General features: G+C 36.9%; 5 protein-coding genes across 5 annotated transcripts in view; 4 read left to right on the top strand and 1 right to left on the bottom strand.

Annotated features, from left to right (window-relative positions):
- Window positions 1-3,077: 3,077 nt before the first annotated feature.
- LOC142349130 (uncharacterized) lies at window positions 3,078-7,804 on the bottom strand. Its single transcript, XM_075400543.1, has 4 exons — window positions 7,113-7,804; window positions 6,056-6,453; window positions 3,802-4,077; window positions 3,078-3,613 (listed from the first exon to the last, which is right to left on the bottom strand). The coding sequence occupies exons 1-4, from the start codon at window positions 7,754-7,756 to the stop codon at window positions 3,078-3,080; spliced, it is 1,854 nt and encodes a 617-aa protein (XP_075256658.1). The 5' UTR covers window positions 7,757-7,804.
- A 23,606-nt stretch (window positions 7,805-31,410) lies between these two features.
- Window positions 31,411-92,608, top strand: LOC142349250 (UDP-N-acetylglucosamine transferase subunit ALG13-like). The gene is made up of 3 exons (XM_075400686.1): window positions 31,411-31,442; window positions 71,674-71,868; window positions 92,131-92,608. Exons 2-3 carry the CDS (start codon window positions 71,679-71,681, stop codon window positions 92,463-92,465), a joined length of 525 nt encoding a protein of 174 aa, XP_075256801.1. The 5' UTR covers window positions 31,411-31,442; window positions 71,674-71,678; the 3' UTR covers window positions 92,466-92,608.
- On the top strand, window positions 36,331-62,594 carry LOC142349782 (transmembrane protein 62-like). Its single transcript, XM_075401550.1, has 10 exons — window positions 36,331-36,593; window positions 47,593-47,704; window positions 48,555-48,713; window positions 54,381-54,584; window positions 54,935-55,052; window positions 55,297-55,593; window positions 56,636-56,813; window positions 61,070-61,262; window positions 61,585-61,701; window positions 62,126-62,594. Exons 1-10 carry the CDS (start codon window positions 36,384-36,386, stop codon window positions 62,527-62,529), a joined length of 1,992 nt encoding a protein of 663 aa, XP_075257665.1. The 5' UTR covers window positions 36,331-36,383; the 3' UTR covers window positions 62,530-62,594.
- Window positions 92,609-118,454: 25,846 nt separating the features above from the next.
- On the top strand, window positions 118,455-124,533 carry LOC142349898 (thioredoxin-like protein 1). Its single transcript, XM_075401744.1, has 5 exons — window positions 118,455-118,946; window positions 119,252-119,455; window positions 119,957-120,128; window positions 123,608-123,786; window positions 124,217-124,533. The coding sequence occupies exons 1-5, from the start codon at window positions 118,752-118,754 to the stop codon at window positions 124,349-124,351; spliced, it is 885 nt and encodes a 294-aa protein (XP_075257859.1). The 5' UTR covers window positions 118,455-118,751; the 3' UTR covers window positions 124,352-124,533.
- A 4,370-nt stretch (window positions 124,534-128,903) lies between these two features.
- The window catches only part of LOC142349449 (tight junction protein 1-like), a 158,630-nt gene continuing 153,806 nt past the window's right edge, over window positions 128,904-133,727 (top strand). Inside the window, exon 1 of the mRNA XM_075401022.1 lies at window positions 128,904-129,074. Coding sequence (XP_075257137.1) covers window positions 129,045-129,074 — 30 coding nt within the window. The 5' untranslated portion in view covers window positions 128,904-129,044. The remainder of the gene's footprint in view (window positions 129,075-133,727) is intronic.

Raw genomic sequence — 133,727 nt, 5'->3', positions numbered from 1 at the left:
AGAAAAATACGTACAGCTTACCATAGAGCCTACCAAATAACAAAAGACTGCTGATTGATTCCTGTCAACGGAAACTCAAAAAAAACTAACGGGTAAAAGCTGCAGACGATAAATCCGTTTAATTACACTGTATCATAATCCGACGAGAAATTGTATTTTTGAGAATAAACTCCAAAACCACATCAAAAGCAACAACGCGTAAAACAAGAAATCATCATTATGTCATGAAAACATACTTAAGTCCTAAGAACCATAAGTTATCTCAACTGTTAGATCCTATAGAAATTAAGCGTTGATGCGATCTTTTTTACTTTAACCAGATTGTCATGCACAAAAAATTATCCAATATTTAACCTAACTCATACTATATCAACACAAGCTATCGAATGACTTCAATCACAAAATCAGATACTAATCACTGAAAGGCGCTGAGCAATCAGAGCTTTTAAAGCAAAGTTTAATGGTCGTAGCAAATTGACATCATCGTCATCTGTGACCGCCCTGTCTCAGATTTCTAGGGTAGGCGGAGCGCCCCTGAATCATCGAGCGCCAGAGTTTTCTATCATGGGCATGCTCCTTACTCAGTCGTCGTCTTCGCAAAAACTCGTGAATGGTCTCCGGCCAGGTCTTCTTTGGTCTTCCTGGTGGTTTACGTCCCTGGACCTCAAGCTCATACGCCCGTTTGATGGGATCTTGCGCTTCGCGGCGAACAACGTGTCCACATCACCGTAATTGCCCGCATTCTATTTCTTGGGCGATTTTGGTGTCGAGACCCAGTTTAACAGCTAACGTTGTCGATGGTTGTCTGTCAGTTAGGGTTACCCCACAGATCATCCTGATGATTCTCTTGTCTCTTGTAGGGCATTGCGAGCATTACTGCCCATTGCCCGCCATATGAACGTCTCACGATGGCTCTCCACTGACACCGATTCTGTGCGGTCTCCTCGGCGATATCGAACCAGCAATACTCCCATTTCTTGTGAGTCATTTTGAGGGGTTTCAGGGAGGGTTGGAGCTCTTTCTTCACTAAGCGCCTCCATGTATCCTTCGTTCCTCCGGGGGGTCGCGTCCAATTGTCAGCTTTCTCAAATTCGTGACTAGCGTTCGGTATCATGTCTGGATCCATGCGTAAAGTGTGTCCCAACAATGTCAGCCTTCGCTTTTGTATGGTGGTGCTGATGTCTTCCGCTGCTACACCGAGTTTGGTGAGGCTTCTTCGGTTGAAGGAATCAAGGCGGTGAGTGTCAGAGATCTTTACGGGCCAGGATTCACATCCGTACAGCAGTAAGCATTGGACACAGGCTTTGTAGACTTTAGCTTTGATTCTCGGTGGAATTGATCTTTGTTTCCAAAGCTTGTCGAGCTGTTTAAGGCGGCCTGTCGCATTGCCAAGACGGGTTCGGACTTCGTGTGATACATCACCATCAAGTTGAAGGTTGCTGCCCAGATAAGTGAAAGAATCGACTTTTTCAATCGGTTTTCCGTTACAGGTCATTTGGTCCTCGGGGCAAGCTGAGCAGAACTTGGTTTTGGAGGTGTTTATTTCAAGCCCACCTTTTGCAGCAGCCTTTGTAACTAGATCAAGAAGTGTCTGCGCATCGGCTATGTTGTCGTCTAGTAGGCATATATCATCGGCGAAGTCAAGGTCAGTTATTATCATATCGTCGAGAGCGATGCCGAGGAGCTGCTTTTCGGTGGCTTCATGCATTGCCCAGTCGATAACAAGGTTAAATAAGAAAGGCGCAAGTATCGAGCCTTGTCTAACTCCAGAGACGATCGCGAAAGGTTTCGATAGTGAATTGTACACTCTTACTGTGCTGAAGGTTTCTGTGTACATTGCTCGAAGTACCTGAATGAGCTTGGGCGGGAGTCCGTGACTTTCGAGGATGCGCCAGATGGTCTCACGATTGACGCTGTCGAAGGCAGCTTTGAAGTCAATGAAGACTAGTACAGTCTGCCGGTTGAACTCGTATCTTTGCTCAACTATTTGCCTGATTGCAAAGATTTGGTCGCGGCAACCGCGCTCCGCCTTGAAGCCCGCTTGATTCTTGCGGGCGACTGATTCGTAGGCAGGTTCGATTCTGTTTTTCAGGATTGCCTCTAAAATTTTAAAAGCGATGTTAAGAAGGGAAATACCACGATAATTAGCACAATTCGCCTTATCTCCCTTTTTGTGAATTGGGACAATAACGGCTGTCTTCCAATCATCTGGTATCTTCTCGTTGTTCCAGATAGACAACAGGAGGTCTTGGAAGTGGGGGAGCAGTTCATGCATGCCATATATGAAGAGCTCGGGTGGAAGATTGTCGTCACCCGCGGCTTTGTTGGTCCTTAGCTTGGCTATTGCTAGCATGATTTCTTCGGGACTAGGTGGATTGGTATCAGCTTGTGCAAGGGATTGACTGCGGATGTTGAGGGAGGCTGGGTTCGCTGTTGGTCGATTTAACAAGTTTTCGAAGTGTTTCGCCCATTGCTTGATCTTCTCATTTGTGTCAGCAATAAATTTTCCATTGTCATCTTTAACTGTGTCGATCTGGGATCTTTGGTGCCGGTTAGTTTCCTTACCGCGTTGTACACCTTCCTGGTGTTGCCATGTTCGTCTGCGGTAATTATATCATCAGCGGTGGATTCGTATAAGCAGTTTTTATCTATCCTGACTTGCCGCTTGATCTCTCTGGAAATCTTTTTCTTGGATTTGGTGGTCCGAGCTCTGTTCCGTTTCACAATCAATTCCAGGGTTGTGGGCGAGATCCAGGGGTTCCAGATGGGCTTCTTCTTCGGTATACACTTTTCCGCGGACTTCGCCAGTGCTTCTTTGATTCCATTCCAGCAGCAATTTACATCGCTTCCGCATGGCAGCTTCTCCAGTTTGAAGGCTAGCTCCTTTCGAAAGCTGTCGGCTACTTTCGGAGTTCTGAGCGCATTGACGTCCTGTCGGAAGCATTTTGGAGTCTTTGTGTATACTTTCAGTTTGACTTTCATCTTGGCTTTGAGCATTTTGTGGTCCGATTGAATTAGGCAGTTCTTCTGGCCGACGGTTCGCACATCGTCAATGCTCGATCGCCATCTTCTTGATATCAGGATGAAATCTGGTTTCTGGTGATCCCATCGTTGGATATCCAAGTTGGTAGGGTCTGAGCAGGTTTTCGGAACGTCGTGTTTGATACCACAAGATTATTGCTCATTGCGAAGCTGATGAGTCGGTCGCCATTATTGTTTCGATCGCCAATGGCAAACCTTCCAATGTTTGCCGATTCGGAAGACAGTCTTTCTCCAATCTTTGCGTTGAAGTCTCCCGCGACAATAATTACGTCCTTTTTGTGAATGCAACTCATCAGCTTTGATAGTTCCTTAAAGAACTCATCCTTGATGTCATTTGCCTTGTCTTCAGTTGGGGCATAACAGCAGATAATTGACAGCGGGGTCGGCTTTGCCTGGATGCGGATGTAGCAGAGGCGAGGTCCCATGGGAATCCATTCCATGACGTGGGAGGCTAATTTCGTTTCGACAGCTATGCCGACACCGTGCAGGCCTTGCTTATCATCGTATCCTGAGCAGTACAGCTTGTAGGATGGGCAGTCGTTCACATCGTTGATTGGGATGGAGGGTGATCCTTGAAATCGGGTTTCTTGTATGCAGGCCACGTGGATGTTGAGATTTTAATGTTGAAGCCAGTAATGCCAGGCTTTCGGGAGGTAACAGGGTGCGAGTGTTCCATGTGGCTAGATTGATATGAGATTTGGAATAGTTGACCGACTTGGCATTGCTACCCGATGCGGCTGGTTCGGGCGCCCCAGTTACCGCTGGGAACGTAGCTTTCTGTGAATAATCTTTCGCTCGAGTTTTCATATGGGTACTTGGCTAGATACATCCGAAGGCGCGCCAGACCCTGGGATGCCAGAGCTCCGTTGGCCCCACACTGCTGGCGACAGTGCAGGTTCACCCCTGCACCACGATGAGGAGGAGATGGATTTGCAGGAGAAGATGGATTTGCAGGAGAAGATGGATTTGCAGGAGTAGATGGATTTGCAGTAGATGATTCTGCGCTCTGTTGACTGGAGCCACTGAATACTCCGACTGGTCAGGGTCCAGGATTCCGCGGAGTAAAGAATAACCATCCTGACGCACGTTTTATCGGATCAAATTGACGTCGAACAAAAAATAAAAACGCAAGATGAGGCTAATGATAGCCCTCGCTAATGCAAGATCCCTTCTAGAAAGACATTTCCAAATAGATCCATTTCAAAATCAAGATTCATGTTACAACAATACATAGCTGACTATATAGGCAAGAATTGCAAAAAAACTATGAACGTGGGTGAGATAGTAGCTTGTCTAAGCAAGGCAGTGATGCTTTAAACACATAAGAGGCTTGTTACTCGCCAATTAAATTGTTTAAGTTCGAGGCATTTGAGGTTTCAACCTGTGCTATTGAGATGTTGTATGTCAACCTGTGGTATTGGTGTTTTCTTTCATATCTTTCAACAGTGGGGCAAGAGTACGTGGGGCAAGAGTCCGTGCGTTGATTAAAACAGAAGACGTCTTAGTATTGAGCATAGAGGGACACCACTATTGACCCCCCGAGATCAGAATGTTCGTTATTTATTTTCAAAAACGCCTGCACAATTTTGATATCCAAAGTTTTAAGGAAATCTATTAGTTTTCCCACATTTGAAGCTGTTTTTTGTATAAAACGATGGTGAAAAACTTTGCCAAAATCTTTTACAAACCTTAGAAATGAAAAACAAGAAAAGGGGGTACCATCCAAGCAATGGAGTGAAAAATGAGCCCTAACTATAAAACATCACAGCAGCGCATATAAATTTACCGCAAAAAGCCTTGAATTTTACTTTCTGCAATATGCTAGGTTTCAGGAGCCCCGTCAAAGCGTTGAATTAAAGCTACACCAATTAGGCGTCAAGCCTTCCATTCTGCACAGCGGCAACAGGTATCATCAACCTCGTTTACACTTTAAGAATCATGGCAGCCTCTGAGACAGATAAGTGCAATGCGTAGGAGCGCAAAAGTTATATTCACGCAAATGTATGTTATTGCGTCCGAGTATGTTTCGCCTTTTCTTTTTGAACATTTTGTTACTAGTTGCCTTATAGTGCGTGATGCAGACGACCCTGAAGCCCCATGCGAGAAACGAGCAGAAAAAAACTACTTTTTCCGATCCAATATGCTTTGATATTTTAGTTTTTTAATTGCTCTTTGATATTTTTAGGCTTCGTTTGCCTTTTAGCAACTGAAGTGATGTCTCAACTTCAATGTCATAGCATACGTCTTCCACTATGTTCGCCAACGTTTCATTTATCGAAAAGCAAAACAATATCCATGCAGTTTCTGTTGAAAGCATTTGTTGATCGTCACGTCCTATTTTTTTCAAGGACATTTGAAACACAATGGAAAATGCAAACTGCACTTACATCCATTGCACCAATTTTGTTTAACTTTTAGTAGTAATTTTTTGCCAATTAGCGCGCAATTGATAGATTTTTCCGCGAAACAGAAAACATCTTGGGTAAAAGTAGCTAAAAAACAGTTAAATCAGCAACCTGCATAAAAACCCATCAAAATACCTACAAACATCACCGAAAGCAATCAAAAACTACAACGCAGCATCACTCAGGAATTAACCCAAGTCTTCAACACAATGTGCAAGCAAGATTACCTATTCAGGTAAACTTACCTAAACTGCGCACGTATTTTGTCGTTCCTACACTCTACTTGGACGCACCTGCAATTTCAGGTCCTGCACAAACTACCTGCAACTTACCTATTCCGTATTTTACCTATACATTATTTAGTGCGCAGTCTTCATAATGCTAGTTAACATTAAAACACTCAAGTGTACATTTTAAAATGCTGAAAGTCTGCAGTGCCAGAAGTTAATATGCCAGAAGTTGCTACTTAGCCAGAAGTTCAATTCCGTTGACTTTCGTCATTTTAAAACGTGCACATTTCGTATTTTAAGCATGGTTACGTGACTCTGCAGAGGTCACTTCGAAATTCTGACTTAATATCTCGAACCGCTTCGCGGTTCTCGATAAACGCCAGAAGTTCTCAGTGACTTCAAGCAGAGTCACGTAACCACTACTTAGACAACAGCTCACCTGGAAGTCCTGAGCATCTATTGCACATAAATTAGAGTAATTCATCTTCACTGTGCCAGAAACGGTGACAGCAGAAGACACGAACTCAAATGAAGTAGATAGGCCTTTTGTCTGTGAAAACACACTGCAACCATTCAACTCCAGTGCTTCGTTGTCGGCCATCGTCTCGCACAAAAATGAGCATCCGAGGATTTCTGGAGATCGACAGATGAGAACATCTTCTGTAGTACAGCTCGGTTCCCATACAGCATTTCCGATTTGCCGCGAAAACTGACCAACCTTGAGAATCTCGCTCGGGTAGTCTTCCACTTTTGATTCCCGACATATTTTGACAGCACTGGATTAAAATACACAAAATGTAAACAAAATACGGATACTTTCCGTTTGTGCCCCCCCCCCCCAGCTTAGTGGGCGCATATTATTTGCACCTCCCAGACGCACGTGCCATATTTTTACATAATGGATTACTACGTAATGGCACGTGCTCTGTAATTGGGGGGCGCAGAACGTACTGGGGGTCAAAAACGGAAAAGATCCCAAAATACTTCAAAATATGCAGAAGCATTATTTTGTCAAATAAAATAACTCTGGCAATCTTTTAAACAAAACATGGTCTATTAAAAGAAGGCCCCTTTCCTAAAAGTGCTCAGGGCGGCAAGGCAACTCATATGTAAATTTAAAAATTCTGACCGTAGTCAAAAATGAGTTTTTAACACTCTTAGTCCTGTTTTGGTGTTTTGCGCCGTTATGAATTATATTTGACACCTCCTCCAATCAGTAATTATCATATTAGGATGTAAAGGCTATTTAGGCTAAAGAAAATGCAGCAGTAATTAAAATAATTAGAAAACTCATGGAGCCAATTCTCTGGTAAAAAAAGGCATTTTATTCAACACTTTCCTGGTACCGGTTCATCGTGTTCGAAATAGCAAAACAGCTTAAGGCACAGAAACATGCAGGTGATCTCTTCACAGCTTCAAAAACTTGTATGCTTACGACAAATTGCACGTCGATTCTTGGAGATGTTGTTGAGTCCATGAACACCACCCAGGCAATACTCTTCGCGTGATTTTCACTGCACCCAAGAACTGATTGTTTGGAATTTGTTGGCTTAGCACATCGAAATAGTTGATGAAGCACTTAAGTTTCTCTCGAGCAGTTTCCGAATGCAAATTGTGGAACAGTTTTTCAAAGTTGGAGCAATGAGTGGCATCTTGTGGCAACAAACAAAGGAACGAAGTTGCAAGTAAAGAAGCAAGTGTTGTACGTCTAACAATTATTTCTGACCCCCTGTTTCTAACCAAGCATGACAGTGTGCTCCATTCTTCTGGATGATCTTCTAAATTTAGAACGAGATATAATATTGTAGGAAAGATCTTCTCAAGAAAGTGAATTTTATCAGCTAGTGGAATGTTGTCTTCCAGATACGTACAGAGATTGACAAAAGGGTCACTTTTTAAATGCGGAATATCACATTGACTAAGGATATGTAACCGTCTTCTCAAGCGGTCCACAGTATTTGCTTCGAACAGACGCTTGACGACCAGCTTTGCTTTTTGCCACCAAGGTTTGAGGAACGGCAAGCTGAGCAAATGCTCATCGTGGGACATCAAGAAACTAAAACCAAAAAGTGTCACCATTTCGCGACTCCGAAATACTTCTTATCATCGGCCGTGAGACGAATAGGTCACATGAAAGTAATGAAGTCACTGAGTTCACAAAAAATGAGATGCTCTACCGTTTCAAACTTATTGCAGCTTAAGATAACAACAGGTCTAGATGAATTGGATTTGAAGACGGCTCTCGAAGATGAAAACTAGCTTGAAATTGATTACATGTATAAATATAGTATCTTTTCATGTTTTCTTTTCATTTTTGGTTCGGATTTTTAACCAAATCATTTTCATTTTTGGCTGGGATTTGACTTAGGCAGATTGTTTAATTTAGAGGTCGTACCATGAAAAAAAGATGTAATAGACAATTAGACAAGCGAGGGTCATGGAAGATAAATTTTATTTGTTTGATAGTAAGATGATTTGCAATCGCTTGTTGCAAGCTTCCCTTAAATGTCAGTTTTTTTTTGTTGGTGATGCCATCTTAAAAATGAGCTTGAGCGCGAAAGTCAAGCACGCCTAAAACTTTTTTACTGAGCGAGTTCTCTAGAATGTTTACATCAGTATCTGAAGAATGAAGTTTTTAAATCACAGTTTAATTGTGGTTCAAACGATAAGATCAAATCTTTGCAATCATTAATAAACAAAAAAAGCCAAGTAGTCTATGAGATAGCACAACTGAATTAAATACATAAGTAGTATACATATGTGTACTACCAACAATACGGGGGGACATTACATGTTTTAAGATAGGTAATACCATATAAGGAAGAATAGAGGGGGACAAGTTGGACATTTCCTACAATAACTTTTAACCAGTCCAGTTAGGCCTTTCGAAATAGGCCGAGCATGAATGCATGAGTCATCAAGAAAAATTTAGACCAATCACCTTTTAGAATAAGGATTGTTGGTATTACAAATATGTATAACTTATGCATTTAATTCAATTGCGCTATCTCATAGACTAATTTACTTTTTTGATTATTAATGATAGCGAAGATTTGATATTATCGTTTGAAGCACAATTAAACTGTGATTTAAAAATTTCATTCTTCAGTTATAAATAGAACCCTTATAAATGGAACGCTGGCGTAGCCGTAAATCAAGAGAAAAATACTGAGAAACAAAAATTTGTATTGAAGTAAAGAGGCAACATTTCGAATGAATTTGTAAAGAAGCTGAACAAAATTCATCCTGTAGACAATTTTACCTCACGGAAACTTTCTATAATTTCTACCACTCGGAGCTGTTTACCTAGCCTTGAGTGTAGCACTGATAAAGACCTCAAATCCCACGTGGTTTATGAACTAACTTGTAATGCAAATCCATCCATCCATGTAGGGCAGACATGCCCACATACTACCACAAGGGTTGCAGAGCATGCCAACGCGGAATCACCGATAGGAATACAAGCCATTCAGTGCAACGGTGATAAAACTGCTTTCCATTGGAAGAAATTAGACCAGTGCGGCAACCAATCTAAGCTAAAGACAACAGAGGCGCTTTATATAAGAACACTGAAACCCGCCATCAACAGGCCCAACGAATATTAAACACGAGAATTGACACTGGAAGCTCAGTTTGGAAATGAAATTCCAACTCGAAAGAAAAACACGTTAGAGAACCAAAATATCAACTTTACAATTGAAGAAAACGAAGTAAGTTTAATAAATTTTATATATGGTTTTTTGATTAAAATATGTCGATATGCTTCAGCTAAGTCGAATCGAATGTATATATATATATATATATATATATATATATATATATATATATATATATATATAAATATATATATATATATATATATATATATATATATTCTCCGATGTAAAATTTTGTAGAAACGACTGCAGATATGTAAAAATTCGTTTTCAGTTGCCTTGAAAGAGTCGAGTTAATGACTTGCTTCTTATTTCTTGTTTATATTTTAGCAATTTGTTTTCTTTACAACCTGACGATGAACTCAGAGTTCGAAAACTTCCGTGAGAAAGTTTTTAATCGACAACCTTTTTTCAAATCGTTTCCTTTAATAGCAAAAAATTACTTGAGCCAATCAATTTTTATTATAATTTTTTGATAGCATTAACCCTTGCAATGACTAGCCTGGTTGTGAAGGATAAAAAAAGATAGTGGCGTGGTAATTTTAGTTTCGGACGAAGGCAATAAAGAGGGACCACCTTGGCGTTGCTGTTCGGACAATGTGCATTATTGTGCTATAGTAGCCGCCGCCCGTGCGTAATACTCTACGTCATTGGCTAATTGAGCGTGGTGTTTGATGAAAATGCAAAGTTCGAAGTTAAATTTTTAATTAGGCCAATGTGAAGAAATGTTGATATAAATAAATTAAGATTTAATAGAGTGTTTATCTTTGATGGTAATTTTGGTGTTCAATAAATGAATTTAATACTCGCTTTGGTCGGTACCCAATATCAGTTCTATCATTGTGGTAAATTAACTAAGTCAAAAAACGTATGTAAGTTTCGTTCATTTGGCTCAAAGCCCGAGCTCTGTCTAATCAAAAGTCTAGTTTCTTTTCCGACACCTATCAACATTGTGTCAGCCATAAATCAGGTAATAAATCAAGTTTTAAACTAAATCCTTAACCTTGAAACCCAAGGTTTTTAGTACATCTTTTTTATATGCGTGTGACATTCACACTGCCCCCTCTTAACAAGAATAGAGTGTAACACTCACTCAAAAAACAAACAATAGTTTCATTCTTGGATCTTGTTATATTAACGTCTTACTCATAGACAAAATTGATAGTTTAAAATGGAAAGTTAAGTTTTCTGCTTTGTCAAGTTCAAATATGTTGTACGCTTCTTGCGCCGTGTCATTTGTCAGAATTTGGTATACTCGGTTGATGGTCTTGAAGAACTCTTCGCCTCTACCATCATGAGGGTGCGTCAACAGGCTCATTTTGTGGTAGAGTTTTTGATCTGATCTTTTGAAGCACATGTTTTTGACAACAAAATCTTATATGACACGGTAGGCCGGCTCATAATGTTTTTGTTACAAATCTCGAATAAACATTTCTCCGCGGCCTTTGTTTTGGCCATTTAGTTTCTTAGAGAAATATTTTGTCGATCAATGACAGAATCTTTTTTCGTCATTCGTTGGCCCAATGCTGGTTGTAGTGTTCCTGCTGCTCAAGCTCTGACCGCAATTGGCCATTCATTCTCTCCATTATTTCGACGGCTTTGCCTTTTTTAGCAGCAATAACTTTCAAATCGGCCAACTCTTGCTACAAATCACCGATGGATTGATGAATTTCAGCTTTTCTGTCTGCTACTGTCTTTAAATTATCTCATAACGCCTCACACTCGGCGATCCATTTGCCCAATACTTTTTTGTTGCCTCTTTGGCCGTGTCAAAACGATTATCCAGTTTTTGTCGAAGCTCGACGAGATCTTTTTGAAATGAAGAGTTTGTGCTCTTCAAATTCTCTAACTTCTCTCACGGGACAGAATACTTGCGGGCGCCACAAGTGCTCGCGTAGAATCATTCCGAGTCCGCGAAAAACAATATTCCACTCGGTTCACTCCCGGGGAACCGACGGAAATAACTTTCCACAATTCTGGCATGTAGTACACAAATTCACCAATTGAATAAGAAACTCTTTTTGCTTCCAAAGCTCTCGATAATTTGCAGTCTTCAACTCAAGACTTTTCATTTTTTTTGCGGTCTTGAACTCAAGACAACTTTTTTGGTCTTAAACTCACGACAACTTTTTTCCTTTGTTTTGTCTTGAACTCAATATAACTTTTTGTTTTCTTTCTTTTGATCTCTTTTTTTCCCTTCTCTTTGTGTTTTGGTCTCGAGCTCCAGACATTCCCATTTATTCTGCTCTTAAACTCATGACAATTTTTGTTGGTTTCGAACTCGAGATGTTCCCATTTTTTTGGCCTTTTTTTAAACAACTGAGTATTTTAAGGACACTTTTTCGTCAATCATTTTCATTTGCTCTCAAAAATTTTCACTTTTTTGCGGTCTTGAACTCAAGACAACTTTTTTTTTTCTTTTTTTTGGTCTTAAACTCAAGGCAACTTTTTTCTTTTTTTGGTCCTGAATTCAAGACAACATTTTTTCTTTCTTCTTCTTGGTCTTGAAATCATGACAACTTTTTATTTCTTTCTTTTGATCTCTTCTTTTCTCTTCTTTTTCTTTTATAGTCTTGAAATCTAGACGTTCCCATTTGTTCTGCTCTTGAACTCAAGACAATTTTCTTTGGTCTCGAACTAGAGATGTTCCCATTTTTTTGGTCTTTTTTTAAACAACTGAGTATTTTAAGGACACTTTTTCGTCAATCATTTTCATTTGCTCTCAAAATTTTTCACTTTCTTTGCGGTCTTGAACTCAAGACAATTTTTTTTTCTTTTTTTGGTCTTAAACTCAAGGCAACTTTTTTTTTGGTCCTCAATTCAAGACAACATTTTTTCTTTCTTCTTCTTGGTCTTGAAATCATGAGAGCTTTTTATTTCTTTCTTCTGACCTCTTCTTTTCTCTTTTTTTCTTTTAAAGTCTTCAAATCTAGACATTCCCATTTGTTCTGCTCTTGAACTCCAGACAATTCTCTTTGGTCTCGAACTCCAGACGTTCCCATGTTTTTGGTCTTTTCTCTCTTGGTAACAACTGAATCTTTTAAAGACTCTGTTTCTTCATTCTTTTTCTTTTGCTCTTTGCGTTCATTTACTAATTTGAGAAATTGAATATACAAAAATGTTCGCGTGACGGGTTCAAATTCCGCAATACTTGTTGCCATGACGCTCCCTTAATAACTAATCCTAATTAAGTGAAAAATTTTGTAATGCTATTTACAAGTTGAATGTTGAGGTAGACTATTAAATCCGACACAGCAATGTCCTTCGCTTTTAACCAAATGTATAAGCGTTCAATTTCCAAATTTTGAAAAACTGTTATTTCATTTGCTCGAAAGATTTCCTGCTGAAATTGGTTGCTCCAGTGAATAAAAATTTCATGACTGTACTTTTCAACCGAATATTGGAATGCTTCACGACTGAGAATTCCTTTACTATTATGGCCTATTAATTTTTGCTCTGCTTTAAGTCTGATTTCGAGAATAGGCTACAATGTAGGTTTTGATCTTTTACGCATAAGTTAGTATTCTTCGGCCACTGATATATTTCACGATTGAATTTATTCAGCGTTTCTCCATATTGCTGAAAACTGCTGTCTTCTAATATGACAAAATTTAGGTACAGAAGGATGCAGGCAGCGATTGCAAAATTATGATACAAAATTTGTTTGAGAGGGTCCATATATGTAATAGAAGAAAACTTCTGAACCTCTGTTAACAAAAGAACTTCTTGTGTGCAAATAGGAAGCTTAGTCATTGTTGCTACTGCCAGGGCACATTTATGAACAAACAAAACAGATCCTGTTTTTTCAACGTGAGTTCCTTTCTGAAGAAGCATTACTGATGGACTCACTAGGTTTTTTGATAATTCAATTATTTTTTGAATTTTCAGTTGTTGAATTTTACATTGGAGCGTTCTAATTTTCATGAAAAAAGTTCCCTCTTTTTGAGAAGTTCGAAGTTAAAGGTGTCAATAACGCTCGAAAGAAACATTTCCATGGTTATTTTAAGATTACCAGTTTTCAGTTGTGAATTTTTCGCGGAGTAAAAATACATGGGACTTCGGTTATTTTCAACTGCTGTCCACACAAACTAATTGCTTTTTTCTCCAAGACTTCTAATGCAAAATCTTCCTTTTTGTTTTTGTGTAAAATTTTTCGGCAGGTAAAGGTGGTCTTGTTGTTAACAAAAATTTTTGTAGGGTCCTCCTCATTAAAGTATTTGAACGTTTGACGTGTTTGCTCACCTTTATTTTCAAAACAATAATTTTCTAAGTTGTCTTCAAAATATGTCGTTTTTATGAAAAGAGTTTTCGAGAAACATATCCATGAAATTTAATAGGTTTCTTAGTAACCACTTTACCCCGATAATACATTTTTGCATTAATTACCACATTTCCAATAAGTTTTTATACCGTAAGAGAAACCCCGTCCACAGGCTCCGCATATATAGCTCCCTCTTGCCCGTTCTTTGCCATGAAGTTTTGACTATGCTCCTCAAAATAAGTGGTTTCGCTCTCATGTTGTATATTTTTTTGGGTTACAGACCTGTTGAATTTAAAGGTCCTTTCTCAAAAACCTGGTATGGCAAAATGTTCTGTCAAATGTTCCTAAAAGATCCCTCATTTAAAAGGTAAATTCATTTAGTAGACCTGAATTTTGTGTGCGAAAAACAACATCGCCTTATACGTTTTTTTAAGTGCTGTATATGCCAATTCATACAAGCGTTCATAAAATTTAGTTTTATCTCAAGCTGAACCTCAGCATATATCAACCTTTTCTAAGGAGTGTCTGCTGAAAATTTTTACGAACTCATGAACTTAATTTCTAACATATACGTATTATATATATATATATATATATATATATATATATAAATGTGTATTTGAACAAACACACACACACACACACACACACACATATATATATATATATATATATATATATATATATATATGTGTGTGTGTGTGTGTGTGTGTGTGTGTGTGTGTGTGTGTGTGTGTGTGTATTTCAGACGTGACATTACACTACCTGCTTTTGATTTTGTCGATGCAATGCATTGATTTTTTATGGGATTTGGCCGAGGTGAAAATCCGAGTGTGTAATTCGAAAAAGCGTTGAAAGCAGAAATCGTATACGTTCAATTTACATGTGAACCTTTTTTTGGCATGTGTTCATCAACTGTTCTACAAGTGTTACTCACTCACCATCAATATTTCTTCCATGATGAGACAAAATTTCCTCAGCCAATTACTACCTTTGCTTTCATTGCTGCTTGGGACAGTTGTTGACGAATTTCTGTTGCGTATTTGCGGCAAATTCATTCGGTGCAACATTTGCTATGGTTACTGGGTTGATGGTATCCTCATTCTTGGTTTTAGTTGCCGTGTCTTTCATTAAATCCTGTGCATTGGCCTTCTCCTTTAACCAATCGTTAAAATCAAGTAGAGTTAAAAGCACGCCAATTCCACGCAGTTTTAGGAATGAATTGATGGAAAACCTATTTGAAAGAAAAGAATAGTCACATGGTGGTATCGAAAATGTCGAAGAGGAAGTAAACAAGCCAGGAGAAGATTGAGAATAGGCTCGTTTTAACTACCGCTATATTGAACTACCGGAAAAACACAATTATTTTCATCTAACAGAATTGCAGATTTTCCAAATAATAAAAAAAAATCACTTGAAATCTTCTTCGTCCGCAATCTTTGAAATTTTGCAAACTTTTTTTCAAAAAATTATTGTTTTAAGTTACTGATATACCACAAAATTGATTTCTAAAAGAACATACATTTTTACATTCGAGACATGAAAAAATTTATCGTGTCACAATCAATATTGATCTAAGAAACTTGCAAATTTTCCGAAAATTAGAAAAGTAAAAATCAATTGAGATGGTACATTCATGATTTTTGTGGTCTTTTAAACTTTTGTTTAAGAAATTTTGCTTTAGTTTTTTTATATACTCACAAATGTAATTTATAACACTTGTATATACTTTTTTCATTCGAGACATTATACGGATTGTTTTTTATTTTATTTTGAATTAAACGTAATTGATCCAAAAAATGACTGATTTTGCATTGGATCGAGGTCAAAAGCCGAGGAAATTTATTAAAAAGCGATAAATGTTGTTTGTTTAATTTACAAATGAGATTGTTGTTCGCTTACGTTCTTTAGTTGTTTTACAAGTTTTACTGTTGATTGATACTGCAGATTATATAAACTATCTCTTCATGCTGACTAGAGCAAACAAGCGAAAATCAGATTTACTGACCAAGTTGTTTGGTATGCTCGGAATGTGAATCTGATTGTTATTGTAGAAGAAACACAAGGGCTCAATGTTAGTTTAATTTGGTTAGTTGCCAAAACGTCATAACATAATGGGCAGACAGTTTGTCCTTGGGGTGGGGGCTCTAATGGGAAGGACCCAACATTTTTTGACACCAGAAACGCAATGTTTTTGCTTTATTCCAATGGTCTTTTACATTTGTGCCCCCTTTTAGTGGGTGCAATTATTTGACTGCCAAGACTTACGTGCCATATTTCAACATAATAATTTACTATGATTTACATAATGGTTTACTGATGTAATGGCCAGTGCTCTTTAACGGTGGGGGGGGGGGGGGGGGTGGGTCAGTTTTCTTTTTTCAATTACTCATGTTGAATTGTTTTTTTGTACACTCATTTAAATTATCTTTTGTTTTCACCGTGAAAAATAGTTCAACTGCCTCTCTCTGTATGTCTATCTCTATATGTCTTTTGTCTCTCGCTCTCTCTCTCTCTCTCTCTCTCTCTCTCTCTCTCCTCTCTCTCTCTCTCTCTCTCTCTCCCTCTCTCCCTCTTTCTCTCTGTCTCTCACTCTCTCTCACACACACACACTCTCTCGCCCAACACTCTCGAGACTACTTCCAAAATATAAAAAAAATATGAGAACCAGGACAGAAAACAAAGGTATTGCATTTAATCCAATGACGAAAGAACAAAAATTGCATTAAAGTTTCAGAACCTGGATACTGACGCCGCCAGAGGAGAAGTTCAACTTTCTAAGTAATATTTCGCACCCAAAAATTTAATGTTCAAGTCCCTAGTCCACAAGATCAGCCGTTGTGATTGTGTAATTTATTTTATCTTTTAAAATAGCGCATAGAATTTGTTGAAAAAATCAAGAAAGGAAAAAAAATGCGTAAATTTAAGCGGATGAATTTAGTAAATGTCACAAAATTCAAATGAGTAGAACTTAAAGTTATTCTCTTTAAAATTAAAATGATTTGAATTCAAATCATAAGCAAAAACAGTAAAACAAGGCGTTCTTGGAATATTGTTTGTCGATAGAACAAAAATTTCTCAAATATCGTTTTTGATTTGTTTTCAATTTTTTCTTCAAGATCGTTCAGATTGGATTTTTGAAGTTCTTAGTGACTTTTTTCGAATATTTCGAAGTTTTGATTCGCTAAAATTAATTTTTGAATCGAACAACATGACATCTGTTGACTAGTATTTATTTGTAAATTCCTGGATACGTTTCTCATCGCGCGTGTTCAACAATGTGCTACATGTATTCCTTTGAGTGTTATAAAAATCACTTTCATTGTAAATAGAAAAACTTTAAGTTGCTTTTTAGCTAATGATGCTAGATATAGAGAAAATATTTGTACATAAAATTTTTAAAATGATTTAGCTTTCTAACAATCACTTGAATGACTTACTCTGATGGTACCAATAGTTTTCTTTGCTGAATGAAGGGTCCTTGGGTTGGGTTTTGTTCTAACATTTGTAATTTACCTAATGCAACACTCATAGGTGAGATTTGACGATATAGCTAAAAGCTTGAGCTTTGTTTTTTTAAAAAAAATCTCTTCAGATCTTACAACTGTCAACCACGTTTCAGCCGTTAAACAGTTTAAAAAATAATAGTTGGACTTTGTCTATGTCCTTGATGTTAATTTTTTGTTTTTTCTTTCATGTGTGTGAAAATGACACGCTTCTTAGTTTCCCATATGTTGCACTCAGTCAACATTGTCAAAAGGAAAATACTTCAGACTGAGGTCTCTCATTGATCAATTCACTCAGCTTCTTACAACCATTTGATTCAATTATTGCAGTACTCGTTAGATTTGCATATTAACAATTGAGTTTTTCTAAAAACTCTTTTGCCATCACCAGCGTCAGTGTTCGTCAATCAAACCTTTTGATGGTTATCAGCTTTACCGAAATGGAAATCAATCAACAATCATTACAGAGATTAAAGTTTTTGAATTCCCGGAATTGATTCCGGAATTGAGTTCCCGGATGTGATTTTAAACACTCATAAAGTAAAATTGACAACTTGACGTTGTTAGTCATAGCGAAAATGGTTTGTTCTTAAGTTTAGATTTAGACTAATTGGCTCTTAGTTTCTTTTAATTACTATTAAATTGTTTCAATTGCAAATAGCCGACGGAAAGGCAGATCTAAAGATGTTCATGAAATTGAAAAAAAATTTTAGAGCATCATGAAGATTCTGGCGGCAAAATCCATGTTTCATGCAATAAATTCTACTAATTTCAAAAGCAAACGGGTTATCTTACTTCACAACACAGCGATCCCAGGCCTGAATCGGTATCCCTACGCCTACAGCCATGTGAAGAACGTGCAGTACCTAACACACTGTAGCACGTGGTTGAGACGACGACTTAGTTATTTGACACAACATTATTAATGGTACCCTGAGTAAGCACCAATCAAACTGAAAATCACTTTCAGCTGAAAAGCTGTGCAACTACTTGAGGAGGAACAGCTTCCGATTCAAGGCTATTATCTACTGTTAACGGGAACGGGCAACAGATATACTTATCCACTTGCCTACAACTGGAACACTGATAATTCTTTTGATAACAAAGCATATAATCTCACGCAGGAAACAGTGATTCAAGTGGTTTCTAAATCTGTTTAAAGCCCTGCATTAGAAGGTATCACATAAATAGCACGCACTGGAAGTTTTGTGGAAACACTCAGTCGTTCTTACAAAACTATTGAACGAAGGTAGAGATAATCAGAAAATAAAAAGAAAGAGAAAAACGCCAAAGAAAAGCGTCAGGCTAGAGAAATCAACCGGTTACTTCCGGACGGTGTTGTCCGTAGTTCTGACGAACTTTCCGTGAGAGATGCAGAAGTCTGCTCCATTGATCCCTGTTGTTTGGATGAGAATTTTTCTACAAAAATGTGTAACATGGAAGGCGTACATAGAACAGGCAAAATGTCTGGAAAAATTCGTAAATGCATCTTCGAGAAATTTAACTTGAACGCTGTTTGATTAACGATTTGATTCCCCATTTTCTAAAGTTTAGTGTTCAGAACACAATTTTTTTTGAGCAAGCAGTGCATATTTTTCAGCTAAGGTTGTTCATGGAATAGCTAAAGCATGCCTAAAACGTGAAAGAGGCACCTATAGAGAGCTGCATTGTCAAGGTAAACAAACACTTCAATAAGAACAAACTTTTGGCAGTGCCGTTTGACAAAGGGAATGGTTATTGCGCAATGAGGATGGAATGCTGTGAACAAAAGCTCCTGGATGTTTTTGATTGTCCGCAGTTTAAAGCAATGGAAAGGGAGAACAATAGTACAAATGTGAACGTTGAAAAAAAAATTAAACAAAATCTCGCTAGAAATGAGGAAACAAGATTGATCTAAGAGACTTGCAAATTTTCAGAATATTGGAAAAACAAAAATCAATTGAGATAGTACATTCATGATTTTTGTGGTCTTTTACACTTTTGTTTAAGGAACATTTGCTTTAATTTTTTATATACTCGCAAATATAATTATAACTTATGTATATAGTTTTTTGTATATGTATATGTATATGTATATGTATATGTATATACTTATGTATATACTGACCAAGTTGTTTGGTAAATTCGGAATGTGAATATGATTGTTGTTCTATTGTAGAAGAGAAACAGCGGCTCAATGTTTTTTAAACTTGGTTAGTTGCCAAAATGTCATAACGTATTGGGTAGACAATTTGTTCTTGGGGTTGGGGCTCTAATGGGAAGGACCCAACATTTTTTCGACACCAGAAACGCAATGTTTTTGCTGTATTCCAAGGTCTTTTACATTTGTGCCCCCCGTTTATTGGGTGCAATTATTTGGCTGCCAAGACTTAAGTGCCGTATTTCAACATAATAATTTACTATGATTTACATATTGGTTTACTGATGTAATGGCCAGTGCTCTGTAAGGGGGGACCACAAGGAACCGGAGTAGCACAAACAAAAAAGTTCCGTATTCCAAATTTGTCGATTTTCCCCTAGGTCTCAGAAAATATTGCTATTCGCAGTTTGAAAATGAGATGCAACAAGATAGTTTGACCTTCGGCTATGGGAACATCTTAAATATTAAAAAAATAAAAGCTCTCTCCTAATTCCCTGCAAATGATCCCAAAGTGAAACATCATTTCATGGCGCTAATTCTTCATGTACTTTCACTTGGAGTGTCCTCAATTTCAATAAAAACAATATACTAGCATTCAGTTATCTATTTTAATTATTCATGATAAAAGATTTTTTGTACACTTATTTAAAATATTTTTTCTTTTCACAATGAAAATTAGTTCAATTGCCTCTCTCTGAATGTCCATCTCTATATGTCTTTGTCTCTTTCGCTCTCTCTCTCCCTCTCTCCCTCTTTCTCTCTCTCTCTCTCACCCACCGCTCTCGATACTACTTCCAAAATATCAAATATAATAGCAAAACCAGGACAGAAAACAAAGATATTGGAAATAATCCAATGAATAAAGGAACAAAAATTGCACTAACACTTCAGAACCTGGTTACTGACGCCGCAAAAGAAGAAATTCATCTTACTAAAGAAAATTTCACTCCCAAAAATGTAATCTTCAAGTCCCTAGTCCACAAGATCAACCTGAGTTTTGTTTGTGTAATTTATTTTATCTTTTAAAAATAGCGCATAGAAATTGTTGAAAAAATCAAGAAGGGAAAAAATTGCGTAAATTTAAGCGGATGAAATTAGTAAATTTCACAAAAATCAAATGAGTAGAACTTAAATTTATTCTGTTTACAATTAAAATGATTCGAATTCAAATCATAAGCCAAAACAATAAAACAAGGGGTTCTTGGAATATTGTTTATCGGTAGAACAAAAATTCCAGAAATATCGTCTATTGATTTAGTTTCAATATTTTTTTCAAGAACGTTCAGTTTGGATTTTTGAAGTTCATAGTGACTTTCTCCCGTTTCTGTTTTTTTTGGCATACCTCGATGTTTTGACTCGCTAAAACTAACTTTCGAATCCAGCAATATGACATCTGTTGACTAGTATTTAAATGTCAATTCCTGGATACGTTTCTCATCGCGGATGTTCAGCAATGTGCTAAGTGTATTACTTCGAGAGTCATGAGAATCATTTTAATTGAAAGCAGAATAATTTTAAGTTGCTTTTTAGCTGATTATGCTAGATATAGCGAACATATTTGTACATAATTTTTTTTAATGACTTAGCTTTCTAACAAAAAATTGAAAGGTTTACTCTGATGGTACCAATAGTTTTTTTTGCTGAATACAGTGTCGTTGTGTTGGGGTTCGTTCTAACATTTGTAATTTACTTAATGCAACACTGATAGGTGAGATTTGATGATATAACTAAAAGTTTGTTTTTAAGTTTAGAATTAGACTAATTGGCTCTTGGTTTCTTTTAATTACTATTAATACTATTAAACTGTTTCACTTGTAAATAGCCGACGGAAATGCAGATCTAAAAATATTCTTAGAAATGAAAAAATTTGAGAGCATCATGAAGATACTGGCGGCAAGTTCCATCTTTCATGCAATAATTACTATTAGTTTCAAAAGCAAACGGGTCACTCTAACCCACAACACAGTGGTCCCAGGCCTGAAGCTGTATCCCTACGCCTACAATCAACTTAAGAACGTGCTTCTTTTTTTCGTGCAGTACCCAATACACTGTAGCACGTGGTTGAGACGATGACTTAGTTATTTGGCACAACACTATTAATGGTACCCTGAGTAAGCACCAATCAAACTGAAAACCACTTTCAGCTGAAAAGCTGTGCAAGTACTTGAGGAGGAACAGCTTCCGATACAAGGCTATTATCTACTGTCAACGGGAAGTGGCAACAAATATACTTAACCACTTGCCTACAACTGGAACACCGATAATTCCTTTGATAACAAAGCATATCATCTCACGCAGGAAACAGAGATTCACGTGGTTTCAAAGTCCGTGTAGAGCCCTGCATCAGAAGGTATCCAAGAATTAGAAGTATCACTAGAAGTTTTGTGGAAGCACTCAGTTCTAACAAAGTTATTGAACGAAGGTAGAGATAATCAGAAATTGGGTAAGAAAGAGCAAAACGCCAGAAAAAAGCGTCAGGCTAGAGAAACCAACCGGTTACTTCCGGAGAGTGTTGTCCGTAGTTCTGATGAACTTTCCCTGCGAGATGCATATGTCTGCTGCATTGATCCCGGTCGTTCGGATGAGAACTTTTCTACAAAAATGTGAAACATGGAATGCGTACTTAGAACACGCAAAATTTCTGGAAAAATTTGTAAATGCATCTTCGAAAATTTTTTCTTGAAAACTGTTTGATTAACGATTTGATTCCCGATTTTCTAAAATTCAGTGCTCTGAAAACATTTTTTTTGAGCAAGCGGTGCATAGTTTCCACTGAAGGAATCGCTAAAGCATGCATGAAAAAAGGCTGAGAAATCAAAGTGGAATGTCAAAAATAGCTGGTTGAACTAATCGAAAATATCAATGGTATATATTTGTTACCAATTGTTTTAAATTTAAGCAAAAATATTGATCCTTTTTGCAGAAGGAAAAAAATGAAAATTCTTTCGAAGCTGGAAAATTTTTTTGCAGTGACAAGGTAAGCCGTTTTGTGAGACCAACAATTTTTCAATCAGACCACTTGGTGGTATCGAATCGAAGAACTGCTTTCGTATGGCCCAACGCATCCAGCGAAGGACAAATTCAATGAGATTCCTTTTCCAGCAGAGGTGGATAAGCTAGTGCGATTACTACGCGGAAACGGAACTTCCGGTGAAAAACCGTGCGAAATCGAGTCTGCAATCAAGTGGTATGCCAAAAACGTGAAAGAGGCACCTACAGAGAGCTGCATTGTCAAAGAAAATAAACACTTGAATAAGAACAAAATTTTGGCAATTCGGTTTTACAAATTGAAATGTTATTGCTCAATGAAGAGGGAATCCTCTGAACGAAAGCTCCTGAATTTTCTTAATTGTCCGCAGTTTAAAGAAATGGAAAGTGAGAACGATAGTATAAATGTGAACGTTGAAAAAAAAAATTAAACAGAATCTCGCTAGAAATGAGGAAACAGGAGTCGATATGTGAGCGGATGTACTACAGACTCCAAACAACAGGAGATCGTATGTATGGTTCAGCAAAATTTCAGAAAATGGACATGCCACTGAGAGCAGTTTTGTCCATTCCTCGGAGTAGTTACCACAAATTAAACAAATACCTTGGAGAAGGTTCCCGGAGCAAACCTTGAAACATCCACACGTAAAAAATTTGAGCTAATTGTGCTTGATGACAACAAGCAGATAGTCTCGTTAGACTTTAAAATTTTATACACAAAAGTGTCTGTTTCGGAATCGATAGAAATAGCTCTAAAGTCTCTATATTCAGGTGACAACGCTCCAGATATATATAGATCAACATTAAAACTTCTGTTAAAATTTGCTGTGACAAAATGCCAATTTCAAAATCAACAAAAAATAATACTGCCAAATTTACGGCCTATCAGTGGGTGCATCTTTGGCGGTCAAATTGGCAAACATTTGGATGAAATCGTTCGAAGAAAAGAAGAAAGTTGTATTCCTGAGCCAGTCTTGAGGAAACACTGTCCGATTTGTTCACGAAAGTTAGCTTTGAATAGTACTACCAAAATTTGTTTTCATGTGAAGTGCCAGAAAATAATCAATGACAAATATAAGTTAATGCGGGATATTGTATGGTTCTGTAATCACTGCAACAAATACCCAAAATCAGAACTCAAGATGGAGACAAGGTTTTCTGCGCTAGGGTTGACGATATTGCATGCACCAAAAATCAACAAGTGAAGCGTAGCTCGAAAAATTAAACGCATTGCATAAAAACCTTCAGTTTACATTAGAAAATGTAGATGCAACTGCCGGACTGGTTTTTCTTGACATGAAATGATGGGTAAGCAATGAAAATAAGTTTTGAAGCAAATGGTATCCTAAGCCTACTGATACCTCTACAATTATAAACTTTCGTAGTTTTGCCCTATTGCAACGTAAGAAAAATATAGCGCAAGGCACTGTGCGAAGGTTTTACCGTTGCACGGGTAATTGGAAGATTTTTGACCAGGCACTTAAAACAAATCAGGGTATATGGTTTGAAAAATTAGTACCCTGAAAGTTAAACTTGGAAAATTGTGAATGATACTCTCGAAACAATAGCAGGGAAGCAGAGAGCCTCAAACACCGAGAAAAAAGATATACCATTAGCAAAAAATTCGAGAGGAAATCTCCATTTTTATAACGCAAAACAAAGGCAACTTAAAAGTCCAATTGGAAAAACACTACAGAAGATATTACAGTCAAATATTATTTGTACGACTAGGAAAATGAAAACCTGCTTGCTTTCGCTTGAGTCGAGTTTCGATAAAAATCTGAAATCTCACGTGGTTTTTGAAATATGATGTAGTGGATGTGAATACACCTATGTCGGCCAGACTTGCCGTCATGTTACCACAATGATGACAGAGCACCAGAAAATTGATTCAATGGTCAGGCATCACGTTAGTGAGTGCCGTGGTTTGACAAAGGCGTCTAATTGGCAACTCAGTGACCAACGAAGTTGATCAACAGGGAGGCATTGCACATAAGTCAACGAAAACGGAAATTAAACGCACGCGAGGAATACCGTGGGGGCTAGTTGGCACTCAAATATTGGGTTGTTGATATGGATTGGATTGTTCGAAAATTAAATGCAATAAAGACGCAAAATTATGCTACTGTAGGAAAACAGTCCCTCAAAATTTCAGAAAAGAAAAAGTATAATAGCATTTTGGAAATTATTAAGATTAAAGACTTTCGAAAGTTGAAAAGTTCGGTTTAAGCAAATGAATCAATTTCGGGAACTCAAAAACTTTATTCCTTGTAATGATTGTAAAATATATAGATATAAAACGGGGATGTGATCCACCAATTTGACGGAACAGAGAGCCACTAATATGAAGCATTCCAGCAGCGTTTGTAAATTAACCCCAGAAATGGATGCTCATAGCATTGTCTCACAGAAGATAAACACAAAGCACTTGTACCGAAGGTCAATGACGTCAGCTGAATCAGGTAGCTGCTTTTAGATTTGTCTAATAAAATTACTTAAACAATGAGGAGGAAATCAAATATAAAAAAAGAAAGACTTAGAGGTGAGTGAATTTTGAACCGTGAAGTCTTCCTTCTTCAACACCTGCAAACACAGAAAAATTTCTGGTTGTGTATGACTTCTGGAGGGTTCTAAATTTCCTGAGACCTGAGAGACAGCTTCGCAGGAGTGCGAAGCTTACCTGGGTTTGGATTAAGTTAATGGTGTCTGACTATCATTCATTTTTTATCAGCTTTTTTTTCAGCTAATTTTTCGTGACTTTGATGGCGGAGGGCCAGCATCACCAGTTCGGACGAAAACTAGAGGATTGAAGTAACTGTTTTCAACTTCAATAATACGGGTCTCATTATATTTTTTAAAGTTGTTATTGATATGAGTAAGCATCTTTGATGGCTTTTGGGCATGAAGATTCGAAGATGTTGAAATCTTGACATCGAAAAAGGCCCTAGAGATCCAAGTTTCCCAGAATCCATTCGCTTTGATGTCAATCGAGCGTTGTCATCAGTAATTGTATAATTGTTTGGAAAGGATTCTCCTTGAAGCGACTGAAGCTTTGCTCTATTTTAACATCATATCAAGCCTTGTTCTTCAAACTCGTAAACGTGTCTCGTATTTCGTTAAAGCGAATGTGAGTGTACCCGCCGTTTGCGCAGTGGCGTGCATGCGTGATAATGAACTTGTCACCACATAGATATTTACTTGGCATTTTTGTTAACTCGGGGCCATATCTCAGGTCTAGTCAATCTCAAAACTTCGTTAGACAGAAATTGCGCCTCAGAGTTGCAGGGAGTTTAGCCATCTAGAAGAACTCTTTTGTGTAGCGTGCTCCAAGGAGTTTTTTGTCTAATGATTCATTGCTTCTTTCGGACTATCTAGCTTTGTTTTTTCTTCCTTAATTCGGGCTATTTTTGAATTCTGTTGCAAATGATTTTGACCGATCTCTGCCCGGCGATGGTCAAAATTGTTTTGGAGGTTGGAGGGGTCAATCGAGTCTTAGCATTCTCATGTACTTGCTACTTGCAGTCGGTTTAGCTTTGTTGAACCCACCCTACCGCAAGGGTAGTGCGTAAAAACTCCAAAGGCTTCCTCCGGAGGTTCGAGGCCGGTTATGAATGGTATAAGCTTCCCATTCAAAGTTTATTCCACGGCTGTCAAGACGTCGTTGTTCGATTGAGGTGCAAAATGTACTGTTGAACGCCATCGGTTAGCAGCTGAAACAATTCTGCGGTGATGTCTGCGCAATTGATGAGAGTTTATCAAGCATAAACGTGAAATTACGCGGAGAAAAAAGGGAAAAATCAGAGCACGATGCGCTATCACCATTCACGTAGCCTAAAACAAGCATGTCTTTATTAATTTAGACATCAGTTTTGGCAAAGATTTGGCTCACAGTTGCGACTCCTTATCTACTAACTGACATTTAGGACTATTCACTAGATTTCCCTAAGGCTTGCCACCAAGGCAAAAGCGTTCGAAAAAAGTTTTGTTAGTTTTCTGGCAGCGGATCTATCGTCTGCATACCACTTCTGTATCAATATTGCGGGTCTGAACACAACTAATCAGCGGTTACGTGGCTATGTCGTATATTGCCGTAGAATGGGGATTGCCCTGAGTTGTCCCTTCTTGAGGCAAAATTGTGTCTTTCTCGACAACGAGCTCAGGCGGTTCTCGGTAAGTGTTATTCACAGCGTTTGTGAAGGAAGGATAATAGTTGGAAATATTGTGAAAAACAAGATTTCTATTCATTTGGTTGAAAACATTTTTAGCATCAATCAGTAGTAATGCGTCCTTAAATTTTTCATTTAAACAAGACCTCAGCATGTGAATGGCATACTCTCAGCTGCAATTTTGCCAGAGACACAGCTAGGTATTGCCTCTTAGAGTTTGCAGATCTTGTTTGACACACGCTACACTACATCGCCCGATTATCATACACAAAATTTCTTCTTTTCCTATAGGTCTGATACCGGGGTTCTTGTCAAGCAGGGTTAAAATACAGGCAATATACGCGGCTAGATGATATAGGTGTAGAGTTTCGGCGGTAATTCGACGTGCTAGTTTTGTTCTAACTGTGCAAAGGCTGTGAAGGAGTTGTCAAAAACAGTGAGTACACGACATTACTCGTTTGCATCAAGGCGTTTTGAATCAGCTTATTTGAAATTTTCTGCGCTCATACTTTCATAGATTGAAGGATGATAGGGAAGATCGGGATTTTTGACATGGAGTTTCAGTATGGCGTCGGCTTCGCTTGCTTGCAGCTGGGTGCTTTTCTTTGGGAATATCTGGAACAGTGGAGTTTTCTATTGACTGACTGAGAGATTGAAATCCGCCTTTGTGATCTGAATTTAGGTGACGGATATCGCTGGAGACTTTACCTTGGTGCATGAAGCGGTTGAAGTGGCACACTTCATTCCGACTCTTCTTTGAAGCTTTTGATAGTCGGAGCTGAAGTGCTTTGCTTTCAGAAAACCACTCTTCTACTTGCCATTGGCTCCACGTTTCGAGTCGTCTACTTATTGTCTTTTTGACAGAACCGTCGTTGCACTTCCTGGTTCGGGGCAGTATAAGATGTACAAGGAGCATGGCAGCGTAGAGGGCAAACTCCGCATATTGCCGATTTTCGGCAACTGATCGGAGTAGCCTATTCAGGTTATCCACAAACTTATACTGTTTTGTTCTTTTGCCCAATGAATAACTGATTTCCACGGGGCAGTTGTCTTGAAGTGCCTTTGGATTTTGTCTCGGGAAGCGCTGGTGGGACTTTGCCAAGGAACCTCCAATGTGAAAGGAGTGGATTGACTAGTTAAGATGATGTCAGAATTTGCGGATGATGTCCGAATTTGCAGGTAAAGGTTGATATATAAGAGGTAGTACGTGTGGTGGTGTAGTGTCGGCATTTGAAACAATCAAAATACTCATGGCCGGTGGACAAACCACTACATCTAATATGGATGTAACCAAATGAAACTCACCATAAAGCAGCACCACTGAGATGTCGTTGGCACTGGCTGCCCTGAGACTGCGTCGAAATGAGGAAAGAAGGCTACAAAAGGCTAGAAGTTAAGTCTGCAGTGAATATTATTGACAGGTGTATAGAAACGAGATTAAATGTGTGCAAAACAAAAATTTAGAATACAGGAGAATAGGGAAGTACCATAAAAATGAAAACTGCGTATAAACTATACAAAATACACTCGCTATGAGAACATTATAATAAAAATACGGGGCACTGTGAAATTCTTTAAGGGACAGGAGTCAATATAATTATAATGCGCAAAAATCAAGTCACATATATTAATGTTAGAGAAATTATTATTACTTTTGTTAATTGTCATAGATGTGACGGAGTGTGAAGGCTTAAACTTTTCAAGAATTATCTGAATTATTTGAAATGCTCAACGAAGGAGGAGGGGAAGGGTAGGTGGTGATAATTAAATCCGGCAATTGCTACAACAGTGTCAAGTTTTTTGCACATGGTAGCAGTTCAAAACATTGCACAAATTCACCAGCCTAGCTCCCCTGTGTGTGTGAACTGCAATTCCTGCCTTTTTCTGTGATGTAATTGATTCTGAATGTGTCTATTGCCAAGTTCTTGCACGTCTCTGTCATTTCATTTGGTGACGATCTGCTCCTTCACATCTACACAAACCAGAAGCAACAGGGGGACAGAAAATATGAAGAGAGGGGGGAGGGGTTATGGTGAATGAAAACTAGCAAGAGCGAAGAAACAAGACAAACTGATGAGGTTCTGGTGTGGGCAAGGTTCTACGAACCAAATGGGAACAGTGAGCCAGAACCAGTGTGCCAGGGCAAAAATCCACTCACCAGAGAGCCAACATCAACATATCCAAGTTATTTTACTAGTGTATCACAATAAGGGTGATTGAAACCACTCCAGTAAAGTTGATAACCTGACGATGCTGTCTTTAAATTTAGAATTAGACTAATTGGCTTTTAATCTTTTGATGATAAACTTTTTGAGCGGAACGCAGAATGCTTCAGCAGCAGTATCTCATGGAGATTAGCAGGCTATTTCATGATATGTTTTTTAGCTAAAAACCACATTCCTGGGTGGCATTTACTTTCACTTTCTAAATTTGCAGGAGTTTCATTCTATCTTTAACTGTTTTCTTCCTTCCGAACTCGCTTGCCAAATGTTGGCAGCAATTTTCATTTTCTGCAGTTCAGAGGGCAATTGGTCATTGTATTCTGAAAACTTCTCACCAGACGTCAACACGGACTTATTCGACAAAAATCCAAAGTCACGAACAAGTTGTCTTTGCTGCAAAGGGTTTACAAAGCGCTTGACGAAGATAGTTGCAGTGAAATTATTGCCTTTTATACTTATTTCTCCCAAGCCTTTGATGAGGTGCCTCACTTTGAAATACTATGCAAAGTTGCGGAAATTGGGGTCGGAGGATGCATTTTCGAGGTCTTATTCAACTACCTGACAAACCGGAAGCAACTTGTGAGATTGGGAAATAGTTGTAGTGGTGTACCTCAGAGATCGCTACTAGGGCCCTTTTTGTTTTGACCTTTTTGTTTTAACCGAGGCCGTAATTTTCGGCGAAACAAATCTTCTCAAATTCGGATGATCTCAAAGTTCTTCATTCAACTGCACTCCAGCTCAAATTCTGAGAGACCTGCATTCCAGGAATTCATTGCAAATATTTTTTTGGAATTCATTGCAAATAGTTGTCAAAGTCGAATGTTTCCATCTCGGAAAACTTTCAAAAGAAAGTAGTGAATTGGATCTGTGCAACTGGCTCATACATTACACAGATAAAATGTTGAATATACTCCCGCTACCGATGTACATACAGTTGCTAAGTTTGTTGCTACTTTTCACGGCTCTCAAACGAACCACAAAAAAGCATCGAACTACTACAAACACAGTGTTTGTCATCACGATCGAATGAACTGTTCAAATGCAAAGGACTAGGACGGAAAAATGCTTCCGCGCATCTCGACTAGTCAACAAATTAAACCACTTGATTGATTTCAGCTCATCGACTGGACTCAAGAAACGAATTATAGAGCTCCTCTAAAAATTAGTGTAGACAAATTTCAACAAAAACAAAATATGCACATGGCAGCTCGCATGCGACTGCCAAAACTGCAGAGAAAAATGGACAATTTTCAAAACTGAAAGCATGGGATAAATGCCGTTCAGTTTTGCTAAAAAGACTTTACAACAACAACAACAACAATACCGCTGACAATTCGTTTTCCTTGGCTTCATAAAGTTTGAGAGGGGCCACCTCTCGCTTAAACCAATAAATATTATAATGTACAACCGGAGGGGAACATTTTTTGCACATGGTATCAAAAACCATCAGACACTGGAATAATTTTGAACTATCGTAGCTCTGCACCCCTACAACATAAGAAAAGCATAATACAGGGAAAAATACACCACCTGTTCCGAGCCAACGGCAATTGGGAAGCGCACCATGAAGCATTGACAAAAAATGAAGAAATTTTGGAACGTAATCAATATCCTAGGCATTTGCAAGGGAATATCATCAAGGATACAATTAACCAGCTGCGAATGAAAGTACAAAGAAAAGGACATAGATATAACGCGGGTGTAGCCGTAAAACAACAGGAAAATACTGAGAAACAACAATTTGCATTACAGTACAGAGGCCACATCTCTAATGATTTTGTTAAGAAGTTGAACAAAATTCATCCTAAACAGACGATTTTCACCACTCGGAAACTTAAGAGCTGTTTACCTAGCCTCAAGTCTAGCTTTGATAAGGATCTCAAATCCCACGTGGTTTATGAACTCACTTGTAATGGATGCAAATCCATCTATGTAGGGCAGACTTGCCGACATATTACTACAAGGGTTGCAGAGCATGCCAAGGCGCACTCACTGATGGGAGTACATGCAATCGAGGGCAACGGTGATAAAATAGCTTTCCAGTGGAAGATATTAGACCAACGCAGCAACCAATCTAAGTTAATGACACTAGAGGCGCTCTATATAAGAACATTGAAACCAGCCATCAACATGCGCGACGAATACCGAACACGAGAAATGACAATGAAAGCTTAGTTTGGAGACAAAAATCCAACTTGAAAGACACGTTAAGAAACGAAAATTTCAACTTTACAATTGAACAAAACCAAAATAAGTTTAAAGCAAAATATGTAGGTTTTTAAATAAAAAACATGTCGATATGCATCTGCTACATCAAATCGAAATTGTATTTTTACTCAGATGTAAATGTTTTGTAGATACGATTGTAGATATGTAAAAATTTGTTTTAAATTTCCTTGAATGATTGATTTTAGTGATTTGCATTTTATTTTCTGGCTTTTCACTTTAGCATTTTGTATTGTTTATAAACTGACGATAAACTCAGAGTTCGAAAACGTTCGTAAGAAAGTTTTAAATTGGCAATTCTTTTTTAAATCTTGATCAAATATCAGCTTGCTCGGCGCGCACGTCTTCCACGGCATGCAAAATGGCTTTTTAAGCCAAAACTCTGCGCTTCATTCAGCCGTTGCGTTTTATTGCTTCTATAGAACTTGAGGCTCGACTAGGTCTTGAAGTCTAGTTCTTTTTGAAGTGAGGAAGTTGTCCGGCTCAGCTTTTCTAAATCCATGCGTTGACTACGCACCTTGAGCTCAGGATAATATTATTTTTTGCATATATTTGTTCTGAACACAAGCCTAATTGTTGTGATAAACTTATTAAATAGATTTGTTATGGCAAAATCCTTGTACTGGGGATCTCCAATGGGAGGGTTTTAGAGGCAAGGTTCGGGTATGGTTCGTTAGAGTCAAGGTCCGACTCATCACATCAGGTCGTATCATTCTAACAGATTTCTTTTTAGAACAATTTCTTGTGTTTTTGAAAGTTAGCAGGCTTCGTGAATGGGATGTTTTGATGCCAACCATCTTCCTTCATCACATCAGGTCGTAGCATTCTAATTAACTTCATCTTTAGAGCATTTTTTTGTGTTTTGAATGTTAGCAGGCTCCGTGAATGGGACGTTTTGATGCCTACCCTCTTCCCTCCAGCTGCTCGGACTTGGTTTTGGGTACTTTTCGTACCAAATACATAGACGATGGTAAAATAAAGGGTTGTGTTCACTCCTATCGAGGTGCTAAACTGCTAGATCTCTGTGATGTTATCAATAAATACCCAGACCAGAAGCTGAACACTGTAGTAGTAATTGCCGGCTTCAATGATCACCGTAGTAGTATTAAAACTTTCATAGAGCATTGGAAATTCCTCATTCAATTGATTATTGTTAAATTTAGCCCAAATAATTTGATTGTTCCCAAAGTTATACCCACAAGCTGTAATCGCTCATAAATAAGAAAATTAGTTCCCTTAATTACGCTTTGTATAATTATATTGATTCTTGTGCCCTAAAGCTGTTTATTGTTTCACCCTCATTTAGAAATGTTCTTGAAACTAACCTGTTCTGTAAAGACACCGTGCACTTCTCCTTTCATGGAAACCATGTTTTCACTATTATTCTGTTTAACATCATTCAATACTTTAAATATCGTTGCTGTTATTACTCTCCTGGAATTAACTTAATCTAGTCCCGCTCAGTGCAGCGTTCCCAACTCCTAGCACGCAGCTTGATGGCTGATCAAACCCATTGTTCACTCTGCAAGGGTCCCCTACGTAGGTGAGGCGTCTGGTGTCATACTTGTTATAAATATTTGCACGTGAAATGCAGTGGTCTAGCCGCAGCGAAAGATTGGACCGCAAACTTCAGCTGCAAAAGCTGCTCTGAGGTCACCGCAGCCACCGAAACAGCAATCGCAACGCCGGCACCACACAGCGCGTTGACCGTTCCCGACTCTGCACTCATAGATCCTGCAACATCGCACGCCCCCGAACGTTCCGTCGCCATAGCATCGAATAATTTTTGGGACCACTTCCAAGCCTCATCACGCGGTAACAGTGCGCGAAATATACCGCGAGGTTGTCACTTGGAAGCCCTCGTTCTTCACGCTTGGTAAGAACAAGACAGGGGAAGAGTTCGCCGAAGCCCTTCACAGTGTCCTCTCCCCGATTGCCGTAAACACGGATAGATCCGATATATCTCTGACCCTCTGTATGATACTTCCGCACCTAACCCTCAGTTGAACAAAGAACACGGACGATGGATCGAAAATAAGACCATCAAGCGTAGACTGCAAGCATGGTACAGCTGCAACTTCTCAGAACTGTTCTGTGAAGCGAAGGCAATCCAAATGAGAATGAATTCGAGGAACAAACAGCAGCACTCTGACCTCAAGATGTTCAACGATTTCATGTCTTGTGGTGAGATCAGTAATGCTATTCGCGTTCTTTCGGATGACCACAAAGGCGGCGTGCTAGCACCTACCGATCTCATAGACGGTAGACCGGTCCTCGAGATTTTACGCGACAAACATCCTGAAGGTCAACCCTTGGAGCCCAACTGAATTCAGAGCGAACATCTACGCACGCTTCCTTACCACCCCGCTGTCTTCGACAAAATCAGTGCCAGGCTCGTCCGAAAGCACGCAATGAAGACTCATGGCAGTGCCGGGCCTTCAGGTCTCGATGCCGATGATTGGCGTAGACTACTTTCTGCTTTCGGGCAAACCTCCACGAACCTGTGCAAGCTTGTTGCCAAGTTTGCTAAGAGGCTGGCCACGTCCATAATACCACCGGATGATTTGATTACATACAATGGTTGTCGACTAGTGACTCTGGATAAATGCCCTGGTGTGAGACCTATTGTTATTGGTGAAGTAATGCGCCGCATCACCGGACGCATAATCGTCGACTGCATCAGGCAAGATCTAACATCCCTCGGTGGAAACATGCAGCTGTGCCTGGGCCAGAAATGTGGCATTGAACATGCCATACATTCGCTTCGCCACAGTTTTGATGATCCCAAAAACGAAGCAATTTTACTAATTGATGCCAGAAACGCTTTTAACGTGCTCAATAGATGAACAGCATTAGAGAACGTGAAATCCTTATGTCCATCTTTGCATGTTGCCTTACAGAATTCCTATAGCCACCCGTCTCATCTCCACATCGGTAAGTCGACCATACTGTCTCAGGAAGGTACGACACAAGGCGATCCCCTTGCGATGGCAATGTATGAAATCGCAATCCTACCCCTAATAACAAGACTTCATAATGACTCTTTGACACAAAAATGGTATGCTGATGATGGTAGCGTCGTCGGTAAGTTGAAATATATCAGGGCACTCTTCGACAAGCTCACTGAGCTCGGTCCCAAGTATGGATATCTTGTCAATCCTTCGAAGTGTCAGTTGATAATTAAGCCAGGAGCCAAGCGTCAACTGTGTTTGCAGGCACAAATGTGGAAATCACGCAGGGCGCTCGAGTCCTGGGATCAGTTATCGGAAGCTCTGAGGCCAGTAAAAATTTCCTGAAAGATGCAGAATATAAATACACAAAAAATTTAGAGACTTGGTCAATTTGCTCTCACCTCTCCCCAGAATGCCTATGCATGTTTGACGAAGGGGGTTCAACAGATTTGAGCTTCCTCTCGCGTACTGCACCTTCCATGGACGGGGTTCTGGACAAGGTGGAGGAGCGGCTTGGCCAAGTCATACCGAACATCGTCGGCAAAGAAGTAATCCAAGAGGAAAAAGAACTTTCTTCTCTCCCTCTCAGAATGGGTGGGCTTAACATCGCCCTCCCACAAAAATCTTGAGCAATCAATTGAACTCTCAATACCATTGGCGTCATTCAATAATATTCAACAATGTGAAGTAGATCAAACCAAGATCAGTCTCAGACAGAAAGCAGACAATCAACGTGAACTCATCTCGAAAAAAACAAGAATCGAAAACAATCTACCAGAAATGAAGTATACCATCCAGCTGGCCTCGGAGAAAGGAGCATCCAGTTGGCTTAACGCGCTTCCGTTGTCAAAACATGGTTTTGACCTCACGAAGACTGAGTTCCGTGATGGAATAGCACTTCGCTACACCTGGGAAGCGAAGAACACGCCAGCCATATGCCCATGCGGGAAAGAGTTCAGCCTCACCCATGCCCTCCATTGCGCCAAAGGCGGTTATACGCACCTACGACACAACGAAATTAGAGATGTGTTTGCAAACCTGATGGATGACGTTTGCCACGATGTACAGATAGAGCCAAAACTTCAGTCGCTCGATGGAGAAGTTTTCTCGAGTAATTCCACAACCACTGATGATGACGCTCGACTGGACATCAAGGCAAACGGTCTGTGAGGCTCCCGCTTTAATCGCACTTTCTCCGATGTGAAGATTTTCAACCCTCATGCGAAGAGCTGCCCTAAGACAATAAAAGATGCATACAAATATCACGAGAGCATCAAGCGAAATAAGTACGAAGAGCGAATCCGCGAAACCAAACACAGCAGCTTCAATGCACTGGTATTTGCTTGTTCGGGTGGTGCAGGTCCATCAGCATCGCGCGTTAGGAAACAACTCGCAACCAAGATCAGCGAAAAACGCGGAGAGCCGTACGCCGACACTATAAGCTACATCCGAACGAAAATCAGCTTCGCACTTCTGAGGAGCTGTGTTCTCTGCTTGAGGGGATGTCGTGCCCTCAAGCCTCGTGTTCTCAGTGAGACTTCGATTAGCGCCGTCGTGGAGGAGGGAAGGCTGCACTGAGTGTTTGGCTGCTTATCTTTATTCCTTTGCTTATTCCTTGATGTTCCATTTTTATTTTAATCCTTCCATTCCAGTTCCCTATGTGTGCTATATATATAGGTGCTTTCCTCTCCACTTGTTAGTTATTTTTGTGACTGGGCCGTCTTTACACTGTCTGGAGGGGAACAGCTTGGAGTGCAGCATCCGGCTACTAAGTGCTACTCATCATGCCCTATTTTTCGACCTACATCCATCGATGCCGGATGGTGTACACGGCCCTTTATTGAAAATTTCTGAACACAAGAAGTTTTGTTCCTTTCTGTCTGTGTTCGAAATTATTGAACCTTTCACAGACTTTGATTTCAATCTTTTTTCTGCCTCTGTGATAGTTATTTTTTGTGAAGTTGATTATGAAACACGAGTTCCCATCACAAGATTTTGCCAAAGAAACTGCAAGTTATTCCAATATTGACCAACTGAAATAGATGAGCCGTTTAGAAAACTCAAAAATTGAATGATAAGACTGATACTTTTTTGTCCTGAGAATTTGTTTGCTGAAACTGGTTGATCGAATGGAAAAGAAAATTCATGATTGTTTTTTCCATCGGAATCGCGGAATGCTTCGTGAAAATCAAGTCCGTTACTATTGTGAAAAGTTGTGTGCACAAGCCGATTTTTCAGAATCTGATAAAACGGAAAGAGCAATTTAAATTTTGAGAATTTATAGTCATGAAATAATGTTATGGGCCTTCAATTATGTGGGTCGCAGTTTTCCAATTTAACAACATTCGGGTAAAACCCGTTACAAACAACTGTTTTACCATATTTGGTTAACTTAATTCACTTTCAGCTCTTAATATTTTTATCCCGTTGATCGATCATTTGTGTGTCCCTAGCCGTATGATCACAGGCCATACTTCTTGACTGGAGATTAACTCTCAATAACAAATTCACTTCAAAAAAGTAATATCTTTTAGGGCATGAATGTTATTTGAAGGTTGCTTGTAAGCTGTGCTGTATCCCTGATGTGATCATGAGCCAGGAGACTTTCAAAGCATGTGCCTTCTATGTCCTTGCTGCAGCAATAATAGTTTGCAGTCTGACTGTGAACGGTTTGCTTGCTTTTCTCGTCAGCTTCAGGAGTCCAATCAACCCAAACTTTGGGAGAACGACAAATGAGCGGTGGAAAATTGAACCTCCATATCCTGATGACAGATTAGAAAATATATTCTGGTTCGTTCAAGTGAGTACGCATTTTCTGTATATCGAAGCTTTCCGTTTGTGCCCCTCTACCCAGTACGTTATTCATCCCTAGTTATATGAGCATGTACTATTAGGTGGAGGAGTTCGGTATTTTGGGGACACTGCCCAAGGTTTTTGTGCCCTTATTGATAGTCCTTGTTAAGGTTTTCTGGTAAATCATATTAAAATATGGAATAGATATTTAAAGACCGCAAATAATATGCGAGGGTGCAGAGCGGGGGGGGGGGGGGTGGCGCGCTAATGTTAAATTTATATGAAATGTGACCGTTCCCGACACTGCACTCATAGATCCTGCAACATCGCACGCCCCCGAACGTTCCGTCGCCGCAGCATCGAATAATTTTTGGGACCACTTCCAGCCTCATCACGCGGTAACAGTGCGCGAAATATACCGCGAGGTCGTCACTTGGAAGCCCTCGTTCTTCACGCTCGGTAAGAACAAGACAGGGGAACAGTTCGCCGAAGCCCTTCACAGTGTCCTCTCCCCGATTGCCGTAAACACGGATAGATCCGATATATCTCTGACCCTCTGTATGATACTTCCGCACCTAACCCTCAGTCGAACAAAGAATACGGACGATGGATCGAACAATAAGACCATCAAGCGTAGACTGCAAGCATGGTACAGCTGCAACTTCTCAGAACTGTTCTGTGAAGCGAAGGCAATCCAAATGAGAATGAATTCAAGGAACAAACAGCAGCACTCTGACCTCAAGATGTTCAACGATTTCATGTCTCGTGGTAAGATCAGTAATGCTATTCGCGTTCTTTCGGATGAGCACAAAGGCGGCGTGCTCGCACCTACCGATCTCATAGACGGTAGACCGGTCCTCGAGATTTTACGCGACAAACATCCTGAAGGTCAACCCTTGGAGCCCAACTGCATTCAGAGCGAACATCCACGCACGCTTCCTTACCACCCCGCTGTCTTCGACAAAATCAATGCCAGGCTCGTCCGAAAGCATGCAATGAAGACTCATGGCAGTGCCGGGCCTTCAGGTCTCGATGCCGATGACTGGCGTAGACTACTTTCTGCTTTCGGGCAAACCTCCACGAACCTGTGCAAGCTTGTTGCCAAGTTTGCTAAGAGGCTGGCCACGTCCATAATACCACCGGATGATTTGATTACATACAATGGTTGTCGACTAGTGGCTCTGGATAAATGTCCAGGTGTGAGACCTATTGGTATTGGTGAAGTAATGCGTCGCATCACCGGACGCATAATCGTCGACTGCATCAGGCAAGATCTAACATCCCTCGGTGGAAACATGCAACTGTGCCTGGGCCAGAAATGTGGCATAGAACATGCCATACATTCGCTTCGCCACAGTTTTGATGATCCCGAAAACGAAGCAATTCTTCTAATTGATGCCAAAAACGCTTTTAACGTGCTCAATAGACGAACAGCATTAGAGAACGTGAAAGCCTTATGCCCATCTTTGCATGTTGCCTTACAGAATTCCTATAGCCACCCGTCTCATCTCTACATCGGTAAGTCGACCATACTGTCTCAGGAAGGTACGACACAAGGCGATCCCCTTGCGATGGCAATGTATGGAATCGCAATCCTACCCCTAATAACAAGACTTCATAATGACTCTTTGACACAAAAATGGTATGCTGATGATGGTAGCGTCGTTGGTAAGCTAAAAGATATCAGGGTACTCTTCGACAAGCTCACTGAGCTTGGTCCCAAGTATGGATATCTTGTCAATGCTCCGAAGTGTCAGTTGATAATTAAGCCAGGAGGCGAGCGCCAAGCGTCAACTGTGTTTGCAGGCACAAATGTGGAAATCACGCAGGGCGCTCGAGTCCTGGGATCAGTTATCGGAAGCTCTGAGGCCAGTAAAAATTTCCTGAAAGATGCAGAAACTAAATACACAAAAAGTTTAGACAGACTTGGTCAATTTGCTCTCACCTCTCCCCAGAATGCCTATGCACGTTTGACGAAGGGGGTTCAACAGAAGTTGAGCTTCCTCTCGCGTACTACACCTTCCATGGACGGGGTTCTGGACAAGGTGGAGGAGCGGCTTGGCCGAGTCATACCGAACATCGTCGGCAAAGAAGTAATCCAAGAGGAAAGAGAACTTTTTTCTCTCCCTCTCAGAATGGGTGGGCTTAACATCGCCCTCCCACAAGATCTTCACAAAAATCTTGAGCAATCAGTTGAACTCTCAAGACCATTGGCGTCATTCAATAATATTCAACAATGTGAAGTAGAACAAACCAAGATCAGTCTCAGACAGAAAGCAGACAATCAACGTGAACTCATCTCGAAAAAATCCAGAATCGAAAACAATCTACCAGAAATGAAGTATACCATCCAGCTGGCCTCGGAGAAAGGAGCATCAAGCTGGCTTAACGCGCTTCCGTTGTCAAAACATGGTTTTGTCCTCACGAAGACTGAGTTCCGTGATGGAATAGCACTTCGCTACACCTGGGAAGCGAAGAACACGCCAGCCATATGCCCATGCGGGAAAGAATTCAGCCTCACCCATGCCCTCCATTGCGCTAAAGGTGGTTATACGCACCTGCGACACAACGAAATTAGAGATGTGTTTGCAAACCTGATGGATGACGTTTGCCACGATGTACAGATAGAGCCAAAACTTCAGTCGCTCGATGGAGAAATCTTCTCGAGTAATTCCACCACCACTGATGATGACGCTCGACTGGACATCAAGGCAAACGGTCTGTGGGGCTCCCGCTTTAATCGCACTTTCTTCGATGTGAAGATTTTCAACCCTCATGCGAAGAGCTGCCCTAAGACCATAAAAGATGCATACAAATATCACGAGAGCATCAAGCGAAATAAGTACGAAGAGCGAATCCGCGAAACCGAACACAGCAGCTTCAATGCACTGGTTTTTGCTTGTTCGGGTGGTGCAGGTCCATCAGCATCGCGCGTTATGAAACAACTCGCAACCAAGATCAGCGAAAAACGCGGAGAGCCGTACGCCGACACTATAAGCTACATCCGAACGAAAATCAGCTTCGCACTTCTGAGGAGCTGCGTTCTCTGCTTGAGGGGATGTCGTGCCCTCAAGCCTCGTGTTCTCAGTGAGACTTCGATTAGCGCCGTCCTGGAGGAGGGAAGGCTGCACTGAGTGTTTGGCTGCTTATCCTTTTTCATTTGCTTATTCCTTGATGTTCCATTTTTATTTTAATCCTTCCATTCTATTTCCCTATGTGTGCTATATATATATATAGGTGCTTTCCTCTCCACTTGTTATTTATTTTTGTGACTGGGCCGTCTTTACACTGTCTGGAGGGGAACAGCTTGGAGTGCAGCATCTGGCTACTAAGTGCTACTCATCATGCCCTATTTCTCGACCTACATCCATCGATGCCGGATGGTGTACACGGCCCTTTATTGTTTTTTATTTATTGCTGAAATGTGAGGTAATAAATAATGCCAACTTTGGTAATGATCCCGCTTTCAACCCAGAAATACTTTAGCAATCGCTCTCAAACGAAGTCTGCAACTAGTTGTTAAAAATCTAAATTATAAAATTTAATATACAAACGTTTTCGCTATATCTACCATCATCAGGTAAAATGCTACTCAAAGTTATTCTATTTACAATTAAAATGATTTCAATTAAATTAATTAACAAAACGGCAAAATAAGAGGTTCTTGGAATAATGTTCATCGGTAAAACAAAAATTTCTGAAATTTTGTTTTCCAGTTCGTTTTTCATTTTTAATTCAAGATTGTTGAATTTAGATTTTTGAAATTCTTAGTGACTTTCTACCGTTTCGGCAACATTTTGCAACATTTCAGTGTTTTGATTCGTTAAAATGTAATTTTCGAATTGAACACCATTGCAACTGTTGACTAGTATTTCAATGTCATCTCCTGGCTTCGGTACTCATCGCGCGTGTTCAGCAATGACTTCCTTTGTACTAAATGTATTGCTTTGAGAGTCATGAGTTTTTCTGGCACATCCGAGTGGTTATATGTATGCCAGTTTGCCTGACATTGGTGGAATTGGATCCACTACATGATATTTCGTATACCACGTGAGATTTCAGATGCTGGTCAAAACTAGAATTCAAGGATGGTAAGCAGGTTTTTAGTTTCCGTGTTGTTGTCAAAGAAGTAAGGCTTTTTAAACCTATATACATATGCTTTTTCATAAATGTTCTCATTTTTTGCTGCCAATATGCATCTAGTGTTTGGCGGGGGTTTTCAATTTATAGAGGTTTTTTAGAGAATGTCAACGTGAAAAGTGTGTAGCTCATTCTGCGGAACAAAAGTCATCCATAGAAAGAGTTTCGAGTGCATTTAGTTTAATAGCCTTAAAGCGATAGCTGAGGCTGTTGCTGCTTCTTTTTTTACAGCTGTGAAGTTGAAGCTTAGCGGAGCTGTATGGTTTTTAGAGTATTGGTACTGTACAGGTTTACGACTCGGAGAGGAGTATTGAGATTCTACAGGTTTCATACGTCTCGAAGATGAGTATTGGCATTCTACAGTTGTTTTTACGACTCGAAGAGGAGTATTGAAATTCTACAGGTTTTTTCAAGCTTAAGTCATGACTTAAAATTTGACTTGTTTCTGGACATTGACTTATGTTTTCGAACAATGGATTTTGAAAGTAACTTAGTTTGCTATGTATAGTAATTAAAAACTGATGGTACTGTTGAAGATGGAAATGGCATTTTGGGAATTTGATCCCATACAAGTCCCGCAGACTTATCTAAACTACCCCTTCCCCCATAACTACCCCCTACACACATGCACACCTACCCCCGCACACACACACATCTACCCTCCCACAACTACCACGCTCAACTTCCCCCACCTACCTACCTACCTCACATTTCTCACTAAAAATTAATTTTTTATTGATTGTATTTCGCTTTTTTTTCTTCTCTTATTTCTGAAATAGGTTGGGTAAGATAAGTTGTTATTGGTCGGATACAGTTTTCTACCGGCTATGTTTTTTTTAGCTGACACCAGTTGTACTTTTGACTTTTGTATTCAAGTATTGACTTCTCTTTTCGAACAATTGACTTGAAGAGTATCTTTTTTTTGTAATGCATAATAATTAAGTAATGATATTATTCGAGGTTAAAAGGTCATTTTGAGAATTTTTGATCCCATTTAAGTCCCTGTAACCTATCTAAACTACCCCGCCCCCGACTTACACCTCTTTATGTCATTTGCGTGATTAGATGTGATCATATGTGACTTACCTCGCTCAATAAAATGACTTGCACTTTAAAATTTAAGTAAAATTTGGATTAGTTTACGGTCAAATGAACTCATATGTGTAATAAAGGTCACCAACAAAAAGGCTTCTATGGAATGCATTTTAACAAGCTCTATATTTTTTGGCTAAATGTTTTTGCAAGGCTATTTGAACGCCGTCATTTTGACTGAAAAATTATATAAATTAGATTTCCTTCCGTTTTTTTGTTTTTTTTTTAGCGTTTTTTGACTGAGATTGTGCCTATTCTCTGTGTACCGTTTGTCTTTTTTTCTATGTCAGATACTAGGAATTTATTGAATGACTACTGTCTGATGATGTCTGTATTTTGAGTTGTTTCGAGAATAGTTGCTTCGGAGTCGAAACTTGTGAGGAACTTATCAGATATTTTTCCAGATATAATTTTTTGTTAGTTCTCCTCTGTTATGTTTCAACTTTTTCGTCTACGTTTTTTTTCAATTTGACTTCTATTTTGCTGGATTTTTTGATTTTGTTATCTAATGGTGGTTTGTAGTGGTCAGATTTTTTTATGTTTGATTTGTAGTGGTCAGAAAATTTTCTTTTAATGCCTACTTGTTTTTTTGGAAACCATCAAAGCGTATTTATTGGTTTATATGATTAAGACGCTGTTTGCGAAGGTATCAGTGATTTGCCCGTTTTTAAGTTTTGTCTTGTTTTTTGTACCACTAATGACATGTCTCGTTGGCACAATAATGAGCCCTGATAGATGAGTCATCAATATTTAATGGTTGAATTTCCTAGGTAGTGTTTTTCATGACTTCGGCAGGATTTTATATTATTGAGTTTTGCGTTTATTTGTTGACTTTGTGTTGTCTTATCAACTCAATCCCAACAGTGATTGGTCTTTGAGGCTTACGAGACTTCGAATAATCCAATTAACTTCTTCAGATTATAGCTAGTTCATTCTATAGCTTTGTCACAAGTTGCAAACTTTTCCATTCAAGTTGTCTTCTTATTAATGTCAACTGTCGTCGGTTGCTAATGAGAAAAAACTAATTTTAATTAATGACTGAGTTCATAGCGCTGGTTTCGATGACTCTTTATCTTTGGCTCCGCAATTTTTCGAAAAGACTTTGTCTGTTGTTATCATTTCCAAGAGATTGTTGTATCGTGTAATCATTTGTATTTGTGTAGATTGTTCTATTGTGCACTCAGGATGCGTAGTTTTTGTATTTAAATACCATGTTCTTATTGGTTGTCCTTTATACTTTAGGTTTTGGAAAATGAAATCTTGTAATCGTAAGTTTTTCTTTGTTTTTGCCCAAATAGGATTATGTTCTTTGTTTGATGTCTTAGTTTAATATTGTCAAGACTTCCCTTATTTATTAATTCAGCTCTTTGGATTGTAATTCAGGACTTGTTATGCTACAGTTTTTTATTCGCTTTACCTTATGATGTCGTTTTTTTGTTTTTTATAAGTCACAACTTTCACGTTTGGCTACTGACTTACTTCGCTGTTTAAGGTGAATTGATTTGAAATTCTTTCACTCATTGAATTCCAATGTAGTGAATACGGCCAAGGTCTAAAGAGCACGATCGAAAGAAACGGGATGATTCAATAAAGCACGGACATTAGTTCAAAGTGAATTAGGTTATCAAAGTTCATTAGAGTAATTGCTAGCTGGCAGTAGTATTGTGATTATTCTTTTAGTTTAGAAGGTGAATCAAGTATATTTTTAGAATGTAACAGAGACTTCACACCAATTTACAACACCTTTTTGACACTTAGGAAGAAATTCTGTATGTTTTCTTTTCACCTCGTCTGTTTGCTTTTTCTGTCCCAATGTGTGTCAAGCGGGGCAACGGCGGTTGTGTTACTACAATTTGCCGACTATGTTTCAAATGTACATTGACTGCAAAAGTTCGTAATTATATACTCGAGTCCTGCCTCAACGTTGTGCAAACTGTAAAAACGAAAAGAAAATAATTTTTCTAGAGACAACAAACTTGCAAATGCGGGCGTCCTGAAATGTTCCACAATTCAAACCTTCTAATCCATTAAAAAAAGTTTAAGACACCCACTTAAGACAATTCTGTAGGTGATCTGGCTTAAAACATTATCTGAGTTGCAGTCCAAACTTGTCAGGCGTAAAACATTTCAGATGTCAGAATTCTTGAAAAGTGTTTCACTCGGGGCTTTTCAACAGAACGACGTATCAAGTGGGCGAAGAGTTTTTGTTTCAAATGGACGAAAATTTGAAACGTCGTCGTTTTGCAGAGAGAGGCGTCCGGTTATTTCCGGATTACATCCTACAGCTCATGGGAAGCATGGCTGTGTACAGCGGTCCGCTATCGCTCACAAACTCTAGGTCCGTTTTATTGACCGATTTTTCGTCTGGCGCTTTTCACTTTCCGTCCTCAAAAACGGGATGAACAGGTAAAGCCCGGAGGTCATTAAGTTGCTTGGCAGCTCTCTTAGAGGCTTTGGCCTTTCTAATCTAAGGACTCGGTTCACCAAAACCGTTGAGGAGACCCCCCCACCTCAATGCCAGCACTCAAACCCCAGCTTGCCACTAGTGAAGCCTACCGATCGCCGGTCGTTTGAGAGCAAGTAGCCTGACGTTAGTCGATTAGTGATTTCAAGTTATAATTTATGTCCTTGACTACATCATGAATTGATCAGTAAAGAACTACAACGGTTGATGAGCAGTTACAAAGACTATGCATTCAATTGTCCAGTTCAAGCAGAAAACAAATGTCGGGCGTTTGACTTGTCCATTCAAACGCCTCCTTTTTCACTTAACGATTGGCTTTGGCTTTTAGCTGTTGATTTAGATGTTCATCCCATTTTCCTTCGAACTGATAAACTCGCGAGATGAGTTTCTATATTCATGTTGACAACAACTTTTTGCCTTGAAGTCAGATGCATTTGGTTTTTGAGGCTTTCATTGGCTGAAGTCGTCCCATTAAAACCTATCCGAGCTTGTCTACTGTGAAATAATGTGAATGGAAAGTTGGGAGTTGCAGGTGCGCAAACTGCAGTCGAACGAAATAACTATAAATGAACGATTAGGGTGTGAACCTGATGTACCCAGAAGCCTTGACTACTACTTAACTCCTTCTAAGTAATTTTGGTTCCAGTGCCTTAACGTTCATAGCAATTATGATCTCGGTGATCTGAAGATAAAATCCAGTGTATGGCAGAACTAAATACCTAGCAAATGAACATGGGGGACGCATATCTAGACCCAACTCTCACTCTTTCATTTGAGTGTTGTGTAAGTAATTGCTCTCAAGCGAAGTTTGTAGCAATTATATTAGTCCTGTTGGTCTTTTATTATGCGATTTTTCGCTTGACCGATATTTCGTCTGACTAATTTGACTGTTCGTCCTCTAAAAAGGGATAAACAGGTAGTGCCAAGCGGCCATTAAGTCTCCAAGTATGCGATTCACAGAAACTGTTTTGGAGACTTATACTCATGGTGTGAAGGGCGGTAGACCCCCCAAATACACACACAACCTCCCCCCCACACACACACACATATCAGCTCTCCCCCATCACTCCGTTGCCACCCTCTGTTTCGAAATTGAAACTATTATAAGTTTCGTTCCATTGTTTCGTCCAGCTAGGATTTTCGATTTTGTGCCTGTCATCAAGTGAATTTAAGTGAATTATGCAATTCTATAGCGCGATCTTTTAGTCATTGTTTGAAGATTGCATTACAGTACTAAATTAGAATATCTACTCTGGGCCTTTTCATAATAAATCTCTTAATTATGTATCTGTAATTGGCTCAACACTCAAAGATTGCGGTCCTAATTTTTTTTATTACTTCTTCTAACAGATTTTTGTTTCGTCTTACACTGACTTCTTGTCTTTTTGACTTTTTTAATGACTTACCTCACTAAAAAAATGACTTCTGAACTCACTTATGCAACTTTAAATTTTATGAACATTTACTAATTAAAAAATTGTGTGCATCTAAGTAGTGCCAAACATATGCCCTGATTCTTAATTATTTTTGTTTTGATTTCGACTATTAATTTTGAAAAGCCCTATTTGGGCTTTGTCCTTATAGAGCTTATGGGTCTCATAAAAATGACAGTCCGAAGATAACCTAAAAAGTCTAGTGGTCTATTAAAGGATTGGTGGTCGATCTGTCTATTTTATTTCTTTAGTTGTTTCAATTCATGGAAGCCCACAAGCGTCTATCGCGGCTATTTTCCGGCAATCTGCCGGCTATGTTTTTATCTGCAAACAAACAAGCAGATAATGCTGTTTTTGCACTGGTAATGTTCTGTATAGTCCTAATAAGAGTCTCTATACTCATGGATGTAAAGATCACTCACGCACGTTTGGACCTAAAAATCGTGCACCAGTAGATGCCGTTTTGGCAAATTGTGCTGCGGTGCATGATGGTCACCGATCTATCGATACAGTCCAGTTAATTTATTTGAGCCGGTTACAGCATTCAAATTCGAATACTTGTGACCAGTTTTCGACATGTCTTGATGCTTGCGATTACATAGATTTTCATAATTGATAAGATCCTTTAGTTAATTCGGTATCTTATCGGAACGTTCCACATTTAAAAAAATACTATCATGACCTGCTACCTTGCAATAGCCGCGGTAAGTCTGTAATTTTTCCTGAAGTTTTGTAGATATATGAAGTTGTCTGTCCGTTTCCAAAGTGACCAAGCACTCTCACAACAATTCTATTGCTGGTCTCCTCGATCTATGAAGGATGAAGAGTTGCTTTCGTTACACGCGAAATTGAAAGTAATATAAGTTTCGTTTCATTGCTTTGTCCAACTAGGCTGTTTTCGATATTTTTGTTGATGCCTGTCATCAACTGAAGTTAAGTGAATTGTGGAACTCTATAGTGTGATCTTTTAGTCATTGTTTGGAGATTGCATTACAGTACTAAATTAGAATATCTACTATGGGCTTTCTCATAATAAATCTCAATTATGTTTTTGTAATTGGCTCAACATTCAAAGAACCACTCTAGATGCACAATTGGCCCGAAGTTGCTCCAACAGATAAAACAGGAAGGATCTGTACTCCCTTGAACAAAATTTTTCTGCGAAAAAACAAGCAGATAATGCTGTTTTTGCACTGTTAATGCTCTGTATAGTCTAATAAGAGGTGACTTTCCGTTACAATTTACACTTGTTAAAAGTAAAATTTCAAAAGGTGAAATTACATAGTATACTGCTTATTTTCAAAGCATTTGCAGTAATCTTCCGTTTTCCGTTTTGCTTAAATTTTGAAGGAATCAAGAAGTGCAAATCGATTGACTTATAATTTTTCTAGAAAAGTTTCTAATGTACTCACGGAAAAAGTCCAGATGCAAGTTTGCCAGTTTTCCGGAAGAAGCAATAAGTTGAGTTCCACGTGACATCATTCAACCTGGTCATAAAGTTCTTAAATTCACAATACAAAAACTTGGTTAAAATGATGATGCATGATCAGGTTTTACAGATCTCACATGGAGCTCAATTTACTGCTTTTTACAGAAAACTAGCATAATTTTATCTGGATCATTTCCGTAAGTACATTTGTCATTTTTCTAGAATTTAGAAAAATTTGAATTTTCCTGTGATTTCCAGTCGATTCATAAAATTTAAGCAAAACGGAAATCGGAGGGTTAATGAAAGTGGTCTCCAAACACTAAAATGATTGTTTTTGTTAATGAGTGAACATATACCATTATAATGTTAGAATAGAAAAAAGAACCAGTTCCAGATCAGTTCAATAAGATACTGTGGGATCACATTTAATTGAGTTTTGATTGTTCAGGTCACTGACTTGCACATCAGTGAGCACGTGCGACCGAAGATAGTGCCAGATCTGATCGAATGGTGTGTCCAGGTTCATCAAGTAGTGAAGCCTCAACTCATTCTTGCAACTGGTTCGTATATCATTTAACTCAAGATTGTTTAATTGCTCAGTCACAGAGCTCGTATCTTTACATGGTAAATCATTGTAAAAATGTGGCACGTGCTTCTGGGAGGTGCAAGTAACATGCACCCACTAAGCGGTGGGGGGCACAAACGGAAAATATCCCTTTGCTTTTTTCCCGATTTTCCGTACTATCTACCTTTGGTTGAAAGTTTTTTTCCGTCTGACAATTTGACTTTTCGGAACGGGAGAAATAGGTAACGTCCGAAGGGAATTAAGTCGATGAGCAGTTCTCTAAGTGCACTACCAGTCTTTAAGTCTAAATATCACCGAATTTGCCGAGACCACACCAACTCAAATTTGCCGAGTCTACAAACCAACCCCTCCCCTACTCCCTCCGCTCCGCCCCCACGCTCACTCCAACCCCATCACAATCCACCCTTATCCTCACGCCCCCCCCCCCCCACACACACACCGCTTACTCTCCCACAATTAAGCCCAACTTTTTCTACTTTTCTATGTCTTTCGATTAAGCGTAAGCTAGCCTCCATATGCCCCAGCCAGCTACTGACAAAACCAACTGCTCGCCAGTCGTTTTAGAGCAATTTGCTCGACTTTAGTCGGTTATATTTGTAATATTGTACTGTGCCACTGTACTCCACTGTAATGCAGTATTGCAAAATGAATGCTGTGCCCGACCGTTCCTGTTCTTGCAAGATCTTTCAGTTTGTCTTTTTCCTTCTTGAGCAAAATTATGTTCGACACGCTTGTTTGAGCAAACTAATGCGTTAAATGCTTCTTCGATTTCTATCAGGTTAGTCTGATAGTAGTATTTAAAGCTGTGGGTTTCACTTTTGCAGGAGATCTAACGGACGCAAAAGCAACGGATCAAGTCTCCTCTTTTCAACACAAATTAGAATGGGAGCGGTACAATGAAGCTAGAAAGTCATGCTACCAAAGGGCAGCGCTTACTAGCAACGAGAAGCTGGCACCCTGGATTGACATCCGAGGAAATCACGGTAAACGTATTTATGATTTGTAAAATTGAATTGAGGACGGTATCATTCCGTATGCGGCTATGGGTAGGATTGTGGTGTCAATGAAACTTTATTAATTGCTCTCGAAGAGAACCTATTATTTTAAACGTGTCTTACGACTCGAAGAGGAGTAATGGTTTTCTATCGGCCTTTGTTTTTACGACTCGAAGAGGAGTTTTGATTTTCTATCGGTCTTTTTTTGACAGGAAGTAGTTTTTTTGATTCGGCATTTTGACCTAAAAGCGAAAGCGAGAAAAGCTGTCTTGGCAAACAATTTTTTGCTGAGCGAGAAAAAATTTTACGACTCGAAGAGGATTATTGGTTTTCTAGCGCTCTTTTTGCGACTCGAAGAGGAGTATTGGTTTTCTTAAGGTTTTTTTTAACCGGAAGTACTATTCGTCCAGACGGCGTTTTGACCTAAAAGCGAAAGAGTAAAATTGCCATTTGAACTAATTTTTTCTGAGCGAGAGAAGTTTTTTGATCATGCGCTTCGATCAGCGAATGACGTTTCGACTTTGAAAAGTATTTTTTGACAGAATGCCGCATAGGTATTTAACCATTTTTAGCCGTTTTTTCGTCCTATTGGCCCAGTTTTCTTGCTTATAATTTAGTTTTTTGGAGATAGTTTTTAATCGGAGCTGTATTGATCTGTGAACCTCTGACATTGATATCAAAGTGTTTTCAGAGTATAATAATGCATTTCAAACTCTAAATGAGCGCATGTTTCCCAATTTTTTAAATTCTTTTTTGGCTTTTTTAAATCAATGTGATCTTTTTTGGATCTTAAAGCGGATTTTTTTTTCAAAAAATATGTGCATATGTCAATCTATTTTCGATATTTAATGCATTAATTGCCTCTTTAAAAAGCGTGGTTTTTTGTTTTATAGAATTGTACATATGATTACCCGATTTTGGCAAGCTTTGTTCAATTTTTCCCAGTTTTTTTGTTTGTTTAATAGCCGCACAGCAATAGCTGGGGCTATTATTGGCCTTCTCTTGGTTTTTTTACAATTCAAAGAATTTGAATTGTATTGGGGTGCTGTCTTTTTTTTTTAAGATCTGTTCACACATTTTCATGATTTTTCAAGTCAAATTGGAGTAGTGATTTTGGTCTCGCCGAAACAGGAAATGGAGCGAAAAAGCGAGTGATTTTGCGGCGTGACATTTTTTCGCTCTAATTTGAAAGTAGAGTGAGAATACGGTGTTTGAACAAAAATTCGCTTTATCGGTAGTGGTTTTTTGTTCACATGCGGCAATTTCACTTTGATTTTTACTGTTTTTTCGATTTTTTGAATCGGATTTTTTTCTAAATGGTTTTTCCAATCCATTCATAGTCCGTTCTAGGTCTAGTTTTCTGTTTAGTCAATGAAAATTCTTTGAATTGTTCGTCAGGACTTGTCCTATGTTTTTTTATTTCGTCGTCATGATTTTTGTTACGACCATATGATGTCACAGCCACTTTTTGTTCATTCGCTCATGCAATTTCAACTGAATTGAATGTGTGACGTCATTTGTCGCTTTTAGTGGAGCGAGTTTTTTTGTTCATGCGCGTGATTAAATTTTTGGTCACACTTGACTTACCTCACTCTCAAAAATGACTTCCTCAACTTGAAATTGACTTTTATTTACTTTAATTCAAAGAGATAAGGTCAAATGGGTGTGTGTCACTCTAAATGAAGGTTTTTGGAGATCAGCTAATAGAGGCAGCAATAACTTATACAGATTTTTAATCAAAATATAACAGATCAGCCTTCAATGAAAAGACGAATTTTTTTGGTCTGTCTTTTCAACTGTTTTTTTTAGACTGCCGATCTACGAATCTATTGTGGCTATTTTCTGGCAGTCTGCCAGCCATGTTTTTATTGGAATCAACTACTAGAAAAAGTCATTTATGCGGTGCCAGGGATCTTTGTTTTCTAAGATTTTGTGGCGTTCACAATCTAAAATTCTGCAAAATTTTTTCTTGCGTGCAATTTTGAAAAGTTTTGACAAATTTTTACTATTTCAATGTTTCCAGTCTTTGAACCCTGTTTCTGCCATTTGATCTCTAGAGGAGAATAGCTATGGAATTTCATGCTAAATAATAAAATGTTATTGTTTTTCTACATTTCTCCTATTCTTCAGAAAGATGTTCGTGAGCTCATTAAGTCTTTGCTGATATTCTTTTTTAGACAATTGGTTTTCATTGCATGAAACAACGGTTTCCCTTTATATGTGTACCTGTACTACATCAAAACTGAATTGAATTTCCCTAATTTTTCATGTTAACTTTTTCAGACAAATTGTTTTTGTTTTGACAAAATGACAGACTCGCCTTTTCTTATGTGTTCTGCAAGGATATTTTAAATAAAAAAGGCAGTTGTTTTTGAGGATACTACAAGTCGTTTCCGGAATTCTTCCGGCTATGTTTGTTTTTTACTGGAAGTAGTTTTGTTCATGCGGCATTTTGACCTAAAAGAGGAAGTGAGAAAAGCTGTCTTGGTGAATAAATCTTTGCTGAGCGAGAGAAATTTTTTGATCATGCGCTGCGTTCAGTGAATAACTTTTTGACTTTGAAAGATGTTTTTGAGAGAACGGCGCATTTAACTAAGCGTTTTTAGCCTCTTTTTCTTCCATTTGGCTCATTTTTTAAATTGTAATTTAATTTTTTGTAGAAACAGTTCTTGACCGATGCTGCATAAATACCTAGCTTTCTGAAACGGATACCACAATGTTTTGCAGAGCCTAATAATTTTTTTCAGGTGTAAAATGGGCACGTGTTTCTCAATTTTTTTGGTTAATTTTTAGATTTTCAATAGTTTTTTTTTCATTTCTGGATCTGTGAGCAGCTTTTTTCTAAAGAGTTAGTGTATATGGCAACGTATGTGTGGCAAATCTAGCATTGAACAACACTTTTGGACGTGAGGTCTTTGTTTTTAATGGCCGCCGTCAGCCTCTCAACGGCTTTTATTTAGGCGCTGTTCTTTTTTAAATTCGCTTTACCTTTTGATCACTTTTTTCGTTTGGCATACTCACGTTTGACTACTGACTTACCTCACTCACTGTTTCAACTGAATTGGTTTTGAGTTCTTTCACGCATTGAATTACGCAATGTAGTGAATGCGGTCAAAGTCAAAAGAGCAAAATCAGACGATCAAAAGGAACAGGATAAGCATATAAAGCCCGTCATTATGTCATAGTGCATTAGGTTATCAAAGTTATTAAAGCGATTGATAGCTGGCATTAATATTGTGGTTACTGTACTTCAGTTTAGAAGCTCAATTAAGTGTAATTTTAGAATCTAACAGAATATGCAGAATTTGCACAGCAAATAAAAACTTTTTGACACTTATTCTGTCAATTTGTCTCGTTTTTTTTTAATCTCAATGTGCGTCAAGCGAGTCAACGGTGGCTATTTTCCGGAAATTTTCCTGCTATGTCAAATTGTAAACATGCTAATCCGTTTTGTTCATTTCTTGTCCAATTTGTCATTTTTTGTTTATTTTTGGTTTTAATTAGTAGGAATAACCTTTCTGTGAACAGCTAGTGGTTTAATTTTGTTATTAAAAATTCATTTATATTTTGTCGTTTAATTTTTGAAATTCATTGAAACTTTTCTTAATTAAAATTTTAATCTTTTTCATATATAATTTTAATTTTTGACAATTGGTGGCAAGTTATTTTAATTTCTCGAATCTCTGTATTATTTTTAATTTATACAGAACGATGACCGCTGAATATTATTGAGCGATTTTTGCTATATAGATAAATTTTTTTTTCGTTAACTTTTTCGGAGTGTTTTATAAACTGGATGTAAAAGTCTATGCCGCATGTGAAAACTAAGCGTTTCGGTCGAACAGCTGAGCGAATCGATGAGCAGAATCGAAGAGTGTTTTTCTTTTCATATCGTATTTTTGAAAGGGAGCGAAAAAGGGGTGTGAATTTTCGCTCAGCGAGCAAAACTTTTTCCGATCACGTGCATCAAAACAGTGTTTTAAATTTAACTGTTTTCAGTCAAAATTGTTTTTAAATTTTATCCAAAATAATAGATGTGTGCTTGGAATCATTTTTGACCAACTGAAACAAATTTTACACTTTTTAATTCAATTTCTGGCCGTTTTTTAACCCTTTTGCCTTGTTTTAAGTTTTTGTAGCAATTTTGTTGTTCTGCAGTCTAATTCGGCGTTTTGAGTTATGTGGTTGAAATTAGTTGGTCTAGCAGCTTTGGTTATCTTTCATTTTCATTGGCAATTGTTTTTAAAAGTTTTTGTTGCAGAAAATTAGCTAAATTCGATCAAATTTTTATGTTTTTGAAGAATTTTGCGTATTTCTTCTGGTCTTACGCTTCTTGCTGTTGCTTTTCTCTGTCAATGCTTATTCTTCAGGTGTTGCTACTATGGGTTGACTTTTCAATTCTAGACGTGGCACTTCACTGAAATAAATTACACGAATATCTTTTCAGGCTTATTGTTCTTGGCAGTTTCCAACAATATTCTGATCTTTTCTGCGTTTTGGATGAGTGACTAAACTAGCAGAGGAGTTTTCAAAAAAGTTATGTCGAATAATGGTAGGGATATATCTGGAAAGCTAGACAGGGGACTTCACTGAAATAAATTAAAGAATTTTCTTTTTTTTCCAGTTTTTTTAATTTCCTTTTAATTGTTGTTTATAACTTCGCCGGCAAATTTTGGTCGGCTGACTGATGTACAAAAGGAAGTAATTGCATTTTTCTCAAATTATTGGTTCGGAAATTTGATCTAGCGTTTGTAGAGATTTTCTTAGAGAATAATACTTTTCGGTTTTGTTCGTCTTTCCTTTTCCTCGATTTTCTCTTCACAAACCCACTTTATGAGATTGTCTGTCAATTGTTAAAATTTTGTTGCAAACTGTGTGTTTTACAAGGTCTTTTACCTATGTTTTTTGAAGTTGCAACTAAAATTAAATTTTATCAGGTAATATATCAGTTTTTGTCAGTTAGTTTTTTCGTGATATTTTTGCTGTTGATCCAAAATGCTTAATATAATTATGTAGAATGTGCATTTGGTCAGTGAGGATGGTCAATTTCATGCTTCGTTTCCGGAATCCTGGCTATGTTTTTTTGCAATATTTTCGCTTGACCATTTTTTGAATCAATTGCCGGAAATTTAATACTAGAAGTCAAATGATAAGTGCGCCAAAACTGGTGCCATGCTTTCACTTTAAAAAACTTAATAGTGATAAAAATGAACCTTCAAAGAGGTTATTTGAAACCCCATGAATTTCTTAGTCGTATTCGGGCTAACCCCCCCCCCCCCCCCACTGATTAGAGCTCCCACTAGCCGTTCGAGAGCAATTCTTCCGACGTTGGTCGATTATGTTATTGCTTTTTACAATAACAATAGTTTTTTGTGAACAGCTGGAAAATTATCAGCTATTCTGTTTCCCAACAATACTGAGGTTCTCGATGTGTATTTTAAATTTCTATTATGTAATAAATGAGTTTTTCGTTTATTACATAATAGAGTTTTAGTGTTTCGAGGAGAAATTGCATGTTAATACTTTGCTGTTCACTAAGCAAATGCCTGTTTGCTAGTGAGGCGGTTTACTGACTGAGCTGCTTTTTAACTACATAGCGTAAGTTCCACTATTTCAGCAATTAGGTATGTTTTGTTTTGAGTTATATATTTTCAGACTCATTCGATATGGATCTTCAAGATGCGAACAGTTTATCTGTATCTTGGTTCACTCACAACGTAGCGTCACAGCCTCAGAATGTTAGTCACCTAGTGATTGACAAAGGATTCGGCAGGTACTCTTTCATAGGAGTTGACTTCTCTCCTCAGCCTGGACCCTCGCGACCGCTCAATTTCTTTGGCTACTACAATCAAGAAAGAGGTGAAATGGTAGACATTACAATCAATGGTCAAATGATCTTTTTAAAGATGTGTTCATTGTATTTTAAGCTGAATTTTTGGACTGCTATGGGTATTTTCAATTAACAATTAAGACAATTTTTGATAAAAACGAGAATTTCGATGCGTCCCCATGCAGAACGTTAACTATTAACAAATTTTAAGCTCAAAGGACTATTTTACAACAGGATTGATGCTATGATTTTTGAGAATTAGTGAACAAATAGTCAAGCTTTGCGGAATGATAGTTTGAATGTTTCCTGTTATTTTTTGGCAATTGAGTTTTGTTTTTAAGGATTCACTAGGTTATCAGATCTATATGTTGTGTTGAAGACGGTGACAAACTATCAGAGTTTGTGGAGCTGGAAAGCAGGTCGAATCTCACATTCTTCTTTGGACATCACACTCTTAACGTTGTCACATCATCCGAGAAATTTCTAGCCACGATGAAGTAAGCCTGACCAAATATTTTCTCTAAAGATGTTCTCTAAAGATCTGTTAGTTGATGGCAACTAAAATTCATGGCAACTCGGAATTCTGTCGGAATCAAGAGTAAGGCCCCATTTTCGATAGACGTTGCGTGTAATTCTTCTGCCCCTCATTGATGGCTATTTAACTAATCAGGAGTTTTCGCGTGGTTTTAACTAAAAGTCGGATGTTTTGCATGTAAAAGTCGATCTTGTATGTTTGATTAGATACGGAGCAGTTTACCTTTGTGGACACTTGCACGCCCTCTTAAACAACACCAAGTCAACTCTTCGGTTGTATGGATATCATCATCTGAAGCAGTCTTCTTTGCTGGAGTTGGAACTGGCAGACTTCCAAGGGAATCGCAGATTCCGCATCATGGCAGTTGACCACGACATGCTCTCGTTCACAGACGTGTCTACTAATCAGTGGCCGGTGGTTGTCATCACGTGTCCCAAACATGCACAGTATGCAATTCCTGAGAAGGAGAGACTTGAGAGGATGAGATATTCTACACATATTAGGTTAGCTCAACTGTTAAGTAGGAAAAGCTGGGTCTGGGAAATAAAACCCCACTACATTTTAGATAGGAAATAACCCCCCCCCCCCCAAAGCCGAAAGAAATAAACCATCATTTTGAGATATTCTGTTGTTATAGTTTTATATCAATCCCACGGCCGGCTACGGCACGATGAAACGCGCTAAATGTGCAGCTCTTGAACAGCCAAGTGGGGGTTTAGTCAAATATGATGTAAGCACGCTTTTATATATAAAAGGAATGGCTCTTCAACCAGAGGGAGAACTGAAATCAGAATAAGGTTTTGTTTTGGCAGACTCACCAGAATAGCATAGTGGTAAAGGAAGGAAAATGTTCCGAAGACTAGGTGAGCATTTGACTTCTAAAATTTTAGATGGCGATGGTAAATTTGTGTCTGGAGATGCAGATTAAAATGATTCTATTCTGTTAATTAGTGCAAATTTAAGATAGTGCGTTTGTTGCAAAAAATTTCCGGGAACCCCATTTTAATTGATTATTATTAACAGCAATTGAGTTGTCAATGAATTTTTTGAACTAATGAAGCTGAGATCAGCATTTCAATTGGTGTCGGGAAAATGAATAGTGTGAGTGCAGCCGATATTATTTTCAATAGCAGTTTCTAAATCTGTTGAAAGACATAATTCATGTATTACGATTTCTAGAAGACAGTCAATGTTGACTTCTAATTAATAATTATCCAGGAATAGGTAAAACCAAAAGCGCAAATAATCACTTCCGGTATTTTTTTAAGGGAATGGAGTACAAGAAAATGTAAAATAAGACTGACTTGATGAGAAAAATTTTCTAGTTTAACTGAACTATAGTGGAACAACTTTGATTTTTTGTGAAGTGGGAAGTCTTCTGCTTCCATGTTTTTGTCAATGGCCCCGATTATGTAGTTTTGCGGCAAAGTTCTGGGTACATGTGTTAATGCGCCCGAATAGCACTGGAAATATCCTTTCGGAAGACATCATAAAATCCGTTGAGTACCAAGGTCTTTAGGCTTGAGTAATCTGTTGTTTATTTAGGATGTTGGTGTTCTCGCCGAGCAGTATCAAATCAGTGTCAATATCTATCCGCACTAGAGATAGCTCGAACACTATTTGGGAAGCTGAAGCAGTCCACTCTGAGGGACCTCTGTATGTGGCCAAGTGGGATCCAGCATTGTTTGAAACTGGACTCTTCATTATTCACGTGATTGCTGAGGTACTGCTGGTCATATCGATCTCTATTTAAGACTTATAGAAGATCCGATTTTGCGGTTGATGGCTTGGATTCAAGCAAGGCAAACTTTTTTGTAAACTAACAAACATTGTTTGGACATGGCTGTTTAGGTTCGGTGTTTGGACGCAAAAATCCTTCCTCGCTTCAGTAGGACCATGGATAATTGCTGTTTTCTTATTTCATCTCCAACAAAATTTGAACCAAATTTGAACAAAATTATTTATGCTCTGTTGGTATTTTTTATACAGTGACAAACCTAAGTATGTTAACGATTGGGACAAACTTAGTAAATTGTTTCCATATTTAGATTTTTGTCATTAGATACTGAGTATTGAGTAAATTCCCAGTTATTGAGGATTTGACGGAAGACGTGAAGATCGTTACTTAAAACTATCGAAAATTGACCAGCACAGAATTTTTATTGATAGCCAAATTCGTTCATCGCTGAGGCATACCCTGCTCTTCCTTCCTTTTCATGTTTATTTCTAGCACTTTTTTGAAATTAATGATGTTTTTCTAAAGTTTTTATTGTCAGCAGTTTTGCTTTACAATGTTTCATTGGAGCAGTAGAGTGCAGCTAGAGAAAAGTTTCAGCATTTTTTATTTATTGTTGTAGATTTTTCTTACAATATCTTAATTTTCAAACGAATTACCGGCTTTTATTGTCATTAATGTAGCTAAGTGGCGAATGTTCACAACTCTCATCCGGGAGGTCGAGGGTTTGAACCCCTCCTGATTCAAAAGTTTTTGCATCATAAAAGTTTCTCTAGCCTACGCCCTTCTAAATTGTTTGCCTCGCCAGTCGTTTGAGAGCAATTCGTCAGACGTTAGTCGGTTTATGCTTGTAATATGAACAGATTTTATGGTTCCGACCCCACTTGTGGGGGGGGGGGGGAGGAACTATATACTCAAACGGGTTTTTTTTGTTCAGTCAATTTTGGCCGATCGATTTATTCGTCGTAGAGAAATGTGAGTGGTATCATTAAAATGCTGGTCCAGCGTAGAATTCAAAATTAAAAAGATTTTTTTGATTTTTTTTTCGAGGAGTTATCGAGGATTGAAGTTTTGTGTGAACACTGGATTTGTGTTCACTTTTAGTGTAATTTTTCTCCAAATAAAAATATTTTCTATAAAAATGGTATTTCAAAATTAATTTTCACGCCAAAAAATGGACCAATTTTGTGTTCCTAGTAGACTAAAGGCGAGAAAAAAGACTACTTCTGGTCCCATAGGGAAGTTCACTATAAAAGAAAATTCGAATTCTATTTGAGAGCTCATTTTTTTTTATAAAACTTTTCTCTTTTTTTGCTTTTTTTAAGTCACCTAGAGACAAGTCACTTTCTATATCAAGGTTCTATTAATAGCAAAACGCCCTTAGATTCAAATGAAGCCCAATGAACAAAAACATTGTTTTTAAGGAATTGCTCATGTTTTTTTTTTGGCTTCGATTCTGAGTTTTCGTAATTTTAAATGAAATTTTTAATTTCTTTTTGAAGTTTGACTGATTTTTTTGAGTCCTATGGCATGGATTCATTGACTAACACTGTAATATTTTCTATAATGAGCATTAAGTGAACATATCTAGTACTCTGAGGGGATACCTAATGGCTGTTAAAACTTAAAAAATTTTTTTTTTGGTATTTTCGTATTATTGGTTACATTTGAAATCTTATCACATTATCCAAATATTGATATCTCCCATTGGCTTAAAGAAGTTGTTCAGTGGATCACAGATAATAACTTCATAGAAATTTTGATGGTTTAAATGGTTTCGACACGTTCTTCTCGCACTTTTCTTTTGAATTTTTGGTTTTTGCCTGTTTTTGTTGTTGTTTTAATAGTCATAAGACTTATTGTGATATCTTATTGATTACCTATGCATGACCAACACGAATGTACTCCCATGGGGGCATCTTTGAGCGTACTTATTGACTTCCGTTGAAAGCTATTGAAATTAATGGCTGTTAAGAATTTAAAAATAATTTTTCGAAAAATTTTTTGAACATTAACAAATCTGAAACTTTTTCGTGAACTGTTAGTCAGTGCTGTAATGACAGGACCCATTTGCTTTCTATTGCATTTATAATGAATCTGGTTAGCGGTTTTATCTTCTAACTATTGGTTATATTACTTCAGTGACACAAGATATCAATTTTTTTTAAAAAAATTTAGCCCCAATCTAGCCCCATTGGCTTAGAGAGGACGTTCAGTGGATCAATAGATAAATCTTTCAGGGAAAAGCTAATGATTTTATCTTCTACCTATTAGTTTTAAAGCTTCAATGCCACAAGATTTCTTATTTTTTTTATTTTTTTTGATACTTTTTTTTATTTTTGGATTCTTTTGGAATCTTATCATATCATCCTACTGCTGATAGTCCTCATTGGTTCAGGAAAGAAGTTCAACGGATCATAGATAGGGTTTTAAGAGAAGAGCTTACGATTTGAATTGCTTCGACATTTTCTTTTGCACTTTTCTACTGAATTTCTGGTTTTTGCCTGTCTCTGTTGATGTTTTCATAGTCAATAACTTATTGTAAGGTCTTATTGATGAATTATGATTGGCAAACAAACTTGTTGTCCCATCGAGGCATAATTTAGCGTATTCACTGGCTTACGTTGAAAGCTAATGAATTTAATTGCGCCGATAATACGTTTTCTCGAAAATTTCGTGGTTCTAATGTATTTGTTCAAATTCGTTGATTTTTTGAAATTATATTGATAAGAAAGTGAAATCTCATTGCTGGCAAAATATAATAGTAAATAGAAGAGTTTTCAGTGAAAAGTTCATTTTTTTAATGCCTTCGACACTTTTCTCGCTCAGCTTTTCTTGAGTTTGCTGTTTTTGTTCTTTAGGTAGCCGCAAATTGATGACAGGTCTCATAGGCTTGTAATTGAGGATTGAATGATTGATGTCACACGAAGCAGTCAGTTTATAGCGAATAGTCGTAATGTTTATGATAAAGATTTTGAAATATTTTTCAGTTTTTTTGTTCCTTTCGTCAAATTGTAACTTATTTTCATCAATGAGAGGTCCCATCCAATTTCTTGTATTTCAAGAAATAACATATCTGTTGATATTATTTCCCACTAAAATTTTGATTGTTGGACAGTATGCGTTTTTCTGAACGTTTATTGAGTGGCCAATCTTTGTGTTTCTTTTTGGCTTCTTTCAGAACAATCGCTTAATAACAGATCCCAATGGTTTTCAAATGTGGCCCAAGTAAACTTATTTAATCTCGCAGTGTAAATCCTTCAGCTGAATTAGTAGAAATAACAATTGAAATAAAAATACATAATATTCAGATGTTAGCTAATGATTATAATGGTAGCAATAGTTTGTGTTTTCGCAAATCGTTTGTACTTTTTTGTTTATATTCTGTTCGTTCCTATGGCTTAGTCTTACCAAAGACAGGTAATTTCGGTTTTGTAATAGTTTTTTTAGTAGTTTAGCAAGGATTATTTAGTTAAAAGCTAATGATTTTAAAATTTTTGGAGTTTGTGGATGTAAAAAAATGTTGATTAATTTATAAGTTTCGCATCACTGTTCGTTCTTTTTGTCGGCTTGTTGCCTAGTCTCATTAAGAAAACTCTCCATCTGCTGTTTTTTTAGAAAAAAGTAAACTTGTGTAGTTAAGGTTTTATCTGACTGCTTTTTGACGTTGTTACTAGGTGCTTTTGATATTGAGTTTTTGCCGTGAAACTTTTGTTTGCAAATTTTGTTGTTTGTTTTTTTGTCTATTTGATGTTAGATCACGTTGGTGCTGTAATGAGTCATGGCATTATGTAATTCAATTGGTAGACAGGTTGTGTAACGATTGTTTTAAACTCAAACATCTATTTTTGTTATCTCTTCATTTTGTTGACAATTTAGTCAATAATGTAGATGAGCTCGGGTCGGAACATCATGTGCGAACGCACATTAACGAGCCGCCTTGTTAGCAAAAGGGTTCAAATAGCAATCAGGCACATGAGAGGGCCTTAACTGTGTTTAGTTTTTATTGAACGATTGATTGAAACACGCTTACATGCAACTAACCTGAGCCAAACAAGTGCTGAGTTCAGGATTTCTAGCTGCTGTCCTCAATTGATGCTAGGTAATTGCTGAAGGTTTTCAGAAGCCCAAAGTTCAATCATAGTGCATCTCTCGGCTGAAACCGGCTAGAAATGACAGCAGCAACCCCTACTCTCGCCTGAAGCGAGTGTCACATATACGAAGGCTAATTCATCTTGTTTCAGGACTCACAGGGCCGAAAAAGTGAAGTGGAGCAACCTTTTTCTCTTGATGGTTCAACAGAAAAGCTGCCGTTCTTGTCATCCTTAGTGATAGCAAGTGATCTGACTCGAAGTGCGAAATTCTTGTTCTGGACTGCACATTTTGCGATATTGGTGCTAATGTTTTTCTTGAGGTTCAAGACAATCGCCATGAAAAGTGAGTTGGTTGTTTTTATTCGCCCGAAATTTGCATAATGAATAATTCGGAAGTTGAAATGGCCTTAGAACAATTTAGGGTATACCTTGACCTTATGCGTCGGTGAACGACATTGTCCAGTTGTTGTTTTCAATAATTATTGATCTTGTGAGTAATGAAAAAAATTCATTGATGAAATTTTGACCTAGTGTGATTGAGATGACGTATATTTTGTTCTCCAGTTGTTATTTTCTCCAGTTGTTGCAGCTTCTCGCCTTTAATAATAGCGCTCTTAAGTAATGGCGATAAAGCTTGAAGATCTTGACTAGGTCTTTGTGTTCAGGATTACATCTATTCAACATTCCTGTAGTTGGAAATATGCTGCACAAACTGTGGTTCTATGCTCAGAATGGACACCTGGTGAAACCGTTTGTCCTCTACCAACTTTTAATTGCTTATGGTGAGTGATACCAACTCCAATTCTTTTAGTCTTTTTGCTTTTTGTCATTTCAACCAAAAGAAAATTTTCTGCAATCCCCAAAAAGTGCCTCCTTAATTTATACGCCTTTATAGTTGCTTGGACAATTTTGGAAATTTGAATCAATGGAGTCGTATGAGGACTGCGTGCTTAGTGAGGTTTGCTATGGTGTCAGGACAGACTACAATAAGTTATCAGTTTGCAACAATGGCTATTACTCTGATGAACAAACTCTCATGAACGACATCGTACATAATTATACAGATTGTAATTTTCAAATGGTATCAATATAATTTTTCTGACTCATACAAAATTTGTATGAAAGAAATATTGATTCTCCTTGAACTTTTCTATCTCGAACTTTGTTTTCCTTTGCGGTTTTTCTAGCATGTTTTCATTTTTCTAGCTCCGTGGTACATTGGTGCTCTACTGTCCAACCGCTACGCCGTGGTATTCGTGAACGGCGTCCTTTTCATGGACGGAACCTTCATTCCATCGGGACTCAACTACGTATTCGGAGCATGCCATCTTCTCTTATTCGACATTCCTATTATCTACTCTATATCATCAGCTTTAGAACGTAGTATTTTGCGAAAAAGCGACTTAAAATTATCCTGTCAGCATTCATCATGTGAGGTTGTGAAATATAAAGTAATGATGTTTATAGCCTTCTTAATGATAATATGGCAGTGTCATAAAAGTTTTGAACTGTTTCTAAATTATGGAATTTTAGCTATCTGTACAAATGTGGTTGAGTTTTACTGTATATTCATGTATGTATATCAATTCTATTTCGCCTTTCATTTGTAAAAGTGAAATTTTATATTATCACTCGAAATCAATTCCATATATCATAATAAATATCCATATACATATTCTTTTGAGGTAGGGGATTGGTATAGCTATGGCATTCCAGAGCAGCTCGGAAGCTTGAAAGTCATTTTTTTTATTAATAGCCGCCCTCGTCTTCTCAGCCGGCTATTATAGCGCTCCTAATTACGACTCGAAGAGGAGTATTGGAGAAGTCCTTTTTTTTATAGCTGCGAAGCTGTAAGCTGAGCGTAGCTATATTGCGGTGCTCTTGGTTTTTTTTGTTTCGTCGTCTGACGCTTCATTTTCGTTTTACATTTGTTCTAGAACATTCTGTCTCGTCACTGCTTGAATGGCTTTTTCGCGCTTGATTTCACGCTTTCTGCGTGACCAAAATTGCGGTTATTCAGAAACAGAATCTGTTCCTAAAACAAAGTTGATTGTAAGAAAACAGATTGTATGGTCCGACAGCCGAGTGGTTAAGGCGACTGGCTGTTAATCCGGAGATCGCCGGTTCGAGACGCGACAGGGAAAATTTTTTTGCACCCAAAAACAACCTCTTTTGAAATAAACTTGTAAGTTTTATAGGCGGCGGCGATAACTATTATCAACTCACTTCTATATCTTTTTCCATCTGTATTTTACGGCACGCAAGTCTATTTCGCAGCTATTCCGGCAATCTGCCGGCTATGTTAAATCAATTTTATTGGAGTGATTTTTGAGGCGGGAAATGAAACGCGTGAAAAAATTTGGAGTGATTTTGTTGCTGAACAAAAGTGAAGAGCGGAGCGAAAAGAGAGTGGTTTTGTTCGTACCGCTGTTTTTGAGAGAGCGAGAAATTGATGTGTCAAAAAATTTTCTCTAAGCGAGCGAAATTTTTTTGTTCACGTGCGGCATTTTAATGCAGTTTCTTTTTGATTAATTTTGGTTAAGAGGGTTGGTTATAATTTTGTTTTAATTTTAGGCTTGTTTCGGTAGTGCTTTGGAGGTTTTTGGATATTCATGTGAATTTTATGATAATACGGAGGTTTTTAATGTATTTTGCTGATTTTCGGGCTAATTTTTGCGTTTTTTGACGATTATTTTGTGTTACTGGCTCAAATGGGTATTGAAGAAACTCCTTCTACTTGAGAAAATTTATGATAACATTTGGTTACAGTTTTGTGGGCAGGAATCATTTTTTTTGTTGAGAAATATGACAAAAAATGGCGAAAATTGGAACTATTTTTTAATAGCCGCACAGCGATAGCTGAGGCTATTATTGGCCTTCTCTTGGTTTTTTTTTTATTTCGTCGTCATGATTTTTGTTACGACCATATGACGTCACAGCCATTTTTTGTTCATTCGTTCATGCAATTTCAACTGAATTGCATGTGTGACGTCATTTTTCGCTCTTAGTGGAGCGAGTTTTTTGTTCATGCGCGTGATTAAATTTTTGGTCACACTTGACTTACCTCACTCTCAAAAATGACTTCCTCACTTTGAAATTGACTTTTATTTACTTTAATTCAAAGAGATAAGGTCAAATGGGTGTGTGTCACTCTAAATGAAGGTTATTTGAGAGCAGCTATTAGAGGCAGCAAAAACTTAAACAGATTTTTAATCAAAATATAACAGATCAGCCTTCAATGAAAAGACGAATTTTTTTGGTCTGTCTTTTTTACTGTTTTTTTAGACTGCCGATCTACGAATCTATTGCGGCTATTTTCTGGCAATCTGCCAGCTATGTTCTTAATTTTTCGTTTTCTGTTTTTAGCTAAGTTTCTTTGCCTATTATGACTTGCCTATTGTTTTGCGAGCATCTGGATACCCTATTGGTTGATGGGAATTGTTGTTTGGATTTATACGCTTTTGAAATTTTAAAAAGTTTGATAACTTTTTCCAGTTTTTCAGTGAAAGTTGTTTTTAAGAGCTTTCTTTTCATAATTTAGCCTAATTTTTTTTTCAAAATTCACATAAGTGGTTTTAGTAAGTACCAGTTGGTTTGATGAAATTAGTTTGGCAGAGATGGTTTTTTCGGGATCTCAATTTATAACAAAATTTGATCAGATTTTTTATCATATTTTAACAGATTTGATTTTATTGTCTTTACTTTTTTTGTTTCATGGTTTTGTTTCGAGATAATCGTAAATTAGTGAAGGCACGTTTTGTTTGATGAGTAGTTGGATGGCGTTTAATTTAATTTTCACTTTGAGTCGTTTCCGGAATTTCTTCCGGCTATGTTTTTTTTGTTACTTTGTCAAACTTTTTTTCGCTTTACCATTTTGCCGCTTTTTCAGCATTTTGCGTGAAATCTTTTTGACTTTTCAAGGCTAGTTTCTCTCTTCTCTCATTCTGCTAAAAGTGAATTTGAACATCAGTTGCTCAGCAAAGCAATTCAAAATGAACATAGTCAGAATAAAAAACTGAAGTCAGAAATAGAAACGGGATAAACCCATAAAGCCCAATTTTAGATGCCCGCTTTTTGAACGTCGTTCCTATAAGTCTTAGTTACCATCTCTTATGCTTATTGGTATTGATAGTAGCCCCTGTAGCATCTCTCTAAGAAACAGAAGTATGTTCAACTAGGAAATGCCATCAAAATAAATCGGACTAAAATGTTTTTGTACAAAAATCTTTTTTTTCGATATCTTCTGTTCTTTCAATCCCAATCATGCTGATTGGAATCAACGGCAACTTTTTTCCGGCAATGTGCCGGGTATGTTTCAGTATCCAAAGTTGACAATTGAAATAGTATCTACCAATATCAGCTCGAAATTTGATGCGATTTCAGAATTTTTTTTTCGTTATATAAAAAGTTCCTTTTTAATAGCCGCACAGCGATAGCTGGGACTTTTATTGGCCTTCTCCTGGTTTTTTCTACAAATCAAAGAATTTGAATTGTATTGGGGCGCTGTCTTTTTTTAAGATCTGTTCACACATTTTCATGATTTTTAAAGTCAAATTGGAGTAGTGATTTTGGTCACGCCGAAACAGGAATTAGAGCGAAAAAGCGAGTGCTTTTGCGGCGTATAATTTTTCCGATCTAATTTTAAAGTAGAGTGAGAAAATGGTGTTTGAACAAAATTTCGCTTTCTAACTAGTGGTTTTTTTGTTCACATGCAGCAATTTCATTTTGATTTTTAACTGTTTTGTCGATTTTTTTGGATCGGATTTTTCTCTAAATGGTTTTCCCAATCCATTCATTGTCCATTCCAGGCCTAGTGTTTTTGTTAGAATCAAATTTACATTTCTAGTGGTTTTTGTTCTGGCTAGCGGCATTTTGACATTGATTTTCTGTTTTTTTTTTATCTGATTTTTTTTAGAAATTATTTTTACAATTCACTCATAGTCCGTACTAGGTCTAGTTTTTGGTTTAGTCAATGAAAATTCTTTGAACTGTAAGTTAGGACTTGTCCTCCTATGTTTTTTATTTCGTCGTCAAGATTTTTGTTACGACCATATGACGTCACAACCACTTCAATTCTGCTTTTTGTTCATCCGTTGGTTCATGCAATTTCAATTGAATTGGCATGAGGTCATTTTTGGCTCTTAGTGGAGCGAGTTTTTTTTCATTCGCGTGATTAATTTTTCGGTCACACTTGACTTCCTCACTTTGAAATTGACTTTTATTTATTTAATTCAAAGAGATAAGGTCAAATGGTTGTGTGTCACTCTAATTGAAGGGTATTTGAGAGCAGCTAATAGATCCAGCAAAAACTTATACAGATTTTAAATCAAAATATAACATCAGCTTTCAATGAAAAGACGAATTTTTTTGGTCGGTCTTTTTTACTGTTGTTTTTTGAAACTGCAGATCTACGAAGCTATTGCGGCTATTTTCTGGCAATATGCCAGCTATGTTATATAATTTTCGCAACTGTTTGATCGCACTTCAATATCTCAAGAGGGCATTTATTTTCAGTAACTTCTACCACTCGTTTACTAAACTTAGTATGTGACGTCCTCTATTACTCTTTTAATATTCGAGAGTCCGCTATTTTTTTTACTGCTCAAATGGAAATTTGAAACGATCATTTTCGCCCTTTTCAAGGTTTTTGCATGTGTTAATGCGTGACGTTTGGTGGCATAATTCTTGATTTTGTGGACTTTATCGCTAATTTGATCAAATTAAAGCTGTGTCATTCTTGCTTCTGTTTGCCTCTTTTGTGCAGCAAGATCTCTGCTAGCTTGTAAGTTAAATGCTGCAGAGATTAAGCAGGAAACAATTGGTTTTTAGGATATAAGTTTGAAGAATTAGAGAAATTTGCGATGGTTTTCTTTTTTTATTTTGGAAGTTTTGGGAGCGTTTTTCACTTCCAATTTTTTTGAGCTCATAGTCATTATTTTTTGAGCTTGGTTCTGCGTCTGCATGACAGTTTTATCATTACAGTTTCTGTTTTGAAAATTTTGACGCCAGACACTCTAGTGGATCGTGGTATTCAACACATTGGCTTTCAATACGCTGATCCTAAAATTTTATACACTTTGATTGCTATTATTTCTATTTCTCTGAATTTGAGAAACTACTTTTAGCTGGTATTTTTCTGACATTATTCAGTTGGTCTGCTGGTCAATAGTTTATGTGTTTCAGGGCTTGTCCTGCTATATTTTGTGTTCGTCAAGATTTTTTTTACGATCATATGACGTCACAGTCACTTCAAATCTGCTATTTTGTTCATCCGTTCATGCAATTCCAACTGAATTGTTTGTGACGTCATTTCTCACTCTTAGTGGAGAGAGTTTTTTGTTCATTCGCGTGGTTAAGTTTTTGGTCACACGTGACTACCTCACTCTCAAAAATGACAGCTTGCGTGTCACTCAAATTAAAGGTTGTTTGAGAGCAGCTAATAGAAGCAGCAATAAGTTAAAAAGATTCTTAATCAAAATATAACATCTCAGCATTTCTTAAAAAAAAGAACTTTGTCTGTTTCTTTTAGTACATTTCTTGAGACTGCAGATCTACGAAGCTATTGCGGCTATTTTCTTGCAAGCTGCAGCTATATTATTCATATTGTTAAGTTCATAATTGTATGCAGAGAAATCAGATTTTCGGTTCCTAGAGGTTTTGTTGACGTGTGGCTAGTAGACTTCTGTTTCACCCTTTTTCTCCAGTTTTGCTTGGGTTTTTGCAAATAGTATTCATGGTTTATTCTTTGGTCGTTCGAGGTTTTGTCTAGTTTCATCCCTCTCCCCGACTGAAACTGGATGCAACAAAATCGGGCACACGCTCTTCGTTCGACAGCAATTTGTCCGATGTCAGTGGGGGTATGGTATGTTCATTCGTGCATGCAATTTTCCGACTGAGTTGTGTACTTGTGAATTCCTTTGTTGATGTGAGTCTTTGCCTTCGATCGAGAGTGACTTTAACTCACTCTCAATGAGATCTTTGATAGCTTTAATTGAACGTGTTAAGGTCAACTGAGGATATCTTATTCTAATGGAAGGTTATTTGAGGAGCTCACAGTTGGACAAATACTTCTGAAAAAAGTCCATTACAGCAATTAGTAAAATTTCTTAATTTTCAGACATTATTTTCATTGGTTTTTTTTAGACTGCAGTTCTAGTCGGAACTATTTTCTAGATGTGTTGACAAATTTGTCTATGTTGACAAATTTGTCAGCTGTGTTGACCAATTTGTCTGACTAGCCGGTGATTGAGCGCCGCTCCGACCAAATTATTTTTGGGCGAATTTTGGAAGCCTATTTGTCAAAGTAATGGGTACTTGTCATTGGTACTGGTCCTCAAAGCGTGTCAGCTGGGAAAATATAACTAGGAAATAGGAAAGTCGGAATACTTTTTTTAACTTAAATTGTTTTTCGACCTGAGCTTCTCGCATCTGGTACAACTATTTTAAATGAATGTTGTGCGTTCGCACATAATATTCCGACCCAGCTCATCCACATTCTTGACTTAATTGGCTACCAAATGAGGAAGAGATAGAAAACTTTCAAAAAACATACAGATCGTTAAACAAACCACTAATGGAATAAAATAATGCCACTTTAGAGGGCCCATGAAACCTCCTGATAGACTACTAGAAAAGACAATCCGAAAACTCAAATAACAAACCTTAATTACGACCAAAATTCGATGTATTTTGTTAAAAAAAAGTAAAATCAAACTCGCATTAGATAAAACCCAAAAAAATCATCCTCTATTTCCTTAGAACAGATATGGGACCTTTCCTCAATGGCACTGGGTAACAGGTGAACAAAAAAGAGCAAAAGCGCGCGAAGTTCAAAAATACGTTTCTATTTCTGAAAAGAATTAATTTCAAAGTGATTAAAATCATTATATATTAACTGAAATTACTAAAATTACTCATTTATATCTCCATAGGAAGCAATTGAGATCTCTCACTATCCAGATTAAGTCATAAGACTACAAAAAGAGGGACAAAAACCGCAAAACTGAAAAGATCAAACTTTGCGCGAAAAAGTCAGTGAAGCCGTTAAAACCATAAGTTTGTCACTAAGAACATTAAAATTTTTCAACAAACATTTTCAAAAGTCATATAACAGACCTAAGATTTCAACTTATAGGGAGGGATTAACTTGCGACACCTCAGGAAGCCGGCTGCGCCTGCTTATAATGAGAATAAGTCGCAAGACTACAAAATAACATTAAATACAGGCAGAAGCCAAAATTTCATAAACAATTTTTACATCACAGCTTTGAAGGCACTATGATTAATAGTAGGATGTTATGTGCAAAAACTGTAAACAATCTATTGCTTCTCATCTGAATATCAAAGGAGCTTCCTTATAAAAGAACTACGTATGAATGACAGGAAAGTATCGAAAACTCGAAATTTTTTGACATTAAATGTTTGAAGCCATCAGTCAAAAGATATAAGCATGAGGGAAATCAATTTTTGAATCAATAAAAGTAGTCGAGACTTGCTATTAATGAGGTGGAGTTACACAATGACAGAATTGAGAGCAAAAGGAGGACAGTCGATAAAATTTATTATTTTAAAAATTCTTTGGAAAGACATTAAAACAATTCGCTAAAAATTGAAATCGTTAAGTAGGTTCAATTATACGTCTTCAGGAAGCAATTGAGACCTATCATTTTCAGGTAAATGTCGTACATCAAAAAGAATGCCAAGCACAGGCAAAAGTGAAAAAACTCCATTAAAATTTGCGAGAACTTGTCTCAGCCCATAAAACAAAGTATTCGTCCAACAATGCTTTCTTTCAATTGGTTTCTTCAATAAAGTGTCAATTCGACAAAGAAACAAAATGAAGGTATGAAATGTGCAATTATAACTAAAAATTGAAAACTCGTAGTATCGAAACCAAGAAACCATTAGTTAAATATAAAACCGATACAAACAATAATTTAAAACTCTCAGGATGTTTATTTTTGCCTGTCTTAACTGATACTACGCGAGAAGTTGAGAGAATTGAGATAAAATAGTGGCAAAGTTCAAAAATACGGACGTTTTCTTAAAATAAATATATTTTAAGTCATAAGAGACATTGGATAACAAAGGAAAGCATTGACTAGGCTCACTTTTAGCTCTTAAATAATCCATTTGGATCTTTGATTGGCAAGACTTTGTCATTGGGCTACAAAAAGTATAACAAATGGAAGCAGAACAAGAAGCCCATAAAATTTTAAGAAAACATTTGCTCAAAGTCATGAAAACCATGAGTTTGACTTTGAAACCATAATATGTTTGTTGGATCTCTTTTTTGTAAATGTTGTCTCTCAGTAATTGAGCCCTGATTTGAAATTATTGTCATTAATTGACATAAAAAACTAGAAATGCCGAAATATTTTGAAAAAAAAGCAGCATCCAAACAAAACCTAAATTTTTACGGTAAGGATCCACAGTCAGATCAAGATCAGCCCTGATTTTGTTGCTTGTCTATGAAAACACTTAATTGCTCAAAATGTTGCGAAATACATCAGTTTTTAAACAAAATTTTCAGTTTAACAAAAATTAATAATACATTTTGTGTAATTATCGAGTTTATATTTGAAACAACTGGCAAAATTATAGTTCCAGAAGCTCTTAAAGCCAGCAAGAGTACTAACAGCTCTGTTTCAGCTTACGAAGGATATATTCGCAGTTTTTAGGTGTCTACGTCCAGCAAGGATAAAGATAGTTTAGCATAAAAAACTACAAATGCCAAAATATTTTAAAAGGCCGCGACCTAATAAAACCTCAAAATTTTTTTTACTGTAATGATCCATGGGGAGATCAAGATCAACCCTGATATTTCTGCGCGTCTAGGAAAACACTTAATTGATCAAAAGATGGCGAAATACATCAGTTTTTGAACAGAATTTTCCAATATATCAAAAATAGTGCATTTTGTATAACTATCGATTTTATATTTGCAAAATCTGCGAAAATTATTTTTCCAGAAGCTCCTAAAGCCTGCAAGAGTACAAGTAGCTTTCTTTTTGAGCATACGAAGGATATGTACGCAGTTTTTAGGTCTCTACGTCCAGCAAGTTCAAAGAAAGTGGGCTAAAAATGCATATTTGGTCCCATTTTTGACGGAAAAAGTCTGCATTTTGAACAATTTTGCACAAAATATAGCCAAAGAACTCGGATCGAACAATTCAATAGTCCTCTTCTATCTTTGAGGATTATACCAATAACACTACCGTTAACAATTTTAATTAATTTTAGCAAAATTGGGGAAAATTTGGTCAAAAATACGGAAAATGTGAATAAAAACAGCGGAATTCCGTGTTCTATTCACAAAAGTTTATGTCTCGATAACTCCCTGTAAGAAACGGGATTCGCAAAAATCTTTTAAATTCCATATTCTACGCTGGACGGGCTTTCTAATTATACCCCTCACAACTCTCTACGATGATTATATCGATCGGCCAATTTTAACTGAACAAAAAAACCCATTTGAGTCTATAGTTCCTCCCCCCTTTAAAGTGGGTCGGAACAATGAAGTCGTATTAGTGTATCTTATTTTGGAGAGATATGTCCAAAATTGGAGAGAGCTCAGTTTGATTATGATTGTGTTTTCTATCACAATTGCAGAAGACAATGAGGTGGTCTTAAGTAGTTTAGCTTTTAGAAGATAAAAATATGAATTTGTTCCCTGTTTTAATAATGGATTTATTTTGCGACGAAATGGATCTATTTTACGAAAAATCGTACAGCTGTTGGCAAAAATTTTAGATGAAATATGAAGGAACAAAAGGGGCTGTTCATTACTGTTGGATCTACTCAATTCGATAAGCTCATGCAAGTTCTGTGCAATGAACAGTCTCAATTTCTCGATTTGCTTTCGAAAAGAGGCTTCCGTTCAATCACTGTTCAATACGGCAAAGGATTACAGCCGAAGTTCGACGATCAAATTCTTCAAAATCATCATTGTATGTAAGAATTGAAATTGTGCGCTAATGCCATGAAGTTTGATTTTTCATGTCCGCCTCATACTTTTGTCGGCATGATACAAAATATCAAAAACGGAAACATATATTTTATGACGTGCGAATTTTTGAAAAAGTTATTCTAACCAGAGTTTTGAAAGTTTTATGCAAACTCAACAACATGATCGCAAAATTATTTTAAAAATTTGTTTGCATAGAAGATTATACTGTTACAGAACTGCACCAGTTTCTTTTTTGGAAGTTTTTTTAGTCTATAAAAAGAGGTTTAAGCCAGCTTAGTCTAAATGAACTTGAAAAATAAAAGGTATGGGATCTGGAGTTTGGTGGTCTTTTTTGGATTAATACTGCTTTTAATTGCAGTCACTCGTAGGGACTCATTGCTTAAAGGATTAAAATTGTTTGCTTAAAGGTTCTGTTAAAGAGTTTTTGTCGTACTTTTTAATTCAAGTTGGGTTTTCTTGAATCGAGACGTTGACGCTCTGTAACAGCATATACGTTTCCTCTTGTTTACAAAGGCTTGGCTGCAAAAAAGAATTTTCGCATAAATTTAGTAAATTAATTTTTTAGTTTTTCTGATCTTAATTGTTTTTACGTCATATCTCAGGCTAACTTAAAGATTTTTTTAAAAAGCTTTTGAGTTATTTTTAGTATAGTAGAATTATTATAGTTCTTGTGTATTCCACAATTTTTTGGGTGATAAAAAATGAAATTCTCTTTGCAACAGTCGATTTGGTTTTTCGAGACCTTTTTAGTGGTATCATATTTGTATCTCTTCGCGCAAGATATCGATCGGCCGAATTTGGCTCAGCAACAATAATTCGGGCTGCGGTAAAGTTCGCAACCTCCATTTCATAAAAGGTTGGAGAATTGATATAACATTAAACCCTATGAATAATTGATAATGTGAATTCAAAATTCCGAAAAGCGTAACCTTAAAAGCTTGCAACAGAATAAAATGTCCGTTAAGCAATGAAAATGTCCGAATTACATTGAAATTGGTATGTCATTTTAATTAATCTGCTTGATACTATTTGAGTAGTTTTTAACAATTTATTTGCTGAGCAATTAGGAACCTAATAAATATATTACAAGTATTTATTAACACGTAAGCCTATTTGAAACCCGAAAAGGCGAGAAGAAGTTTTGAAACCGCAATCTGTCCTCGAGATATAAAAAATTGAAATTTCTCTGTACGGATCTATTTTTTGCACGGGTTTTTAATGGTTCAACTTTGTATCTCCACTAAATATACCAATCGGCCAACATTGGCTTAAAACAAAAAGTCGGATTGTATTGAAGTTCCTGACCCCATTTCATAAAGAGTTGGAAAAATTGTCAAATTTCCAATTATTCGAAAATTTTAATCGCTGTAGGAATTTTAATGATCAACCTCAATCACGAATTAAATTACTCGACGATTTATTGGCTTTCGAATGATACTATATGTGATGCCACGCAGTAATCCAGTTTTCGTAGGTGTGTAATGTTTGTTTTTCTTTGTGGTTTTCTGGATCTTTTCCGTTTGTGCCCCCCCCCAGTACGTTATGCTCCCCCCCCCCCCCGTGACAGAGCACGTGTCATTACATAGTAAATCATTATGTAAAAATTTTGCACGTGCGTCTGGGGGTTGCAAATAATATGCACCCACTAAGCTGGGGGGCACAAACGGAAAAGATCCGGTTTTGTTTTCAGTAGTAATAGAGTGAGTGATAGTCCCCGGGGGGGGGGGTGAGGACCCCATGTATTAAGATTGGTTATAGCGTCGATTTCCAAGAAATGGGGTCCTCACCCCCTTTTTAGGATGTGCATGTTTTAAGATTAGGTATAGCGGTCTCAATGTATTAAGATAGGGTATAGGTTGCATGTATTAAGATTAGGCTCCATGTATTAAGATTGGGTATAGCCGCCATGTATTAAGATTAGGTATAGCCGCCATGTAATAAGATTGGGTATAGCCGCCATGTATTAAGATTAGGTATAGCCGCCATGTAATAAGATTGGGTATAGCCGCCATGTATTAAGATTAGCTATAGCGGACGACATGTATTAAGATTAGTTATAGCGGTAGACATGTATTAAGATTAGTTATAGCGGTCGACATGTATTAAGATTAGTTATAGCGGTCGACATGTATTAAGATTAGTTATAGCGGTCGACATGTATTAAGATTAGCTATAGCGGTTGACATGTTTTAAAATTATTTATATCCGCTGACATATATTAAGATTAGGGGTATTTTTTGAAAAATTGTTGAGATTTTTGTACATTTTTACGCCGTTTTTTCAATAATTTCTAAATACTCTCTTCTGATTGGTTAAAAATGACAGCTTTTTTAAAAAAAAACTGAATTGAAAAAGTTATAAATAACAGACACAGTATAAATTATGCACATCAAAATACAAAATCACTCGAACATTTACATTAAATTGGTATAAATTGTTATTAAAATAAGTGAAAACCGAGGTACATTTAGCCGAGTGGGTTAATAAAGTCGACAAAAAGGAAAAACTTGCGTAGCTAACTGAGTAAAAGGTACAATTGTTAAAAACTAATGTCGACTTTATTGGGCACCAGCTTAGTGTATACCCCAGTAACCAAATTTACATATAATTACTAATAAAATTTAGTACATGCACATCATGAACATTGTTCAAGTTTGTTTGTAAAAATTTAAATAGATGAAAAGCAGCATAAATAGTGTAGAATCCACACAAGTTTTCCATTTTCTGGAGTGGTCTGTGTATCATTTTCTGATACTTTTTATTCAAAAATTTGTAATGTGTGATTGATCGTGCTAGAGAATCCGCATAGTAATAGTTCCTATTGAGGCGACCAATCATTATCCAATGTTCACCAGCTTCACTGCTTGGGGAAGTGTTGATGATTGCAAAAGTAAATTTGGGCAAATTTGGGACAAAATCTGCTGGAAAGGATCCAATATACCGGAATTTAAGCTCTGGAATACGTTCAATAATGTCACGAAGTGAGGTGTTATCCATGACAAATAAGTTTTCTTTTCTTTATCTCACAAGCTCCGCTTGTACAAGGATTCCTGACAGAGCAATCAAGTTGAAAACTTTCGTTCTGTTGAGAGAAGCAACAATCTTTGGATTTTGTGATTTTGTCAACCGTTTCGTCCTGGGTGCTGGGATGAAACAAAACGATAATTATAAAAAGTCCAAGGAAAATTAGCAAAGGAATATAAATATATATATTTGAAGTTAGTCTTCCCCAGTTCACATCCATTAGTTAATTAACAATTGATGTAGAGAACAACAGCTAGATAGAGAGGTTAAGCCTACAAATGTTCCAACAAAGTACATAAAATTGAAAAAATGATGAAAAATTATTAGACATTTTTAGCAACAGTCCCAAACTGATCAATTTTGACAGTGGACATCCTTTCTCCCAGAACAATGATTTCTGTTACGTTTCTTAGTGAACGATCAAAAAACATTTCCAATCGAATACTTTCTCCACTGAGTTCAGGATAATGAATATTTTCGCCAGCATCTTGAAGTGAAGTGAGATCAAATACAAGTATGTAGTGGTTCTGAAACTGATGATTCGGTAACGCAGGAATTTCCTCGTTAAAATTCATTGCTTTCATTGTTGTTACGTATGCTCTACAGTCATTAGTTGTATCAAGCGATACTATAGCTCTACCTCCGCGAACAATTCTAAGTTCTCGCAAACCAAATTTCTGATAATGGAAAGGATTTTCTTGAAAATGTCCTGTGAATGCCGAATTGGTGTTCATCGCAATAGCTACTCTTCTGATTGGAGCATTGTTAAAAACATTTTCCTGAATAAACTGGTTCTGTCCTGAGGGAATAATAAATGTACGTGCAATGGTTTCCATAAAGTTGTAACAAGCAGGTTGATGAGTTAATTAGTTAATTGGTATTTGATAGTCTGGTGATACACTTCGTTAACAACCACGCGTCGTGTAAATAAGGAACAGTCAAGAACCTTAAGGGAAACGTGAGGATTGTAGGAAATCATGTAAAAATTAGGTCTTGCACGAATCAATTTCAATCTGACTTTTGTATTTGGAAGCAGTAACTTTTCACATTGAAACAGGTCAATAGCTAATTTACCGTAGTAAGTGCTTCCATTTTTTAGCAGAAGTTCTTCCTCTCGCTCTATAAACGGGCTCTTCTCATAATCACTGGGTTCTTTTTCAAATTCGTATCCATGACAAGCCAAAATGCCTTCATTATTTCTCGTTGAAGCATTAAATTCATTGGAAATTAAAGCCTTGTGTCCATAGAGACCATTTGAGTTGTACACTTGTTGATTGTTCAGATACACTTCACAATTGGAGAAGAGTGAGTGTAAAATATTGTTGACATGAGTTAGATAATGTAAATCGTCATCTGTGAAAGACATACCCATATCTGGTTTTCCATGCTCATCTTTTTTCATAAAGTCATCAAACAATCTTCCCTTTTGTAGTCCAACTTTGATTTGAAGGTGGATATCTCTCATATCAAGATAGATGCTTCTATCTGTTTCAAATTCAAATTCAATGCTGCTTTCATCCAGTGAAGTACTAGGATAAACTTCTTGAACATGAGAAGACTCAATTGGTTCCAAAACAGGAATTTTGTCAAAAATCTCCAAGCAAGAGTTTGTAAAGTGTCCATATCGAAAATTGGAATCGTTTGTTGATCTGGAATTCATTTTAGATTAGCAAATATATCTTTTCTCGTTCGACGACGTCGACTGATTTTTGGAGGTGATCTACGAATAATGCGACGTTTTCTTGTTTTTCCTGCACCTAGCTGTTTACGTAAAGTTTTCTTCCCAACATCAGCAGCGACAGATTTGAGTTTTTTCTTCCCAGTCAAAACATTTCCAATTTCAGGAGCAGCCATTTCAATTAAATCAGCTCCCACTCTTTTTGCTGCTGGGACAACATATCGTCTCAAAAACGGAATTGCTGTCCTCCCAATTGTTTGCGCTAAAGCTCCAAAACCCCTACCCCTTTGTCTGGCATATCCGCGAAAATACGGTAAATCACTATCAGCAACCATTTTTTACAGTCTTAATTCTAAAAATGATTTTCAGAAGTTTTTCTAAACATTAGTACTGCTCTAGTTACTCCAACAGAGTTGAAAGGTACTTTTTCACCATAAGAGTCTCGGAGCTCTATTTTTATGCTGTGGAATGAATTTTTCAGAATTTTTTTAAACTGTAGGTTTGGAAAATTTTGATAATTCATGTATTGGCCAGTTGAGATGATGTCTCCATTCTTAACCTTTGATATAAAAGGAATGCATCGTAAAAGAGCAGCTTTTGTATCACCCACAATGTTGTATTCAACAATATCACTATATATCATCAATGTATGTATTCGTACAATGTCATATGGGAACTTGGGAAAATGTGGACCAGCACCACTCATGAAAACACCCATCCCATAAACAGCTTCTTCACATCCAAAGACATGACAAAGATCAGCACTAAATATAACAAGTAAAGAATTCTCATTGGGAAGACTCAAAGAAATTCGCTGTGTAATTTTGTTAACGTGTAATCTGATTGGTGTTTTTTCATACTTTTCTCGTTCCTGAACTTTTTTGTTCATTTCGTTTACAATATCAGAGATCGAAGGATATAGACCTGGATCAAGTGTGTAATAGTCTGATGGTTTTGTATTCGGTTTTGCTTCATCTAAATAGAAAAATTTCCCTTCCGTGATGTTTTGGTACAAGGAAGGATAAGATAGTTCTGTAATTGCAACCTCCCATTCTCCTTCGAGATTAATTTGTTCCGGAAGAAAGTTTGTAAAAGAACTTAATGTATTATTTGGATAACAATCAAAGGAAGCATTCGAAACCAACTCTACAGTAAAAGAATTCATATCTAAATGATACACTTTGCAAGCTCTTGTTCATAAAATTTGCCTAGAATTTCATCACCTTGTTCTCCATGAAGGTTATAGGTTGGTGGTTTCAAAGTCGCAATTTTAACAATTTCAAAAATTTCACTTGTGAATTGAGACTTGTAACCTTTTCTAAATGGGATATCGTACTTGGAGATTCGAACTTTGTCTCCAATTTTAAAGCGTGGTTTTTTGTACTCAATAATAGGGTTTTTGTAAAAAATTGACAAAAAATCTGAATTTTTAACGTTTTTGGGGGATTTACCTATAGATCTGTTAACTCTTGTATTCATAGTGTTAACAAAACTATCCATTTTGTGAACGTATTTATCACCGTTTTCCTCCATGTAGCGATAAATAATGTTTTTTAAAGATCTAATTGCTCTTTCTGCTACAGCAGCTTTTGTTTCACTTCTTGTAGAGTAGATTTTGATGTCTCTACTCTTGCAAAATTTTTTGAATTCTCCCCCGAACTCAGTACCTTGATCAACCCAAACTCTATCAGGTTTAGTGTTCTTCCTTAACATTTTTTTAAAGGCAGCTACAGCATCAGAGGCATATTTTGACTTCATTGATTGAACACGGACCAGGCGAGAAAAGACGTCAACACATATCAATAAGTATTTCACACCGTTATTAAATTCAGACAATTTATCCATAAAAGCCAAATCAAGACACCAAATCTCATTGATACGTTTTGCAAAAGCAGGTAATCTTTTGAAATGTCGAATTGCTCGTCTAAATTTAGTGTAAGAATTCTTTCTGTATAAAAAATCAGTAACCTTCTTCTTTGACAACCCACTGGCTTTCTGAAGGTTTTGAACTGAACCATATGCGGCTTTTCCTTCCCTGTACAACCTCTGTAGCTTGGCTTTTTCAGATTTGGAAAGGGATCCAGCTTCCTCGTTCTTTGCTTTTGGCATCTTTATTTAAAATTTTATGTGGATTTATGCCGATTGCGTCAAGAATTGTGTAATAAATATCGGGACATTCAACGTTTTTCTTCTTCAGAGCGTATACAAAATCGACAAATGCAACGTTTGTATCTCTTCCGTCTAACAAAATGGAGTCAGATAGGGATAGTTTAATGCGAGGTGAATTTAAAATTTCATTGATAAGTGATTCGTTGCTAGAAGACTTTGTTTTAGCGTTAACTTTTCTATAAACAGTTTCCAAATTTTTTGGAACCGAATCCTGTTTTTCGTTATATTTGTCCAATCTTTGAGGTGATAACCTGATTTTTTGATTATAAAGTTGTTGAGGAATCAAAACAAACTGATCCATTTCAAGAGAGACGATTAATGATTGACGGAGTTAAAATTGATATAAGACTGATGCCTTTTTTAGAACTCAGAATCTGTCTTCTTTTACTGAGACTTGTTCTTTTTAAAATAAGAAGATGAATTTCTTCTCTGAACTTTAAAACTTCTTGTTTTTGAATTTCTCTTAGCTCTCCTCTTAGAAGGTTTACTATGCACTCGTTTAGAAACTGGATAAAGTCTTTGGGACAATTTTTGAGAAAAGTTATTTTGAAGCTCTGGGAATATTTCTGGAACGCGATCAGAGTAGAGAGATGTTGTGTGCTCATCGTTCAAAAATGTAACCTGTTGCTTGCTTTGAGGTAGGAAAAATAAAGATGGTGTTGAACCACTGTTAGTACAGTATCTCAGAGAGTCGACTGTTTTTGGAGTCAAGTCAATAAGTAAATGACCATAGGGAACTGAAGTTGCTGTGGTATACCAGTCTTTTAGTTGAGATCCCAGTCCCAACTGTTGACTGAGCGTGTTTATTTGTAGGACGTCTCTGGGTGATTTGAATAAAACAATATGGGTGTTCTGTAGTTCAATATCCCTTCCTAGTCGGCTTTGATGAAAGAGATTGTGCTTTATGTACACTGTACTTAAACCTTTATGTCTACCAGCAGTTGCTATTTTTACAAATTCTTTAGAACTAGAAATTTCTTCACAAGAGTCATCAAAAATAAGTAAATACTTTGTTCCATTATTAGGTAAATTTTGTATCAACTCAAAATCAACACCTTGAACGAACTCAATGTTTTTTATATTTTTTGACATTAGTCCGTAAAGAGATTGATAGTGTTGATAAAAATAGTAAATTTTGTCAAATTCTGGTTGAAAAGTTCCAAAAACTAACCAATCATGGATGAGTTGGGATTTCCCAGATCCACTTGGTCCAACCAATGAAATAAAAACTCGTTCCTTCGTGGAAATTATTTTGTTCATAATTTTGGAGAAGGTAAAATATATCCAACTGTACTCGACAAAATGGCGATCCAAACTGTTGTCTCCTCACAAGTCTCAGCTAATGTAATTCTTACGATACAACAAGCTAAAATCAATAGTATGACAAAGAACTGGGACAAAAAAACTACTAAAGACCGGTTACACGTCTGTCCAAAACATTTCCAAGATTAACGTTCTTGATTATTGTCATCAAAGACAAAATTACCTAATTGAAGCCCCTTATCAGTGTGATCAGTCATTTATACGCTATCTTCTTCCCTAGGGATAAAGGAACTGTGCAACTGAATTGAAACGTAAACAACGAAAAAAATGCCAAAAATAATAAAAAGATAAGTGAACTAAACATAACACACAACCAAATTATTGTTCCCTCAGATGAATCAGTGAGAAAAAGCATCAATATTGAAAAAAGTACCAAAGTTAGGAGCAAGACTGTGAAAGAATAATAAAGTATGGGAACACAGTATTTGTAGATATTTTTTGACCAACTCATTCTCTTATACTAATTTCAGAGGAAAAAAAATTACAAATAAAAATGATAAATTACAATCACAAATACAAACATTAAATATTATCAAAATAATTTAAAGTCCATATCCCATAAACGTAAGCCTTCTTTTCTGCACAATGAAGAGTCTTCTTGTGTCGATAGGGGTAGTTGCTGCAATTCCATTCAACATCCTTGTTTTCTAATAGTTTGGAAGCCTTCGGACAACCAAGATCATCAAGATTTTCCACATCCCTACACAAGTAGGGTGATAAAATTTTGCATTTTTCAAGTCCTTTAGCAAAGTACTCTGTTGTTGGTGAGCAATGTTGATGTATAATAAAAGCCAACTCAGAATAATCAAGCTTTCCATGGTTCCAATTTATACCGTGCATATTTTTTGTATTCCATTTTGCTTGAAAAGTCGGCTTGTAGTCTTTAGGTGGGAGAAAACTGTATCCAAGTACAATTCCGTCCTTAAAGATTCCCAACTCTTTGATAATTTTTCCTTCTAAGCATTCAATATCTAGTACAACGAGAGGCATTCTTTCTTCTGGGATGATTTTTCAAAAAATGATCAACAGTCTAGCATTTTGAAAATACGTGGATGACAAATTTTTATAAAGATACAAAAGAACAGACCAGTAATGTGACCCAAGAGACATGAGCTCGGAAATTGAGGTAACATGTAACAATAACCCGGTCCTTGGTTTGTAGTTGCTTTAACCGCTCCAGCAGAATCGTGTAAAATTGCATGTAAACGAAACACTTTCGATCTTGCTAGGAAAAAGTCCAGAATTGAATTACCGTATCCAATAAGTCCTCCGTGGGGGAAGTTTTGGTCAATTTTCTCCAAATCAATGTTTTGATCCCAAATTTTACATGCAGCCAGGAAACAGTTTTTTCGTTTTTCGTTGTTGGGAAACATTGGAAAAATACTACTGTAACAATTAAAAATGTTTAGAAGTGTGACAATATCCATCAATTGTTTTCTTTATTTATCTAAAGTGATACTGGTCTTTTTGAAAGTCTCTACATAAGAAAGGAGGTCAGGGAGATGTTCCAATAATTTTTTGTATTCCTCCTTTTCTAGTTCAATTTTTGTCAAAAAACTCCATTGAACTCCGTTCCAACGATGTTGTGAAATGGAAATTTCGTGTTTATCAGATTGATATATTAAAGTAGTGCGTCGTAATCCGTTATGAATAACCCACTTTAATTCTGAAAAATTGGACTCACTGTCAAGTTTATCAATTTTGGGAAAATTTAGAGCTTCAAGAACTGTATAAGAAGACTTTTTTAGTTCGTAGTGAAGTCTAACGTGGAATACTTTAGATTTATTTCTTAGACTCAGAAAAATATTTCTGGAGGAACCAATATTCCAACTCATTTTCAGTTTGAAAAAAAGAAAAATGATTCAAATAGTATGAATTAAAAAGACAAATACATTATAAAATTACACATTTATTGAAATGTACATTGTCGAATATTAGAAAAGTCCTTCAGATTTTGTATCAACTCCTTGAATTCATCCAGAGTGTAGCTGACATAAGTCACTTGTTTGAACTCGTTGTTCTCCTTTCGACAAAAAAGTCGAATTTGTACATAAGTTGAAGCTGGGTTGTCCTTGATGTATTGGAGGAAAGTAACATAGAGTCTGCGATTTCGTCCAATGCTAACCTCTCTCACTTTGTGACACTGTTCCAGCACGTGATCCATTCCTATGTTTTTGTCGAATTGGGGTTGGTTTTCTCTCATCTCCAGTTCTCCATTGAGAAGATCCTCCTTGAGGAAGCAGAATTTCTTAAACTCATAGTCCCCAATTCGCAGTTGCTGGTACTTTTCAAAAGTCCCAGAATTGTCTTTTCTAAAGACTTGGAAGGTTGGTTCAGTATAAAGTTGTCCGTTTCTTGAAATCTGGGACATAGTAAATCTCCCAAATCTTTTCGAATTGGAACCAAAGTCCATATAAAAAGGAACCGAATCAGTCCCTGGTTTTGGCGAGGATTGAGTGTACATTGAAGGAGCACTCGAAAGAAAAGGTGATACTTTAGAGAGAGACATTTCAACAACTTGAGCTTAGAGTGAAAGAGAAAATAAATGATGTATTTGTACGCAATTCCTCTCAATAACTTAAAATTTCCTTTTATGGTAATGATGTCATGTATACCCATAAAAGGTATGCTAAATGACGTTATTTCCTTATTGGGTAATCTATTCGGAAATCTTGAGGTTCGCAAATTTTTTAACCAGAATTTCAAACGGGTCCTGGTGTTTAGCTCGTCTGTGTTGCATTAAAGAAAAATAGTGCTTGAAATATTTTGAACAAGTATAACAACGAATTTTTTTAGCCTTCTGTTTCTTGAACTGTATCATTTCGAAAATGGCTTTTTATGGAAACAGAACTTGTTACCTCTAAAAATAGAAATTACGTTACCGTAATTTTTGTTTCCATATATAGGTTCTATAGTGTTATCCCAATATAGAAATGGCAGCAATAATGTGTCAGGTTTTACCTCAATTTTACAGAGATTTTAATGACAAGACATTATTCATTTCTGTATCAGTTAAGGAGTATACACCTTATCTACTCACTAAAAAATACTCCGTTGCTACTCATAATGACAACTTTTGTCCATTAAAGACTTGTCGCTACCACATTATTCTCATTTCATCCTCAGTGAAAGAGATACTAGAGAAAATGGAAAATTTGTCTTATGTTTATCAAACAGTTGATTGCTTGTACACACTCTATAAACATCAGTTCTTTGGTTCCATTATAGAAGAGTTGGGAGTGGTCTTTACTCAGTTAACCAGAGCGGTAGAGCACAACTTGGAGAATAAGTACGTGGAAAAAGTGCCCAGTATCTCCAAAAAACGATTGAGTAGAAAGAAGTTCAAGCGTCACCTTCTACGCGCTGAGCAAAGAAATGCGAGTACTCAAACCCTTGGATCATCTTTTCTAGATAGGGTGCATTCCCTTAGAAATTCAAAGTATGAGAGTGAACTTATAAAGATTGTTGATTGTTTGTTAGATGGACATGGTATAATTGATAATCCTCTTTTGTATCTTGAAATTAGAAAATAAATTATATAATTTCTTGCTTGTGATTTGTATTTACCTTTATAATTTAAATTAACTGATTGTTAAAAATCAACTTTTCAAAAACTTTTCTTACAAATCAAAAATTCAAACAACTTTTTTATTAAATATTGAAAAATTTTTCAACCTTTTCTCTTAAAAATCGAAAATTTTTTCAACAATTTCTGTTAAATATCGAGTTTTGAATTGAAAAAGTTTTCTTGAATGTCGAAAAAATTTTCAAAAACTGTCATTTAAAAACGCAAAAAATTTTCATTTTTCTTCATTTTACGGTATGATTTTGCGCAAATAAAAGATATTTTCTTTACACTTTAAAATGACAATTTTCGAACCTGTTTTGTTTCAATAAATATCAATTTTTGAAACAAAGATTTTTATTAAAAATTGAAAAAGTAATTCAGTTTTTTTCTTAAAAATCAATTTTTAAACGATCGTTTTTGTTAAGAAACAGAATTTTTATCAAATTGTTCTTAAAATTTTGACAAAAAAAATTGCTGTGTTTTTTTTTCAACATAGCTTGCATAGTGTTTGTAGTAAAGAAAAAGTTCAACTTAAAAAGAAATGAATTAAAACAAAAGTATAAATACACCACAAGTAATTCAAGTATAAAATTTACAATATCAGGTTCATTCAAAAAGAGTTCTCACAACGTGATCTGGCAAGTTTTGAATTTCATTGCCAAATGGACGGACTCTTTCAACAATTGCTGGCGGTTCTGTAGGTCGAACACTGATGGGAGTTATCGGAGCCTCATCAGTCAGTACAATGGGGTTGTGAGCTGTTCCGTCCTCTATGGAGGGGGTTGTCATTGACGGTGTAGTTGACATATCAGTCGAACCATAATATTGAGCTGGATCGAAGTTTTCCAGATCATTAAATGACCACGTGGTGCTAGTATCAACACTCAATTCGCTTTGTTCACTGCTGCCAGCATTGCTCACTATCCGGAGAAGGCTGTTTTGCGGTTCTGGACTGGATACTTGACTTGTCTCGGGTGTATTGAACCAGTTGTTGGGAATCTGTCCTTCCTCCCATGGAAATGTGTACTGAATGCTTCCAGCAACGTAGTTGTCGGGAAAATCTGTTCCGTTAACGTGAGGGTAGTGATGCCCACTGATCACAGCAACTTCGTGACCCATTGCGTGAGTTCCAAGCTGATTCTCCGTGATTGGAACCTGTCCCTGATGATATGTGTCAAACTGTTGTCGCTGGTGCTCAATAATGTGCCACACTGTGATAGGTAAGTTTAGAATTGACTCGTAGAGACCATTCGACAGGTCTCTGATGCTGATCCGAGCAGTCTCCTCTGTGAAAGAAACTGAGTAGAGAAGGCTGTTGTTCTGCACTGTAAATTCCATTTCTCAATGAGGTGAGATTAGATGAGAGTTTATAGTAGTTGAGACAGAGGTGATGTTGATTTTAGAGAATAGAAAGCAAGTGATGCCGGGAGAATTTTTGAGCTCTATATATACTAAACTCCAACCAATGAGAACAAAGTTTCCAAAAAGGGTAAAATTTAGCAGAAAAAGTGACGTTATTTTCCAGAAAAGGAAATGTCTCAGTTGTAAAGTTACCAAAGAAGGAATCAACTCATAGAAAATCTAACATTACTATCCGAAACCCGTAAGCTCAAAACTGAATAGTGACCAAAAAAGGTGCTTTTTACACGTGTTATCCTAGTTAACAGCCAAAGATGGATAAGTTAGAGGAAATGAGTTGACGTAATTGATCAAAAAAGGCAAGCTTTGATAAATTCTCTCCATCTCGTTAAATCTCAAATCGATCTCGGAAAATGTTCCAAATTTGGAACTAAATTTTTGTATATAAATGTTGGGGAGTCGTATTCCAAATCGTAGTCTTACCCCCTCTGCATTGTAGTCCTTGTAATAATGAAAGAACAGCGCACTCTGCAGAGATGAAGTAATTGTTACTGGTTCAGGAATTGGGATATAATTAGATTGAGACAAATTTCTGTAGTGTTCCATTATCTCTGGGACAGAATTCAATATGAAGAGCATTTCATACTTGTTGATGTGTAGTTCCGACGATAAATCGAAAGATTGTTTCGTTATGTAGTCATCATACTCGAATTTTTTTATAAAAAAGGTTGCATACTCAAATCCTTTACTAAACCGGATAATTCTGTTGTTTTGAGTAAAAACGTCCAAAAAATTGTAAAAGAAATAAGAGTCAACGTCAATTTCGTCTACTCTGTAAGCATCAGCGATTCCTTCCTTTCTTTTGTAAATTTTTTCCAAAAGTTGTAAGTGATTTTTGATCAACATTTTTCACAAATGAATACGGTATCAAGTAAAACTCTGTTAATATAAAAGAAAATTAAAATAGAAAAAGCAATGCATAAAATGAAATCGTTTATCTTGAGAATTAGATTTCTAAAGCTGAAGTCTGATTGGGTGGGAGGTTCTATTACAACAACATTAAGTTGTACAACGTAAACTTGTTCTTCAATAATAGATGGAAACTTTTTCTTGATCTCTCTCTTGTTGTGTTGGAAACACATTCATTCAATAGTTTCTATTTTCAGTAAAACTAAATTTGATCTCAGGCAGTAAATTTTATCAATATTTGAGATACAAAATTTTGGACTAAATTCATACAAAATACTAACAATTGTGAATTTTTAAAGAATAGTTTTCTTGTTGTGATTTCTTTGGGGAAATAATCTGTATGGAAAAATTCAAGTAAAGTTAAACAAATAAGAGTGAGAAGCAAATGAGAAAAAAATGTTTAGTTCGAATTTTTTGCCACGGAATGAATTTGTACTTTTAAACTGAAAGCTAGTTAATTATATGCAGAGCTGTCGCAATTAGAATCATAGCAATCTTCTAGAATGTTCTGACATGACGCCTGAATCTAAAAATAGAAATGACGTCATTTCCATATATGGAAGGGATGAGTCATCATCGAGTACCTCGAAGTTACATAGCAGCTTTTAATCATTATACTTTCTGTTTTTTCAGATTCAGTTGCTTCGCAATTTACCTGAATTTTACCCAATTCATCTTGAACTAACATAACAATGCCTGCTCTCGATAGAAATCTCCCAGTGAAATGCACAAAGTGTGAAAAAATGGTGGTGAAGAAAAATATGGCAAGACACAAACAGTCTTGTGATAGTGGGACTTTATCATGTCCCAAATGTCCCAATTACTATACTCAGAAGAAGGAAGACTTGAATTATCACCTTGCCAAGCATCATGCCCCGAAAGATTTAAAGCTTAGTACTGTGTGTACTCTGTGCTTGGAAGAGTTCCCAAGCTTTTATTCTCTTCAACAACACAAGAGGAGAAAGCATGGAACTTCGACAAAAGTTGGGACCAAGTCAAGTGAAAAGCTCAAAGAAGTCCTAGAATCGGAGGAGCTAGACCAGAACAACGAGCAATTGCAGCAGGAACTAAGTGCTTGTCAGCACTTCTTTGACGATACGGAAATGGAGAATGGGAGACATCGAGTGTTTAACTTCAAGTTGTCCAAGCTCGATCCCAATGAGATCAACGAGAAATTAACAGAAGTTTTCGAAAAATTAAATTGTGCTGCCAAAGTGAATCTAGCTCTTGGTTTTATCCTGCGCAATGTGGACACAGATGAGTATCGGTACTTTTATGCGCATGAGAACAACACTTTCTTTGAAAAATCTCATTTGCTCTGCTCAAAAGGAGACTTGGTCTCTCTCCAAGACAGATTAGAGGAAATGGATCTAGTGGAGACGTGCGCACAGGAGAGGGAAAATACAAAGTGGCGATTTGCTTTGACTACTAACGTAACAATATTCTGCGCTCTCCTAAAAAACATTCCAATGGGATGTATCGATGCTGTTCTTCCTGAACAGTTACTTAGACGACCGGATGTGAACTGTCTTGTCTCGAATGGTTACGGCGAGACCTACAAAGATTATCTTTGCCTGTTCAGAGCTATAGCTGTTCACTTGTACGGATCATCTGAGTTGGAAACGAATGCAGCAAATTTGTTTAGTGCTTTTCTTCATGAATCTGGGCATGATGCACTCAACTTCAGGGGAGTATCAATCGATCACCTCGTGTTTGTTGAAAATGCGATAAAGCATAACATCTTTATATATGATATTGATATAGAAGAAGGAGAATTTGTTGGAGAACTTGCGAGAAGAAGTGTTGAAATGTACGAAAAGAACATTAATTTACTGCGATACAACAACCATATATGCTACGTGGATGATATTAACACATTCTTTAAACGATTTCGTTGCCCCAGTTGTGATACATTTATAAAGTACGTAAGTAATTTCAACCGTCATGTAAAATCCTGCAAAGACAGAGTACAGCATATTTACCCAAAGAGTGCGTATGCTCTGCGAGAAACTTTGTTTGATAAACTCGACGCATTCGGAATTTCCTACAACGATGATCAAAAATTGTTCAAAAACTTGGCTATTTTTGACTTTGAATCTATCTGCGTTCCCACTGAAGAGCCAAAAGATACAAATACAACTACTTGGATTGGAAAACATGAACCAATATCTGTCTCCATTTCCTCCAACTTGATTGAAGAACCTGTGTTTCTTTGCGACAAAGACCCTAAGAACCTGATTGTTTCTTTTGTCGAAGCTCTTGAGGAGTTAGCTAACAAAAGTAAAACCGAAATGCAAACAAAATTTGCATCAATTCAAGAGATAATCAATAGCCGAGTTAAAGCCATCTTTGAAAAATTGAATGAAAGGAAAGGTCGAACAACTCCTGCATTTGATTTCGAAGATGAGTGTATTGAGGAGGAGGAGGAAGCTGATATGTCTACTCAGTTCCTACAAATGCAGAAAAATCAACTTTTGGACTTGCAACAACACTTTGAGCGTTATATCAACACATTACCTGTATTTGGATTCAATAGTGGAAAGTACGATTTAAATCTCATCAAATCCTACCTTCTACCTTATCTCATTCATAAACGGGATATTCAACCTACAGTTATCAAAAAGGCAAATCATTTTGTTTCCTTCAAGTTCGGTGACGTGCAGTTCCTTGACATTCTAAATTTCCTTGGAGGAGCTACATCTCTCGATTCATTCCTCAAAGCTTACAAGACCAGCGAGACTAAAGGTTTCTTCCCATATGAATGGTTCGATTCTCCAAATAAACTTGACGCACCTTTTCTACCCCCCTATGAATGTTTCTTCAGTAAGCTGAAGGATCACAACCCTTTGGAGAAAGAATTCACTGACTTCACTAAGTTGCTGAACAGTGGACTATCTCAACAAGAAGCTTTGAAAAAATTGAGACTGAAAGAAGTTCCTCCATCTGGAGTCGATAACTACAATTACTTGAAAGTGATTTGGGAGGAAGAGCAAATGTCTACATTTAGAGATTTTGTCAAGTGGTACAACAACAAGGATGTTGTTCCAACACTAGAAGCAATGCAAAAAATGATGGAATTTTATCACAACAAAGGAATCGACATGTTAAAACTCGGATGTACACTTCCCAATTTAGCAAACATTTGTCTTCACCAGTCAACAAACCACAAATTCTTCCCATTTGTTGAAAGTGACAAGGATTTACATGATAAAATACGCGAGGACATGACTGGTGGACCTTCTATTGTGTTCACAAGAAAGGCAGTAGTTGATCAAACCTTTATCAGGAATTCAGAAAATATTTGTAAATCTATCGTGGGTATTGATGCTAGTCAACTCTACCCTTTTTCAATGTGTCAAGAAATGCCAACAGGAATTTACACACGGTGGGAACTCGACACAAATTCTCAAAAGTTCAAAGCTCGAACCAATAAATTTCGAACATTTGAGAACATGGTCATGTCTTATCTCCAATCACAACGCCCGGAATGCATAATTGAAAGCTATTATACGACCGGGAAACAGAAAAAGATTGACTGTTTTAGCGTGGACGGTTTTTGTGCTCATTGCGACACAGTATTTGAAGCAATGGGTTGTTATTTCCATTTCTGCCCATGCCAAGAAGATCGAGCAAGCCTCTCGGAGGAGGAAATGCAGAGAGGAATCAGAAAAAGAGAACATGATGAATTGAGAAGAGACTATTTGAGAAACAAAGGATACAATATTGTTGAAGTCTGGGAGTGTAAATGGTGGGAACGTGTTAAAGAAGAGGAAGATGTTAGAAATCACGTGAGGAAGAACTTTCCCTTAAAACTACCTATGAAGCAAGAGTCTCTTTTAGCGAAAATAAGAGATGGGAAAATGTTTGGATATGTACAGTGCGATCTCGAAGTTCCAGACGGATTAAAGTACAAGTTCTCTAATTTTCCTCCTATTTTTAAGAACTTTAATGTCAGTCGAGCTGATATTGGAGAATATATGAGAGAGTATGCAATTGAAAACAACCTACTCAAACAACCTCAACGAATGTTGATTTCGAGCTTCAAGTTGGAAAATGGGACAATCATTACACCTTTACTCAACTTTTATCTCAGTCTTGGTCTGAAATGTACAAAGATTTATAGATTTGTACAATACACCCCCAAAAAATGCTTCAACAAATTTGTTCAGTCAGTGGTAGATGCTAGAAGAGCGGGTGATGAAAATTCTGACTCTAGCGTTGTGGCTGAGACAATGAAATTGTTGGGTAACAGCTCTTATGGGTATCAAATTATGGACAGAAGTAGACACACAGAGACCAAGTACCTGAATGATGAGAAGACGCACAAAGCAATCAATGGGAAAATGTTTAAGCGTCTGAACAATGTGTCAAAAGAAATTTACGAAGTTGAGCTTGCAAAATCAAAAATTGAGCATCGAGAACCTATAATAGTGGGATTCTTCATACTTCAGTACGCTAAATTACGTATGTTGGAGCTCTACTATAACTTCTTTGACAGATTTTGCGATGTGGATAAATTCGAAGAGTTAGAGATGGATACAGATTCTCTTTATTTAGCGCTAGCGCACGAGAACTTGTATGATTGTATTCGACCTGCTAAAAAGGAAGAATGGGAGACTTTGCGAGAAAAGGACTGTGATGATTCCTTCAGAGCAGATGCCTCACACAACTTTTTCCCTAGAACATGTTGTTCTAAACATAAGAAGCATGATAAACGGGAACCAGGTCTTTTCAAGGAAGAATTCAGATGCACCGAAATGATTTGTCTCTGCAGTAAAACCTATTGTTGCTACGATGCTAAGTCGGACAAGTACAAATTCAGTAGCAAAGGCCTGAACAAAAGAACTCTGGAAGAGACTGGAGATGGACCAATGGAAAAATATCGTCGAGTGATGGATGAAATTATCAACCTTACTTCGACAAATAGAGGGTTCAGAACAATAAACCATTGTGTTGCTACGTATGAGCAGACAAAGAAGGGACTGTCCTATTTCTACCCTAAGCGCATTGTTCAGTCTGACGGTATTCATACAGCACCACTCAACATATAACTTAAATGCTTTTACTATAGCACAATTCTTTAGTATTCTCTATTACATTTATACTGTGTCTGTAATTTTATACAATTTTAATTCATTTTTTTCTATCATTGAATTTTTTCCAATTAATGAGCGCGCAAAAGACATTTGTTACACAATTGATTCAAACAATTAGGGGAACAATCTTTGCAATTGACCTAAAATTTGTAAACAAAAATTCAACATGTCACATAATTACCCCTCAGATAACTAGGGTAATTGAAAACCCACGCCAATTAATTTCACATTTTAATATGACCTGAAATTTGTAAACAAAAATTCAACATGTCACATAATTGCCCCTCACATAATTACAGCAATTAATTACCCACGCCAATTCTATTGTTCTCACGTAATCACTTAATAACTACACAAATATTGATATTTTCCCCTCAAAATTTCAGCCAATCAGGAGCGTCTGCGAACCTACCCCCCACATCTGCACCGACTATACTACTAGCAAATGTACATGCACAAATACATACACAAAACCTATACCCTATCTTAATACATGGCGACACCTAATCTTAATACATGTCCGCGACTATAACTAATCTTAATACATGTCGGCGGCTATTACTAATCTTAATACATGTCGGCGGCTATAACTAATCTCAATACATGTCGGCGGCTATAACTAATCTTAATACATGGCGGCTATACCCAATCTTAATACATGGCGGCTATACCTAATCTTAATACATGGCGGCTATACCCAATCTTATTACATGGCGGCTATACCTAATCTTAATACATGGCGGCTATACCCAATCTTAATACATGGAGCCTAATCTTAATACATGCAACCTATACCCTATCTTAATACATTGAGACCGCTATACCTAATCTTAAAACATGCACATCCTAAAAAGGGGGTGAGGACCCCATTTCTTGGAAATCGACGCTATAACCAATCTTAATACATGGGGTCCTCACCCCCCCCCCCCCCGGGGACTATCACTCACTCTATTACTACTGTTTTCTGAGAACAGAACATGCTCTGTGAGCATGTTGATCATGCCCCACAATTGGAGCTGAAACACAATCGCATATAAAACTTGTAGTTTGTTATAGTAACCTGTGAGCTTTACGACTACCGCGATTCTATAATTGAGGACATTCAAAATTCAGATCTTATCATATCACACGCGGGAGCTGGAACCTGCTTAGAAGTGCTTAATAATCAAAAACCTCTCATTGTAGTTGTGAACGACACCTTAATGCATAACCATCAGGCAGAATTAGCCAACCAACTTACAAGAGATGGACATTGTTTAAGCTGTACACCTGAAACACTGATAGAGACGATGGAAAAATTGGATGAGAGTTTGCTTAAACCATTTGAACCAGGAAGACCTGAATTATTTGTGCAGTGTTTGAATAAATATTTCGGCATTGCTTCACAGTGATATTCAAAATCATGAAGTTATTTGGTTTTGTCATCTTGTTTTTAGAAGTAGACTGCTGTAATCTTTCACTGTTTATTTAATTTATATAGCCTATCTATAATTAGAATTTTATCTTATTTGAATTAACAAGAATTCAGAAATTGTATGCCTTTTTTCTGTGCAAGGGATTGTATTATGCAGTCAATTAGTTGCGCTGTTTGGTGTTTTCAAAAATCTCATTGACAAATTCTATGTACGGTAGTAGTAGTTGTCAATATTTACTTGGAAGGGTCGGTTTCAACCAAGGATAGACCCTGTTATGCCGTTTTTGGACCTGTTGCTCAAAAATGACATTTGGACACAACCAATGGGAATGCAACTGGTCGTATCTTCTGCCTAAAATTATGTTAAAAGTGACATTGTTCACTAAAATATTCTAGCCATGCATGAAAAGTGGACATTTCGGCTTCATACAAGGGGTGTAATTTCCGGAGCAGCATCAATGGGCCCTTGTTGGAAAAATTTGGGATTTTCATCTTAATCTTTTCAAGAATAACTAGCTCTATTTATGAAGACTTATTGCTAATTAGCCGTTTCCATCGGGATTTTCATCCGCTTGTTTGTATCCAATCAATCGTTTCTCGAGTTTTAACGTGAAAAGTTATGAGAAACATGAAAACATGATAACCATCTTCATTACATAAATTTTCTAATCAACATTTCGAGAGTGTTTTTTAATTTGCCGCACAGCGATAGCTGGTGCTTTTATTGGCCTTCTCTTGGATTCTTTACGGCTAGAAGTGGAGTATTGGTTTTCTTAAGGATTTATTTTTACCGGAGGTACTATTCGTTCAGACGGCATTTTGACCTAAAAGCGAAAGAGTAAAATTGCCGTGTGAACTATTTTTTTCTGAGCGAGGGAAGTTTTCTGATCATGCGATTTGACAAGTGATTGACTTTTCGACTTTGAAATGTTTTTTGACGGAATGCCGCATATATAACCATGTTTATCCGTTTTTGTCCAGCTGGCCCATTTTTTCTCTTTAAAATTTTTTTGTAGAAATATTTTTAAATAGAAGCTCTATTTATCTGTGAACCTCTGGAACTAATACCACAGTAACGCGCTTCAAATTATAGAGCACATATTTTCCAATTTTTAATTAATTTGTGGCCTTTTAAATTAATTTCATTTTTGAATCCTAAAGCGGATTTTTTTTTTACAAATTTCAGAAATCAGCGCATATGGCGATTTACCTTAATATTTCTTGCATTAAATGCCTCTTGATTACTTAAAGTATTTTTTAAGATTTGTCACTTGCTTAGTGTCTTTGTCTAATTTTTCTGAGTTTTTTTTGGATTTATTTACTAGAAAGTCTTTTTGTACACTCTCGGTGATCCTAATCTTCCTTAAATAATAATTGAAAGATTTCGCGGCGTTACGTATTTGAAAATCAGCAAAAAAAATTTATAAGTGCAATTTTGAAAAAATTTTTGACCACTTTTGCAAATTATTTTTTTCCACTCTTTGAACTATGTTTCTAATTTTAATCCATACAGGCGTATGAGTAGTAATAGAGGCTGCCTAGGGATACAACGGGGGGACGGACATTTACTGCAAAGTGAGATATTACAACGGGGTGGGACATTTTTACCTTTCTTTATCCATTACTGTCAAAAATCAAATCTTAATACTTGTAAAATCTTTTACCTATCTTTATACATTGCTGCGATAATTCAATGGTGACCAAAATGATTTGAAATCGCTATAGCCTATCTTAAAACATGTGGGTTACCCCCCCCCCCCCCCCCACCGGGCAGCTCCGTCCCTCTATATACTACTCGTATAGCTATAAAATCATGCTAAATGAAGAAATTTAATCATTTTTCTACTTATTTTTAAATTTGATTTCTAACGTTCAAAAATCAAGAACTAGTCTGTTTTTTCCATGTGTTTTTGTGTGTCCTGATGCTCCATATTCTAGCATATAACAGTCTATCTTGTTCCTGAGACCTATAGTTCTAATCAACTCTGCATTTATCAGTTGTCGAACAATAATGATGATAGCTTTTTTCTTAGTTTTTTTTGCTTGCAATTGATATCATTGGACATAGTGCGGCACTGAGAACTTGCCTGAAACGCCATTTAAACATTTTGATGCATAAATACCTTCTACGAATAATATTGTGCTCTTAGTCCTAAATTAAAACGCTTTTTTATGTTGGACTACTTTCCTTTGAATTGTTTTCTGTTTCTTGTGTCTTTTTAGTGATTAATTTGAAGATTTTTCAATTATTTTGCTGATCTACTTGTACAACATGGAAAATAAATCGAAGTTTCTCAATTTTTCATGTTGAATTTTTCGGGCAAATTTTTGTTTGTACTTTGAATTAATACTTTTGTTTTCTCTGCATTTGTGTTTTCTGCACGGAGATATTAGCTATTTAAAAAGCGAGTTCTTTCGGGGGATACAACTTCGAGTCGTTTCCGGAATTGTTGCCATGTTTTTTTTTCGTCAAGATTTTTGTTTCGACCATATGACCTCATAACCAATTTGAACCTGTTTTTGTTCATTCGTTCATGCAATTGCAACTGAAGTGCGTGCTTGCCGTCGTTTCTCACTCTTAGTAGAACGAGATTTTTTGTTCATTTGCGTGGTTAAATTTTTGGTCACACGCCACTTACCTCTCTGAAAAATGACTTCCTCACTTTGAAATTGACTTTTCTTTACTTTAATTCTTGGAGAAAGATCAAGTGAATGTATTTCACTCTAATTGAAGGATATTTGAGAGCAGCAATAAATTTGACAGATTCCTAATCAAAATGAAACATCTGAGCTTTTAATGAAAAGAATTTTATGGTCTGTTTCTTTCTCTATCTTTTTGAGACTGCAGATCTACGAAGCTATTGGGGCTAGTTTCTGGTAATCTGCCTGCTATGTTATTGATATTCATGTAGTTTTCATTTGCTTGCATTCAGTTCAAAATGAAACATGTAGGCAATTATGTTAATGAAGATAAAGTTCTAATTTTATCAGGAAAATTAATTTTGGCCCAATAAATAATTTTCTGCGTTTTAACTTCAGATAATGATGCAGTGAAATGGAGAAAGAAATATATTGGAGTAAAGATGTGGAAACTGATACAACACAAAACCGTAGAGCCAACAATCCAACGGTTACATGTAACAATGCTTCCCAGAATTTTACGCAACCTGCTCGGGCTCAGCAGTTGACTAAAATTGTCAACTCGCCATCAAATTTGAAGCCTAGAGCTAGTCCTGCATTGAGGACTTCATCTCCGATTCACAATCCTAAAGAAGATATTGGTGCGTTTATACCTCAGTCTTCATCTCACTACAATCCTCATCATGCAAGCAGTCAAAAGTTAGCTAATGATCGCAGAAACGCCAATTTTCAGTGCAATGCTAAAAAGAAACCAGGTAACATTAAAAGCTGCCCGCCCAAAGGCACAGCTATCAATTGGCAGGCTAACGAAATTTCAACTGAAACTCAGGGGTCGTCTTTTAAATCTTTGCGTAGTGAAGATAAGTTGAAATTAGCTTCATTAATTCAGGAACTGGCGACCTTAACTGAAGAGCATGACCTACTCAAAACATCTTTAGATAGACATACTGAAACTCACAGTTTGGAAAAAGTGGCTTTTCAGAAGGAAACTAGAAAACTGTACCAAGAGCGTGAAATGTTAATTCAGCAGCAACATGCTTTACAACAGAAATTAATCGCAACGGTCGAGGAGCTGGAACTCCTTAAAGGTCGTGAAACTTCAAGGTCATCGGTGTGTCTGCAAACATCGCCAAGACCTTCAGTCAAGGAGAGGTCTCAACAAGAGAACGCGCCAGCTTTGAACACAAGCTTAAATACTTCATCTGAGTTGAGTAATCGAAGCAATAGTAAAGATACATCTTCATCTAAACGTCGTGCCAAAAGCTCACAGAATGCTGTGAAAAGCAAAAGTGACAACAGTTGCGATAAAGTTGAAATATCAGTTCAAACTGAAACTGATGAACCCTTGAAGGATGTGACCTCTTCTGCTGAACCGAAATTGAAAAGCGAGCAAGACAGAGTAATCCTAAACCCTTACAACGATGTTGGGTTGCAACCGGTAGAGGTTCTAAGTAGAACTGAAGATTGTTTCTCAACTGCGGGTTCTAATTTGAGAAGCACTGAGATGCATCAAATGTCTGTCATTGAGAAGGAAACCTTAGCACTTAAAAAGAAGATCATCGAGCAGGAAAAGTTGCTAGCGCTTAAAAGAAAGCAAATTGATTTGCAGCATGAAATTCATAACCAAGAGGTGTCTGCTTTTAGAGCCAACAAAGCTGCGAGCGAGGATAACGTCAGGAACTGGGTTGATTCACTGCCTAATTCTCCGTACGGGGAAGAAGAATCCAGCAATCATAGAGAAAGAACCGATAACAGAACCCAGGATCTTACTGGTCCGAAGGTTACTTTTCAGGAAGAGGGAGATGCTAGTGAAGTGCATAAGAATGAGCTCCGGAGGATACGAAACGGTTCAAGATCGAATAGCAGGTCTCGGAGCATATCTCCCGACAAAAAGCGCCCTCCTAAAGAGAATGGGAAACCGCAAAGAAGAACTGGGGCCCAGAGATCATTGAGAGACCGAAGTAGCTCCATTGAATCGAGCCCTGACAACCAGGTTAACCGCAGGTCACAATTAAATGCCAAAAGAAGCGAAAGCCCAAATATGCCAGTACATAGCAACCATTCCAGTAGAAAACCAGATTTATTCTCTGGAAAGTATCAATCAGTGAAGCCAAAGGTGGACTCTCATTATAAACCTGTGAGGCAGGATTTGGAACTTCTGCCAAATGAGACAACAGATGACTTGCTGCTCGAAGCAGCTGGGAAATTAATGCATTGTCGGAAAATGATAGATCGAAGTGAGGGTCAAATTGACAGGTACCAATACACAAAGTATATGGAAGCTATGGAACGTAATAAGTTGCAGGAAAAAATGCCAATTGATAATCAGTTTGATCGGAAGTATAGAAGGAATCTTGCCTGTGAACGAAGTAATCGACTAATACGCAATGTGCAGCCTCAGAAAACTGACCACGCAACTGATAAGTTGCAACCTCTTTTCAAGTTAGTTGATTACATGGATGACAAAGTTGAGAAGCCGAGGAAGTTAAACACTGCAGCGGTAGAAAATATTGCAACATTTACTATGGAATACAGCCCTGAGCGTGACTTGCGCCCATCAAATAGATCTCAACGTTCAGCGTACAACTCAAGGCTTTCGAGGCCAACAAATAGAAATCGCAGCTCCAGTTTTGGTCGGTTGTCATCCAGAAGTCGAAGCCAGTCGAGATCACGGGACCTGGTTGCTAGGTCTGGTGGTCTCTTGAAGACGCATTTGGGTGGTAAGAAACCTGCAGTTGGAAATGGGGCAAAAAGTAAACCGATATATGGTAATATCAACACTTCAACTTTGACCTCGGAGCTTGACAGCGACGAAACTGAACTGTTCGACCAGGTTTTCTTTGTTAAATAAGTGTACCGACTTCTAAAAATCGTGAAGCATTGTTTCCATATTTTAAATCAAAATGAGACAGATTTTTCATTTGAAATAATTTGCACCGAGCGATTCTAATCCGCACCCTATACATCTACACTGGCCATATTAAATTTGGTTAATTGAGCTCAACTTCACAAAATTTTTGAATGGCCAGTTCTTCACAATTACAAATCTAATAAGCAACTTGAATGTACATTTATCGTTCCGATATTTTTGCGTGGCAGGGGATTCTTTGTCAATTTTATTTAGGCTTCAGAGACACTTTTGAAGCCCCTGGAGTATATTTTCAATCACGAAAAAATGAAGCGTTTTTGGCTATTCATAAAAAAGTAAACGTGGGCGCAAAAATGCTTTATCAAAACTTGAGGCAAAGGGAAAATAAGCTCCGTGGATGGTGATGAGAGTAGATTCCTCCTTTAAATTGAGTTCATCAAATTTACATCAAATGTTTTTTTGAGTTGATTGATATTGACTTTATGAAAAGACCTCCTGCACTATGAGAGCTTTGTCATAAAAAGCTCATCAACATTGGTTACAAATTTGGAATTCTATTCCGCTTGATTGACTTTAAGCATCTTGGGTATCCCTAAATACGCTCATAACTTTGCGTAAAAGACACTCATCAGGAAGGTGAATATCATTCTTCAAGCAGCGGCAGCACGAAATGGAGGTGTTATAGTTTGAAGACATTTGAGTCACTCAGATGTTTGTTGAAGGACATGTGATTGCTTGAACGCTTGATCTTTAAACCATTCAGACCTAAAATTTCAGAAAGTTGAAAAAAATAGTGTGCCTGGGATGACCAAACTTAAGATGAAACGAACCGTATATAGGTTTATTTTATGGTAGTCGAACTGATGGTCAATTTTGGATTGCTTTCTTGATTTCTTTTCTATTGACCTTTAATAGTATCGCTCCCCAGCTTTTTGCTGCATAAGAACTGTTTTAGTTATATTTACCTGAATGGCGACAAATATTTTGCCAACGCACAACTCCCTGAGATTTATCAAAAAGTGCCATACAGAACCGAAACGAAGAAAATTTTGCAACGCTTTGGGTAACTCAGGCAAAGACTCACAATGATACCTTCGTTTTGCGATGTGTTAACCTAAAGAGCAAGGCTGAGCTGTTGTTTTGTTGCTATTCTCGGCGTTAGTATCGAAACCACTCTGATTTTCCATTCGTTTTAAATGTCGAAATTCAAGAGGAATGGCACTCGCAGATTCTGAAAACTTTTTTTTCACTGAAAATTGGACTCTTTTAAAACAAATTTCCCGACTCAACAGACCACTATCACATTGTGGAGGGACTATTACAGATCACCCAATACGGCATATCTTTGTATGCCAAGTGATCTTGATAAAAGATATAACAACTCAAAGGCAAGGATATATGCCTAATACCTGTTTGTGTTATAAGTCTCTATTTAAAAGTTATTGGGGGCTTAAAGGTTCATTTTATAAAAGTTAGTGTAAATGTCTATGCGCCTACTAATCCTCATTTGAATCAATTTGAGCTGGAATTGCTGGAGAGAGTAGTTGATGTATAATTCTCGGAAATAAGTTCGATCAGCCAAAGTTGTCCTAATTTTAACGCTGATCTTCCTTTGAAGCTAGTTAATTATTTTGATTAATATAGATTTTCTAATCTGGAAAGGTGGTTACACTTAAATCTTATTAAAAGAGATTTGAAAAAGAAAGACTTTTTCTGAGGCTGTCCTCGATGATGTCTTTACTCTAATTTTATTTTGCTCCACTTATTTGTTCTAAGCTCATTTTGGTTCTAATCGCATGTTCACGATCATAGCCAGGTGATTCCTAATTTCTCTATTAGCCGAGAATTGCAAGATTTAACTCTTTTTCATCTCGAAGAATAATTATCAAAATTATCTTCCCGAGTTCAGTCTATCATCGGAATTTTGGATTTTTGAAATTGACTGAAAATAACCAACCAACCGATTAAGCGAGAGAATCTTTGGCCTTTGCTTGAACTGATTATCAAAGTTAAGAACCACTAATTGAAGATTAATTGTATGGACAGGTTACATTTTTATGTAAACAACACACATCAAGTAAGATTGTACAAGTCATTTTAGAATGTATAAATTGAAAAAAAAACGTTCGCGGGCTCTTGTTATGTTACATTATAAATTTCTTATGTTATAAATTGACAAAAAAATTTTTGTTGCAAAAAAATTTTTGTTGCAAAAAAATTTTTGCAAAATTTTCAAAAACTTTGAAAAAACTCAAATTTATTTTATTTTTTGAAAAGTTTTGGAAAAAATATGGAAAGATTCGAAAAGTTTTGGACATCTGTTTTTTGAAAATTTTTTCGAAAATTGTTTTGAAAAAAGTTTGAAAAATTTTTCGAAGAAATTTTGAAGAATTTTTAAAAAAAATGGAAAATTTTGGTAAAAAATTAGAAAATTGTTTTGAAAAAAATTTGAAATATTTTTTGAAGAGATTTTGAAAAAGAATTTTTTGTAAAAAAATGGAAAATATTGGAAGAATTTTTGAAAAAAAATTTGGTTTATGATGATTGAAAAATATTGAGAATATTTTAAAAACTGGAAAAATTTTTGAAAAATAAAGATTTTTTTGAAAACAAAGTGGAAGATTTGAAAATTTTGTTGAAAAAAAATTGTAAAAAAATTTTCTGTTGCAAAAAAAAATCGTCACGGGATGATGGGTGGGAAAGACTACCGAGAAATGCCCTTGGACAGACCGACTGAGCACATCTGCTCTGCTCTCCACCCTTGCTCTCTGCTTTGGCTCTCCACCCTTACACTCCGCTTCGGCTCTCCGGCCTTGCTCTCCACTTTAGCTCTCCACCATTGCTCACCGTTTTGCACCCCCTGTTTTCTCCACTTGAATTTTGAATTGCTCCAGAAAATTGTCACCAACACTTCCTCTATGTTCAAGTTAAAGCACATTTCGGTATCCAGCAGGTAGCTTAACATTAAATACACAAGTTATTTTTCACCATTACTCTTTATTGATATGTTCAAGTTAAAACACTGAGGTATCCTGCAGGTAGCTTAGGATCCGAAACAAGTTATTTGTCACCAGTACTCTTGATATGTACAACTTAAAGTTCGCTTAGGTAACCTACAGGTAGCTTAGGATTAAATACACAAATGATTTTTCTTCAATACTCTTGATATGTACAAGTTAAAACCCCCTCAGGTATTCAGCAGGTAGCCTAAGATCCAATACACAAGTGATTTTTCACCAATACTCTTTAAAGTTTCTTTCAACACAAATAGTTCTGGCATAGATATCACATTTTTATGACTTGATCTGTTATGACTGTTTACCAAAGTAACAATTGCTGGGTCACTTGCATACAAATTATTCCTATGCACGAGTTAAGATTTCTGGCTTTTGCCCAATAAACTAAAAAATTGGATTACATGAGTAAGTTGAAACGCAGAGGCAAATCTTAATTTCATCAGCTAAGGAATTAAAGCAAGAAAGCAAGTTTATCTATCAAAGGCGTGGTTTGTCTTCTATTTGCCTGTAATAAGTTTCAGAGCTTCTTTAGCCACGTGCTTAAACAAGCAGGCCCTTCAGTGGGTTCGATTCCGTCTCTTTTTGTTTTCCCGTTGTCTGGCTTGATCATATGCAGCACGATATTCATATCTTTGCTCTATAGCCCTGTCGAAATAGTGTTTCATTTGGGAAAGCTGATTATGTAGGTGTTGTTTTGGACGTTTAACCTCTTTGTACTGTTCATTGACCTTGTCTAGCTGCACTTGTAACTCATTGATGGAGCCTTGATACCCCAGAATGCAAATAAAACACTCGCCACAGGGTTGCAAGAGATCGTTCGCACCTGTCTGCCCACGGGGTACATGTGATGAATGGTCCTATAATAGTAGAAAAATGAGCAAACTAAATGAATAGCCTGAGAACCTCTGAATTGAAACACTCAACCAAAAGATCGTCTGGACTGAAAACTCTTCTGAAACCGTTGTCTTATGCAGAATTAGTCAATTTGAATCCACAGAAATAGTTAATGTGAGTTGCCCTGTTTACTCTCCTTCCATTTGAGATTTTAGTTCTGTTCTTCTACATTAGCTGAAAAATGATCAGATTCTATTCGAGTGATTGCAATAGAGGTGGATTCGGTAGTTGGTGGATGATTGCATGAACCACCGAAATTCTTAGCTACAGTAACATCTTTGAGTCTGTTTTCGTCACGTACACTTTGGTTGTAGGCTTTTCTTGCAACGCTCAGTTCTAGTTTCGGGGTTATTGGATAATTTTGACGAACACAAGCTTAAAAAAAGCGTTACAGACTTTTGATGTACAAAAATGTTTTGTTCAGTTTTTACTAAAATTTTTGCTACCATTAAAATCAACGCAATAGGAATTTCTTATATAAAACTCGACAATAATTTTTTAAAAAATGAACTAAAATTCAGTTCTCAGTTACCAAGTGCAAAACAGTTTAAAACGATTCTACACTTGGAAATAAACAGAAAACAATGAGTACCTTTGAAACTTTCAGTAAATTCCTTGGCAGCACCTGATCGCAAATTTTCAGAAAGCCTTTTCGGAGATATCAGAAAGCTCGGATTGCTCTGATCACAAATTTTATCACCCACTGAACGACCGAACTTGGCTATCAGAAGTTGCTAGCAACTGCATCAAATTGTAACCATCACTCAAAACTGGATTTTGAACAATACCCCATTCTGGATGATCGTCCACACTTTGGAATCCATGCCTCGCATAACTCCGCTCTTCCTTTAAATCCTGCCTTTTTCCTTGAGGTTAGCAAGCAGTTTAATTTTCCTCCGGTTTTGCGTCCCACATTGTTCTTCAAATGCTTTCAACAGTAACACCATCCGATCTTTATGCTCCTTAGAAAGAAGTTTGAACTCGTCACAATCATGAGAATCGGAGTTCGGTTTCGAGTACGCTGGGTCAATTTTGGCAGCTCCGGTAATACAGAATCATCAGGCTTCCCATTTTCATCCCCAGGGGTATGAACTTTGGGGGGACTTCGTTCATCTTGCGTGACAGTCTTTTCTGTGGCTTTCACTCCATGAGTTGATCTGCTTAACATCAGCTGAGACGGAGCAGGTTCGCTGGATTTCTGTGCTTCTTGAAAATGAAATTAATATCTGCACAAAATCGTTGCTTCCGTTCAGATTTAAGATAAACTGGCTTTAAGTTTTCTGGTTTCACTTCTGCGTCAAGTTGTTTTTGATAATTGTCGACAGCAGTTGCGACGCCTTTTCTTGGTCCCTTACACAAAAGACGGCTGGGGTTGCTTTCGTTGTCCACTTCCAAATCAGAGCTACAATCCTCTTTCCCAATGAAGCTCCTTTTCCCAATGAAAGATATCGATGTAGGCCACTGTTCACTCGTTGGATGCAACGTCATAATTTCTGATTGCCAAAGAAAGGCCCAGCGAAGTTCATTTTTTAACAAAGATTCCTTTACTGCAGCATTCTTTTCAACTTCAGAGTCCGAATGTTTCTTCTTCCTCGTAGGATTAGGTCTTGTTCGGCTTAAGGTTTTGAGATTGACTGATTCATCAAACTGAAGTCTTCGCTAGCAGGGCTGTTTATTTGTGGGCAGATAACTTTGCTTTATCGGTTTTTTCTTTCTCAGCGTTTCGCCCACTTCAAGAACGTACAATTTGCCCCCTCTTCCAGTTTTACTCATTTCAACTGAAGACCTTATCACAATAAAAACATCATTCCATGAGGCAACTTTAAAATTAAAAAAAAATGAAAAGTGATCGAGACAAGTATTCTCATTGAGTCAAGTGAACATAATCTGAAACGGACAATATGAGACCAGATTAGCGAATCTACGAGTTGCAAAACAACAATTATAGTTCTATGATCAATTCTTAAAGTTACGTTTTAAAAAGCTTTAAAAACAAATAAACTAACAGCGCAAATGATAATCTCTGTCATGAACAATCAGATCCTCTAATACTAAAATACTACATTACCACTAATTGCAAACTTCTAACTCGTTGCACTAAGCTCTAATAAACTTCACGACAATTAAGAAAAATACCGGAAGCGATTATCTGAAGGTAAAAGGTTTTCCAGACAACTTAAACAGTTAACAAAGACAAAATAGACTGCATACATAGGTCATCTGTCATTGTCGTCATCAATTAAGCATCGGCGAATTTGAGATTTGTTCAAAAACATTTCAAACTTTTGATCGAGCTCTTTTCTCCTTTTGTTGTTTTTTTGCGTTTCTCTAATTTATATTGCCAGTCACCACTCATCTTCAACATCAAGAAATTTTTTCGGTTTCTTCCTGCTCTGTTAGCAGCCTTTCTAGCTCTTTCGTAGGCATCGGGATGTTTTGAGGGATCAAAAAGTCGTCTTAGGGGCGCTGAAACGATACACCAGGACTCAAAAATATGAAGCTCGCACGATAAAAGTATCACAAGAGTCCAGATAAGTATCACAAAGTCTCACAAAAGAATCAGAAAAGAAAACTTAGGTTAAAATTTCCTAGTTTCCAAAAAATTACCTTTGAAAAGAGCAAAAAATTACCTTTGAAAAGAGCAAAAAGTTGCTGGCTTTCTTTGATCGCTCTGATTTTTTTGAGGGTGAACTCATGTTTCCTATGAGACCATCTTCAGTCCACAACTTTTTCCGCAACTTCTTACCAGCATCCTTAGGATTTTTCACAAAACCATTTGCAGAGGTCAGTGCCTTTGTAGTATCTTCGGCGCTCTGTAACAATTTGGGACTCTTGGGGATCTTTTTAATTAGTATCTACCAAACTTTCGTCGGATATATTGGAATCCTTGGACTAAAAGGGCAATTAAAAAATAAAGAAGCATTTTAAAAAAACTTAAAAAATAGAAAAAGAAAACACTTCACTTCATTTTCGAGCCGGTGGTTGAAGTTAATCCTTGCCGATACATGCTCTTCAATAACTTTGACAAACTTTTTTTTCGTCTTCCAAAAAGAGGGTGGAGACAAGCTTTTGAGAGCAACATCAAAATCTATTTGAGATATGGCAATATAATCAACTTTCCATTGAAAAATCATTGAATACTCACTGATGTTTTCGAAATCTTCATTGAATTTTTTCATGTCTTATCTTTAAAATCACGAAAAACATTTCTCCTTTTTCGGGTTGTCGATTTTTCATTTGAAAACTGATCGATTACATTTGACTCAACTGGAGAGTTTTGGTCAGCCCGTAAATTTTCATCAAGCTCAATCGTGTCCTTTGAACCAGATTGCTTGAAGGTCGACAGCTCATCGACTAGTTTTTGTTTCTCTGGATAGACATCTTTTTCTGGTCCTTTCATTACAAGAAATTAAGTTTTTGGAGACCTATCAATTAAAATATCAACTTCTATGTGTTATTTTAGTTTCATCTTCTCGATAAGTACATTAGTTTTCCATTTGTCATCCAATTAGGTTAAGGTACTTGTAATCTCCATTCAAAAATAGTCTTCATTCAAAAACAAAAAAAAACAAACCAGATTGGTTAAAGGCATTGCTCTGAAATCAATAAGAAAATTAAAGCCATCTGCATTTTGGATTAAAAAATTAAAGCCACTGCACAATGATCTGAACGAACTTATTCGGCTGCCTCGTTCATTGAGTGCAGCCATCGGCATTGTAGATTTTTAATTGTGCTCTGCACAATGGTCTGACCTAAATTGAAATGTAGGCTACCTCGCTCATTGAGTGTATCCATCTGCAAATTAGTTTTTTAATTGTGCACTGCACAATGGTCTGCACGAACTTATATGGCTACCTCGCTCATTGAGTGCTGCCATCGGCAGTCTTGATTTTTAATTGTGCTCGGCACAATGACATAACCGAACTTATTAGGCTGCCTCGCTCATTGAGTGCAGCCATCCATATTATAGATTTTTAATTGATCTCTGCAAAATGCTCTGACCTAAATTGAAATGTAGGCTATCTCGCCCATTGAGTGTATCCATCTGCAAATTAGTTTTTTAATTGTGCACTGCACAATGGTCTGCACGAACTTATATGGCTACCTCGCTCATTGAGTGCTGCCATCTGCAGTCTTGATTTTTAATTGTGCTCTGCTCCATGACCTAACCGAACTTATTAGGCTGCCTCGCTCATTGATTGCAGTCATCATGCTCTGCACGATGGTGACCTAAATTTAAAAGTAGGCTACCTCGCTCATTGAGTGTATCCATCTGCAAATTAATTTTTAAATTATGCACTGCACAATGATCTGAACGAACTTATATGGCTGCCTCGCTCATTGAGTGCAGCCATCCGCATTCTAGATTTTTAATTTTTCTCTGCACAATAGTCTTACCTAAATTTAAATGTAAGCTTCCTCGTTCATTGAGTGTATCCATCTGCAAATTAGTTTTTTAATTGTTTACTGCACAATGATCTGAACGAACTTATATGGCTGCGTCGTTCATTGAGTGCTGCCATCTGCAGTCTTGACTTTTAATTGTGCCCTGCACAATGACCTAACCGAACTTATTAGGCTGCCTCCCTCATTGTTTTCAGCCATCCGCATTCTAGATTTTTAATTGTGCTCTGCACAATGGTCTGACCTAAATTTAAATGTAGGCTACCTCGCTCATTGAGTGTATCCATCTGCAAATTAGTTTTTTAATTGTGCACTGCACAATGATCCGAACGAACCTATTAGCCTACCTCGCTCATTGAGTTCAGCCATCCGCATTCTAGATTTTTAATTGTGCTCTGCACAATGGTCTGACCTAAATTTAAATGTAGGCTACCTCGCTCAATGAGTGCATCCATCTGCAAATTAGTTTTTTTTAATTTTGCACTGCACAATGATCTGAACGAACTTATTCTGCCTCGCTCATTGAGTGCAGCCGTCCGCATTCTTGATTTTTAATTGTGCTCTGCACAATCGTCAGGCCTAAACCTAAACTTATAAGGCTACCTCGCTCATTGAGTGTAGCCATCTGCAAAGTAGTTTTTAGAAGAAACACTTTTAAGGACAAATTTTTTCATAATTTCGCTTCAATTTTGTTCATAGCCACGTTAGTACTTGTTCTCTACTTAGCTGAAAACCTTTCTTCTGCGGATATCAAATTGCTTGCCAAAATTACTGCAATTTGTATTGTTAAACGGACTTGACAACAAATGGAAGTATCAAAGCGCAACATGAAAAGATCCAAAAGTATTGCAGAACAGTGGCCTAGTCTCGAAAAGCTTTAGTTTATTCTCTTCAAAGGAACCTCTCATTGAGTCCCTTTTTTAATAGAACAAAATTTGATGAACTTAATTTTAGTTCTGGGTAAAGAATCACAGCTGCTGCGATTTTGATACTGAAACATTATCAGCTTGAGCATGAATTTCAGGAAAAAAGCATTCACATTAAACAAATTTGTCAACTCTATAATATAGCAACAATTCATTGGAAAACAAGCAAACTTTATTTCAATCATTTGAATTTAGTAGCCGAAAGGCAGGCGCTAGTTATTCAATTTATCCCACTTTATCAGCTTTAGCGCCTGGGGCAGTTTTAGAGAACACAACAACCTCAAAGGGCAAACTTTCATACACGTTGTTTTAGAAATGCACGTTGTCCCCTCGATAATCGGGGCGCGACTTAAAATTTCTGTAACGAGGTTTGAACTTCCTTCTCAGTCGGTTGTTAACCTGCCCAATTACTACTTCGGAAGAAGTGCTATTAACTCAGGGCAGAATAGACGATACAATTAATCAAGTGAACCCTGTTACCGAAGTTTTGGATGCCCCCACCAGAGACACCATCGCGTTCATGAGCAAAGTGTGTTGTTCTATAAAGGGGTGATCGCATAAATCATTCCCACCCATTGCCACAACTAGAATATCCGAATTCTCAATAAGAGCCAAGGGTTTTAGCCAGATTTCGAGACCCCTGCCCGGGTTGAACACTTCTCCCTTTCGTCGGACATGAGAATCACCAAGGAGCAGGACTGACGAGGAACACATCTTGGTACTAAACAATACACAGACACTGGGCTTCAGTCATCCATTTTATCAACTGACGAAAAAAAATTATCGACTAAAAAAACTATCACAATTACAATCAAATTTTCTCTAAACAATCAAAACAGAGGACAAAATGATCATTAATTAGCCACCATCTTAATCCTATACCCCTGATACCCGGGGCTGAGTGGTTCGACTTCGACCCGTGTTGGGCGGTCCCAGTTCACAGTTGGTGGCGTTCCCTGATACCCGGGGATGTGTGCTCTCAGTATATAGTGTGTATTGTGTGTAATATATGCCCTAAAGTGTGAACTGGGAACACCCACCTCAATTGATTAAGTTCGAACAATTTGATCTCAGAAAATTTCTTTGTTTAAAAATAGAATAAGATGAATTCAATTGAACAAGTCCCTGACTGTGCCGAAAATCATTTTTATGAAAATGCACAAGAATTTTTTGAGCTCGAAATCTGACAACCTATTAAGTAACTTTTTCTCAGACCAGCCAGATAAAACAATTAGGGTTCCCTTAGATCCTAATAGGGCTATGACACTCTTACGTAGACCCTTAATTCAATTGAACAAGTCCTTGACTGTGCTGAAAATCACTTTTATGAAAAGGCACAAGAATTTTTTGAGCTCGAAATCTGACAACCTATCAAGTACTTTTTTTCAGACCAGCTAGATCAACAATTAGCTCTTCCTCGAAACTTACTAGGAATGTGACAATCCTACGTAGACCCTGAATTCAATTGAACAAGTCCTTGTTGTACTGAAAAACTTTCTTAATGAAAACGAACAAGAATATTTTTTGAGCTCGAAATCTGACAACCTATTAAGTACGTTTTTTTCCAGACCAGATAGATCAACAAATAGGGCTCCTTTAGAACCTACTAGGACTATGACACTCCTACGTAGACTCTCACTTCAATTGAACAAGTCCTTTTTGTACTGAAAATCACTTTTAATGAAAACGAACAAGAATATTTTTTGAGCTCGAAATCTGACATATTAAGTAACTTTTTCTCAGACCAGCTAGATCAACAATTAGGGCTCTTTTAGAGCCTACCAGGACTGTGACACTCCTACGTACACTCTCAATTCAATTGAACAAGTCCTTGACTGTGCTGAAAGTCACTTAATGAATTCGCAGAATAATTTTTGTGCTCGAAATCTGACAACCTTTTAAGTAACTTTTCCTCAGACCAGCTAGATCAACAATTAGGGCTCTTTCAGAACTTTCTAGGACTATGATACTGATACGTAGAAGCTCAATTCGTTTGAACAAATCCTTGACTGTACTGAAAATCACTTTTTATGAAAACGCACAAGAATATTTTTTGAGCTCGAAATTTGACAACCTATTAAGTACTTTATTCTAAGACCAGCTAGATCAAAAAATGGCTTTGCAAAAACAACTCCAACGAAGTGGGATTTCAGGTCAAAAGAGAGCCATGAAAAACCGAAGCTGTGCGGTGCAAAGCAAACCAGACCAAAAAAGAAAACGTAAGGAAACAATAAAATGCAAAAATGAAATTCCAAGAAGAGCGCAAAGCTTCAATGAACCGTCTTGCTTCGCAAGAACACATTCCCGCGATGTGGGAACACGGACTAGAAAACCGGTTCGAAAACCGCAGCTCTGCGGTGCAGAGCAAACCGGACCGAAAAAGAAAACGCAAGCAAACAAGACTGCAAAAATGGAAATCCAAGATTAGCTCAAAGCTTCAACGAACCTTCGTGCTTTGCAAGAACACATTCCCACGATGTGGGAACACGGACCAGAAAACCGGTCCGAAAACATCAGCTGTGCGGTGCAAAGCAAACCAGAACGAAAGAAAGCGTCAGCTAGCCAAGCTAGCGAGCAAAGAAGCGGGAAGAACTCACCTGAGAGAAGGCAGCAGAGAAGCAAAGCAAAAACTCTGAAAAACACTTTGTTAGTATACACAAACAGCGACACCCCCCCCCCCCCAAAAAAAACGCAAAACGACCCCGAAAGCCAAATTTTGTCATGAGTTCTTGAACAATGCCATGGAACTCAGAGCGCGCTGAAAAGCACTTTCAATGAGGTTATCAGATTACATGCGTGAGGTTACAATTGACGTCAGAAACGCTCAAAATGACCAAAATTACTTTGGACTCCTGGGCTTATTTCACAATTTTTTGAAAACAACACTATACGACATGAATGCCATTGAAACCGTTTTGAACTAAGCTGTCAATAGCACTCAACAAAATGAAAGTATTCCTTCTCTACACAGAGTTATTAGCAAAAACCGACCAAGTCCGATCGAAATTTGGGACGTTTCCCATGTTTGTACACAAATTTACAACTTCTGGTCAGCATTTTTTCAGGTTTCAATATATCATAAGAAAGCACACATAATGAGCTCTCTTAGTATGCAACTCAATTGGAAAAAAATACTGTAGGCAGAGTTATTAACGGTCGAGCCGTTGGTACCAAATGTCCAAAAAAATGGACATGGGACATCCAACATGACCAATATGTCCAATAACTAACTCGACTAAAATAACCAAAATTTGCTGACATTATCACTGACATACACTGAGTCTAGCAAGCTACTACAACAACTCTAAAAATACGATCTGCAGGTCCGTAACTCAAGTCGCAGCTTCGGTTCTGTTTCAACAGGCCAAACTGGGGGTATCTTTTATAGTCAATATTTCAAAACTAGTCAAACGAAAAAAAAATCAAACGGGGACTTAAAGCAGTACTGCTTACGATACGCTTTTTTGTCAAAAGATCATCCAAATCGGTCCATTCTACAAGAAGATATTGCATAGTTAAGGTACTGTACCAATCGGTTCAGAAAGGAAGAGAGGTGACTTTCAGAGCCAAAATTGGCCATCTAAACTACAGAAAATGAAAAATTGACCTATAAAACATATATGGGGAGAATCCCCATTATCGGGGGAATCTAATGAAGTAAGTCTCGAGGCTAAATTCGTCTATTTTGTTGGTCTAACTTGTAGAAAAACCAAACGCATCGAACAATGGTCAAAATACCTACTGCAAATTGGGAAAAAATTTCCCACCTCGCCGTAGAGGCCAGGGTGTTTTGTGTGTTTTGACAAAAAACAACACCAACAAAATCATGAATTCTCTAAAATTAAAAAATTGTTAAATTACTAACCCATTGGTTCAGATGGCTTCATGGTCCCAACAGAAGGGTAAAGAACACAAAATACAAGTCACAATAACACTGAATACAATAAAAATAACATCAATTCAGAATAACGCTCAAAAAGATTCCTTTTTTCAAATTTACACCTTAATAATTAATTGCTCAGGCCGATTTAAAGACTACTAATAAGACAAGCAGGACGAGTCTGGAGCAAACAAAATGGTACCCTAGTCAGTCAGTTTGGTACAGTACTTAAGGAGATATGAATAAAATGGTGAACTGTAACCACATTTTCAGGCTATGAGATGAGTCGTTTTTCATGAAAAACAACGCTAAAGATCATTTGGCCAGGCTTTAAAACCTTCTTCTGGTAACCTTCGTCAACAGGCCAAACTGAGGGTATCTTTAATAGTCAATATTTCAAAACTTGTCGTACGAAAAAAATACAAACTGGGACTAACAACAGTACTGCTTACGATACGCTTTTTGTCAAAAAATCATCCAAATCGGTCCATTCTACAAGGAGATATTGCATAGTTAAGGTACCGAATCGAGCGACAGTGGGAACTAGTTGTCAAAATAAGTTCTATCATGAGTTGGGGATAAATTCCCACCTCTCGATTAAAGCACCGATTTTTTGTTCACCAACAAGAAAATCATGTTTTCAAAAAAATTTTTAAACAGCCAAAAACTATTGATTCAAATAGCTTCATGCAACCCACAGATGCAGGAATAACACAATTTTCAATTATTGACATCGCTGTTTAAGAGAAAAACTACGTCAATTCAAAACTTTAAATTTTTTTCAAATTTACACCTTAATAAACTTTTGGTCAGGTCGATTTAAAAAATCAACAAGACGGGTAAGCAAGAAGGGTTTAGGAAAAACAAATTGCTACCTCTGAAGCTCAATTTGATTCCGTTATTCAGGAGATATCAATAAAAAGGTATAACAAAAGCTTCGATTTCAGGCCCTGCTGAGAGACGGCTATCAATTTTTTGTCTTTGTTCTTGAATAATTTTTTTACCAGAAGTGTTCAGGCAATGTCAGAGAAGGAAAAACAAGAACGGTTCAGTATCTAGCAATTGCGTCCAAATTTGATTAATTTGATGATGTACTTTAGGAGATTTTCTTGAAATGCTACATCATTTCAAAAAATGCTTTATAAACTTCACCTTTTCAAATTTGAATTTAATTTTTTTGGTGCGGTTGCTTTAAAAAATCAACTAGATGGCAAGCCAGAAGGCTTCAAGAACAACAAATCGCTACCTCGGAAGCTCAATTTGATACACTAATTTAGGAGATATCAATAAAAAAGTAAAACAAAAACTTCGATTTCAGGCCCTGATGAGAGACAGATATCAATTTTTCGTCTTTGGCCTTGAATAACTTTTTTTACAGAAAGGTTCAGGCAACGGCACAGAGGGAAAACAAGAACGATTCAGTATCAAGCAAATACCACCAAATCCGATTAATTTGGTGATGTTCTTTAGGAAATTTTCTTGAAATACTACATTTCAAAAAACGCTTTATAAATTTAACCTCTTCAAATTCACATCCAATTGCTTTGATCAGGATAATTTAGAAAATTAGCTAGATGGGTAAGCAAGCAATTGCGACCGAACCCGATTAATTTGGGGATGTACTTTAGGAGATTTTCTTGAAATACCACCTTACAAAAAACGCTTTATAAGCTTTACGTTTTCAATTTTAAACTTAATTTTTTTGGTCTGGTTGATTTAGAAAATCAACTAGATGGCAAGCCAGAGGGGTTTAAGAACAACAAATCGCTACCTCTGAAGCTCAATTTGATACTGTAATTCAGGAGATATCAATAAAACAGTTAAAACAAACTTCGTTTTCAGGCCCTGATGAGAGACAGATATCAATTTTTGTCTTTGGCCTTGAATATCTTTTTCACCCGATAGTTTCAGCAACGGCACAGAGCGGAAAACAAGAACGGTTCAGGATCAAGCAAATGCGACCGAACTCGATTAATTTGGTGATGTTCTTTAGGAGAATTTCTTGAAATACTACATTTGAAAAAACGCTTTATAAATTTAACCTTTTCAAATTCACATCCAATTGGTTTGATCAGGATGATTTAGAAAATTAGCTAGATGGGTAAGCAAGCAATTGCGACCGAACCCGATTAGTTTGGGGATGTACTTTAGGAGATTTTCTAGAAATAGCACATTACAAAAAACGCTTTATAAACTTCACCTTTTCAAATTTAAACTTAATTTTTTTGGTCCGGTTGATTTAAAAAATCAACTAGATGGCAAGCCAGAAGGCTTCAAGAACAACAAATCGCTACCTCGGAAGCTCAAATTGATACACTAATTTAGGAGATATCAATAAAAAAAGTAAAACAAAAACTTCGATTTCAGGCGCTGATGAGAGACAGATATCAATTTTTCGTCTTTGGCCTTGAATAACTTTTTTACAGAATGGTTCAGGCAACGGCACAGAGGAAAAACAAGAACGATTCAGTATCAAGCAAATACCACCAAATCCGATTAATTTGGTGATGTTCTTTAGGAAATTTTCTTGAAATACTACATTTCAAAAAACGCTTTATATATTTAACCTTTTCAAATTCACATCCAATTGCTTTGATCAGGATGATTTAGAAAATCAGCTAGATGGGTAAGCAAGCAATTGCGACCGAACCCGATTAATTTGGGGATGTACTTTAGGAGATTTTCTTGAAATACCACATTACAAAAAACGCTTTATAAGCTTTACCTTTTCAAATTTAAACTTAATTTTTTTGGTCTGGTTGATTTAGAAAATCAACTAGATGGCAAGCCAGAAGGGTTTAAGAACAACAAATCGCTACCTCTGAAGCTCAATTTGATACAGTAATTCAGGAGATATCAATAAAACAGTTAAAACAAACTTCGATTTCAGGCCCTGATGAGAGAAAGATATCAATTTTTGTCTTTGGCCTTGAATATCTTTTTCACCAGATAGTTTCAGCAACGGCACAGAGCGGAAAACAAGAACGGTTCAGGATCAAGCAAATACCACCAAATCCGATTAATTTGGTGATGTTCTTTAGGAAATTTTCTTGAAATACTACATTTCAAAAAACGCTTTATAAATTTAACCTTTTCAAATTCACATCCAATTGCTTTGATCAGGATGATTTAGAAAATTGGCTAGATGGGTAAGCAAGCAGTTGCGACCGAACCCGATTAATTTGGGGATGTACTTTAGGAGATTTTCTTGAAATACCACATTACGAAAAACGCTTTATAAGCTTTACCTTTTCAAATTTAAACTTAATTTTTTTGGTCTGGTTGATTTAGAAAATCAACTAGATGGCAAGCCAGAGACAGATATCAATTTTTGTCTTTGGCCTTGAATATCTTTTTCACCAGATAGTTTCAGCAAGGGTACAGAGCGGAAAACAAGAACGGTTCAGGATCAAGCAAATGCGACCAAACTCGATTAATTTGGTGATGTTCTTTAGGAGAATTTCTTGAGATAGTACTTCATCTCAGAAAACGCTTTATAAATTTTACCTTTTCAAATTCACATCTAATTTTTTTGTACAGAATGATTTAGATGTGTGAGCAAGAAGGGTTGAGGAACAACAGTTTGCTACCCTGAAGCTCAATTTGATTAGGTAATTTAGGAGATATCAATAAAAACGTAATTTAAAACCTCGATTTCAGGATCTGAGAGACAGATATTTTTTGATATCTTTGTTTTTCGTCTTTGGTCTTCGATAACTTGTTTACTAAAACGGTTCAGGCAAGGGCATAGAAGGAAAAGCAAGAGCGGTTCAGAATCAAGCAAATGGGACCAACCCCGATTAATATTTTGAACGTACTTTAGGAGATATTCTTTAAATACTGATTAATATCCCATTTTCTGGGCTCAAACGCAACCCATTTTCTCCGAAAAGGAATCAGAGCAGCGTAAAACAGCAGTTCTAGCCTGTTTCCTTAAGTATTTTTACCAGTTTTTTAAACGATATTTATGAGGCAACTTGGTCAAATATATTTTTTTCCTTTTTTAAAACAAAAATTAGTGACTTGTCGCTAATATGTCACTAAAATTTCAAAGAAGGCGTAACCTACCTAAGCCGGCAAAAACAGCGAGTTTTATTATCTTCGCCCATTTGTCTATTTAGAAGACGAGGTATTAACAGAAATAACTTTTCAAACGATCATCGAACTATTTTTGTGGAAAAACGTAGTTCAAAATGGGCTGAAATGTTTTTGTTTCTTAATTTTCTCAAAAGTGCTGAATTTTTTCTACGGATGCGCTGAATTTGCGCTGAAACTGTGTAAGAGATGGGCTGAATTTTCTTTTGCTTCTAAATTCTCTCAAAAGCGCTGAATTTTTCTACGGATGCGCTGAAACTTTGTAAGAAATGTGCTGAAATTTTTTTGCTTCTAAATTTTCTCAAAAGCGCTGAATTTTTTCTACGGATGCGCTGAATTTGCGCTGAAATTTTTTTTGCTTCTAACTTTTCTCAAAAGCGCAGAATTTTTTTACGGATGCGCTGCATTTGCGCTGAAACTTTGTAAGAATGCGCTGAAATTTTGAATTTTCAGCGCCTTCTCCGCATTTCTTATATAATTTCAGCGCATTTCTTACAAAATAATGCGGTGAAACGGCGCTGACATCTCGACCCGGGTACTCAGCGTTAAGACTAGGTCAGACTTTAGTTAATATTAGCACAATGAGATATTACTCAATCTATAAGCGGTAAACAAAATGAGGACTTGAACTAAATTAAATGTGCTTATCAAGCAAATACATGGAAACGTATGTAAGATAATACAGATGGTTACTTATGTGAGATAGTTTATATATAGTTCTTTAAACAATATTTTGTTCTCAACGCTGGATGGTCCATTGGTACAAGACCCGGTCAACACTTTTGGGGCGGCACAGGTTCGAATCCGGGTGGGGAGCAGAACTTTTTGGATGACTGATTTTAAAATATGATAATGCCCCCCCGTATGTCACCCTAGCCGCTATCATCTACTATTAGAACTTCCTTATTTGGGGAGTTTCCAAAAACCGGAAAAGATTTTATATACTGTTTGGGTCTCGAGTTTAACCTTAATGCATTGTTCTTCCTAGAACTTGCGACTACGTGACCCAAACAATTTTTTTGATAACTTATTTTGTGATTTACTTTTCCAATAACCTGTCTTACTTTCTATCCCCACCTTTGCGGCTAGCGACCCCCGTGCTTAAGACTGTGGGCATATTTTTTTCGTCTTTTTCTCTTCAACCTCTAATCAGACTACTGAATGAGTAAATTTTTTTCGATTCATAAAGTTATCCAATGCGTGCTTTCTTAGAATAGTCGAACATAATTTTAACCCATGATGACCCCGTACGTGAAATCAGTTTTGCTGCTTTTAATTTTTTTCTTGCATTAATGAGAAGTAACTGCCTTGCGCATGAGATATGAGATGAGGATTCAACGAAATGTGCTCGTGCTCTTCCTAAAATACGGTTCGTCCAGGGCAGCCGCAACGTTATCGAAGTTAACTCATTTGAAGAGCCAATTGATTGAGCATGTTTTTTTGACCGACAATCGCTCGAAGCCTGCAATCAGATCATTCGAATATCTTTTTCTCGCTGAAATCGTTCGAATATCGGTCAGTTTATTAGCACAATGAAGCTCTGACTGTCCTGAACCCCTATTTCAAAAATTTGGTTGTCTTGAAGCAACTGATTACGTAAATTGACCTCATTTTACCACGCTATTGTTAGTCTTGTAAATTACTACTTCTCTCTGAACTAGAATCAACATCTCTGCACAATGTAAACCGATGCACTGAAGTTTTAAGCGGAAATCCTAAAACAGCTAATCATTAATTTGCCAAGGTTTTTTACCGGTCCGATGCTGTATTGTGGTGAGATTTTCAACGAAAATGAAAACGTATGATATCTGATGAAGTAATTTTACTGAACGTAAAGAACAATTTTTGTCAGCTGGGACGTTATACCTTTCACGAAATTGGAAATGTGAAACTAAAGTGAATCATTTATCCTTCAGAGGGTCCGAATATTATTGATGTGACCGGTACCAGTGACCAAGTGTTATGAATAAAATTCACTTGATGTTTTTCAAGTACTTTTGAGTTTAAAAAAACCAAACGCCTTTTGAACTTGAGATTCTTCTGGTGTTGTTAAATTTTTAAACAGGAATCTGCTGTATCAGATTTTATTAAGGGACGCCTTCGAATCACTATTTGAGTTAAAATAAACATGTGACATTTTGTATTGGATATTTTCGTCTTTTCATTTTTTTGAAAAATTGTAAGCATCTCGTTCTTCTCTTGAGAGTAGAGATTCCTAAATCAATTTTTCTTCGAAGGCTTTGTTCAACTGCTTGTAATGGAAATTTTTCATTGATTTGAGCAGATCTGTTCAACTGCTGTTCTCAGATGTTGACAAAGACTGAGTTTTATTAAGTTTTTAAGACTGAGGTTTTAAGAACTAATTTGAATGCCTCATTGATTAGTAACGGACTGTTTCAACTCGGCTTCGCCTTGTCTTAAATCTTGCTGTTCACTAATCAATTCCAACATGCAAAAGTTCATCCCTGATTATTACTTAACGGTCGGTTACCTACCAAAAAGCATTTCGAACCTAAAAAATTGGAATTGTAAAAGTTATCATAATAGAAAAACTTAAGAGGAAAAACTACTAAATCTGCATGAAAATAACCAAACTGGGGAAAATTTGGCCCTATAATGCTAAATTTAACCACATATCCGAAGAAAGAATTCTACCTTCAGTGGTCTTTCTAATGACACAACTGCAACTTTCTACAACTATATCGATCAAAATTGACTGTACGAAAGAAAGTGGAGCCAATAGTCTCCCTCGCACTGCAATTTTGTTGCGACCAATTAACTCTATCTTAATCACACATCGTTATTTAACAAAAAAAAATAACTTTTAATAATATTTTATAGTACCGCCTCTTTTTAAGTAAACTTTATGAATTGGAAGTCTGTACTAATGTTCAATGCTACCATTATACTGATCAATTTTGACCTATACCAGAGTTAACTATGTTTAGACAGCACTATTGATAAATTTCATACCTCTCATTGTCCAGAAACCTTGCCAGGGGCGTCATTTTATCATGTTAGTCTTTCTTGAAAAGTTATCGTCTTTTATTTTGGTAAAAAATTGTGTAAATAAGTTTGTTCCTTTGTACATATTGTGAAAAGTTAGTGTTTTGCTCCATAGTTTTTACAATAATACTATTCGGTTAAATTAGTTTTGATTGCCACAGATCCTAATATTAAAATTGGCTTTATTTGTAAACTTTTGATAAATGCCAACTGAAGTGTTCTTTTTTTCAGATTTAGATGATCATTTGTTAACTATTTGTTTTCATTAAACTATTGCTGAAAGCTGCGGCTAAATTTGCAGAGCTTGTTCTGATCGTTTGCTGAGTTCCAATTCAATTCTCTGAAGAGTTTAAATTGGGACCTTTTTCGGTTACTTTTACGATTAACTTGTTTTGCTTCTGTAATTACCTGAACTGCACCGTCTTCGAGAGTTGTCCAATTTTCACGTAACTCCGGAATCCCTTTAGAGAAAATTCACTTTCTGGTTGTCTCCACATCATAACCAGCTACGTAATCAACTACAAGGGTAGATATGGTTCGTGAGTTAGACAGTGACGCCTCGTTTGACCGCCTTATGAGAGAGGAAGCCCCGGGTGACAAGTTGGCGGTTGTGGACTTCACGGCTACGTGGTGCAACCCCTGCAAACAAATAGCTCCTGTGTTTGCGGCATTTGCAACCAAGTACCCCAATGCATTCTTCCTTAAAGTGGATGTTGACAAATGTCAGGTAGGATTGAAAGATTCATTCGTGCGCAATTGTTGTAAAAATCCGCTGAAATTTTTCCCAAATAAGGGTGCCAGAACAATTACTGCTTTTGCAACGCCCAGCGTTTCGTGCGCAAAGGTTCATGCGTACACAAAGGTTTTGAAAACAAAATTTTACGGGGATACAGTTATAAGGATTCTGGCTCAGAAGTGTGCCATGTATGGCCTACACAAAAGGAATGATCGTTGTAACTGTCTGTGTTAACCTTTTAGACGAGAGTTGAACGTAATTGATGTAGCAGATCTCTCTGACGCATTCATTTATAGGCAACCACTGGACGCTTTGGAGTGACTGCAATGCCGACGTTTGTGTTCTTGAAGAATCTGCAGCAGATAGACAAGATCAGTGGTGCAGATCCAAATGCCCTCGAGGCCAAGATCAAGATGCACTACAACCCGGATGCAGGATCAGATCCAATCATGAAGGATGCCCCTCCTGGAATGCAGTGCATTAACAGTCTCATCAACAAAGTAAGGGATTCAGAATATACACTAAGCAGTTGGCGGTAGACAACGTTTAGCCCAGTTATTTGAGACCTAGTAGTCATCTGTGTGACCTTTTCGCGCTTGTTTTGTCAAACATTCATTTGAAATTGGGATCTTTTCGGTTTGTGCTCGCCCGCTTTGTGGATGCATGTTATTTACAATCAAGCGCACGTGTTATAACAGATAATGTTTTGCGACACAATGGACATATTTTTAAACTAGCGTTTATGTGGCCAACAATAAAAAGATCTTAGAAATGCAATTCATCTGGATTTTGGCGCAATTTTGAAAATATCTTATATGGCGCTGTATTTAGAGGCTATTTCGCGCAGAATATATTTTGAATGGCATTTTAGTTGATGCGAAATTCTTATCATATCTAGCTCCCACCTGCTTGCTCAGTAATACCATAATACAAACTTTACTTATCCTGACTTATACCTGACTTTTTGTACCTTCTAATGTCTTTTATGATGTACTCCTTAGGCTGAGTTTGAGTGTCTCAATGAGGACGGAGGAAACCCTGGCATCAATTGTCTCACCACTGACTCTGCTGCTGTCACCAAGAGTGACTGTGATGAACAGCTCCTCCTTAGAATAGGTTTCCAACAGCCTATCAAACTCCACTCCATCCGAATTGACCCTTCGCAATCAGGGGGTGAGTGAACTGAGCCGCTATTTTTCCCAGGATGTTAGTGTGATGGTTTTTTTTAAATTTTCATGCTTCTTAGTACTATTTCGAAATGTTATGATATTGGCATTTTTCCTTGATTCGAGGTCAGTCAGATCAACTACATGACTACCCTTTTTCCATAGGTTAAGAGCCTCTGAAGAAGTCACTAAGAAGTTCTTGCATTAATAGAGAGCTGCGTGGTGGCTCGAAGGTACAAGATATAAGCCAGAATTTCGAAGTGAATTATCAGGGTCTCTTAACCTTATTGGAAACACGCAACTTGCATGTTCTCTAATCTGGACCTATATATTAGAAAATCTGGCAATGTAGAATCTGGCACTGCAGAGATCTGGCATTTTCAAAACTTGCATGTGTGTGTTTCAACAGCTCTTCCTTAGCATTCGTGTTTTAAGTTTGTGTTTCCGGGGTTCACAGTTCTTAATTGCTCTCAAACGAAGTTTGTAGCAATTATATTAGTCCTGTCGGTCTTTTTTTTATAGCTGCAAAGCTGTAAGCTGAGCGTAGCTATATTGCGGTGCTCTTGGTTTTTTTTACAATTCAAAGAATTTGAATTGTATTGGGGCGCTGTCTTTTTTTATTTTTAAGATCTGTTCACACATTTTCATGATTTTTGAAGTCAAATTGGAGTAGTGATTTTGGTCACGCCGAAACAGGAAATAGAGCGAAAAAGCGAGTAGTTTTGCGGCAATAAATTTTTTCGCTCTAATTTTAAAGTAGAGTGAGAATATGGTGTTTGAACAAAAATTCGCTTTATCGGTAGTGATTTTTTGTTCACATGCGGCAATTTCACTTTGATTTTTACTGTTTTTTCGATTTTTTGGATAGGATTTTTTCTAAGTGATTTTTCCAATCCATTCATAGTCCATTCTAGGTCTAGTTTTCTGTTTAGTCAATGAAAATTCTTTGAATTGTACGTCAGGACTTGTCCTGCTATGTTTTTTTTGTTTCGTCGTCTGACGCTCTTTTTTCGTTTTACATTCGTTCACACAGCACAGCTGAAAAAGTCAAATTTTCTGAATGACTTCTCCCTCTCACTAATGGCGTTTGCGCGCGTGACGTCATTTCTCACTTTCTTTTACCTTCTCTAATGCTTATTGGTATTGACAGTAGCCCCTGTAGCCTCTCTCTAAGAAACAGAAGTACGTTATGTTCAACTACGAAATACCATCAAAGTAAATCGGACTTAAAAAATGTTCTTGTACAAAAATCTTTTTTTTCAATATCTTCTATTCTTTCAATCCCAATCATGCTTATTGGAATCAACGGCGGCTATTTTCCGGCAATCTGCCGGGTATGTTTATAGCTGCGAAGCTGAGCGTAGCTATATTGCGGTGCTCTTGTTTTTTTTGTTTCGTCGTCTGACGCTCTTTTTTCGTTTTACATTTGTTCACACAGCAAAGCTGAAAAAGTCCAATTTTCTGAATGACGCGTGACGTCATTTGCGCGCGTAACGTCATTTCTCACTCGCTTTAGCGAAAATTTCTAGGTTATTTGCGTGATTAGATTTTGATCATACGTGACTTGCCTCATTCAATAAAATGACTTTTGCACTTTAAAACTTAAGTTTAATTTGAATTTGTTTAAGGTCAAAGGAACTCATTTGTGCAGTAAAGGGCCTAATACGAGGCTTCTTCGGAATGAATTTTAACAAGCTTTATTAATTTATCGCTGAATGTTTTTTACCTAGTTTTTTGAGCGGCGTCGATTTTTTTTCCATTTAGATCTGTATCTGTTTCTATCTCTATTATATGGCACGCAGGTCTATTCTTTCGCAGCTATTCCGGCAATCTCCTGGCTATGTTTTGCGATTTTCTGTCTGACTCATTTGACTTTTCCTCAAAAAACGGGATAAACAGGTAACGCCCAGGGGGCGTTAAGTGCTTTTAGAGCCTTTCAGCTCACTAGTCTCCAAGTATGCGATTCACAGAAACTCTTTTGGAGACTTATACTTATGGTGTGAAGGTCGGTTCTTTGAGGTTGACTCCCCCCTTTGATGCCACCCCAATCCCCACCCCTGCACATCGTTCAGGCCGTAAGGGCCCTGTGCAGCCAGAAACCGCCCTCCCCTGATGAAGTCAACCGCTCGCCGGTCGTTTCAGACCAATTCGCACGACGTTAGTGGGCTATCTTTGTAATTTTCTCGCATTTGTGGTCTAAATTGCTCTAACGCAGTTTTCACTAATTTAACCGAAACTCGTTTCTCTTTAGCCTCACTTTGTACTTTGAGTCCACGGGAGGATGTCTTGTTTTCTTTTCGTGGGCCAAGATACATCGGACATCACTTGAAAAAAAAACATTAAGATAAGGTAACTATCGTTAAAACAGGTGGAGAAAAGGCTATCCGTTACAGAAATTATTTACAGAAAAGGTCATCTCTACAGAGAAAAAACGTATACAGAAATTTAAGTTAATTAAAAAACTATTACTTCAATGCAGAAACATAATTAGATTGCAGCTGAAGCTTATAATGTTTTTGACATAGTGTGTTTACCCTCTCATATGTCGTTGCTCCATGAAATTATGCCAAAACTAGGCCAGAGAACAGAGGCCCTGTAATATGAGATTTTTTACCCTTATCTATTGAAACATTCTCTCATTTTTTTAATAGAAAAAAAAACAAGACTGACTGGAAACAAAATGATAAAAATATGTTTTTTGCCCTTGGCCTCTATTTTTAGATGATTTATATGATTATGAAAAAAATTATAGTTTTGAAGTTGAAAACTGCGACTGATCCGCTCTACCCTTTATTCTGTACTTCAAGTTCACACGAGGTGCTTTGTTTTTCTTGGGACGAGCTAGATCGAACAGCAATTGGAAATGATAAAAACTGATATCAAGATTTTGTTATGAGCTGTCAAGAAATTTTCTTGCTTAATCCTGATAAGATATTATCGAGATTTACCATGAAATGTTCGTATTAATTGCTCTTGAACGAAGTTCATGGCAATTATTGTAAACGTGTTGGTATTTTTTATGCAAAATTTTTGCTTGATCGTTTTGAATTTTCGAGTGACTTTTACGCCCTTGACTTTTGCGTTTCGTGTGATCTAAAAATCTCTCTCAATCACAATTTCAAGCAGCTGATTTCAATTGGCGGCAATTTAATACTAAAAGTCAAATGAAACGTGCGCCGAAACTAACTTCATTTTTCACTTTAAATCTTAATCTTAATGGTGGTATATGTTAACCTCTAATGTGGTTATTTGAATCCCCCTATTGAATTTCTTAGTCTCATTTAGGCTAAGTCCCATTTAGTTCGAGAGCAATTCTTCCGACGTTTAGTCCGTTGTTTTCTAGTTCTTGGCAGGTTGTTTCAAGTTTCGCTAGAGATGTCAAGATCATGTATGTATTATCGAGGTGCATCAATTTTCGATTCACTGGGCAAGGCACGTCAGATGGCTACATCGAACTTTAAGTGTGTAAAATTGTTCTTTTAATAGGCATTGATGAGGCACCGAAAGAGCTTGGTTTATATGCCAACGTGAGCAGTTCACTAGACTTTGACACAATTGAGTCCTGTCCGGTATCACAACAGCTTGTACTGAATAAAGAAGATGTTCTGAAAGAGAAGCCAGTTGAACTGAAGTTTGTCAAATTCCAGAACGTCAATTCATTAACTGTAAGTATCAATCGTCAGGGAGCTTATAAAATGCTAGAGTTTAATTTCAACTGTCATTCTGAAAAATTTCGGAAAGGAGTTGACAGTTTTCAAATTGCTATGCGTCTTGTCGCATTGGCAGACTTTTGAGGGTTAAAAACTAATGCATAGCTGACATGATGGCCTGAGATAACGGCTTAAGTTAGCATCTTTGTACAATACATGTACATTACTGTTCACATAAACCGTAAGTAAACTGTTGTGAATACAGATAGAATGGCGCTTTAGAAAAGTATGACTTATTAGTGCCAACAGTGAAAACATTGAGAAATATCACAAAATTGCCTCTGAGCTATAGTGAGAAAATATTTTTGTTTAAAAAATCAGTATTAACAGAACTAAGTTGAAAAATCCAATTTCAAGAAAAGATTTAATGTAAACGTCTTTTTAGGTTTTCATCAAGAGTAACTTTGGGGGAGGGGACATAACGTCTCTCAAACTGCTAGCCTTGTACGGAATCCCAGTGAACCAGACCAACATGAACGAATTCAAGCGGGTTGCAGGTAAAGCCGGGGAAGCACACTGAAGAACTAATTGATTGCCACTTATTTTTAAACAAATGAAAAAGTCCTGCCTTGAGAGACCTTTGAATATGAAGATGAAAAGTTGAGAATAATTAAATGATGTAACTTGTAATGTTGTAAATGGTATTGTGAGAAACCAATTGTTAATTTAGTTTTTTCAATTGAAATATCTTCTATTAGTGCATTTTTTATTGTTATTTTCAACATGAGATGGATGAATTAGATTAAATGCTTTTTTATTTGATCCCAGAGTGGAATATAGATGTCTCTAAACGAGTGCGGGGAATCAATGATTGTTTGCGGGTAGATCGTTTGCTGTCGTGCTGATCTGTTTATCCTTTATAAAGCGCCGGCGATTGGGGGACGGGTTCAGGAGGATATCAAATTAGTCAATTAAATTGAAACTGCTCGCACATTTTTGTAAATCTTTGAAAACAAAAAGAGAATTCTCTAACAAAAATTAAGTCTTCAAAAGACAGTGAAGTTTTTTTCTTGGTGCCCATGTTATGGTTTCCCTTTTTGTAGTTCATTAGATTTGCGATTTAACAAAACAAGTGTTATAGAACATGGGAAGCGAAAAATTAAACAAACCATAAAATTTAATTTAAAAAATTATTTAATTAATAGCCGCACAGCGATAGCTGGGGCTATTATTGGCCTTCTCTTGGTTTTTTTTACAATTCAAAGAATTTGAATTGTATTGGGGCGCTGTCTTTTTTTTAAGATCTGTTCACACATTTTCATGATTTTTGAAGTCAAATTGGAGTAGTGATTTTGGTCACGCCGAAACAGGAAGTGGCGCGAAAAAGCGAGTCGTTTTGCGGCGTGAATTTTTTTCGCTCTATTTTTAAAGTAGAGTGCGAAAATGGTGTTTGAACAAAAATTCGGTTTCTCGGTAGAGGTTTTTTGTTCACATGCGGCAATTTCACTCTGATTTTTACTGTTTTTTCAATTTTTTGGATCGGATTTTTTCTAAATGGTTTTCCCAATCCATTCACAGCTCATTCTAGGCCTAGTTTTTTGTTTGAATTAAATTTTCATTTCTCGCTAGTGGTTTTTTTGTTCACATGCGGCATTTTGACATTGATTTTTTGTTTTTTTTTTCTTATTTTTTGATATGATTTTTTTTAAAATGGTTTTCTCAATTCACTCATAGTCCATTCTAGGTCTAGTTTTTCTGTTTAGTCAATGAAAATTCTTTGAATTGTACGTCAGGACCTGTCCTGCTATGTTTTTTTTATTTCGTCGTCATGATTTTTGTTACGACCATATGACGTCACAGCCACTTTTTGTTCATTCGTTCATGCAATTTCAACTGAATTGCATGTGTGACGTCATTTTTTGCTCTTAGTGGAGCGAGTTCTTTTGTTCATGCGCGTGATTAAATTTTTGGTCTCACTTGACTTACCTCACTCTCAAAAATGACTTCCTCACTTTGAAATTGACTTTTATTTACTTTAATTCAAAGAGATAAGGTCAAATGGGTGTGTGTCACTCTAAATGAAGGTTATTTGTGATCAGCTAATAGAGGCAGCAATAACTTTACAGTTTTTTTAATCAAAATATAACAGATCAGCCTTCAATCAAAAGACGAATTTTTTTGGTCTGTCTTTTTTACTGTTTTTTTAGACTGCCGATCTACGAATCTATTGCGGCTATTTTCTGGCAATCTGCCAGCTATGTTTTTCTTTGAAATCAAAAGAGTTTGAATAGTCGTCTTACAATTTTTCCCCTGATATCACTTCCCAGAAGCCGTATCGAAATGAACAACTGCGATAGACTTTATGTACAAGAAAACTACAAAACATTTATCTTGAGAAAAAGGAATATAGTTGAAAAAATCAACCAGTTTATTTTGTGTACAAATTAGGGGCTGTTATAGTTTTGTTTCAAAGGCAATTGTCTAGGAACATTTATATCATTTTTTAAAATTAATAAAATTGAGCTTTTTTAATTTAACTTATTACTTTAATTTGAAGAATTCAGCGTTGACCTGTGCTTATCCTCGGACGCAAATCCCATATTTCGTTTGAAAAATTATTTGGAGGAAGTTTCTCAGTATTGAACACGTATGGGTTATTAAAAACTAAAACAACCAAAAATACTGTTGTGAGAAGAAAGGAGAAAGGTTTTTTCTTCAAATTCATATTCTATCAACTGTTCCTGACGCCGCAAGTGACTTTAGACTTAAATTCTCCGTTGTCCTCAGGTTGACCACCCATTTCGCGCAACATTTTCTTTAAGTTCGCCTGAAATCAGAAACAAATTAGAAAACAAAATTGGGAAAGTTGAAATTCAAATTTTTCTTGTAAATTTGGCGCAATTTTACATATTTTACACTAACACATTTTAGCTCTTCATTTTAGATCTATCTTGTTGGGTCTCTTCATCTTGTTTCTGTAGATAAACACATTTTAGGTCTTCATTTAAGATCCATCTTGTTAGGTCTCTTCATCTTGTTACTGTAGATTAAAACATTTTAGGTCTTCATTTTAGATTTATCTTGTTGGGTCTCATCTTGTTACTGTAGATTAACACATTTTAGGTCTTCATTTTTGGTCCATTTTGTTAGGTCTTCATAAGACTTCTCACTTTCAGGATTAAATTGACGTTGGTGCTTGTGCTAAGCAAATGGTATCATTTTGATCCACAGTCTGAGTCAAGTCGAATGGCAACGCTTTACAAATATTGGATGTTCACACTGCAAATTAAAAAAAAGGTTTAGGGGGTGCCAAGTTTTCTTCTGAACTGCGGCAAGTTCATTTTAACAGGGGTTCTATACAATTTTAAATAGCCGATTTGAATACAATTGGGAAATTTGTAACGAGAAAACAGAACAAAGTCATTTGAGATAGGATAGAACAACGAGTATCTTGCAACGCTGAAACCATCTTTTTAATTTGTGCTCGGTTGTGGTTACAACGTACCTTCTCCAGTTGATTCAATGGTGATTAATTCGAAAAATTAATCCACCTTCTTGACGTGCCAAAATACTTTAATATTTTGGCACTAAGGTGATTATGAGAAAAATGTATAAAAAATAATTTCAATTCAATTTTTATGTCAATATTGAATAGAATTTTTTCGCCAAAATTAAATTGTTCAAAAATTAAAAATTGTCCGAATCTGGAAAATTAGAGTTGAAAATATCATTCAAAAGAGTTCCTACCTAAAATTTGACAGTCAACTTACCAAAATTTTATTGCCATCTCGATATTCGGTTACACTTCCGGAGTTGATCTTAAGTTTAACAAATTGAAAAAAGTTTTGTCAGCTGAAATTATTTTCAAATGGAAAAGTTTAGATTAGAAAAAATCAGTCATTTTTTCCTTACTTCTTTTGGCGTGCAAACCTATGTTTTCGACTTCTTTCTACAAATTACTGTCTGTTTGTTTCAGATAGATTTTTTGCAAATGATTGATGTTGTTGAAATTCAACTTTCTCAGGAGCTGCATCATGTTGCTGCATCATGTTTCAAAATAATTGATAATTCATTTTATTTATTATCTGTTTAATTTTTTTTAAGAGTGTTGCAGTGAATGTTGCTCCAAAAACTTTTTCAATTTGAGCTTTGCAAAACTGATAGTGAAAAAGCCTTCCTCTCAGAACAAAGAAATTTGTTGACAATCTGGAGACGAATGTTGGAACTTTGTGTTACGCACAGTCTTCCTCGAGCCTTGTTAGTTTAATTTCTCGAGTGAGCTGATGTTATAAAATTGTGCATTAGCATTGGGAATTTACTTAGCTGTTTTTTAGCTTGTCGAGAAACGTTTCTCGAAAGAAAAGCTAAAAAAAACTCAGCTTAGTAAATTCCTAATGTAGGCAATATTTCGCGGAATAGTTGGCAAACACTGACAAAGTTGGAAAATGCAGTCTTGTAGTGAAACCTCAATCTTTTGAAAGAAGCAACGTGTATATAATTGTGTTAATGTAATTTCATTTGTGTTTATTGGATTCGTTTACAAATTAACAAACATTTTATACTAATGCAGCTTATCTCTCTATTTTTTGTAGAGAAAAATTGAAAGAGCTATCACAAAGTTTTCTGGAAAAAATAATGCCAAAATGTAGCATAATTTAACACAAATTATGCTCTTCTTTGTAACTACCATATGCATCAGCTTCAAAATTTGTCGTAGTTTTTGGAATACCAATTGTGAGATGGAGGATGCATGAGTTTCGAAGTCATTTTCGCTTGTGCTTCTCAAGTGTATTCGGTGGTTTTGTTAAGCTCACGGCTAAAAAAAATCACAAAATGGATGCTTATTTAAAGTATATGATTTTTGAATTTTTGTCCTTGTAGTTGATAATTGAGCTTTGCACATAGGCTAATTTTAGCCGAAAATTTCGCCTGAGAGAAAGAGAGAAAATTTCAAATCATGTTACGCAATTTACTCGATTGTGATTTGCAGCAACTGTGACCTGAATTCGAATTTCGCTGTCAACTTTGTCTCAGATCTTGGTTGACAGATTAAATTGTAGTGATTCATCAGATTCTTGATATGAACAAATTCCAACTGTTTATTCTTCGGTACTTGTATTGTTTATTTCAATAAGTAGGAGGGTTGAAGCTTTGTATTATAGTATCAACTTTTTGAGCCCCAAAAATCGCTTGTTTTTAAGCAAAAGGGCGCATTTTTTGAATAGGAAATATTATCTTCCGTTAAAATTCCTTCTTTAGTAGCACCCCAAGCAATGAAGCAGTACCCGCCCTGGGATGATCGGGTGAGTAACGTTTTCATAGAATCAAACAGGTCACAATGACCATAACGAGCGATAACTAGGCTGGCGAGATGGAACAAATCCGAGGCCTTAAAATCCCGTCGTGAAAGTTAAATGTTTAATTCGTAATCAGTGTAAATGAGTGTACGTGTTTAATTGCTCTCAAACGAAGTTTGAAGCAATTATTGTAAACGTATGGGTAATTTTATGAAGCATTTTTGCTTGATCGTTTTGATTTGTCTACAACATTTCTGCTCGCGTGAACAATTTAAGCTGACATTCAGTCCTTAAAAATGTTCACTCTTTTTTAACGCCTAAGGACATGAAGTGCGAGTGCAGATCTTTGAGCTTTAGCTTTAGTAGTACGGTAGGAGTAGTAAGTGTACGGTTCATCGAAGCTACTGAGTCAACAGAACTTTAGGGCGTACAGTGCAATTTGGGTTTTCGTTTACCATCCCCCCCCCACTAGTGCGTGTTCCCTAAGCCTAAACTAGATACAAACGAAAGCCAAATTCTCGTCTGACAGTCGAGAGCAGTTCTTCCGACGAAAAAATTGAAATAACATATACGCGTCGCTGCCTAACCAGTAGCAGAAGAATATTGAAAGGCTTTGTGATGTGATATAAACAATGCAATGATATAGTCCAAATTTCATTTTTTAAAATTGAATTTTTCAACAACAACATTGAATCGGATTCTATTGTATTTTTAATCCGCTGAGAGGGAAGAAGAATATAATGAAATGAGCAAAGAAAACCCACAAGGTCCAGAGTATCTGTCTCAAAATTTGCAAGGGATACGGTAGATCTAGAACTCAGAACGCGTTCTCTCCGAAACCTTCCTGGTAAAATAAAAATCGTTTATGACAGCTGGAGTGTGAGGCTTAATCTAACTTGCGATTCACTAACTTGATCCTAGTATTAAATGAAAGTTGACGAGGAGACTTAAGTTCATGATGTGAAGAGAAACTCCTTCACATCATATTGATTTCAGTTGTTGCCCGCACCCCACTCATCACTTCTTCAACCCCCCCCCCCCCCCCCCCGTATTTCACAGTTTCGTGTCCAGTTCCTCGAGACCGGCATGAAAACGTTTATAAGACGTTTATAGACATTTATGTTACGCATATAAAACGCGCGGAAACCACTTGAACTTCAATCTCAAGATAATTTCATTTTTTAGCGCTAAGAATGAAATCAATTGAGTTATAAATCATGTCCAAGGAGAGCAACATTGAATCAATAGCACATTTAGCAAATTCGCTTAAGCTCCTTTATTTAAGTTTTTTTATTTATACTGAAAATAAGAGGGTTAATGAAAAAAGATAATAGACATACAGTGCAGTTCCGATCCTCAGAATATTTTATTATCTGAAACAATAACTGCACCGAAACTAATAGACCGTTTTATTTATTTTGCAGAAAGCGTTGCATAATTACGACGAGCATTTTTGTTTTTTTTTCAAAAAAAAATACAAATAGCACTCTTCTCATAGATACCATAAAAGTAATTTGGATAAGCTTAAGGCAGACGTTTAATCATTACAGTACCTACGTTGCTAAAAAGAAGACAAATGGTATTCCAATAACAAAAAACGGGAAAAAATTTGCTCATGAAACTGGACGCAACATTTTGATTCGCAGAGTTTTTGTATTAATTTGAAGAGTCGTCCTTTAATGATAATTTTTCCGCAATGCCCAGAACTTAGTTGGCATATGACGTTTAACCCCTTTGATTACTGAAAATTATGGAATCAAAATTTTTATGGTAAACATAAACAGCAATTTTTATAGTTTTTTGTTTATCTTTTTTTTGCTATCAATTTAATTCATAGTCGACAAAAACTTAAGCCTTAGAGTTTCAAAAGTCAAGGGCTAAGGAATTATTTAAAAATTTAGCCGGTTTTTTATCTTTCATTTGTGTTGTTTTGGGGAAATTTTAATTAACTCTCGTTCCGATAGCAACAGTTACACAAAAAATAAATGAGGTAGTTGTTCAATACCTGATCAATACTACTAAAATTGAACATCGGAGAAGCTCTTCTTTTGGATTCTGCTATGTTTTTGCATCGCTTGGATCTCGTCGTTTTGCAATATGAAGTTTGCGCAGAAGAGTGTGACGGTCAAAAGAAGTGTAATGAAACAAGACAATAGCCTGTTGTTATCCATCCGCTTTGATCACGACATTAAGTTTTTAGAGATACTACTTAACGGTTGTTTGCACCTTCTCTACTTTATTGAACAATAAGTTATGTAAATGTTACAACTGCAACGAGTATTGATAATTTTTTTCACAAATCTCTAAGCCTCCTAAATGTGAGCAATTTTAGCTGTAATGATATAAAAAAGCCTCCTGGTTAAACTGAGCTTGGCTCTATTTTCATGTTTAGTTTTTCTTTTATGGCTTAATTTTAAGAAAGAGAGAGAGAGATAGAGACAGACAGACAGACACACACACACAGAGAGAGAGAGAGAGAGAGAGAGAGAAAGAGAGAGAGAGAGAGAGAGAGAGAGAGAGGAGGGAGAGAAGAGAGAGAGAGAGAGAGAGAGAGAGAGAGAGAACGAGAGAGAGAGAGAGAGAGAGAGAGAGAGAGAAGAGCTAACGTTTGGTAGTATTTAGAGAAAAGCTACATCTGAACCAAAAAATTGTGACAGATCAGATAATTAAATTTTACAGAATTTAAAGCAGGTGGTAACGTTACTTAATATGATCCAAATTGTTTTCTATTATTGATCAGCCGTCAGCCAGCTGGGTTACTCAAAATCACAATTTGCATGACCAAGAACCAATTATTGTTCTATTTGTAATAGCTCAAAGAGTCTCAAGACAAGAATTTCTCTTCTTCAACACCAGCCTAGTTCAAATAGAGCCTCGTTTTCTCAACATAAATCCTAGACGCGTCCTCAACAATTGATGATAATGACATGATTTGATACCTAACACATTAGTCACATTGAAATATAGTCTACTTGTTTGTGAAAAAAATTTTGAACTCACTTGTAAAAGTGAGTTGTAACGTCAATTTTTATCAACGAACGAAACTTTTTCCACAAAAACAAACAAAACATTTCGACATATAAAGGCTCCCAAATCTAAATTTTAAAAAGTAGTGAAGATTATATAATGCCGACTGCCAGGTTTGGCATCAACCCAGCTACGTCTGAACACAAATCTCTTCAGTACTAAAATTAATTATTTAAAGTTATTGTAGTTTTCAAAAGGTTTTTAAAACTTGTTAACTGTAACTTCAATTTTTTGTTTTTTTTTTGGCGAAATGAGATTGGTTATTTAACCGGTTTAAGCATTAAAAATTTTTTATTCTATCAATTGTAAACAAATTTTTACAAATTTGCTGGTAATTGCCAATTTTTAAGCTAAAAAATTAATGATTTTTTCAAAAGACTGATGGTATTTTTTTCCTATTTGATTTTTAAAATATTTTACTGCACAAACTGTGATGTACTGCAATTAGATGTGTAGACTATTTTCAATGCCCTGCTTTCTTCTTTCGCTTCATTTATGAAACTATTTTGAGTATGAACAGAGAATCAAACGTCCCAGTTAACGTCGAGCTACTGTCGTTTCATACGTTGAGCATGGTGTTTCGATAGCACTTTTTTTTGTCAAACATGCTTTCTTCATAATCGACAACCCGGTTGTTTCAAGATTACTTAGTGAAATTTTTTCATTACTTTTCTGTATACGCAAAAGCATCTGAGAGCAACACCAACCTACCATTGCAATAAGTACTTCAACAAAAAAATGTTTGGAATAATGCCGAAAAACCGAGATTTAATGAGTTGTTAAGATATTTTAGTTGTCGCACGTAGACAATGTTTTTTTAGTTGTCCCAAATAGGCTATGTTGCGACCTTGTTTGTCTAACTGGGAATAGTTGGTTTAGATCTTACGCTTTTTTTCATCATCAATGAGTCTAATTGGCTTTTTATAGTAATTTCGCAAAAATATTATACTTGATATTTATGACAACACCGTTGTTTATTTAAATTTAACCTTCTTGAACCTTGAATCTTGAAGTTTTTTACTTGTTGAATACTTTATGTGCAATAGGCCACCGTTAAAAGGCGTGTAACTTTTTTGAGTTCAGTATATTTATTTTGTGTTGTGGTCGCGTTACGTTATGCTCGACGACATGGGAGAGTTTGCCTTTTTCGCCTTCTATATGTCTGAAAACGACCTGTGAGGCCCGGAAGATCCTGAACACACCTGCTAAATGACCCGGGAAATCGTGAATACTTCTGCTAAGTGACCCGAGAGATCATAAACACACCAGCTTCGTAATCCAGAAGGTCGAGAATATACCTGCTCTGCTTATATAATTAAGCGAAAGCTCCCATGACTTACAACTTTGCACCCGAAACTTTGCATCCGAAACGGAACCTTTGTGCACCTCAAACGCAGCCCGAACGCACTTGCCTCAACCGTTTGCAGTATCAGTATCATTTGCAGTATGCTCTCAGTATGCAGTATGTGTAGCTGTTTTAGCTGGTATTGAGTCCCTAGAAAAATGCATGCATTTTGCATGCATTTTGTATGTTTTTTGACATGCTCACTCAAGAAGTTCCATTTTTTTCCCAAAAATTTTGCAGTTTAGATTTTACTATGGAGTTAATCTGAACAGTCCGAACAGTTTTTC

This window comes from Convolutriloba macropyga, chromosome 11, assembly GCF_964194025.1.
Source record: "Convolutriloba macropyga chromosome 11, txConMacr16.3, whole genome shotgun sequence".
NCBI lineage: Eukaryota > Metazoa > Xenacoelomorpha > Acoela > Convolutidae > Convolutriloba > Convolutriloba macropyga.
Note: the sequence above shows the minus strand (reverse complement) of the source record. Positions and strands in the feature narration are given on the sequence as shown.

What these genes read in the sequence shown, in the direction of transcription:
- LOC142349782 (XM_075401550.1), top strand. Translation starts at nt 36,384, where the DNA reads ATGAGCCAGGAGACTTTCAAAGCATGTGCCTTCTATGTCCTTGCTGCA. An exon ending in TTATTCACGTGATTGCTGAG is followed by an intron (nt 56,814 to 61,069) that starts GTACTGCTGGTC and finishes ATCTTGTTTCAG; the next exon opens with GACTCACAGGGCCGAAAAAG. An exon ending in CAAGACAATCGCCATGAAAA is followed by an intron (nt 61,263 to 61,584) that starts GTGAGTTGGTTG and finishes CTTTGTGTTCAG; the next exon opens with GATTACATCTATTCAACATT.
- LOC142349250 (XM_075400686.1), top strand. Translation starts at nt 71,679, where the DNA reads ATGAAGGAACAAAAGGGGCTGTTCATTACTGTTGGATCTACTCAATTC. An exon ending in AATTCTTCAAAATCATCATT is followed by an intron (nt 71,869 to 92,130) that starts GTATGTAAGAAT and finishes AGTTTGTTATAG; the next exon opens with TAACCTGTGAGCTTTACGAC.
- LOC142349130 (XM_075400543.1), bottom strand. Translation starts at nt 7,756, where the DNA reads ATGGTGACACTTTTTGGTTTTAGTTTCTTGATGTCCCACGATGAGCAT. An exon ending in GAATCGACGTGCAATTTGTC is followed by an intron (nt 6,454 to 7,112) that starts GTAAGCATACAA and finishes ATTTTAATCCAG; the next exon opens with TGCTGTCAAAATATGTCGGG. An exon ending in AGAAAGCTACGTTCCCAGCG is followed by an intron (nt 3,614 to 3,801) that starts GTAACTGGGGCG and finishes CCCGATTTCAAG; the next exon opens with GATCACCCTCCATCCCAATC.
- LOC142349898 (XM_075401744.1), top strand. Translation starts at nt 118,752, where the DNA reads ATGGTTCGTGAGTTAGACAGTGACGCCTCGTTTGACCGCCTTATGAGA. An exon ending in TGGATGTTGACAAATGTCAG is followed by an intron (nt 118,947 to 119,251) that starts GTAGGATTGAAA and finishes ATTCATTTATAG; the next exon opens with GCAACCACTGGACGCTTTGG. An exon ending in TTAACAGTCTCATCAACAAA is followed by an intron (nt 119,456 to 119,956) that starts GTAAGGGATTCA and finishes TGTACTCCTTAG; the next exon opens with GCTGAGTTTGAGTGTCTCAA.